The sequence below is a fragment of the Mus musculus genome, chromosome 10 (genome assembly GCF_000001635.26).
Source record: "Mus musculus strain C57BL/6J chromosome 10, GRCm38.p6 C57BL/6J".
Classification (NCBI taxonomy): domain Eukaryota; kingdom Metazoa; phylum Chordata; class Mammalia; order Rodentia; family Muridae; genus Mus; species Mus musculus.
In genome coordinates this window covers 95,465,470-95,609,020 of record NC_000076.6, presented here as the reverse complement: position 1 = coordinate 95,609,020, position 143,551 = coordinate 95,465,470, and the positions used below count along the sequence as shown (strand labels likewise).

Genomic DNA, 143,551 nt, shown 5'->3' with positions numbered 1-143,551 from the left:
CACCTTTTTCCAGGTCCCCTCATCAGCTCTCCCCTCTTCGTTGTGGGCTACTTTGCCTTCACAGCCTGCAGGCTTGCCTGAATGCTCAGCGACTTTGCATAGGCTTTGGTTCCCTTAAGGAAAAAGGACAGTCTTTCAGCCTCCCACCTCCCATAGCGAAGTGAGTCCCATTGTTCCCAAGGATCTAAGTTCCCAACTATTCTGACCTTGGTCCAGATGACCAGGAAGAGGGAACCCAGGACCAGGGGAAGGGAGACGGGGCAGCATCAGAAGACCCGTGTAGCTTCTTGTCAAGCTTTAACCTGTTTTCATCTGCTAAGCAGAATTGCACTGCATGGCATGCTATCTAGAAGGCTCCGTTTTCACAGAGACGGTTTAATGCTGTCCCTCACTGACCCTTCTGCATCCTCCATCACTGTCACACGGTCAGGATCCAACAAAGCCTCGCTGGGAGAATCAGAAAATTAATCTAAAACTTGAAAACATTCATCAAGCTTTTATCAGAAATTCTCCTGTGTCATCTTGACCGAATCTCTCAGACATTCTAACTACAGGCCGGAGTAAGGCATAAATCACTGTTGTCGCCAAGAAACATCATATCGATTTCAGTATTTAATCATTTCTCATTGGAGAGATGCCTGAAGGGGAAGAGTTTTAATGCATCCTTGTGATGCACCATAGATTTCCACGCGTATTTCTTTTAACGAGGATGGCACACAATTCTAGTTTACTTGACAACGCAAGATTGCTTTGTTTTATTTTAGTATGTTACCCTGGTGGTCCTGGAACTCATTGTGTATCCAGGCTAACCTCTGCCTCCTGAGTGCTGGGATTAAATGCAGGTGCCACACTGTTCCAGGCTTGACCATTTTATTTTTGAGGTGGGGCATCTTGCTCAAGCTGGCCTCGAACTCGAGATCTTCCTGCCTTAGCCTCAGAGTGCTAGAATTACAGGTGTGCATAACCTCCACTGATGTCAGCCAGGCACATGAATCCAATACCTACGGCATGTCAAGTAGTTTTCTAGCAATGTTGAGTACATGACAGTCTCCATTCTTCTACCAATTATTATAGTCAAATGAGGTGAGACAACAACCAAATATACACAAAATTCAGCTTCAGGTCAAGGTAAGTATTACTGGGGAAAATAATATCCATCTTTTCCTTATGCAGAGATGTTCACAGACACGACTGCAGAGCCCATGTCTGTCTCAATGCTGGCTTATTGTGGGTGTTTAATAAAGAGTATTGAACACATGGATGGATGTGTGCCGGCTTGTTTTATGTCAGCTTGATACAAGCTGAAATCATCTGAAAAAGGTGTCTTGGTTAGGATTTCTATTGCTTTGTTTAAAACACCATGACCAAAATACAAGTTGGGGAGGAAAGGGTTTATTTGGCTTAAACTTCAGATTATAGTCCATTATTGAAGGAAGTCAGGACAGGAACTCAAGCAGGGCTGGACCGTGGAGGCAGAAGTTGATGCACAGGCTATGAAGGCGTGCTGCTTACTGGCTTGCTTCAAATGGCTTGCTCAGCTTGCTTTCGTATAGCTTCTAGAACCAGCAGCCCAGGAAGGGTACCATTCACCATGAGCTAAACCTTCCCCCATTGATCACTAATTGAAAAAAATACCTTATAGCCAGATCTCATGGGTGTATTTCCTTAACTCAGGCTCTTTCCTCTCTGATGTCTCTAGTTTATGTCAAATCAACACAGAAAGCCAGCCAGTACAGAAGGGAACCCCAATTAAGAAAATGTATCTATATGATCAGCCAGGAGACAAACCTGAAGGACATTTCTTAATTAGTGATTGATGGTGATGGCAGAAGACCCAGTCCATTGTGAGTGGCACCATCCCTGGGCTGGTGGTCCTAGGTTCTATAAGAAAGCAGGCTGAGCAAGCCATGGAGAACAAACCAGTAAGCAGCACGCCTCCATGGCCTCTGCATCAGCTCCAGCCTCCAGGTTCCTGCCCTGTGTAAGTTCCTGTCCTGGCTTCTGTCAGTGATGAACAGTTGATATAGAATAAGCGTAAGCCAAATAAACCTTTTCCTTCTCAAAGTGTGTTTTGGTTGTGGTGTTTATTAGAAATAGTAATCCTAAATAAGACAGATGAGTGAATGGATGGATGGATGGATGGATGGATGGTGGGGGAGAGGTGGAGGGATGGAGGGTTTGGGGGATGGGTGGGTGGGTGAGTGAGTAGTTGGATGGATGGGTAAATGAATGGATGGGTAGATATAAACAGGATTGGGCAGATAGTTTGAACTTAATATCCACTTTATCCCTAGGAAATCATGTACTCTTCAACGAAAAGTCAGTGGAGCCATATTGTAGAGGTTTGGTCTGTTGCTATGTATCGTAATGATAAATTCTATACCCGAAGGTCTAGGCCTGCGGGTGACTTCTCCTGTTTACAAGCTTTTGTTGTGCAAGCCTTGTTCCTTGATTCAAAACTATTGGTCAAATAAAAGTGGTTACAGCCAATCACTGAAGGTAGGTGGATTAGAGTGACCTGGTGGGAGGAGGAGTGACAGGAGAAAAAGCAAGAACAGGAAAAGAAAGAAAGCCACTAAGGGGGGAGAAACAGTAAGTATCTGGGGCACACCATTGAGGAGGTAGCCAGGGCAGCAGTTAGAAGAGTAGATTAGGGTTAAACACCCCGTCCCCTGCCCCCAGTAATTGCCAAAGCCAAATAAAATAATCATAGTCTGAGTCTCATTTACTTGTAAGCTAGTTAGGGATAAGCTTAAATTGGTTGTACTACACCATATCTTGAGGCAGAAGTCTACAATCTCAACTGCTCGAAAGACTAAGGCAGGAAGAGAAAAGTTCAAATCGCTGCCTAAAACTGGAAAGTTACCTGAAAGCCTGCCTGGGAGGGCCGTGGTGGTGCACATCTTTAATTCCAGCACTCAGGAGGCAGAGGCAAGTGGATCTCTGAAGTTCCAGGACTGCCAGGGCTACACAGAGAAACCTTGTCTAAAACAAAGCTAAACAAAGCAAAGCAAAGCAAAGCAAAGCAAAGCAAAGCAAAGCAAAGCAAAGCAAAGCAAAACAAAACAAAACAAAACAAAACAAAACAAAACAAAACAAAACAAAACAAAACAAAACAAAACAAAACAAAAACGCCAGCCTGGGAAACTTAATGAGATTCTATCTCAAACTAAGAAGTTCTACACTGGACCCAGAAATACGTCCATGACAGAGTACCTGCCTAGCACGTGCATGACACTAAGGTCAATTCCCACAGGAGGTAAACAGAAAGGCCTTTGGGTCAAGTATACATTCAGTGAGCCTCGGCTGTGTGCTAGGGGGTCAAGGTGGGAGTGTGGAGGAGAATTTGACTAAGGGCAAGGTCAAATTAGGTTATATGTGCTTATGAACGTGTCACAATGAAACCCTCGTTTCAGTAGAATTTTTATGCACTATAAGTAAGATAAAGCGCCTACAAGTTAAATTTGAACCAAATCTCAAATAGATCGTGTGGTCCAAAAAGGTGTTCTAAACGGGGAAGAGCGTAGGCGGAAGTCTTGGCATTCCTCAGCCCTATGAACCTCAAGACCCCATTCTGGAAGAAACCGGTCCACAGGCAGGACCCACACGTTGGCCAGCCTCGTCTGCATGACTCCTCCCTCATCATAAACCCATCCGTTCTAAAAGCCACCGAAGCTGAATGATTGGGGGCACTGAAGTCCTTAAATAAGCTGTGGCCTGGAAACCTTGTTTGGCACATCCTCCCACGCCCTGCGCTGTTTCCACTCTGGGGGTGTCAGGTTCCCAGTCTTCCCAGGACAGAAGCTCAGAGCGCGAGAAGCCTCAGCTCCACAAGTGTTGTTTTGTCTGCTAATCCCAGATTCAAATCTTAGTTGCGCCACCAGTGCAGCCCACGCTGCTACAAACCTGCTGTGCCAGTTCCCGCTGGTTGGGCGCAGAGTCCGGAAGCCTCAGACCCTGATGGAAGTGGGGGCGGGTCGAGTGCTCTTCCTGTCTGTCCAGTGCCACCCACATTAAAATGCAGTTTATCCTAAGGTGGCTTGTCTTCACCTCTCACGAAGGGAATGAAGGGCTCCGTGGATTTTATTTGCTCAGGAGCCTTCAAATCTCGCTGTCATTTAAAAATAAAGCCAGTTTTTTCCAAACTAAATATATATATTAGAAAGAGGGAAATTAAGAGTAAAAAGAATAAACTTTAAATGATTGCCATGCAAGACGAGTGCTAAGTTTTGAAGAAGTACCTGTTAGCCTTGTAATAAATCAATGTACACGTGAATGAATCCCAACATTCAATATCCACCAGTGTCTAAACCATTAATGTGCTCAACAAAGGCAAGAAATAACAGTGTGGTGACATCTCTGATCCCAGCACTGGAGACTAAAGCAAGGTCTTGAGTTCCATTCAACCTAGGCAACAATAGTGAGTTCCAGGCTAGCCTAGGCTACATTAGACCTATCTCAAAAACACAAGTAAATGAATGGATGCTATTTTTTTCCATAAATTGAAAATCATATTCATAAGTAGTATCTGAATATGTAGCCAAGCAAGTGACACATATTAATAACTCCAACATTTGGAAAATAGAGGCAAGGAGGATCAGGAATTGAAGGTCTCTGCATTACATAGCTAATTAGGGTCAGCCTGGGCTACATTTTATGGTACCCTGTCTCAAAAACAACAACAAAATGTGCTGGTGTATGCTGGTGCACACCTTCAATCCTAGCACTTAGGAGGCAGAAGCAGGCAAACTGCTGTAAATTCAAGGCTGGCCTGATCTACAAAGAGAGTTCCAGACCAGCCAATGTCACACAGTGAAACCTTGTGTCAAAATAATAACACTAATAAAAAGCTGGATAAATGGTGAGTATTATAAGATAGTATATGGATTTTTAAGCATTTTAAAAAACAACCAAATACTATGACATAATTCTTTTTGCTGTTTTGGTTTTTTTGAAGCGAGGTTGTGTAGCACAGATTGACCTAGAACTGGCTATACAGTCGATGCTGGTCTTGAACACTTGAGAACTTATTATGGAGGTTCTAGCAGGGACGCACAGCCACTCACATATCCTTAATGAAGGACAGGTCCCCTTCTGGCTAGGGGCAAGCAGCTTCAGGGAGGACATACATGGAGCTGGGAGGGAGGGGCAGGCCACCGGCCAAGCCAGACAAAGCAACCCTGGCATCAGTGGGGTGACAGAGGTTGCATCCAGATCAGCCTCACATCCTGGCCTTGGAGTCTGGATCCCAGAGAGACACCATGCCTACTCAGAGAATATGACCTCTAAGATTTCTGGTGTCGTTTAAAGTTCACAAACTTTGTAAACTGCAAAATAAACCTGAGGACAGTCTCCCTTTAAGGAAAAAAAAATAGTTTATCCTCTTTTATCTATTGATTGCGTGTCTAGGAATCTAGCCTAAGGAAATCAGACGTGTAAATAAAGAATTACAGGCTGGATGTTCTTGCAGGTTGGCTTTAAGGCATAGCGCGGGTCCTCTTTGATGGACCTCGTCACCATTATCCTTCACATCACAGACAAACCTGCTTGCCCAACATCCTCGTTGGATTAAGCTCCAGCTCAGTTGCTCTGCCTTCTCCACCGGACTCAGAGAGGTAGCGCAATCCCCCGTGTCCCAGGCTCTTTCGTGCCTCTCTATTTCTTCAGCCACATGAGTTATGAGCACACATTCTGTCCCAGTGCTGCTGCTTTTCTGCATACATGTTATGGGTAGGCTGACATGTGGTTTGTCTTTCTTTTAAACACAACTCCCATGAACTATAATTTGAATTGTGTTGTATGTCACTGGAGAGACTACCTCAAGTTCGTGCCTCAAGCACGCGCATTGCCATGCCTGGTGAAGCTTCTTTGCTTTGGGCGTTTAGCGATGGGTGTGTGTTCTGCTCTGTTTCCTTGAGAGACAAGGGTACAACCCCTGACCACACGTGCTAGGCAAGTGCTCTCTGCCACTGAGCTGCACCCCCATCTCTGTTTGGTTTTGTTTTTGTTGTTGTTGTTATTTATTTTGGTTTTGGTTGTCTGGTTTGTTGGTTGGTTTTGTGGGCTTGGGGTTTTTTGTTTCTTTGTTTGTTTGTTTATTTGGTTGGTTGGTTGGTTGGTTTTGTTTTTTTTTTGTTTTGAGCCCAGGTCTCATGCAGCCCAGACTGGCCTCAAGTTCACTATGTAGCAGAGGATGGCCAGGAACTTCTGCTTCTTTAACTTCAGCTTCCCAAATGCTGGTGTTATAAACGTGTGCTGTCAATCCAGGTTCACAAGATGCTGGAGACTGAGCCCAAGACTTTATGCAAGCCGTTCTATGAACACATCCTAACCTGATGTGTTTGTGTCTATGTGTGTGTGCATATGTATGTATATATGTATATGCATGTGTTTCTGTGCATATGTGTGTACATGTGTGCATATGTATTGTATGTGTGGGTATATAGTGTTTATGTGTATGCTTGTATATATATATATATGTGTGTGTGTATGTGTGTGATGGTTATGCTCAGCCCAGGGAGTGGCACTATTAGAACGTGTGGCCTTGTTGGAGTAGATGTGTCACTGTGGCCATGGGCTTTAAGACCCTCACCCTAGCTGCCTGGAAGTCAGTATTCTGCTAGCAGCCTTCAGATGAAGATGTAGAACTCTCAGTTCCTCCTGCACCATGCCTGCCTGGATGCTGCCATGCTCCCACCTTGATGATAATGGACTGAACCTCTGATCCTGTAAGCCAGCCTCAATTAGATGTTGTCCTTATAAGATTTGCCTTGGTCATGATGTCTGTTCACAGCAGGAAAACCCTAAGAGTGTGTATGTATGTGTGTGTGTGTGTGTGTGTATGTATATGCATGTATATATGTATGTGTGAATATGTATATATGTGTGTGTATGTGTATGCATGTGTGTATATGCACGCATGTGTAAATGTGTGTGCAGTATATCCACAGATGTGCTTAGATGTGCTCACCTGCACAGGCTCATGCATGTGTAGGCCTGAAGTTAATATTGTGGTGTCCTCTTCATCTTTCTCAAATATATACATTACACGCACTGGAAGGCTTCGGTTCTGGGTTAAGCTATAGGAATGTTTTGCTCTATTTAATCGTGCACTGAGGCTACAAGCCATGGCCACACACAGGTGCTGTACCACTGAGTTTCACCCTTCCTTCGCCTTAGTTTTTCCAGACAGGTCTCTCGTTGAACCGGGAGCTCACCACTTCAGCTAGACTAGTAGCTGGGCACGGAGCGCTTAGGAGCCACCTACCCCTGCCCCCAGCACTGGCTGGGTCACAGCCCCTTTGGCCTGGCTTTTTTTAACCTGGGTGTGGAGGACCTGAAGTCAGGTCTTTATGCTTCCCCAGCAAGCACTTCCCCCATGACGCAGCTCTCCATCCTCCTATTTGGTTTTAATGACTAAACTTTGCCTCATTAGCTGGGAGTGTTGCTGATCACCAAGGCTGAGGCAAAAAAAAAAAAAGAGTGTAAGGCCAGTGTGGCCCCCACACAAGACCACATCTCAAAAGTCCATCCATCCATCCATCCATCCATCCATCCATCCATCCATCCATCCATTTATCTATTCATCCATGCATTCAAGTTCACAGCTATGATGCTTTTACCCAGATGTGATTTCCCCAAAAGCCTTTCTCGGTCACCCTTGCTTAAATCTGTTCACCCTTCCTCTGCTTAATTCTGTTCTTAGCAGAATTAGCTCCAATTAATTCTGGAAGTAATTAACAGACTTAATTCCACTGGCTTAAATCTGTTACAGCCAGGGGTTCTCAACCTGTGGTTGTGACCCGTCACAGAGGTCACAGATCAGGCGTTCTGCATATCAGATATTTACATTACAATTCATAACAGTAGCAAAAGTACAGTTATGAAGCAGCAACAAAAATGATGGTATGGTTGGGGGTCACTACAACGTGAGGAACTGTATTAAAGGGTCACAGCATCAGGGAGATGGAGAACCGCTGAGTTAGACTATTGCACCTGCTATATATTTGACATAGTTACTACTTGTCTCAACCCACAAGAAACACAGCCATGACTAAGCTGTTAGTTCCTTCACTGAATCAGTCAGTCGATGGTTAAGAGCATCCTGGGTGCCTAGAGTCAGGCTTAGCCTGGAACCTGGAACTCTAAGCCCAGCGCTGCTCTCTCTCTCTCAAAGCTTACAATGGAACTCATTTGTAAACACTGAGATAAGTGGGGCAGGAGAAAGTAGGTGTGTCCCAGAGGAAGTGAAGACTGTAGACCGCCACCCTGAGGGGAAGGTGCTGAGCAGGGGACCACATTTAGAGGCGAGCTGGAACTTGATGAAGGGATTTGTGGTAGAAACATTTGGCTCATCTCTAAGCAGTGCGGATTCCTGAACAACAGCAGGGGAAAAAATTAGCATGACAAAAATGATTTATTAAGATTAGTCTGGTGAGCAAAGAGCAAACATGTCAAACTTAGGACAAATAGGAGAGCTGAAAGCTGCGAGGGGCCAGTCCAGTGTAGATGGGAGGGGCCAGCCTGGTATAGATCAGAGGGGCCAGCCTGGTGTAGATGGAGAGGCCACGGATAAATGAGAAGGGTTGAAGAAGGCAGTGCCCGGCAGAGCTGAAACACTGTGGATCCAAGGCGTTTTCCATGGATTCAGACATGGAAGCACTGGCCTGTAATCCCAGCACTTTAGAGGCTGAGGCAGGAGTGTGGATTTGAGGCTAGCCTGGGCTACATAGCAAGACCCTGCTGCAAACAACAAACCCAAAATACAGCAAAAGGCATGAGCCCCTGAGTCCAACAACTGTCAAATTCAAACATTTAAGACTGTCAACCATTTAAGAGGATCTTCTGAGGGTAGGTAAAGGAGACCCTGAGGTCAGAAGTCTGTATAGGCAAAGAAGTGGGTATACAGAAAGCATAGGCTAGAAGTCGGTTGGATTATTCTATGTAAAACCAATTCAAAGAGCCAAATAAAGAGAAATGAAAGTTGCAGAGAAAATGGGAATTGCTATTTTAGATGAATCCCATATGGGTTAGTCTCTTAATTTACTTAAAGCAGATGGCTGGCCCAGGACAGACCAATTTATTACCATCCTGTCATTTGGAACCTCGATTTCCTTGGGTTCCTAAGCAACTCTAAGGGAAATGCCAGATTGCACAAAAGTTCCTGAAGAGATCGTGCGAGCCCCGCCCCTCTGAAAACACCTTGATTTCTCAAAATCACTTATCCTTCACCACAGCTGCCGATTCTGGTCTCTTGCTTGAGGCAGGGAATGGCGGGGCACACCTGTGATCCTAGCGCTTGGCGTTCGGGGGCACAGGAAGATCTGTTCAAGGCCAGCCTAAGCTACATGGAGTTTGAGGCAACCTGAGCTACATGAGCATCTCTCTCTCTCTCTCTCTCTCTCTCTCTCTCTCTCTCTCTCTCTCTCTCTCTCTTTCTCTCTCTCATGGGGGAGAGAAGATGAAGAAAGAAGGTGAGGTGGCAGCCTGGGAAATTAAGTCTCCAAGTCAGCAAAGCCTACCTAACAAGCTGAGGAATACTTGCCCTTACAGACAAGGGTAGGGAACTTGGATGCCTATGATAGAAGAGAGGATTAAAAGAGAGAGAGAGAGAGAGAGAGAGAGAGAGAGAATATGAATGAATGAATGAATGAATGAATGAATGAATGAATAGCTATGTGCCAGGCCATGAAAGAACTGTCCCTAACCTTCTTCTCTACCTCATGGGATTCGTAAAGATCTGAGATGTCACCAATGAGTAGTGACAGTGTTGTGGATCAGCTCACAGATCTGTCACAGTGTAAGAAGGCTACTAGCTTCCAGGAAGTGGATGAGCAGGCCTTTAATGCCAGCACCCAGGAGGCAGAGGCAGGCAGAACTCTGTGAGTTCAAGGCCATCCTGGCCTACTGAGCGAGTTCCAGGACAGCCAGGGCTACAGAAAAACTATGTCTAGAAAATAAAAAAACAAAAAAGAGAGGAAAAAGAAAGAGAGAGGGGGGGAGGGAGAGAGAGAGAGAAGAGAAGAGAAGAGAAGAGAAGAGAAGAGAAGAGAAGAGAAGAGAGAGAAGTAGTGAGAAGAAGGAAGGAAGGAAGGGAGGGAGGGAGGGAGGGAGGGAGGAAGGAAGGAAGGAAGGGAGGAAGGGAGGAAGGGAAGGAAGGAAGCTACTTGTCAGAAACATGAAGCAAGCTGTGATTGCCAGAATGAGGGTAAGTTCCCTGTTGCATGGCCTGTGACCAGAGTATCAGATGTAAAGTTAACTAACCTAGAAGCTAACTCATCACTAACTTAGTGATTGCTACATGCCGAGCAGAGGGATGGAATGGCTCGGATACGGCTGGAGTGTGTGCGCCCATGCATTTCATCTTCAGGAATCCTATGGAGACATTGGACATTACCAGAAGGGTTGAGCACTCACGGCAAGAGACAGGGACCACGGTGAGATGACTCTGTAGGAGGGGATAGAAGAAAGGGCGAATCTTTGAGATAGACCTGAAAATGCCTGAAAAACGTGGGGCCTGGTGGGGTAGGTTGAGGTGGGACAAGAGTGATCAGCAGCTAGCTCGGGCAAACTCAGTCCAACCACACAGACCTTGACTAAGCGTTTTTCTTGGTGGAAGGGAAGGATAAAAGTTGAAAAGATAAGGCAGTGCCCTAGGGCCAAGGACCTGGATCAGTCTGGGGAGTGCATGCTGGGTAAGGGTGAGGACTTGAGTCCTCAGCATCCATATAAAAAGAAAGGTGTGCCGGTGTGTACTCATAATCCCGACACCTGGGAGGGGAAAGGGCAATCCCCAGGGCTCGCTGCCAGCCAGTCTATAGCCATCTGCATATGCGCGTGCGTGCGTGCTGCTGCGTACACAGGGCCTAACCTCAGTGAGTTTACATCTAGTAAAGTACTTCAACAAAAGAAGAGGAAACGCAAGGCCCTGGACTCTAAACACACTCCGAGCTCCAAGTCTTCCTACATAGCACGCTTTCTTTGGACCTTAACAGCAGTGAAGGCCCACAGGAGCCCATGACTAGAAGCTGCTGACCTGGGCAAGGGGACTGGATCAGACCTAGGACCTGGGCTGCGCTCGCCATTGGTCAGAGGCACTTCATTTGGCAGCAGGCAGCAGTCAATGCTGAAATGACTTAGCCCGTGTGAGCGGAGGATACACTGAGTGCTCGGCCCGGAATAGGACATCTTTCTTAACACATCACCCCACTCCACCCCCAACACTACCACCAAGTTTCAGAGGAGGGGGCAGAAAGAATGAGAGAGCAGACGATAAAGGGAGTGTTCTGAAATCCTGTCTTCTGGACTTGACATGACTACAGGGCTCTCAAACCCACAGAGGCCAGCGTGAGGTCAGCCCTGCCAAAATGGCAGCATAGACTGGGGAGTCTCCAGACGCTGCCCCTTACTGAGGAGCTGTGGGCAGTTGTTCACTGATGAGGAGAGAGGCTGATTGATTGATTGATTGATTGATTTGTATGTGTGGCCACTGGCAAGTTGCTCATGCTCCTGTGAATGGCCCCGTAACCATACCCACGTGGGCAGCACTGAGTTCGTGTGTGTGTGTGTGTGTGTGTGTGTGTGTGTGTGTGTGTGTGTGAGGTGTGACATCTATCCTATATATATGTCAGAAAGTTGGAAGGGACTCTGTTGGAGTGAAATGTGAAGGAAGTTGGGGTGGAGAAATGGGGGGGGCAGGTTGATATGATCATGTCTCATTGTATATGTGTATGAATTTCTCAAGAATAAAGAAAAATTAAAACAAAGAAGAAGAACAGTGATTAGTGTTGGCCTGGGAAGACTGTCATGAAGAATGAAATGTTCGTGTATTACGATGTCTAACCCAGCCAAGTGTGCACACTGGTAAACCTAGCTCTTGGGACGCTGACGAAGAGCCTGCAAACCTGAGGCTAACCTGGGCTATCTATACACTGAATACCAGGCCAGCCTAGGCTATTTATACCCTGAATACCAGGCCAGCCTAGGCTATCTATACACTGAATACCACCAGGCCAGCCTAGACTATCTATACATTGAATAGCAGACCAGCCTGGGCTATCTATATATTGATACTGGGCCAACCAAAGCTACACAATAAGATTGATTTTTTTCCCCAAAGGAAACATCAAACATAAAATGTGTAGCCCTATAATAAAGTAAAATTTTCATTTTCCTTTATTCTCCCCACACATACCCCATCATCCTTCACCCAGCCCCCTTCCTTTTTTCTTTCTTTTCAGTATTTTTATTTATTTTTTTCTTTGTCAATTTTACACATGCACAATAGATCTTGATCAAATTCCTGCCTTTCCCACTGCATGTCTTCATATATACACATATACACAGTGTATGTGTGTGTGTGTGTGTGTGTGTGTGTGTGTGTGTGTGTGTGTAACACCTACTGAGTCCAAGTCCAACTCAGTTTGCTTGACTTGGGGTGGAGGCTGGAATGTAGGCCAGGCTGGCCTCAAGCTGAAGCTGACCCTGAACTCCTGTTGTCTCCCTTTACTTCCTGAGTGTTGGCTACAGACAAGCACTATCACTCCCAGCTCCTGCGGTGTTTTGTTTTGTTTTGTTTACTCAATAGCCAGCAGAACAGAGCCTGCCCTTCCCCCAACACCTGTGGAAAACAGGCCACCGCTCGCAGGGCTCTATCCAAAACAGGCTGAGAAAATAGCACAACCTGCCTGCCTCTGCAGAATCCACCTACTTTCTCAATAAATATTTACTCAGCCCCTACTGTGTGCTCTGGAACATTATCTTCTCTGTGGATCCTAGGGCCTCCTTTATCTCTCTAGTCCCCTCCTTACCAACCCAACAGGAGTCCCGCTTACAATCTATTCACTGTCCTTCAGCCAGGGTCCCAACCCTGTCCTCCAGAAGGGACTATTGTCCTCCCGGCTCTGGCTTTCCCTCTTTCTTTGAAGCTTAATTTCAATGTCCTTAATCTGTTCATTGTTCCAGCTCCTCTCCTGCTGTCTCTCTTTGCTAATGTCTGACCTCAGCTAACTGGCACAACAGCCTCTGAATAGAGCAAACGGGATTGAAGGAATGTAACCTATTTGCCTGAGATGATCTAACCAGCGAGTGCTCAGAGTGAGCCAGTTCTATACCGTAGTCATTGTACTAATAACAGGAAGCCCTTGAAATTGAGGTGACAGGAAAGCTGCGGTATTAGTAATGATTGGGGGCTAAAAACTGACTATGAGGGCCTGGGGATAGAGCCTAGTTCTTCCCTAGCATGTGCAAGGAAGGCCCTTGGTTCAACCTTCAATCACATGCGCGCGCGCGCGCACACACACACACACACACACACACACACACACACACACACACAAGGAATAGATGCGGTAGGGTAGGAAGTCATTGGAATAGGAAAACATTTGGATTTGTAATCAACCAGAAGACACACCTGTGTCTCTGAGGAGAGGCTTACCTGTGTTTCCAGAGAGGCTTAACTAAGGGAGGGAGAACCACCCTGAATATGCGTGGCACTACCCTTTGGACTTGAGTCTCGGGCTGATAAAAGGAGACCGGTCCAGGAGCCGCATCCCAGTCCTAATACCATGCCTTCTCACTGTGACAGGATGCACCCTCAGATTGCAAAACAGATAAAACCTTAAGTCGCTTTTGCTGAGTTTTTTAATCACATCAATGAGAAAAGTACAGACTCCAAGGCCAGATACTGGAAAAAAATCATAAAAGAGGGCTGGAGAGATGGTTTGCTCAGGGTTAAGAGCACTGGCTGCTCTTCCAAAGGTCAGGGGTTCAATTCCCAGTACCTACATGGTGGTTCACAACTGTCTATAATTGCAGTTTCAGGGGATCTGACACCTTGGAGGCAGAACTCCAATGCACATTAAAAATAAACAAACAAACAAGCCTAAAGAAGAAAAAGCATGAACGAACGCATGGCCCATCGGGAAGATGAATCTGGAGCTAAAAATCTTTACAGAATGAGGGATTGTTGTGAGAGAAAGCTACTACTTACTACTGGGAGCTAGTTGACCTTGGGCGGGGGGGGGGGGGGGGCAAAACATAGTAGGGGAAATATTCTGGAAGCCATAATGAAGATACCCACTTATTTACAAACCCATCATTTAAGGAGTGTAGAAGAAGAAATGCACCCCTCCACCCCCCAGCTCGCACACACCACTAAGTGTTCCCCGAGATAGCCAGGTCTCCATTGTGGAAAGATCAGCACAAGAGTGTCTGGGAATGTCCGTTGCTGTGAGGAAGCTGCTGAGGCCCCTCCACGCAGTGACCGGAAGCACACTGCTGCTCTCGGAAAGGACCCGAGTTTGGTTCCCTAGCATCCACATCAAGCAATTCCAAACGTCTTAGAACTCTAGCTGCATGGAGATCTGATGCTGAGCGACATCTCGGCTAGGCTCAGCCCCACAGTTACCTGGCAACAGCCAGGTGTGCGGGACTCACTATAAAAGGGGCTGCTTGCCCTATCCTCACTCTCTTGCTCTCTTCTCTTCTCCTCTTGCTCCCTTACCCCATCCTCCCCCACGTGCTCCTGGCGGGCCTCTCCTCCTCCTCCTCCTCCTCCTCCTCCTCCTCCTCTTCCTCCTCCTCCTCCTCCTCCTTTCTCTCTCTCTCTCTCTGCCTTTGTCTCTACTACCCCCTCAACTTCCCTTCCCATGCCCTAAATAAACTCTATTCTATACTATACCATCGTGTAGTTGGTCCCTCAGGGGGAAGGGATGCCTCAGCATGGGCCCGCAGAGGCACCCCTTTCCCCCATACTATACTGCACCTCCACCAAACATATTCCTTCCTTCTTATCTTTTTATAAAACAGAACACACATACCCACACCCAGACATACATGTCGTTAAAAATAAAGTCTTGGGAGCTGGAGAGATGGCTCAGCAGTTAAAAGCACTGACTACTCTTTCAGAGGTCCTGAGTTCGATTCCCAGTATATGGTGGCTCATAACCATCTGTAATGGGATCTGATGCCCTCTTTTAGTGTGTCTGAAGACAGTTATGGAGTATTCTTACAAACAAAACAAATACATCATTTTTGAAAAATGTCTTTAAAAAGAAAGAAAGCTATTGGGATAACGAGATAAGGAGATGTATAAGGCCATGTGAGGATCAGACTCCAGTGTTCGGCAGTGACCTTGGTTGGGATGAACAGAAAGAAAGGACATGATGGGATTGGTCCCCAGATCCAGGGCAGAGGGCAGCGCTATACAACTGTGGAATGTGAGAAGTGGGATGCTTCAAGGCAGCTGTGAACTCATAACCTACAGGAAGACAAGGCATAGCACTCCAGAAAAACACACACTTCGAATCATAGCACAGAAGTCTGCAGGGAGAGGGGTCTTCCAAATCAGATAAGGAGAATCATAAAATGATTTTTTTGAAGAGATGTAATAGAAATCCATAAAACTATCACCCACACCAGAAGATCATGGAGAATCCAGGTGTGGTGGTATGGAGTGGAGACAGAAGGGTCCTGAGTTTTAGGTCAGCCTGGAATTTAATGGCATGTGTTACTTTTCTTTTGCTGTGATGGAATATCATCACCAAAAGCAACTTACAGAAGGAAGATTCTATCTGCCTTTCAGAACAGAGAGATGGCGCCTGTCATGGCAGACAGATAGAGCGAACAGCACGCATGGCAGCAGAAGCAGGGGGCTGGGAGCTCACCTTCTTAAACTACAGGCATCAAGCAGAGAGAGCAAACTAGAAGCAGAGGCTTTAAACTGAGGGCCACCTCCAGTGATGGACCTCCTGCAGCAAAGCCGAACCTCCTAAGGCACCCCCCACCCTCCCACCCCTCCACCCTCCCACCCCCCCAACCCCCTCACCCACCCCCCCCAAACATTTATCTCTATCACCTGGGGCGTGAGCGGTCAGCTACCTGAGCCTGTAGAAAGCACCTTTCTCATAAAATACTCCCAGGAAAACCTATCTGAAACAAAGACATGTTTGCTTTACAACAGAGTCTTTCTATGAGTAGAGCATAAGTTAAACTGGTTATGTAATATTTTATTCACAATGTTTAAATAGCCATTGCTCTTGCTAGAGTAAGACTTATTGCTTGGTGCTGGGGGAACTTTGCAAGATTTAACCAGCACCAAGAAGTATTTTATCTTTGCTATATGTTATAAAGTTCTAAATGGATGTATGTTAGAGATTTTCTGAATCTCAAAGTCTAATGATGGAATTAGGACTGTAGCTCACTCAGTAGAGTGGTTGCTTACAAAGCCCTGGGCTTGGTGCCCAGCACTATATAAACCAGGTGTGGTAAGAAATGTCCGTCAATCCGGCACTTAGAAGGATTATAGCAGGAGGTTCAGGAGTTCAAGGTCATCCGAAGATGCCAACTTGAGGCCAATCTAGAATACTTGAGAACCTGAAAGGATGGATGGATGGATGGGTAGGTGGGTGGATGGACGGAAGGACAGACAGATGATAAATAGGTGAATCTAAATTATCCTTATCTTTGCATTATCTAAAATATGTGAGATTACCTTCAGTATTTAGAGTGACACCCAAAGAAAGGATTAAACTGGTAGAAACTTCTCTGGCTTCTGAGTCTAAATTCATTCCAATCCCTTATATCAACATCAGCTAAATGCCAAAACATACGTCACATAATCTCCATAATAACCTGCATGGTAATTATTACCATTTTGCAGCAGATCAGAAATCTAAAGTTCAGAAAGATAAAATGACTGGCCATAACCCTATAATGACTGGAACAGGATTGCCAGTTCTCTGAGAGAGAACTGAGCATAGAATCTCATGCATGCAAGCAAGCACGCTACCACTGAGCTTTATGTCTGGCCTAGAATCATGTTAATATTTTTTAATGCAAATAATAGGGCCACTGAGATGGTTCAAGAGTAAAGATGCCGTCAAGTCTGGCAAGCTGAGTTAGGAATCTACTTGGTTGGAAGGAAAAAACTGACTGCTACAAGTTGTCCTCTAATCTCCATGAGAGTATGCAAACACCCACCCACACACACACATACCACCACCACCACCACACACAACACACACACATACCCATGCACACACACACACACTACCACACACATCACACACACACACCACCACACACATCATACACACATACACACCACACATACACATACATACATACATACATACTACCACACACACACATACACAGACACACACACCATGCTCCTATGCACAGTAAATAACAAATAAATGTTTGGAAAATTTTAAATACAAATAACGATTACAAAAGCAATTCATAATTTCTTTGCCAGACAATACTCCATGTACCCCACCAACAGTTTCAAGGGAAAACAAAGTTGATTAACCCAAGATTTCCCCATAGCTTTGATACATGAAGATTAAAATGTGCATGAATCTTTCTCTCTGAAATTCCACAGCTGACAAGCCAGATCAACAAGCTGAAGTCAGGCTGGGCTTAGTAGAGACGCTGTAAGGTTGGCCAGCCAGAAAGCCGCAATGTGTCTGCTCATCAGCTCTTAGGCAGGCAGGTGCTGTTTAAAAAAAAAGTGCTTGCTCTACAAAACATGGTTGTTTTCAAAGCCCACATGGGCGGGACACAGAAGTGAGGGCAGTGTCCTAGCCCTTGCCTACCCAGCACAAGACACTAGGTCCAACCCCAGCACTGCTAAAAATAAATAAACACAGCTGGGCAGTGGGGGCACATGCCTTTAATCCCAACACTCATGAAGCAGAGGCAGGTCAATCTCTGAGTTCGAGACCAGGCTGATCTACAAAGCAAGTTCCAGGACAGTCAGGGCTAGAGTAAAACCCTGTCTTTAAAAAACCAAGTGTTGTGAGAATTATAGAATTTTGGTTTCTTTAAAAAAAAAAACAAAACACACACACAGAAATATTATAAGATCATGTTTCATTTTAATCCCAGATGTGGAGGGTATGGGGCTGCTTTGCAGTAGCTATGATTTGCCTCGTACTCTAGCAGGAGTGGGGTTTAGCCAGCTACAGATAGTTTCTTCAGTTGTGCAATGTTTGGAATTCTGAGAACTTTTCAGAGGGTATAAATGCTCAGGCTCCAGGAGTCAGGATTGAGGGCTATTGATCGTTGGGGGGGGGGGGGGGTTGGGATGCAGTTTGTTAGTAGTCACACTCAAGGAAGAAATTAGATTCAGATCTCTCTCTCTCTCTCTCTCTCTCTCTCTCTCTCTCTCTCTCTCTCCCACCTATCCTTCTTGCTCTTCTACCTAGTGATAGGAAGTTAACAGGAGTGGGGGGATAAAGGGTGAAAAAAGAAGAAACCACAAAGTAGCTAAATCCAGATAGATAGATAGATAGATAGATAGATAGATAGATAGATAGATAGATAGATAGATGGGATAGATGGATGGTTGAATGGATAGATAGACAGAGAGAGAGAGAGAGAGAGAGAGAGAGAGTACCCACAGGAAAGGCACTATCAACCAGAGTGATGGACTGCTATCCAAGTATAAAGCATTAACAATCTTAAAAGCTATAAGTTCATGTCCTACAAATCAAAAGGTCAGATCAAGAGACAATAAAACTACGGTAGTCAGGCATCGGTCCCAACCAGCACGCATGAACCCCAGGGGAAGTGGCTTGAGGCCCCGATGGGTGGACCTTGGGGTTTTATGAAACACAGCTGAAAGTGCCCGTCATAAAACCTCTTGAGTCAGCAGCCCTCCCTAAGCTACAGCTTCCATTGCCCTGTCTGCAAAGATAGTGGCTTTGTTTTCAGTTTATGCCTGAAAATAATGCTGTAACTAATAACCTTGTAGAATATCTTGGCTTACGTTTTTGGATTGCCTCTTTTAAAATAAATTTCTAGAAATGCAACATCAGAACACAGACACGCTTTGAAGCATTTGGTAGAAATTGACTCCTAGAAATGACGGCTAGTTATGCCCCACCAATTTTTGTAGTTTGCACTGGTCCTAAGGAGCTGAGGTTTAGCGATGGGCCCTCCACATACATAAGATGCAGTCAGTGGAAGCTGGCCCAGAGCATCCCGGGGGCTAGCATGTTTTAAATGATCACAGAGATGACCACAGCAAGAAGGCTGCTGAACAAAACATTCCAGCGCAAAATGATCTCAATGACATCAGATCTCAACAACATTTAAAAATAACATTTTCAAGGTTTAAATCTGAAAGCATAGATTGATTACGCGGAATTCCCATTAGCTCATTTATTAACTGATACTACTGTCATCGTTTAAGAAAAGATCTCATGTAACACAGGCTGGCCTCATATTTAATGTGTAGCCAAGGATGACCTTGAACTCCTAATCTTCCTACGTCCATCTCACTGCTGGGATTACAGACATGTATGCCACTACATCCCATTCAAATGCTTGCTTGCTTGCTTGCTTTATTTATTTATTTATTTATTTATTTATTTATTTTCTTATTTTTGTAGCAGTGCGGATCAAATCCAGGACCCCAGGAACGCAAGTGTCTTAGGGTTTCTATTGCTATGAAGAGACACCATGACCACAGCAAGTCTTATAAAGGAAGACATTTAATTGGGACTGGCTTACAACTTCAGAAGTTAAGTCCATTATTATCAAGGCAGGAAGCATTGGCAGCAAGCCAGCAGAGAGTACAGGAGAGGGGCTGAGAGTTCTACATCTGGATTGACAGGCAGCAGGAAATGACTGACACAGTGGGCATGGCTTGATCATCTGAGCCCTCAAAGACCGCCCACAGTGACACACATCCTCCAACGAAGCCACACCTACCCCAGCAAGGCCGTACCTACTAATAGTGCCACTCCCTATGGGCCTAAGGAGGCCATTTTTACACAGACCACCACAGCAAGGAAAACACTCCACCAACTAAGATGTTTGCCCAGCCCTCATTTACTAACTCTTTTTTTTTTTTTTTCCGGTTTTTCGAGATAGGGTTTCTCTGTATAGCCCTGGCTGTCCTGGAACTCACTCTGTAGACCAGGCTGGCCTCGAACTCAGAAATTCACCTGCCTCTGCCTCCCAAGTGCTGAGATTAAAGGCATGTGCCACCACGCCCAGCTTATTTACTAACTCTTATGACAGAGAAATTGAAAGAAAGAGGGCTTTTTTTAAAAAATTAGGACCAGTTTTCTTTTCTTTTCTTTTCTTTTCTTTTCTTTTCTTAAGATTTCTTTATTATTATACATAAATACTCTGTAGCTGTCTTCAGACACACAAGAAGAGATCTCATTATGGGTGGCTGTGATTTGTGGTTGTTGGGATTTGAACTCAGGACCTTCAGAAGAGCGGTCAGTATCTACTGTCCCTACAGATATGACTCCCTTAATGCCTTTTTCCCAATGGCTCATGTGACTGTGTCTGTGTACAACCAATCACCATTTGATATGTAAAAATGATTCCGAAATTTATGTCCAGGAAGTGCATTATATTTGTTTTGGGGACAGCCCCATTATGTTGCATAGGCTAACCTCAAACTCAAGGTGATCCTCCAGCCTCAGCCTCCTAAATTAAGTTGGGATTACTCAAACGGTGGATATGCTCCACCATGCATAGCTCCAGGAAAATGCTTCCAAGTCACACAAATTAAAGCATCTAAGGAGAGTGGAAGGCCAACTGTTGTCCCTCATGTGGGTTTATGGTGGTGCCCAGTGTGAACACGAATCCTGGATCCTCCGAATGTCTCTTTAACCCACTCATTCCTAGCTCTCCATGGCCTGCCCTCCTAAGCCCCATTCCAACACCACTCAGAAGCACCAGTAAGGATTTAGCAGGCAGTGGCACATGCCCTTTCTCCCAGCAATTGGGAGACAGAGGCAGGCTGATCTCTGTGAGTTCCTGGCCAGCCTGGCATATAGAGCTCATTCCAGGACAGCCAAGACTACATAGAGAAACACTGTCTCAAAAAAAAAAAAAAAAAGATACTGTTGATCAAAATAAGGGCACATGGAATTTCTTCTGGGTGCACACACCCCAGCAATGACTGAAGGACACAAAATGATGTCGCTTGGTTGAACCTACATCTTACACAAGGTTTTGTGGTTTGTGGCAGAGCATTCTAGATCGGTTTGAAATCATAGCCCTGGGGATTGTGAAACACAATTATGTCTCCTAATTTCATTCCTTTGGCAAGTTGATAGAAATAAACCAAAAATGTGATGGAGAGCCAATGTTTGCTATTTTAAAGAAATGTGACGTCCAATCAAATCAGAGGTTGGTTTCAAAAGAAATGTCATTCTCCTTCAGCTGTCTTAAAATAAGCACTGAAATAAATCCTCTGCAGGGTACCTAACAGCAGCGAGGCACCAGAGAAATTAATCTATAGGAAATACAACACACAGTGCACCTGGAAATAGTCTCCCTCTCCCCTTTGTGTGAAATTCAATTACATGTTGGAGAAAGCAGCGGGTAGGGTTCTTTTTCAATTACTCTAAACTGCACTCTCTCAAACAAAAGACCATTACGCAGAGATCAAATCTAACTCAAAGCATTGTTCTTCCATCAGACGACTTCTGATTTTAAAAGATGCTTTCTCTTGGCGCTTTACACAATGAAACCCAGTCATTACCTCCTGTATAACAATAACAATAAGTTCTCACACCATAAACGCAAACTAAATAACAGTCTTGTTTTTATCACAAGCTTTCAAAAAAAATGGCTAAAACTTTAGTGATGCTAAGGAAGAAATACTGTGTATCTTTTAGAAGAGTTTTGAGATGGATGCACCTAGAGTGAACAAGACACTGGGTTCAAACCTTAGTACACAGCAAAACAATAAAAACAAAATGTGTTTTTGAGCCTACTGCAACACTGTAGAACAGAAAAACTAAAAATTCCACATACTCTTGTTCTAATTTCCCTAAATACATTGTTTTCCAGTAAGAAATGGTGGTGGCACATGTCTTTAGTCCCAGCACTTTGAAGGCAGAGCCAAGTGGATTTCTATGAGTTCGAGGTCAGTCTAATCTATAGAGCCAATTCCAGGATAGCCAAAGCTACACACAGAAATGTTGTCTCTAAAAATCAAGAACAAAACAAAACAAAACAAAACAAAAAAAACAAAAACAAACAAAAGAAAGAAAGAGAAAATGACCTACGATTCTCTTGGCATGTAGATCAGAGGTAGACCCTAGCATTCGCCAAGCCCTGAATGACATCCACTACACTGCCAAAGCAAAGGATGAAGATAAACAGGTACAACCCTTCAAAAGTACCTGCCTGATTAATCTTCTGAAATACTAAAGTACATTAATGCACTGGGGAGATAAGCTCACTCCATAAAGTACTTGCTGGCCAGTACAAGGTCCTGAACTCAGTTCCCAGTACCTACTTTAAAAGTGTGCCTGTGCTTTTAAACCCAGTTCTGGGGAAGCAGAAATGGGAGGGTCCTTGGTGTTCACTGGCCCAGTCCTAGTCCACAGGTTCTAGGCCAGTGAGAAACCATCTTTTAAAAAAACTGGTGGATGGTGCCTGAAGAACATTACTCTAGGAATGATAGATAGGTAGGTAGATAGATAGATAGATAGATAGATAGATAGATAGATAGATAGATGGATGGATGGATGGATGGATGGATAGATAGATAGATAGATAGATAGATAGATAGATAGATAGATAGATACATAGATACATAGATACATAGATACATAGATACATAGATAGATACATAGATACATAGGTACATAGATAGATAGATAGATGGTTGGATGGATGGTTTGATGGATAGATGGATGGATAGATAGATAGATGGATAGATAAATTGATAGATGGATAGTTGGAGATATAGATGATAACTATATATTTAGATGTATATATGCATGTGTATATATATGTATATATGGAGAGAGATTCCCTTTTAGAGTAGTAGATTTTTATATTTAACATATTAACATATATTAACATTTGGCTCCAAATGAACAAAAACAAACAAACCAAAAAACCCTTAACCTATCTTTCATGTTAACACATTTAGAAGCATTATGATATTTTCATTACTGGAAATTTCTTTTAAAATTGAAGATATCAGCCAGGTAGTGGTGGCGCACGCTTTTGAATCCCAGCACTTGGGAGGCAGAGGCAGGTGGATTTCTGAGTTTGAGGCCAGCCTGGTCTACAGAGTGAGTTCCGGGGCAGCCAGGGCTACACAGAGAAACCCTGTCTCCAAAAACCAAAAACCAAAACAAAACAAAACAAAATTTAAGAAATCGCAGCTGGACACCTTGTCTCTTTTAAAATTTGCATGCACTCATTTGTTTGTTCTGGGTTTGACCTAGCCCAAGCTGGTTTGGAACTTGAGAACTGGCTAAGGATGACCTTGAACTCCCGGTCTTTTACCTCCTAAGTTCTGGGTTTACAGACAGGCGCTCCACTCCGCCTGCTACATCCATCTCATGTTCTGCAGTAGGCTCATGTGTAATGCATCCAGCAATTCTACGGAGCCTGTCTATTTTGAGAACTCCAGGTGGACTGGCAAATTACTGTTATCAGAGTAGGAGGTACAAAATCAGAATCAAACCCCTGCACATCACTACTGAGACAGACAGTGAGGTCACAGTGGAGCTCATTTAAAAAAAAAATCAAACACCCCTCCCACTTCCCACCCCCAGAAAAATCGCCCAAGGCAACCAACAGAAGTAACACCCCTAAGTCTTATGGCTACAGAGGAGAATATTATCAAGTTACTTCAGGGGCTCCTCTCTTACCTTTTTCCTCTGAAAGCTCTCTCTCTCTCTCTCTCTCTCTCTCTCTCTCTCTCTCTCTGTGTGTGTGTGTGTGTGTGTGTGTGTGTGTGTATGTGTGTGTGTGTGCTGTTCTTGTTGTTGTTGCTGCTGCTAGAGATTAAACTCAGGGCTGCTTGCATGCCAAGCACATGCTTTACGGCCAGGCTATGACCCCAGTCCCTCTCTATAAGCTCTTTGATCTCCAGGCCCAGCATCTATTCTGAACATACTGAAGCAACTCATAAGTTATCTGTTTCTCTTTTTAGTCCATGACCCTGGGAAAGTCAGGATACCCAGACCATTTGGTTACTACATGACTTAAGCATCCACCAACTTGAGAAGGCAGTTTAGTTCTGAGGAAGAATCTATGGAGAGTTGTTGACTATGTCCACCCAGGTAGAATGAGGAAGTTAGAATTTTGTTTACTTGATAATATAAACTATCAGTTTCAAAGTTTTAAGTATGTATTAGAGTGGGTTGATGAAGGACAGAGCCATGGCTCTGTTCATTTGATGCTATGTATTCTCCATTGAGTTGTAAAGAAGAAGAAAGAAAAAGGAGGAGGAGGAGGAGCAGAGAAGAAGAAGAAGGAGAGGGGGAGGGGAGGGGGAGAGGGGGAGGAGGGGGAGGAAGAGGAGGAGAGGGAGGAGGAGGAAGAGGAGGAGGAGGAAGAGGAGGAGGGAGAGGAAGAGGAGGAGGAGGAGGAGAAGGGGAAGAGGAAGAGGAAGAGGAAGAGGAAGAGGAAGAAGAAGAAGAAGAAGAAGAAGAAGAAGAAGAAGAAGAAGAAGAAGAAGAAGAAGAAGAAAGAGCAGCCACTATTTGCCATGGATATTTTCTAGGTCAGACAGTGATCTAAGAGCTTTCTATTTGTCTTTTACTGTTGCACCCCAAAAAAGATGCACATTATTATTATCCCCCCTTTACAAGATAGAAAACAAAACCCAGGTGACGGTGGCACAAACCTTTAATCTCAGTACTTGGGAGGCAGAAGCAGGTGGAGCTCTGAGTTTGAAGCCAGCCTGGTCTATAGATGGATTTCTAGGACAGCCAGAGCTACACAAAGGAACTCTGTGTAGGAGTGGGAGTAGGTGGCAGAAAACAAAAACAACAAAGAAAAAGTAATTAGCTGAAGGTACCAACGTTAATCTTGTTGCTAACATTTTGAGTCACAACAATAATTTTTATTTTATGGGTTTAGTGTCTTTTTTAAACTTTCTTAAAATAATTTATTTTTAGTTCATGTGCACTGGTGTCTTGCCTGCATGTATGTCTGCATGAGGCTGTAAGATCTTGGAGGTAGAGACAGTTGTGGATTGACACAACAGGTGCTAAGAATTGAACCCATGTCCTTTCGAAGAGCAGCCTGTGGGGATCCATGTCTCCAGCCCCGAGTTTTGTGTCTTAAATGAAACCTTGAGGTATTTAATCAAACCCCACATTCTACCAAGGACCTCAAAATCCAACTAAGCCATAAGTAAAGCTTTGGTGGCTTCTTATTTCCTTTAAAACCTAATTCATGGGCCGAAGGAAAGGGCTCAGGCAGGAAAAGTCTTGCCATATAAACATCAGAACCTGAGTTCATATCCCCAGGCCCCCATGTAAAAGACAGGCATGGTGACAAACACCTGTAACTCCAGTGTGTGTGTGGGGGGGGGGGGGGGGGAGGGACCAAATGGGACACAACACAGGACAAACACCAGGAGGAGAGATAGGTGAATCCAGAACTCACTGGCCGTCTACTCTAGCCAATCAGTGAACTCCAAGTTCAGTGAGAGACCTTGTCTCAGAAAGTAAGATGGAGAGCAGCTAAGGAAGAGGCTTGCTGTTGACTCTCACCTCCACACTCACGCATGAGCACAGACACACAAATACACTAAAATGCCCAAGGTTCTGTGGAAACCATCAGGCAAGATAACCATATCTTATTGATGTTAATTACGGTTTGAAGTTAAATGACAGGGAAATAGGAAGATGGGACCAGCCTATGCAGGGATTTGGCACACAGATTCGGATTTTGATGTTGGACTTACTGAGGGCAAGGGGCTGCCCGGGCACCAGCTTTGTGGCTCTCTCTGTCTGACTACATTTATTTTTCCCTCAAGCAGAATCAAAGTCTTTCTGAAAGTAAATAAAATGATTGTCTAAAACAGCAAAAGCTATTTTAAAAACAAGATTATAGAAGAGGTCATTGGCTAAAAATAAAATTGAAACAAAGTTCAGCTTGCAGCTTTCCAAATTGTTCTATTTTTATCTTCCTGTCTTCAGTCTGATCACAATTTTCCATGAGCAGATTATTGATCATTAGAAAGTTTATTTAAAAAAAAAAAGACCATTTTCCACTGTAAAGTGACATGGTGAAACTTTCCTCAGTTGAAAGTGTTCAACCCCACTAGTAATAAGAGAAATATAGATTAAAATCAATTGCCACATTTAAAATATGAAATAGACTAGCAACAAAGACTCCCACCCATCCTCAACTGAGGGTTTGTCACAGTGTCGAAAAACAACTCTTTCCCTTCTTTCTCTTTCTTGTTTTGTGATATGATGTAGCCCAGGCTGACCTGGAAATTTCTATGTAGACTGTGATAGCCCCAAACTCAAGAGTAATTCTGAGGTGTCTGGAGATAGTCGTTCTGGGTGTCTTTTAGCAATATGGTTTGAGATGTCCATTTATTGACATAGAAATTCCAGTTTTAGGAGTGCCGCCTACAGAAACAAGCCCGTGTGCAAAAATGTACCCATAAAGATATTGGTAACAGTGCTGTGTGTCAAGTAGAATGGAAGGAAGGTGACAGAGAAAGGACAGATGAAGCCAATCCCCAACAGTGAGAAACTGATTGGTGTGCAGGTGTGGATCTGTGTGTGTGTGTGTGTGTGTGTGTGTGTGTGTGTGTGTGTGTGTGTGTATGGGTGTGTGTGGGTGTGTGAGTGGGTGTATGGGTGTGTGGGTATGAGTGTGTGTGTGAGTGTGTGTGTGAGTATGTGTGGGTGTATGTGTGAGTGTGTGTATGTGTGTAGGGTAAGTGAATATGTGCATGGGTATATGTGTGTGTGTTGGTGGGTGTGGGTGTGGGTGAGTGTGTGAGTTTGAGTATGTGTGCATGTTAGAGCACACACAGAAGCAATATTACTTTTCAATTGAAAGTGATATTGTGGGCATAGACCTATGACATAGCGCTTGAGAGACTGAGACAGAATTGCTCTGAGTTTGGGGCTATCATAGGCTGCAGAGTAAGATCCTATTTCAAAACAAGAAAAAAGAAGGAAGGGAAGAGAAGGGAAATAAAGAGTAGTAGATAAACATTGAGGTAGAAATTGTTCACATTGCTAGGTTTAAAAAGCAAAATATAAAACTATTTTTATTCGTGCGAATAGGCAAAGGCAATCTGTAGTGACAGAAATGAAGACAGCGGCAGTCTGAGAGGTTGGAGACAATGAGTGGGGATTGTGTCGAAAGGATTGAGGGAACTTTCTGGAGTGGGAGTAGTGCCCCTCCAATCTTGATGTATGGCCTTTGAAGACAGAAGGATTGCTTGTGGGTTTGGTTTGGCTTGGAATGTTTGTTCGTTTTAAGACAGTGTTCCCTATATAGCCTAGCTTGACCTGGAACTCAGGATTCTCCTGCCTCAGTCTCCAAGTGCTGAGATTCAGATAGACACCAAGCCCACTTTATCAAACCTCATCAAGGACTGGGGAGTGCAGCAGAGTAGCAGAGCACTTGCCTACTACATGAAAAGTCTGTCGTCTGAGAAAGAGAGGGGTGCAGGGAAAGAGAGAACATCTAGTGAGTGTCTGCGTTTGGGTTTTACTGCTGTGAGCAGACACCATGACCAAGGCAAGTCTTATAAGGACAACATCTAATTGGGGCTGGCTTACATGTTCAGAGGTTCAGTCCATTATCATCAAGGTAGGAGCATGGCAGCATCCAGACAAGCATGGTGCAGGAGGAGCTGAAAGTTCTACATCTTCATCTGAAGGCCTCTAGCAGACTGGTTTCCAGGCAGCTAGGACGAGGATCTTAAAGCCCTTGCCCACAGTGAGACACATCCTTCAACAAGATCACACCCACTCCAAGGCCATACCTCCAAATTGTGCTACTCTCTGAGCTGAGCATATTCAAACCAACACAGTGAATATTATCATAGTTATTGTTGACTGTCAACTTAACAGACTCTAGAATCATCTGAGAGATACCCAGTGACTAACCTGATTGCCTTGAGGTAGAAAGACCTGCCCACTGAGGGTGGCGCCATTCCCTGGCTTTAGGCTCTTGAGAGCTGAGCAGCTGCATGCATTTATTTATTGTTCTTTGCTTCCTTTGGATGCTATGTGACCAGCTGTTTCTAAATCCTGCTGCCTTGATTTCTTTACCACCCCAGACCTGTACCTTAAACTATGAACCAAAATAAATCCATTTTCCCCTAAATTGTTTTTGGCAGAACGTCTTTTCACAGCTACAACAAAAGAGGCAAAGAGGGCCAGAGAGATGGCTCAGCGTTTCAGGATATTGGTTGCTCTCTCAGAGGACCCAGGTTTGATTGTCACCCACGTGGCAGTTCATAATCATTTGACTCCAATCCCAGGGGATTAGATGCCCTGGTCTGTCTTCTGTAGGCAACAGGTATGCACATGATACACATTCATATATGCAGGCAAAATACCACATAAAATAAAATAAATTTTAAATTTAGAAAAAAAAAAAGGAAACTAAGGGGCTGGAGAAAGGTGCAGTAGTTAAGAGCCTCTTCCAGAGGTCGTGAGTTCAATTCCCAGTCAATCACCAGGTGGTTCACGACCATCTGTAATGGGATCCAATGCCCTCTTCTGGTGTGTCTGATGACAGCTGAAGACAGTGAACTCATATAAATAAAAATTAATTAAAATTTTTTTAAAAAAGGAAACTAAGATGACTACACATCCTCAGGTAAGAAACAAAATTTCCAATTGTACATAATCTCAATTTTTTTCTTACTTTTTCCTCTGAGTTTCTTTAACAAACATGTAGCAATTAAAGAAAACATAAATATACGAAGACACCCAACTGTGCTTCAAAGAACCTTGCCTCTTCCTCCAGCTAGATATCCCTGATCAGCCCAAAGAACAGTGTGTGATTATTCTGGATCCATACCACAGTTCCATGGCAGGGTACCAATGGTCCCACCTCTTGAGAAGGTTTGAATAGGTTTGGACCCATTGACTCATGTGTTTGAATGCTTGGCCCATGGGAAGTGACACTACTGGGAGGTGTGGCCTCATTGGAGAAAGTGTGTCATTGTGGGGGTAGGCTTTTAGGTTTCTATGGTCAAGCTCCACTCAGTGTGGAAAAAGACACCTCCCTACCCCTTACCCCGACCCCTATATGCAGAAGACAGTCTCCTTCTGGCTATCTTTGGATGGAGATGTAGAACTCCTCTCGGATTTATCAGTACCTCATGTCTGAGTTAAGAGCGTGTGATAATGGAATAAACTGGTGTGGATTTGGTTTATTGCTTATAGTATGTTAATTGGGTTCCCAAATTACTCAGGAATTTGCATGTAAGACTCCACAGGCCCCTGCCTCCAGTTAATTAATAAAGTTGCAGGTGGCTAATGGCTAGGCAAGGAGACAGAAGTGGGGCTTTAAATTTCCTAGGCAAAGGAACCCAGGAAAGAGGAAGGACTTAGAACTATCATGTCAGGGGAGCAGAAAGATCAGGCCTGAGAGCTGTAGGACAGAGAGACAGTCCACATTCAAGAATCAGAGATTGTGGCCCAGGAGGGCTGTAGGCCTGTACCCAGGGTGGCCAGGATGGAATATAGATTTTAGTAAGAAATGATTCGCGAATATCGGAGTGGAGAGTGTGTTAGCCGTAAGAAGGTTTGGAAGTGCCCAACCATTGCACTGTTTAAGACATATTAAATATAAGGCCGTGTGTGTGTGTGTGTCTGTGTGTGTGTGTGTGTGTGTGTGTGTCTAGAACATTAGGCAGGTGGCAAGGAACTGGTGCTGCTGCTGCCGGGGAGATCAGAGTAGAACTTAATAAACTACCACAATACTAAACCTCTGAAACTGTAAGCCGGGTCCAATTAAATGTTCTCTTTTATAAGACTTGCCTTGGTCATGGTGTCTCTTCTCAGCAATAAAACCCTAAGACAGTCCCTGAATGTATGCACTTGCTGGCCATTTGTCTTATACTTTGTGACAGCTTCTAAGTGCCAACACGGAACAATGAATTGGATCATTTTGAAGCAAGCTACCAGTAAGTTTTATTTCTGCATCCCAAAACCCTCTTGCATCCATAGGAAAAGGCTTCAAACAATGCAATATGGATGCCTTATTGCCAGAAAAGTAGCTATTCTTTATGTAAGTCCTGAAAAGCTTCCAAGATTGCTTTTTGTCTTTAGTTGTAACCCTCCAAACTGGCCCGCCCAAGCTTCACCCACTATGGGTGAAGTGCTTACATATAGCACACTGTAGCTGTCTTCAGACACCCCAGAAAAGGGCATCAGATCTCATTATGGATGGTTGTGAACCACTATGTGGTTGCTGGGATTTGAACTCAGGACCTTCAGAAGAGCAGTCGGTGCTCTTAACCACTGAGCCATCTCTCCAGCAGCACAGTTCTTTAGAACTCTTCATCATCTTCCACATCTATCCAAGTCCTATAGATTCTAAGTATCTGTTGGTCGTAATGCCATGGGCCTGAAAGCCCAGCGCTTGGAAGGTGAGGAAAGAACATGAGTTCAAAACCAGCCTGGGCTACAGGTCTCGTGGCAAGCACACAGATGCAGGTAAGGCTTCAAAGTCAGGGAGTTCAATACACCCAAGTAGGTGTGTTATGTACACAGAAAGCCTGGCTCACCTGAAAGAATCTACTTCTCTGACTTCAAAAGTACTGTGCTGACTGAATCAGACTCAGAGTCCATACTTTCTGTTTGTTTGCTTGTTTGTTTGTTTGTTTTGTAGTTTTAAATTATTTTATATGCATGGATGTTTGGCCTGCACGCACGCCACTTGCATGTGTGTTACCTGAAGAGGCCAGAAAAAGTTGTCAGACCCCCTGAAACTAGAATCACAGAAATGTAGGGAATCGAACCTGGGTCCTAGCCAGGCGGTGGTGGCCCAAGCCTTTAATCCCAGCACTTGGGAGGTTGGGATCTCTGTGAATTCAAGGCCTGCCTGGTCTACAGAGTAAGCTCCAGGACAGCCAAGGCTGTATAGAGAAACCCTGTCTCAAAACAACCAACCAAAAAAAACCACAACAACATCAACATCATCAACAACAAAAAACCCCTAGGTCCTCTGGAAGAGCAACCAGTGCTCTTAACCGCTGAGCCATCTTTCCAGCCCTTGGGTCCATATTGATTCAAGGTCCAAACATCTGTTTAAAACGACTCTTTCTTTATCCTCCTGTCTGGACATCTGTGCTGTACCCAAGGCCTGTGTCTCTGACCCCTCAGTTATTCACCACCAGCAGTATTCTTTTGCCTGAACTCCACCCCACCCCCACTTCACAGGAGACTGCTTGTGAACAGGACCTTCGTTGCCTGGGTCTCTCTCTTCCCCCTGCCTTGTTTGGAAACCTTCATTTCAAGGCTTGTCTGCCAGGCTCCGTGGAGCCCCAGGGAAAGCTGAGCTCTGGACTTGCTTCGGTCATTGTTCTTTCCCAGCCTGCAAATATTTATTTTTCTTCCATACAAGTAGTACTTAGGCGGCTTGTCTTATAATTGCACAAATTGTATGTTATGAAATCAACAGCAAAGGCAATTTTTCCTAGAGACAGTTTTCCTGCCCAGTGTTTTAAATGAGACGGAGAAATCATTGTTTTGTAATACCGAATGTAATTTATAATTTTTACTTAAAGAGAAATGTTGGTGTTCTTGGGAGCAAAGAGAAAGTCAAAAATGGGCTTCAGATAGGTTGCCCTGTGTTCTCAGCTAAGCTTTGCTGTCTAAATGGCTGCTGGGCATTGTCCTGCCAGAGAAGCTGCTTAAGGCCTTGATTGAGTTCACAAAATGTTAATGAGGCAGTATTAATCATTCCGAAAGGACTGGGGGAGACAGACAGCGTTACGTGTTCCAGCACCTCTCTGTGTCTCTGTCTCTCTATCTCTCTCTGTCTCTGTCTCTCTGTCTCTCTATTTCTCTCTCTCTCTCTCTCTGTCTCTCTCTGTCTCTCTCTACTCCGACAACTGGGTCATCAGCTCTACCGGCTCCAGTCAGTGCGTCTGAGCTATGTGAAATTGCTTGGCAGTTCAGAACTTGTCCCTGAGACTCTCCTACCCGCAGAGAGGGAAGTAAGGAAAAAGGAAACCCTCCTGTACCTTCACGTTTGACCTGCCCCCTTCCTTCCTTCCTTCCTGCTCATTGGTTCCACGGGAAAGCAATCAAACAGCGAGTTGGGAATGGCTGATAGAAACCGAAGCTGAGGGCTTTGGAATGGTCTGTGCCTGTCATGGAAGAGGTTAAACAAAGTGAACCAAAAAGCCCGGGACTTGATGCTTGGCTTGCTAACGGGCCTAATGGCAGTGGTCTGGAGCGAATGCATTCGTTACATACCAGTTGCTCCCAGAATGTTATATTGTTATCTTTCGTGGGATAAAGAGTGTTTTCATCCTTATCAATTAATGTTAACTTAATGCAGGGAAATCACACAAATAACATTAAAACCTAATGAAATGAGTTATGCTCATGATAAAACATTTTAAAAATACAAGAAAATGAAAGAAAGAGAGAGAGAGAGAGAGAGAGATCACCTGTACTCCACCCAAAGGAAAAAGAATTGGATTTTTTTTTTTTTAGACAGGCTGGTCTTGGATGCACAGCAGTCTCGATGGCTTAATTCCCAAGTACAAGGAGGAAAGGCAAAGACCACAATGCCTGGCCCATCCTGGCTGCTTTCGGGTTTTTGGATTTTGGCTTTTTTGGTTGTTTGCTTTGCTTTGCTTTGCTTTGCTTTGCTTTGCTTTGCTTTGCTTTGCTTTGCTTTGCTTTGCTTTGCTTTGCTTTGCTTTGCTTTGCTTTGCTTTGCTTCTTGCAGTGCTGGGAATGAGATCCATGCTTGCACATGCTAAGCAAGTGCCTGAGCTGCAGCCTGAGGCCCCTTTGTTCCGTTTTCACGTTGTATTACGCTCAGAATCTGTTTTGGTTTGCTTCACTCTTTTTGAGACCTGGTCTCCCTGTGTAGAGGCTGGTCCGCAAACACACAGTCATGCTGCCTTCCACTGACTATTCAGTTTTATACTTAAAAGTCTTTGTAACAAGGAAGCTGGAGAGGTGGCTCCGGGGTTAAGGGCACAGCCACAGCTCTTGCAGAGGACCTGTGTTTGTTCTGTTCCCAGCACCCATGTCCTCCAGCTCATAGCTGCCTGGAACCGAAGCTCCAGAAGAGCCAATTCCTCCCGGCCCTCCCGCAGCGACACTGCGTAGGTACTCATGCTGTAAGACACTCAGAATTCTCCAAAAGCTTTGGAACAAACTTTTGACTTGTTTCTAGAAATTAGGCATACTTTTCTATAGCTAGTACTCTTTAAAATTGATAGTGTTTGTGGTTAATGTAGCAATTTTGCAACTAGGCATTTAGTTTCTCTAGCCAACCATCTTAAAATTATAGGTATCTCAATCTTTTAGAAAGCTCTCAATACCATCCTGGGGTAAATGTGAATTCCTGAAAGGTATGGCCAGCGGTAGGTAATTGGGAAGACTTTTCCTCACCATTTTGTTAGTTAGTCTGTTTGTTCCCCTGGCTCTTAGAGACAGTGTATTACTGTATAGTCCTGACTGTCCTGAAACTGTAAATCAGGCTGATCTTGAACTCACAGAGATCTGCCCAACTCTGCCTCCCTAGAGCTGTGATTAAAGGCAAGAGAAACAGAAGGAATGTTACTGAATTATAGCCCAAAGTGGGAAATACTGCACTTCCCTCAAAAGGCATTCCTTAAGCTGCATCTCCTTGAAGATGGAAGGCTTGGGGAAGAGATGTCTTGAATAAGGAGAATGAATGCACAGGTTTCTTTTAGTCCGTAGCCCAGGCTGGCTTCATGCTCACAGCACTTCTGCCTCTGTCTCTAGAGTATTGTATCACAGACAGATAGGGGCCAACTTGACCAGCCTTAGGTGGGACACTTTTTAACCCACAGATAACTGAAACAAACGTTTCCTGAGAGGTACCTCCCAGCCACCCTTCACGCCTTTCAGCAAGCCCGTGTGTTTGTCTGTTCTGTCCAGACTTCAGTGACAAAAGAGTGGGCAGCCAGGAGTGGAACCCAGGAGGAACCCTTTGAAGTCACATAGGATGAGAGCCTATCTTAAACCCCATTTGCCTGGACTTTTGCATCAGGCTGGGGGGAAAACTAAAGGCTAGATCATCATTCTTCCATTTGATTTTCACTTAAAAATTTTTTGGTCAGAACTTGAGTTAGAATTAGAGTTTTAACCCACTCAATTTGTTTTCCCCAGAGGATTTCCAGGCATCCAAGTTTGTCTTCATAAACCCAAAGAGAAGAAACCACGAAGGCAATGAAGGCACTGTGGCCAGTTGCTAGGTGTCTTGTTTTTTTGGCCCAGTGTGTGTTACCTTCCTGTTCCCATGGTGGCTCTAACAGATGGCACAGCTAGAGGGGCCATTGTCACATGGCTGGAGCTTCTGAGATCAAATATCTGAAAACAATTGTGTTCTTCCATTTCAAACCTGGCACATAAACCCTGAGTGTCTATGTTAGACATAAATGAACGATCATCCTCAAAGCATCCTCAAGCCAACCACTGTGGCTCGAGCCTGCAATGTTGGCGCTTGGGAGGCTGAGACAGGAGGATGGTGCCAAGTATTTGGCAAGTCTGAGCTATATAATAAATCCATGGCCAATCTGGAATACAGAGTGAGGCTCTGCCTCAAATCAAACAAAGCAAAAATTATTTCCAGATATCTCTAGATATCTCTTTTTAGAACTTCTTATTTAAGTCACACATATAGATATAAGAACCAAAAGTAGTTTTGGGATTCATTTTTCCAAATACTTAAAGATGAACCTTCACGCAGGGCGTGGTGGCTCACACCTTTGATCCCAGCACTCAGGAGGCAGAGGCAGGCAGATTTCTGAGTTCCAGGCCAGCCTGGTCTACAAAGTGAGTTCCTGGACAGCCAGGGCTATACAGAGAAACCCTGTCTCTAAAATAAATAAATAAATAATTGAGGCTAGGCCTGGTGGCACACACCTTTAATCCTGGCACCCAGGAGGCAGAGGCAGGCAAATCTCCATTAGTTTGAGGGCAGCCTAATCTACATATCAAGTCCCACGACAGCTATGGCTACATAGGGAGATTGTCTCAAAATTAATTAATTGAACGTGAAACCTTTGCACCTGATTTACATGGCAAACTAACCTAGGGCATGCCAGCATCCCTTCAATGTGGAAAACTCTACGCTTTGGTGTGGTTTACATGAAATAAGGATAAGTTAATAATCATTTTAGCAAACCAAACTGTGTTCAATACGGTAGAACGATGCCTCTTTCATTTTTCAATTTATTTGTCTAATACAAGATCTCAAGATGTAGTCCAGACTTGCCTCACAATCTTCTGGTCACAGCTTCCAAAAGTATGAATGAGGATTACAGGCATGGACCAACACATGCAGGGTTTTGTTTGTTTGTTTGTTTGTTTGTTTGTTTAAGGGCTGGAGAGATGGCTCAGCGGTTAAGAGCACTGACTGCTCTTCCAGAGGTCCTCAGTTTGATTCCCAGCAACCACATGGTGGCTCACAACCATCTGCAGTGGGATCTAATACCCTCTTCTGGTGTGCATGAAGACAGCTACAGTGTACTCATAAAATAAATAAGTAAATCTTTAAAAAAAACAATTTTAAAAAATGATTATTTGTGTGTGTGTGTGTATACATGTATGTAGACAAGGACAAGCATGCATTCACATGAGTATGGGTGCCCGTGGAGGCTAGTAGAGTGTATTCTATCCTGTGGAACTAGTTACAGGCAGCTGTAGCTGCCTGACATGGATAACAGGAACTGAACCCCAGTCCTCTGCAAGTGTTCTTTTTTTTTTTTTTTTTTTTTGGTTTTTCGAGACAGGGTTTCTCTGTGTAGCCCTGGCTGTCCTGGAACTCACTCTGTAGACCAGGCTGGCCTGGAACTCAGAAATCCGCCTGCCTCTGCCTCCCAAGTGCTGAGATTAAAGGCGTGCGCCACCACGCCAGTCTGCAAGTGTTCTTAACCCCTGAGCCATCTCTCCAAACCTGGTTTTTACTTTTTTAAGTAACTAGCTGTACACAAGCTGAGCCTGAAATATTCATTTTTTTTTTAAAGTGCATCCATATGGCTGGTGTGCTGGCTAGTTTTATGTCAACTTGACACACACTAGGAAAGGCAGGAACCTCAATTGAGAAAATGCCTCCGTTAGATCCAGTTTTAGGGCATTTTCTTAATTAGTGATTGATGGGGGCAGGTGGCTGGTGCCATCCCTGGACTGGTGGTTCTGGGTTCTGTGAGAGAGCAGCTGGCGGAGCTATCATGAGCAAGTCATGAAGCAGCAGCCCCCCTAGCCCCTCCATGGCCTCTGCATCAGCTCCCGCCTCCAGGTTCCTGCCCTGTCTGAGTTCTGGTCCTGACTTCCTTCAGTGATAGAGTACAGTGTGGATGTGTAAGCCAAATCAACCCTCTCCCCACCAAGTTGCTTTTGGTCATGCCCTGGCATCACAGCAATCACAACTTGAAGAAAGCTGGGGCTGGGGCTCAGTTGGTACCGTGCTTGCCTAGCCTGCTCCATGGAAACCACTTCCGGCGACACACATCCATGATCCCACTCAGGAGGTGGAAGCAGGACGATGAGAAGCTCAGAGCATCCTTGACTATATAGCAAGGTGTGACCATCCTGGGCTACGTGAGACTGTCTCAAAAATAAAGAAAAGAAATGTTAAAAATGCCCCTGTGTACTGATATTTTCCTGTTCTTTCTTTCCATCTTTTCCATTCTTCTGATTCATTTGTCAAACTGGAATATTGAAGACTCTTGGAGAATATATGTATCCACTTTTTAGTATAGTTTAATGTATTAGTGATTTTTAACTAATTTTCAAAATATGTAATATTTTAAATGAATTCTTCAAAAGCTTCAGACAGGCATACAGGGCATTTGGTCATACTCACTTCTATTCCTCCCCAATATTCTCAGGTCCCCCTTCCATCCCCTAGTCCACTCCTCCCCCATCCCCTAGTCCACTCCCCCCCATTCCCTAGTCCATTCCCCCCTCCCATCCCCTAGTCCACTCCCCCCATCCCCTAGTTCACTCCCCCTCCCATTCCCTAGTCCACTCCCCCTCCCATTCCCTAGTTCACTCCCCCTCCCATCCCCTAGTCCACTCCTCCTCCCATCCCCTAGTCCACACCCCCTTCCATCCTCAAATCCACTTTCCCTCCCATCCCCTAATCCACTCCCCCTCCCATCCCCAAGTTTACTCACCCCCCCCCCCCCCCCCGCCAACACGCACACATGCACCATTCATGCCCTCTTTTTTTGTTTTTTGTTGTTTTTTGAGACAGGGTTTCTCTGTATAGCCCTGGCTGTCCTGGAACTCACTTTATAGACCAGGATGGCCTCAAACTCAGAAATCGGCCTGCCTCTGCCTCCCAAGTGCTGGGATTAAAGGCGTGCGCCACAACCGGCTTCATACCCTCTTTTTTATTTTTAGATAATATATTTACAGAAATTCCCCTCTCCCCTTTCTTCCCTCCAAACCCTCCCATATACCCCTCCTGTTCTCTTCCAAATTCATGGCCTCTTTTTTATTAGTTGATATTACTTGTATATATGCATGTATATATGCTTGTACTTGTATATATGCATGTATATTTCTAAATAAAACCTGCTCAGACTGTATATTGCTCATCCCTATGTTGTCAGGGCTGACAGCTTGGTGTTGGGTACCCATTGGAGCACTCTTACCTGCAGAGTCTCCCACTCTCAGCATTCCTCAGCTGCCTGTCGTTCTTTGTGTATGGTGGAGGCATCACGGGCTTTTCCCCATCCACTTTGCCATGTCTATTGTTATTGTCCTTGTTTAACTCCAGTTGGGCAGTCATGTTAGTGAGATTTTTACAAGTGTAGCTTCTGACATTACTAGGAAACATGATCTCACAACATGACTCTCTTTTTAACATGGAAAGAAAAGGTAATATTGGAAGGTACTTTTATTAGGGGTGTGTGTGTGTGTGTGTGTGTGTGTGTGTGTGTGTGTGTGCCTGCATACCTGTTATTGTTGAGAAGTTTTGTCTGCTTCTAACTAACTCTGAATTCTGACAGTCTGATCCAGAGTTCTGTTGTCATTTAAATTTTACAAGTGAGGTTCCTGTTGACATAGGTTCTTAATCTCTTTGAAGACTCCCTTGAAATTGTGAAAGCTCTGAATTCACCTCATATAGGGTCTTGCTATATCGTCCTAGCTGGCCTAGAACTTGCTATAAAGACCAGGCTGGGCTGGCCTCTTGCTCACAGAGATCCATCTGCCTCTGCCTCCCAAGTGCTGGGGTTATAAAGGCATGCAACCTCATGCCTAACAATAAAAATCTTTTAAAAATGTAAGTTGCAAGCTATTTAAAAAAAAAAAGCAGAGAGAAGGAAAGAGAGAATAGGTGCTAATTTCCTATGGCCATAGACCGGATCTCTTACCCTGCTCAAAGAAATCAATCAATCAATCAATCAATCAATCAATCAATCACATATCCATTTCAAAGCTATGAAAAGAATGTAGTTCATTCCTACGTACCTAAATCTCAGCTTCAGTAATGATTAATAATCTTGCTTATTCTACATTCATCATTTTTCTCTGCCCTCAACAACCTAGATTATTCTGAAGGAACTCAAAACACCATGCTATGCTAATGAATACACTTAGAGTGCATATATGTGTGTGTGTGTGTGTGTATATATATATATATACACATACACATACACATACACATACACATACACATACACATACACATACACATACACATACACATATACATATACATATACATATACATATACATATACATATATGAAGAACAAGGATTCTCCCTTTTAAAGATCACTCCCAGTGCAGGAGTTACTTGATATGAAATATTTAGTCTGTGACTCCAGATATCTAGAACCAAATAACTATCCTTCCACAACATTTTTTTCATTTGTTCGAAAGTAGATTAAGGGCTGCAGAGATGGCTCATTGGTTGAGAGTACTGACTGCTCTTCCAAGGGACCCTGGTTCAATCCCCAGCATCCATATAGTAGTTTACAACTGTCTGTAACTCCAGTTCCGGGGAATCTGACGCCCTCATACAGACACACATGCAGGCAAAACATCAATCCATATAATAAATAATAGAGTAAGACAAGTTCCATGCATTGTAACTACTTAGCATGGCTCTTGGTTGTTATTACTTTTATTCTTGAAAAGTCAAGAATTGTTATGTAGGGGATGGGCAGTGGTGGCGCACGCCTTTAATCCCAGCACTTGAGAGGCAGAGGCAGGTGAATTTCTGAGTTCCAGGCCAGCCTGGTCTACAGAGTGAGTTCTGGGACAGCTAGGGCTACACAGAGAAACCTTGTCTCGAAAAACCAATAAAAAAAAAAAAAAAAAGAATTGTTATGTAGCCAAAAACAAGCTTCTGAGGGTGGGGCCAGAGCCAGAAGCTGCCCCAAAGTCTCTGAGATCGTCAAGTCATGTCTTTGCAAGGAGATAAGTCCTTGACATGTGCCTTTCCCTGACTGATAAGGATGGAAGAACCTTTTTTTCCTAGTACACATCTTCATCAGCTGGAGGACTGCTTATAAACAGGAGGTTTTCAAACAAGGGCTGGTGGGGAAGAAGAAGAAAGAAGAAGAAGAAGAAGAAGAAGAAGAAGAAGAAGAAGAAGAAGAAGAAGAAGAAGAAGAAGAAGAGAGAAAATGGGAATTCGGTTGCAAATGTTAAACTCCAGTATACTCATAAACTCGTGGTTTACAAACAGTGAAACTAAAAAAAAAAAAAAAAAAAAAAAAAAAAGTCTGCATGTGAAGTTTAAATAATAGTTGGGTCAATAAGGAGTCATTTAAAGAACTTCTCTTTAGGTTTAACCCTTGCTCACATGTGCTTTTGCTATATTTTGTCTCGTTGTTTGCAGAGATAAGGGTTGAACCTGGGGCCTTAATTACAAACTAGGTAAGTGCTTTACCATGGAAGTATATGTCCAGACCACCTCCTCCCCTCCTCCTCTTTTTTTTTCTTTCTTTTTCTTTCTTTCTTTTTCTTTCTTCCCTTTTCTTTCTTCCCTTTTCTTTCTTCCCTTTTCTTTCTTTCTTTCTTTCTTTCTTTCTTTCTTTCTTTCTTTCTTTCTTTCTTTCTTTCTTTCTTTTTTAATTTAAGACAAGGTCTTACTATGTTGCCCAGGCTGGCCTTGAATTTATGATCCTCCAGAGCAGAAGGGTTTCAGGCAGTGGTTCTCAATTTTTTCTGATGCAGAGACCCTGATCCATACAGTTATTTTCGTTGCTACTCCATAACTGTAATTTTGATCTGGTATGTGACCCTTGTGAAAGGGTCCTTCAACCCCTCCTTGGGTTGTGACCCACAGTTTGAGAACCACTGGTTTAAAGGCTTACCCCTTTAACCATCAGTGCCTCTGTAAACAAAACAAAACAAAACAAAACAAAAACGAAAACAAGACCACGAGAGTAAATGGAGTTGTAATCTGAATTCCCACTTCCATTTCCCACTTCAAGAAAGTCCTCCCTCCTGAACTCCACTAAGCTCCTCTTCATTTTAAAAGGTAAAGCAACTCTGTGTTAGGATGTAACATATATGAACCAATAGTTACTATGTAAGAGAAATGCGAGGAGAACCAATAGTTTACTATGTAAGAGAAACGCCAGGACGTGCTCACAGAAACCAGGCAAGCACTGCAGAGAACTGCCCAGGATCCCACAGTCTGTAAAATGGGAATAAAAACCAGCCAGGTGTGGTAGAACAGGCCTGTAATCCCAGAACTCCTGAGGCTGAGACAGGAGGAAGTGGTCCAGGTAGGCCTAGGGATGGGGTGAGTTTGAGGCAGGCTTGGGATTTACCGGGATGGAGCAAACAAAAGCATAACAGAAATAACAAAAGCCTCAACAGCTGTCCCAGAGTGCTGCAGCTGGGATCATCAAATGAGATCATGCAACCAAGTCAGCACTGGCTCACACCAGAACGAAGAGCTTCCGTCATCAGTAAAAAGGCACGGAAAGAACGCATTTCATGATCACAGTTGCATCCAGAGAAAGAATTCAGTTCGAAGCAACACTGGGATCCAGGACAAGGCAGACTCTTCTGTGCCAAGGGTGTCACACTCTGAGGAGTCTCTCTCTGCTACTTTGTTCAAAGCCTCAGGGTTGGGGGGTTGGGGGGTGGGGGTGGGGAAGGGTGGAGGAGTGGTATATAGCCCATGTTAAACCATTTCCTTCTCTGAAGGCTCAGAAAAAAAAAATGGAAATAAGGTATGAAATGGCACTGTGGGTGCTAAATTCCAAGTAACACAATACTGTGTGGTCAATGAACTAAACAGACATTAATCTGAAACTAGACTCCGGTCCCCTAGGGAACTGACCGGTATAGCTCAGCCCTTACTGGTTCTGCAGCGGCAAAACAGCCTTTCTATCTCAACCTTGATCCGAGTGGATAGGATCTAAGCTTTGAACAGTGCCTAAGCTCATTTCAGATGCAGTAATACTCGTTAAACAGTACTAAACTAGGAGATTTGAGCTTCCCTGATTCCCAAGAATGGACAAGGGCACATGAAGACCTGGCTTTGTGGCTGGCCTTTAGCCCCATCTTAGTCAGACGAGCTTCCTTTTTTTGTTGGGCCTCTCACAAACAATTGCAAGTAAATAAATAAGAATGCATGAGTGTGGAAGGAGGAGGCGATTTATACTACTCAGAGTCTTCAATTTAGCCGTGTGTGGTGGCGCATGCCTTTAATCCCAGTACTTGGGAGGCAGAAGCAGGTGGATTTCTGTGAGTTCAAAGCCAGCCTGGTCTACAAATCCAGTCCAGGACAGCCAGGGCTCTGTTACACAGATAAACAACAACAACAGAGTCTCCAGTTTAAATAACATTACAATATTTAACCCCCTCCATCCCATGTTAAACTTGTCTTCTGCAAATATCTCTTGAATACTCTTCTAGCCTTTGAGTAGGGGAAGGTAGAGGGAACTCAGAGAGTTCTCTGATAAGAATTTCCCTGCAGTAAAACCTAAACTACTGGCCTGTAACGCCAGGGAGACTGAGCCAGAAGCCAGAGAGTTCAAGGTCAGCCTGAGTCCCAAGAAAGACTCCTTCTTGAAGCAACAATTATAATCCTTATTGAGCTGGGCGGTGGTGGCGCAAGCACTTAGGAGACAGAGGCAGGCAGATCTCTGTGTCTGAGGTCAACTCAGTCTACAGAGTGAATTCCAGGACAGCCAGGGCTGCAGAGAGAAACCCTATCTTGAAAGACAACAAAAGCAAACAAAAAGTGCTTTGTTGATAGCTTGTTTCTTCAGATTCTTCACAACTTCAAAGCACTTTCAGTCTCCCAGCTTTGTGCAAGAATGTAACAAATCAGTCTACCCATTTGAGAGCTGGGAACCGCTTAGGCGCAGACACCCAAACATGTACTCGTTGGTACTTGTAGGAGCTGAAGCCAATATATATATTTCTTTTCAGTGCCTGGAAGCTGAAAAAACGGTGTCCCCTGCTTACATTCACCAAATCTCTGCCTGGCTTTTTCCCTTCAACAACTTGGTTCCAAACATCTTTCCTTTTCCCTTTCCTTAATTCTAGCCCACGCTACATCTTCTGGAACCAATAAACGAGAAAGGGGATGGAGAGATGGCTCAGTGGTTAGGAGCACCTGCAACTCTTTCAGGAGACCCCAGTTTCAGATCCTAGCAGTCACACAGTGGCTGACAACCATTCTTAACTCCAGTTTCAGGAGTATCTGATGTCCTTGTCTGTCCTCCAAGGACACTAGGCACATGTATGGTGCAGGTATGTATGCAAACATGTAAGCAAAAATCTATACACATAAAATAAATATTAAAAAAATGAGACAAGTAAATCACTATATGGTTCAGCCGATAATTTATTGGGCACCCACGTCTAGAAGCCAGATCATTGAAGAATTTGTGCAGGCAGAACTTGACTCTTCTTCATCCATTCAAAAGGATTACCGTAAAGCCAGACATGTGGGAACATTCCTGCAGTCCAGCATTTGAAGGATAGGATCAGGAATTCTGGGCCAGCCTGGGCTACATGAGACCCTAGCTCCAAATAAAACACAATAAAAAGGCCACTTTATCAACAGCACTCATCTAAAAGTAGCACCTGGTATCAGTCCTACTGGAATCCCTAGATTAATAAATGTGTTTGTAAATCCTGAACTTCAAGTGGCTTCAGTAAGAACAGCTTGGAAAAATGTCTCTGTACAGACTTGATTTCTAATTGTGGTGAAGCTTCATTCCTTAAACCATCTATTCAACATGAACTCACTCTCCAAACTTGCATCTGCTAGGCTCCGGGGAAAGGCAGGCACCAAAGAGTGCTCACCATGCGTCTCAGTGAAGCCTTACAACCCTGCTTGCGGTATCAGCTTCCGGTCCTTTCTACAGCCACATTGGCTTCTTTCATTTCTAAGAGCTCTGCCCCCTCCCTGACCTTTGCATAAACTCCAGTTCTAGGCTCCTGAGAATTTGACTCTTTTGTCTTCTCAGCCCCTCCTCCCCTTGCTGCCTTAGCTGCCTTCGATGCTTGCTTCTTTCCCCTCTGGTCAAAGATCTGCGAGACCCACTACTCCCAAATCAATTTAATATTCCGCCCCGTGATTGGTCACTAATTCTCTGTTCTTAGGTTCTTATTCGACTGGAGGGGCAGGGTCTGACCGGTTTTGTAAGATGCCAGAGCCTGGCACACCGGAGGCCTTCCAGGAATGAAAAACAAAACGGATGTGGCTGTCTAAACAGTTCTGTGGGAAGTGAAGCTCCTGTAGGTTAGGAGTTCGGGTTTTGAAATAGGGTCTCATGTAGACCAGTCTAGTCTCACCAGTTCTAAATGGCAGGGAATGGCCTTGAATTCCGAATCCTTCTGTTTTGGGCTCTCAAGTGCTGGGATCACATACCTGGGATTCCACACCTGATTTGGATTAGGGGTTTTCTTGAATTCCAGTGATGTCAGGTCTCCTACTTTTTTTCTTTTTCTTTCTTTTCTTTCTTTCTTTCTTTCTTTCTTTCTTTCTTTCTTTTTTTTTTTTTTTTTTTTGGTTTATGGTTTTAGGTTTTCGAGACAGAGTTTCCTCTGTATAGCCCTGGCTGTCCTGGAACTCACTCTGTAGACCAGGTTGGCCTTGAACTCAGAAATCTGCCTGCCTCTGGCTCCCAAGTGCTGGGATTAAAGGCGTGCACCACCACTGCCCACCGGTCTCCTACTTTCTATCTTGGCTCTTCAATAGCACTGAAATATTGGGAGTTGTTCCAAGTGCCTAAAACTGTAAGCTTCCAGACAACAAACATCCCACTGATTTACTGCTATGGCCTTACTTAGAATGAGATACACACAGAATAACAGCCATAACCAGTGTTCATGAATGCACTCTGGAGGGTCAGCGGAGGTGGGGATGCCACAACACAGACAACTGGCTATAGTCCACTTCAAAGCCTCAGCTGACTCTTCAAGAGCACATAAAAGCACTCTCATCGAAACAGAGGAAGTGGGGAGAGGGAGAAGGAAGGGGAGAGGAGAGAGAGAACTCAATGAATTTAACCTTCCTAGCCTTCACAAGCAATGCTAACCGCGATGCTTCAGTAGTCCTGCCATGGCTCCGGGGACCTTGGCTCCAGGACCCAGTACTGGGGTCCGTCCCTAAAGGGAACTCTATCGGACCTCTAAAACGGAGAACGAGGAGGTCTCTGCTCGCTTCCCTTCCCTGGCCTTGTACAAAGCGCACCCCCCCCCCCAAAAAAAAAAGGCCTCTGGAGCACTCGCCCGCGGGCAGGGCAGAGCTGGCGGAGCCCTAGACTTAGGCCTCGAGCCCCGCCCCCCGGCTGGTCGAAGCCGCGCCCCCAGCTCCCCACCCTACCCCCGCCCGGCAACGGTCCTGGCGCGCAGGCGCACTGGCGCGCCCAAAGGAGGGAGCGCGCCGGCGCGCGCGCGCGGGAGCCCCGCTTAAATGCGGGCGAAGGGGGCGGCGCGCATCCTCGGCGTCTCTGCCCGGTCTGCACCGTCGCTTCCAACTGTCTCCGCGTGGCACGAGCCACGAGCCGCGCTCTTCCCCCGGCGGCGGCGGCGGCGGCGGGTGCAAGCAAGGAGTGGCTGCGAGCGGCGGCGGGCTCCATGGAGAGCGGCGGGCGCCGGAGCAGAGGCGGCGCTTCCACCGCTGCGCCCGGACTGCAGTGACCCGCGTTCCGCCCCGCGTCCCGGCGGCCGCCCGGCCTCGCCGTCCGTGTCCGTGCCGCCGCCGCCGCCCGTCCCACCGGCGCCCGAGCATCGCGACTTCCTTCGGCCCGACTCCCCGGCGGGGTGGCGGCGGCCGGGTCCCCACGGTGGCGGCCGGAGCAGCGGCTGCAGGAGCCCGGCTCTAGGATGAAGTTCAAGCCCAACCAGACGCGGACGTACGACCGCGAGGGCTTCAAGAAGAGGGCGGCCTGCCTGTGCTTCCGCAGCGAGCAGGAGGACGAGGTAAGCGCGGGGACAAAGGCTGGCGACCGGGCTTCATCCCGCACCCCCCTGCACCGCCCGGGCCTGCGGGTCACCGGCAACCCCCACGCCCGGAGCTGGAGATCGGCCTCCGGGGTTCGCCAGCCTGCCTTTTAGACCTCCCATTAGGTCGCAAGCTGTTGGCTTCATTACGTAGATACCTCCTTTTGCAAAGCGGACTCCGCTTTTAAAGTTTTTCTGACGACCGAAAGATGGCCAGCGAGAGATGTGGAATGACGCCAGAAGGGACAAGATAGGCCAGGAACGGGGCGAAGTTGCCCTTTTCAGCCCGGCCATCTCTCGCTCTTCTGGTTTCTCAAGGCTGTTCTGCGGTGTGACTTGACATCTGGGAAGGAGCGGCGTGTGATTTTACCCGACCCTTCGCCCTGCTTTGGACGGATAGGGACCTTTGGAGTAATCTCTGGGAGAGCCTATTTTATTTCACTTCAGTTCTATTCGGTTTTAAAATGATTCCGTTTTCATCCTGCTCTGGATAGTTCAGTCACTTGGTAGCTGGGGGAAATCTTGTAGCGCTGCCACGCCTAAAATGAACTGATAGAGGAAAAAAAGTTAGCGTTCTGAGTTCTGCTTCTGTAGCCGCGTCCAGGGAAGCACCAAGCATAAAACTGGAGATGGGATCTAATGGCTTCCTTATTGCTAGCCCCTGAAGTTATGATAAGTATGACAGCGTACACTCAGTGGTGGTTAACAGATAGCCGCGTGCTTGAAAGTTAGGATCTTTAAACCGCTTTTGCTTTTTATTTATTTATTTTAAAGGTTGATTTGAAAGCTTCTAAGTGTTAAACCCAAATCCCGAAGGAACTTCTAGAGAAAGGTCTTTGAGCTGAGTCTACTTAGAAGAGAACGGAATATAGGACCTTTTAAAAGTGCACAAAGGACAAAAAAGGCCAACAAGCCTTAAATGCAGTCTATCATGGGGTGGGGGGAGTCTTTGAAGGAGGTGCCGTGCTAGGGCAAGGCAAACTAAGTATAAAAACATGTAATAGCGAATAGTGACCCAGGATCCAGTCTGACCTGTTCACTGCTCTATCGGATTTTTAGCTGAGCGTTTACAATGAGTTAGGTGCAACCCGGGAGTGTTACATTTAATCCTTTTAGCACTTGGAGGTAGTACTGGTCCGCCCTGTTTTATAGGTGAGAAGACGGCTTTGAGCAGAAATTCTTTGTCCAGATGACAGAATTAGGTAGCAATCATAGTTAGGGATGTAGTTCCTACCCCAGAAAGCTGGCCTCTTGGTAAAGGGCCTCTGCTCAGCAGTCGGGTGCTCCGTGTTTTGTGAGGCTAAACTTGAAAGCCTTTTAAGTTACCTTTGAGATTGTGCCATAATACACAGTTGGAAATTCAGGGCCCATTTTGTGTGTATGTGGGGGGGGGTGTCTGGGGGTGTGGGGGGTTGTTTGGGGGTGGGATGTATCTGTGTGTGTCCCTAGGGGAAGCTATGAGGATAGGAGAAATCAAAATTATCTAAATTGTGTGTCTGGCAAGGCAGTCTTGACAAGAGCTCCATAAATGACTTTAAGCAGGTAGGTGGATTGGTGTGTGTGTGTGTGTGTGTGTGCTTGGAAATTGTTTCTGCTGGAAGCGTTGCTAAAGGAGATAGCACCATGGTCGAGAGCTTGCCTCGAACACAGGAGCCTGGGTTCAATCCTGGGCTCCTCTCTCTCTCTCTCCAGGAAGTTGCTGTAAAATCATTGCTACAGCCTGTTTTCAAAATGAGACCAGTATTTTTAAATACAGTGAGATGAGCAAGGCTTGGGGAGTATTAGAGAAACCCATTATGTAAAGCGCTGGCTCTTGGAGCCTGTAGGCTGGGGGACCCCGGTGAATCAACTTGTTAGGGGATATGCTCTGAGGGAAGACGCTGGAATTCTCCCGAGCACACAGCCAACTTTCAGCATCTGGTTTGGCTCTTTGGAAATTTTACTTCTGTGGTTGTGTACAGTTGAGGCTCTTTCTATTATGTGATAATTACGGAATAGACTCTTAGCAGCACAGTAAGATGTCTGGGAAAGCTACAGGTGGGCTTTCCCTGTTGAAATGATACCACGAGCCATCCAAGGATAGACCAAAGCTGCTTGTCCCACCCTTCCAGCTAATGGGTAAAAACTGCTTATTTATTGGGTTAAGGAGTTGTAGGTCCTGGTTAGAACATTTAAATGTATGTTTTTAAAGATGAGGGTAACTTCAAAAAAAAAAAGTTAATTACCATCTGATCCTAAAAGGCTACGGAGAGCCCCCATTGGCTGGCTCACCTGAGTGCCGGGATTATAGGCGAGAGCCTTGATGCCCACTGAGAACAGGTTTTTCTTTTTTTTTTTTTTTTTTTTTTTTTTTTTTAAGATTTATTTATTTATTATATGTAAGTACACTGTAGCTGTCTTCAGACACTCCAGAAGAGGGAGTCAGATCTTGTTACAGATGGTTGTGAGCCACCATGTGGTTGCTGGGATTTGAACTCTGGACCTTCGGAAGAACAGTCGGGTGCTCTTACCCACTGAGCCATCTCACCAGCCCGAACAGGTTTTTCTTATAGTAGTGGTTCATACTGGTGCACGCCATAACTACCAGCATGTGGGAGGCAAAGGGGGTCTGATCTCTGAGTTCAAGGCCAGCCTGGTCTACAGAGTGACAGGGCATATAAATTAGGGCACAGAAGTAACATATCTCAAGGTCACAGAACAAGCAGGACTTGACTCCCCGTGTTTTTAAGTCTTCAGTGTATCTGAGCAGCCTCTCTGGCTAGTTTTTCCTGTGGAGGCCTGTCAGCTTCAGTGTGGCTTTGAGCCTTCAGACCAGCCCACAGGTATATGTCCATAAATGACTTTAAGCAGGTAGGTGGATTGGTGTGTGTGTGTGTGTGTGTGCTTGGAAATTGTTTCTGCTGGAAGCGTTGCTAAAGGAGATAGCACCATGGTCGAGAGCTTGCCTCGAACACAGGAGCCTGGGTTCAATCCTGGGCTCCTCTCTCCATAGGCAAAGAAAAGACGGTGACGTGGTGAGTTGGTAGCCAGAAATGGCTCTCGTTGAATATATTTGCATATGTATTTGAATAGTGGATGTAAAGATAGTTTGAGCTGGCAAGGAACATACACTGTCGTATGGAAGATTAGATGAAACAGGGGGAAATAACAACGGAGGCCTGGAGTGCTTTCTTCTCTGTGTGCTTTGGTTTAGGAGCCCAGTGTGTGTCACTTGGAACTTCAGTAAATGGGAAAGGAGGGACCTAGCACCCCAAATAGAAGAGGAGGATGGCTCGGGGCTGTGGTCTGCAAGAGCAGCTTGGGTTGGCAGAGAAAGGGGAATGATTTTTTTTTAAACGTGAGAACCTTGGGTAGAGAATAGCTCAGTGGTGGAATGCTTGCTTGCCTACCACACACAAAGCCTCCAGGGAAAACAGCACCTCAGAGGTCACACACCAGGCAAGACAGGAAGGACATTTCAATTTTAGACTTTTGAGGGATTTGAGAGCAAAGTGGGACATAGAATCAAGCAACTCCATCCTGGGTTGCATCCAGGTGCATGAGCAAATCAGTCTGAGAGCGAGCCAGGCAGTGGTGGCGTGCGCGCCTTCAATCCCAGCACTTAAGAGGCAGAGGCAGGCAGATCTCTGAGTTCGAGGCCAGCCAGGGCTACACAGAGAAACCATGTCTCGAAAAATCTGAGAGGGACACCAGTTCTGTCTTGGATCTGGATCGGTGGTTCAAATGAAGCATCTAGCCTCCCTCTGGGCTAGCCTGCTGTAGAGCTTGATAGCTTAGGAAAGTCCAAATCCAGCAAAAGTAAGGCATGGTGAAAATGAAGGCTCCTTAAAAGGCAAAACTAAAACCAGAGCCGGGAAGAGTATCGGCCCCAGTCAGGAATCCTAATGCAATTAAAAAAAAAAAAAACCAACCAACCAAACAAACAAATAAACCCTGCCGGCCTTTACAGGGGGTGGGGATCAGTTGTCATTTAACCTCTGGCAGTCTCCCGGTTCATAGGTATTGGCCTGTTTGACCAAGAGATTTAAGTCACTGAACAGATAAGGCATTCAAATGGAGACCACTTACAATAACCACATGGGTTTTCTTTCCTGTGTCAGAGCTTGTGTGTGCTAGGCAAGCAGGCACTCTACCGCTGAGCTGCGCCCCCAGCTCGAGGCACACCTTTTAGGAACATTGTGAGGTACACCCATCTGTGACTGTGGCTCCCCCAGACCTGAAGGAGAACCTCTCAGACCACTGAAGCAGCTTCTTCTAGGAAGAGCATGTGTCTAGCTACCATTTGTATGATTTGTCAGAGGGTGATTTCGGGATAATTCTCCAGCGTTGGAGTCAGCCACGGCTTACCTGGAAGATTGAATGTCTACTTGGCTTTCTTCCTGTCAGCCGTGGGTGCCTCTTGCTACTGGAAGAGCTCTGTGATGGTTCTGATTCGTTGCTTCAGTAATACCATGTGTTTATCAGCTAGCATGTTGACTGTGTTGTACACCCAGTAGATCCTATTTGTCTGCTTTGGGGTGTTAAATAATAGTACTTTTTGATAGGTTTCTCTGGGGAGAGTCTTTAGTGTTCATGGAGGGAGCTTGGGGTCAGCTGTCCAGTTTCTGAAGACAGTATAATTACAAGGAAGTGTTTGCTGTTGTGACTAGGTAAATGGCTTCATCCCCGCCACCCAGCCCCCTCCCCAGCCCCCCAGCCCTCCTCAGCTCACCACAGACACACACACACCCAAAATAAATCACGTTGACTTGATTTTAGAGTCTGCATGTGCAGAAGTTATTCATAGTCTAATTTACCCACCAACCTAGAGTTTAAAACAAAGGTATAATGAAACAGAAGATGAACTCCCACCTGCTGAGAAACAGTGACTCCTGCTCTCTCACCCAACTGTTCGGTCCCCCTCTTCAAAATTCTTACTTGCATATATGTATATGGACAGGAGAGGATGCTATGGAGGTCAGCGGACAACTTGTAGAATCCCTTTCTTTCCTTCCTTCTACCATGTGGGTACCAGCCTCAGGTATTCTGGCTTGTCAGCAAGTGACCTGTCCAGCTGAGCCATCTCATTACCCAAAGTCAGGTGGGTCTTTCTTTCTTTCTTTCTTTCTATCTTCCTTTCTTTCTTTCTTTCTTTCTTTCTTTCTTTCTTTCTTTCTTTCTTAACTTAAGATTATTTATATGAGTACACTGTCACACTCTTCAGACACACCAGAAGAGGACACCAGATCCCATTACAGATGGTTATAAACCACCATGTGGTTGCTGGGAGTTGAACTCAGGACCTCCGGAAGAGCAGTCAGTGCACTTAACTGAGCTATCTTGCCAGGGCCCTTTTCTTGCTTGTTGATAGCATCTTCCCCATAGCCCAGGCCGCCTCTGTTTTCTGCAGTGCTGGGATTACACTCAGGAGCCTTCAAGTCTGGCATCAATCTCAGTTTGTTTTAAAGGTGGATGTATATAGCCCAGTAGTACTTACTTAGCATGTGTGCCCAGCACTGAAAAAGCCTGATTTGTGATGGAAGAAGGGAAGGTGGAAGCTGGGCTCTGAGTGGCTCATATTTGAAGAGTACACTGAATTATATTAACTTTCCCCTGGCTTAACTTTTTTGCTTTTTCGAGACAGGGTTTCTCTGTGTAGCCCTGGCTGTCCTGGAACTCACTCTGTAGACCAGGCTGGCCTTGAATTCAGAAATCCGCCTGCCCCTGCCTTCCGAGTGCTGGGATTAAAGGTGTGTGTCACCACGAAAGGCCCTGGCTTACTTAACTTTTATGGTTGTGCATAAGGTCATAAGTTCAAGGCCAGCTTGGTCTACATAAGGCTCCAGGCTAGTTTGGTCTACACCCTGAGACCTTATGAATTCAGTGGCAGCACCACCTGCGGCTCCTGGCAGTGCACTCGCTTCAGTGGAAAGGACTGCAGGGTGGAGCCCTACTGTGACCACGGCCCTCATGCTGGGGCTTGAGCCCGGGTCTTGGGAAGGCCAGGCAGGAGTTATACTTCACACATTGCCTTTGCGATTCAAGATCTCACTAAGGCCTCAGTGATTATGAGGCTAAGGTGCCTCCAAGGTTAAGAGCACTAGGTATTTTTCAAGAGGTCCTGAGTTCAATTCCTAGCAAACACATGGTGGCTCATGACCATCTATAATGTGATCTGGTGCCCTCTTCTGGCCTGCAGGCATACATGCAGGCAGGCCACTGTACATAATAAGTACATCTCAAAACCAAGCAGAAACAAGGAACAAAACAACAGAACCTTCATTTAAAATTGCCCAAGGTGGCCTTGTGCTAACTCTGTAACTTAGACAGGCCTTGACTTTGTGGCCTTCTGCCTCCCTCCAGAGTATCTGCAATTGTAACCTGGGCCACTCCCCTCTTTCTTGGCTTGAACTGGAAAAAGATAAGTGAGTCCTTTATAAATATACCTTAGTAATTTTTTATTTGGGAGAACAGCACTCAGTAGGCTTTACCCAAAAAAAGATTTTTTAAGTGTTTGTGTGCACCAGTTGTGGTGGCACACGCCTTTAATACCGGCACTCGGGAGGCAGAGGCAGGCGGATTTCTGAGTTCGAGTACAGCCTGGTCTACAGAGTGAGTTCCAGGACAGCCAGAGCTACACAGAGAAACCCTGTCTTGAAAAAAAAAAAAAAAAAAGGAAGAAGTTTGTGTGCCGTGTCTATCCCTGTTATCCAGGGAGGCCAGAAGAGGGTTTGGGTCACCTTAAACTGGCATTGTACACAAGTTGTGAGGCACCATGTGGGCCCTGGGATTTGAACCCAGGTCCTCTGGAAGAGCAGTCGGCACTCTTCACTACTGAGCCCTCTCTCCAGCCCTCTACACCATTATTTTTGGTGTTTGAGTTTTTTGACATAGGGCTTCACCAATCCATGTTGACATCAAAAATCTTGATCCTGCCTCTACCTCCTAAGTGCTGGGACCACAAGAATGTGTCACCACACAGGCCTCTTGCTCTTTAGTCACCCTTGCCCTTCCCTCTAAAAGGTGGCTGTGCCCTCATTCCAACTTAATGGAATATTCAGGGTGAGTAGATGAGAGCTTAATAATACTTTAACTAGTCTCTATCTCCGCCATGGGGTTTATGTCATCTCTTAGCCTGGCGAAGCTGGTGGTTTGCCGCAGTTGCCTGCACCTGTAAGAGAATGAGAATAAGGGTAAGTTTAGTGATCCTTCCTCCACAGCGCTAGATTTTATTGCCGTGACAGGAGATGGATTATGAGGGTAGGGAGTTGGAAAGCGGGGCTGCGCGGGCTTAGTCTGAGTGGTGACCTTTTGTGTGGAGTACGTGGAAAGTTACACCTCTCACCCCCTCTGAAGTGCCGTAGATCTCTGTAATCTGCTCTGTGGCACTTGAAATGAGCACCTAAAATATGACTGGACTTGAGGTACAGGGTTTTGAATTTGTTTCTTAAGTAGCTGCCTGCCACCAGTGGCAGCTGTTCACATGTATGTCCCTGGTGCTCAGTAAACCAGGAAAGGTCAGAAAGTTAGCCCCAGGGTTCAGCACAGCGTGGAAGTGGCAAACCAAGGGCGTAGAGTTGTGGATGAGGAAGCATTTCCTGGCATGTACTAGATCACAGATCCGCCTTCCCAAGGGTGGGCGCTGTGGAGCACTCTACAGGAGACCCTGTCTCAGCTGAAACGGGCGGGGTGCAGAGAAGGGGCTGTGCCTGGGGTCGGGATGAATATGAGTGAAAATCCCGGGAAAGGCTCATCAGCCTCGATTCCTGGCGCCGATTTTAGTTTTTAGTGCTGAACACCAATGGTTTTGAGACGACGTCACTAAATGAGTCGATGGCCATCTGTGCCACTGTCCTGACCCATTATAAAAGCACAAGGAAGTCACTTAGCACAGGATTATGGAGCAAAAGTTTTATCCAGCCAATAATACCAGGTCACCTCTTAACTCTGACTAGAACAAGAGGCTAGTAACGGGTCAGAGCCAGGGGTTGTTGCTTCGCCTCCTTTTGGGTAACAACAGTGTTACTGAAGTGGGGTTTGCAATCTCTCTCTCTCTCTCTCTCTCTCTCTCTCTCTCTCTCTCTCTCTTTCTCTCTCAGACCAGGCCTCGAACTCAGATCTGCCTGCCTCTGCCTCCCGAGTGCTGGAATCAAAGGTGTGGGCCACCACTGCCTGGCACAACCTCGCTTCCTTTAAGGTAGAATTTGAACATAAAGACTCCTACCTACTCTTCAGAATTCTGGATTTAAATTTTATCCAACTTCTCAATACTATATTGCACATCAATGAATAGCCTACTTTTAGTGAGTCTTTACAGTTTCTTAAAAATAAATATTTCCTGCCATCCTGTTTTCAGTCTCAGAATTAGGCTGAGCTGACTCGTCTCACCAGGCAGGAGAGCATGGAGTCCCCAGTGGCCATCAGGGCCTGCTAAGGCCAGCAGCTCAAATATTAGGCTTGCCAGATAAGTGCTTTCCTCGAAGAGATCTTAGCACTAACAAGGAACGATGTTCTCCAGTCTGTGTGCTTCAAGTTCAGACTCCTGTCTGCTAACACATTAGCTCTGCCTAATGCCTGCTCCTTCATTTCTAATTATGAATGTAGGCCCTATTTGCAGATATTAAGCTTTTTATTTACAGCTCTATTTGGACATGATGCTGTTGCCCCCAAAGCAGCCACAGGTGCTTTACCTAATGCCCTGCCAACCATTATGCTGGCTCAGTGTTTCCCTGGATTGGCCACTGTCTCGCCATGCTTAAAGCAGTGGTGTGGACAGCACAGCAGTGTTCAGTTAGGCCCAGGACGGCAAGGACAGCAGATTAGAGGAACTGTTGAATCACTTTGGTCAACTGAAGCTTCCCATCTGGAGAAGGTTGAATCCTTAGCAGCCGCATGAAAAGCTAGACATGGTGACACACAACACTCGGGAGTGTGTCAAGTGGTGCAGAACAGGCAGGTCCCAGGAGCTTGTGGGTCAACCTAGCCAAAACGGTGAGGACCAGGTTCAGTGAGAGTTGTAGAGAGCCATAGAAGACACAAGACATCTACCCATGCACACTCATGCATGTAGACACACAAACACACCATCCTTTTTCAAATAGGAGTGAACCCCTGTGTTTCTAGCAGAAGGGAGAAAAGCAGAATTGGTACTGTGGTTGTCAGGAAGATGCAGTATCCACATTTGGGGATTAATCTCTCCCCACCCCCTGTGGGGAGGGGAGATGAGGATATAGCTCAATTTTAGAGTGGTTGCCTGCTGTGCTGCTTGCTAATGTTATGTTATCACCTCGACACAACAGATTTCCCTGAGAAGAGGGAACCTTAGTTGAGTAATTGTAGATCAGATAGGTCTGAGGCTATATCTGTAAGAGATTGTCTTGACCAAGTGAAGTGGGAGGGCAGGCTCAGCCCGTTGTGGGTGGCACCATCCCTAGGCAAGTGGGTCTGGGTTGTGTAAGTGTGGTGAGCATAAGCCAGTGAGTCTCAATGCTCCCTGCTGTCCTCCTCAGCGTCTGCCGACTTCTCTCAGTAATGGATGGTGACTTGGAAGTATAAACCAAATAAATAAACCCTTTGCTCCCTACCCCAAGTTGGTTTGGACCAGTGTTTTATCAGAGCAATGGGAAGCCGACTAGGATACCTAGCATGTCCAAGGCCTTGGGTTTGATCCCAAGTACCATCAACTAAGTTGTGAATGTGGTGTGTTCCCCGTCCACGGGAAGACTGTTGAAATGTATTTGAAGGCAGCATAGTTCAGGATAGGTAAGACATGTGCTACCTTCAGGAGTGTTCGGTTGTTTCAGACTTGTACTACTTGAATGAATGCATTTCAGTTTCTCATTTGAACAATGACTGCAGTAGTACCTCAGTGCTATTGAGTTAGCAACTTGGATCCTTGTTTATGGTGAGAGTGGGCTTTTTGTTGTTGTTGGTGGTGTTTGTTTTGGTTTTTAATACTGTGGGCTTAATGCTCTTCTTGATCATGGGTCTGCAAGTTTCTCCTGTGAAAGGTCACGTGACTATTCCAGGCTTTGCAGCTCATCTGGTCTATTCTCAGTAATTCTGCTGTCACAGCCGCATAAAAGCACCAGACAAAATGCAAAAGTGAGTGATAGTGTCTACTGCTTAATAAAGTTTTACTTATGAGCACTGAAGTCTGAATATTACATAATTTAAAACATAAAAACCACCTGGCATCTTCTATAGAATCCCTAGCTTTTAATTTTAAGAGCCAGAGGAGTATGTTCAAGCATACATAGCCTGTGCTAGCTACATACCAAGTTCCATATAGCCTAGGCTATACAGCAAGATCCCATTTCCAAAAACAAAGGAAGAGAAAAAAGAACCTTTTTGTTTTGTTTTGTTTTGTTTTGTTTTTTGTTTTCCTTTTCAGCTTGAGCTGTTCAAAACTAGTGCACTGTAGTTTGCCCTTGTTCTAGACACAAGTTAACAGCTGTTTATCTGACTGGCTTAATCAAATGGTTTTGGAATATGCAGGCCCCTCTTCCCACCTAACTGTGAGCTTCACACTCTGCTCAGCTAGTGTTTGTTCGCACATTTCCCTACTTCTTTCTCACAGCACTGGTCTTCACAAACTCTTAGATCATGGGTGAACAGGGTGGCCTGCCTGTGGCCTTGTGTCTTTAATTTGAAGAGAAAAGATTCTATATATAGCTCAAGAGTAACTGAAGCCCTGGCTGTCCTGGAACTCACTCTGTAGACCAAGCTGGTCTGGAACTCGGAAATCTGCCTGCCTCTGCTTCCCATAGTGCTGGGATTAAAGGCGTGCACCACCACTGCCCTTCAAAAACTGCACTTCTTAAATCTGGTAGTTTAAATAATCCCAGAGGAGCCAGAGTTCCAGGCTAGCCAAAGTCACACACCCCAATATAAATGAGTCTGCAGAAGTAGGATGGTTTAGTGATGTCAGTCTGTATCCTGTTGATGTGTGCCCTTAATAATTTCAGTGAGATTTCAGAGTGGATTAATCCAGAGTCCAGCAACAGCCATGAAAATGCTATCTGTGTCTTAGTGCCTAAGTCTGTGGCTACTATGGGTTCTACAGGTGCTGCTGGTGAGTAGCAGTCGGTACCCAGACCAATGGATTGTCCCAGGAGGAGGGATGGAGCCGGAGGAGGAGCCTGGCGGTGCTGCTGTGAGGGAAGTGTATGAAGAGGTGAGATGAAGGCTGTCTTGAGGGGTTTTACAGGAGGGTCTTCTGGCTTTTTGCCAGGTAATCCTGAGCAAATGCAAGCAGGCAGTTGACAGAAGTGTTCTCTTCTGCAATGTTTATAAGGATTGTCTAGATTACATTCAAACTGCCTTAAAATTCAATAATAAAAGGTGTCACACCTTCATGCACAAAATCTCAAGTGGCCTGATTGTCCCTTCCCTCAGGATTGGAACTTGGCTTTACACTCAGATGAGACCATGTAAGGTAGAAGTGTGTAGTATATGCTAGACTCTGTCACTGGGCTTCCGGGTACATTCAGGAAGGTTTTAGTCTTGGGAGATGGGCTTCCTGGGGGAAATGCTTCCCAGCTTCACTGACAGGAAGCACTGCCATTGCTGCTGTTGCTATAGTAACAGGGGTGAGGAATCAGGACCCTTTGAATGGTGGCTAGAGAATTGTAGCTCTTGCCTGGAAAAGAAGGCAGGTTTGTAAGAAGGTATAGTTGGGCTGGAGAGATGGCTCAGCTGTTTCTCCAGAGGTTCTGAGTTCAATCCCCAACTGTCCCATGGTGACTCACAACCATCTATAAGGGGATCTGATGCCCTCTTCTGGCCTAAGGATGTCTATGCAGCAAAGTGCTCATACAATAAATGAAAATTTTTAAAAATTGAGAAGTGGGGGGAGTCTGTTAGTTCATACAGAAAATTGTTTTCCTTCAGTTTGATAAGAAGTTCATTTTTTATCACCCATGTCATTTCTTTTTAAATGAAAGTCATCTAATCAATCCAGGCAATTGGGATTTGTGTGTGAATTGAGCCATTATTCTATACATAGGCAGTGAGTCTTGGTATGGCCAAGAAATTTACAATTAGACAGCTAACTTGCTAGGGAACGCCTGAACTATTTAGATTCAGAAGTTGAAACAAAACATAGCTTATAATGAATCATTATGAAGATAAGCATTTTACTTACCTAGCCTGTTTCTTTTTTAATAGGCTGGAGTCAAAGGAAAGCTAGGCAGACTGCTCGGAATATTTGAGGTGAGTCACAAAATAGCCCTCACTTTGATTCCTGATTCTTCCTAACAGCAGCCTGCACCAGGTTCCTCTAAAACGACCAGCAGGCAGGCCACTGGTTAGCATCGGGGGAGGCTGGGTAGTTACCCATGTCTGACCGTGGAGTAGAGCTCACACAAAGACTGGCCACATGGGCATAGGCAGCATCTTTAGCAGTCTGAGATCTAGGTCTTAAGATCTGGGGGCGACTGGGTTCTGTCTAGTTCAGCATGTGACGCTGAACAACAAACAGTGACTTGAAGGACCACGGAAAACTCAGGTACAAGGAATAAATGCTAAAATAAACCTCATTTGTGTTCTCTCACTAACGAGGCAGGATGGAATTCAGCAAGGGGACGGTGGAGAGAGAGGCTGGGTTGAGAAGTCAGTGAATCCCTAGTCAGTGTGGTGTGTGCTGTGCCACAAGTACGGGGTCTTCCCTCATCAAAACGTAAGAGTTAGCTCAGTCTTTCTTGGTAGAACCAAGAGTTAATTAAGCCTTTAGGAATTCAAGTGTGTATGTATTGGAATTGATAAGGCACCAGTTCTTGTGGTTGGAGAGATGGCTCAATGGTAAGAATATTCAAGGTAAGAGTACTGGTTGTTTTGCCAGAGGACCTGAGTTCAACTCCCAGCACCCACGTCCACAAGTGTAATTCCAGTTCCAGGGGACCTGACCCTCACTCAGGCATATGCAGGCACATAAGATAAAAAATTTTTAAATGTAGTTCTTAAAATATTACACAAAATGCCTATCTGTGGTTACATAGCACCATCTTCTGGTTAAAGTGAGAAATACAAATTTTTCTGTGATAATGTGTAGAAACCAATTACACCTTTGTCACTATGGCCAGTTTGTAAAGAAAAATCATAACTAAAACTTAACTGGTTAAGGAGACAGCACACTATTTGACAGGAAATGGCAGCCAGCAGTTTTTCCCTTTAGAGTATCACAGCACGTGACATGTTTTTAGCAATTTCCCATTGGCGGTGTTGGACCTCCCGTTTCAGATTTTGAGATACATCATTGTAATGCAGGCTGTCTCAGCTTCTAAATGCTGAGGTTTCTGGGGTGCACCAACATACCCAGACTAGTGTCTTTGGTCTTGAGACAGGATCGTAAATCTGACCTCAGCTGGCTTAGAACTTGCTAGGTAGGTAGTCCAGGCGGCCTTGAAACTGAATCCTTCCTGCCTTGGTCCTCCAGGTTCTGATTTCAGCTGTGAACTACTACTATGCCTACCATCTTCAGTGCAAAGTTTTTTTTTTGTGTGTGTGTGTGTGTGTGTGTGTGTGTGTGTGCGCGCGCGTGCATGCCTGTGCTCATGTATGCACACGTGTAAAGGCTAGAGAACAGCTTTTGGGAATGATTTTCCTCTACTGTAGGCTCCCAAGATCCAACTCAGCTTTTCTGTGCTGAGCCATCCTGCCAATGCCAATTTTGAGGTGTGTGTTTTATATATACACACTTCTGTCTGCATTGCTACACTATGCACCGTCACACTGGAAACAGCCGTGCTGGTCACTGGGCCAGAGCCCTGAATTAAAATGCTTTTTTTCTCTATTCAAGCAGAATCAAGACCGGAAGCACAGAACATATGTTTATGTTCTGACTGTCACTGAAATATTGGAAGACTGGGAAGACTCCGTGAATATAGGTGAGCTTCTGTTCCTTTACTCCGTCCCTCCCACCTGCCATTCCTTCTGGTCCCTCCCACCTTCTGCCATTCCTTCTTAACTGATTTTTTTGGTTACTGTTTTGAGAGGGGTGAACATGTAGTTCTACTTTTGAACTACCTTATGATTTTTCCCTACCATATTATTAAGTCATTTAGGAAGTAAAAAACTCATTGTTTGGGGGGAAAGAAAGGAAATCTTGTATATTAGTAGGGTATGCCTTCTTAAACTGACCTGACAGTGACTGCTGCTGTACTCTTCTCTAGGAAGGAAGAGAGAGTGGTTCAAAGTAGAAGATGCAATCAAGGTTCTTCAGTGTCATAAGCCTGTCCACGCAGAGTATCTGGAAAAACTAAAGCTGGGCTGTTCTCCGACCAATGGAAATTCCTCGGTCCCTTCCCTCCCAGATAACAATGCCTTGTTTGTGACTGCTGCGCCGCCCTCTGGGGTGCCATCCAGTATAAGATAGAGGGTTGGGGTCCCTCCCCCATCATGTGATGCACATGTCACAAGGAGAGGCTCTTTCACTTCTAACACACCTGACTGCTGCTGGCAAACTCTGTATTTGCTATGCAGGGATTTCAAATAATTTGCATGTATTTCATCTGCTTTCAAGTCTTTTAAAATAAATAACAAAATAGCAAAAAATATTTTAAGATGCCAAAGCCATGTGGAATTTTTTTTAAAGCCTTCATTGTACCCCATTCCTTTGGTTTTCATTTTTATAACCTTTTTGACATTTTCACTTTTGTCCACTTAACATTCTATGGTTTGTTTTGACAGATCAACTGGTTATTGGGTATATTTTTTGCCCAATTTTTTTTTTTCTTACAGTATCAAAATAGACACCAAATCTTTGTTGGGAATTAATGAAAAATTCTTGGTATTTAAAGAAATCTATCCACCCCAAAACTTAAAGAGAGTCATATTCTCCCTTTGTAAACTGCAGATTTGGGCCGTGTTTGTATGGGCCAGGAGCCTTTGACAAAGCACTTCAGCTTCCTGTTTCTGAGAATTTGTTCACAGGCAGAATTATGTCACGGTCCATGTACTAGGACCGGTTCCCCTCTGCCACAGTGATTTGATGTGAAAGTGTGCCGTCTTTTAGGGAAAACTGTCAGTACTTACACGTGGCTCTGCATAGCTCATCCTGAAACTGGTTATAGAAATCTATTTAGCACGCTCAGCTGCTATTTCCCTTCTTTGACATAGACTCTATTAGGGGCCACATTTCCCTCAAGGGTGAGTACTCTTTAAATATATTTTCAGTTTCTGATTTAGAGACATTGTTCACCACTGGACTAGACTAACCTTGGATGCCGGTCAGTGACGACTTTGTCACACTAAATAAGATGGCTGTTCTAGGCCTAAGACACTGTCTTGAGGGTCAGTAAGTGACGAGTCAGATGAGTTAACTGTGGGGAAACTAGAACATTCGAGCCAAGAATTATTGTACCTCGCCTTTGTGCTGACTCAAAATTGGCCATCCCATGAAAAAGTACCATGACTTCATGGAGGAAGTGAAGGGGGAGAAGAGGAAAAGATCTTTAGCCATTATTAACCTTTTGTAAATACTCTAACTGGCAAGCTTAAGACAGTGAAGACATTTGTTCTGTCGCTTGTTAACCTTTAAACTGTAATAGTGCTGCTGACAAGGGTCCTTGCCTGTAAGGAAAACTGGCACCGTTTCCATAATGAGATCTTGGGCCACCGATGCAGCAGAACTAAAAGCATTAGATTCCAAAGCAGAAGAACTCAGCCAGTAGTACTCATTCTAAATTATGTAGTGTAACCAAGCGTGATCGTCCAGACCTTTTATATTTTTCTTTGTACAGAGGTCATGTACTCTGGGTGTTTTAAAAGAAACATTTTAAAGAAACCCACAGATTGTCATTCTCTATCTTGTTTTCTCACGATTCTCTGCAATTCTTCCCTGTACTAAACACAACAGAGAAACTGGACTGTTTTGTATAGAATACTGCTTCCAGCAAATAAACCATCACAAGTGCTTGGGGGTTTGTATGTACACGATACTCTCAGAGGTAATAATGCATGAACCTATTTTATATGTAAAATATGTACAGTATTCATGTCAACCATCTCTTTAAAAGTTAGCCTATAAATATTGTTGTATAATTTCTTTGGTCAGAAACATTTGGACTAAGTCATGTCACCTGGGTCAGGATTTCTTTCAGTGCCATTTAGCAAACTGTCTTTAGTCTATGCAAATAGCAAAGATTTACAGAATGCAACTGAATGCAGCTTCACTGTTAAATTTCACCTGAGGGCTCCTCATTATTCTTCTGGAACCCAGAACTTGAAAGATCTAAAGGAAATTGAATCTAGTAGAGCTCATGTCTACCAGCCCAGCCGCCTGCAGCGGGGAGACTGCTGTTTGTGCTTATCTGTGCAGGCGCTGAATAAAACGGGGCAGCTAAATTCTCCAGTTCCATGTGCCTCCTAATGTTTAAAAGAAAAAAGCAAAGTAACTTGTTAAAAATTGACTTGCAAAAAAGTAGAAACTGTTGGGTGGTGGTGTAAAGAAATGGCATTTTCCCACCAAGGACAAGCCATCCAGTTGTCAGTCACACCGTATGAAGCAGCAAAGGTGAAGGAGAGAAAAGGGTATGTGTACAAGAGTTGCTTTGCATGGTCTCATCTGAGATGGTTGCATTCGAACTGTTGTAAGAATTGTAAGAATCTTGACTTTTTTACGTTTGGAAACATCAAATAAAAATGGAAACAACCTCTGTATGTTTATTTTTAGTTTAAGAAGAGCCTGTTTTCATCTTTCAGGTACATGCTTTTACAGGGGGCTAGAGAAATGGCTTAAGAGTGTTTGCTCTTCTTTGAAATGATCTGACATTGGTTCCAGCACCCACAGAGGTTCACAGCATCACACACACAGGTTTCAGAGCTATGCCTTTGCTGTATAGAATCTGTTCCCTCAGCTAGATTTATATCATGTGCAGCCATTCTATACTTCCATGTGGCATTCTACAGTAAAACTCACATCAGACTTCATACACACACACACAGCTCTTGTGCACTTCGACTAACTTGGATTGGTGGCTTAACGCCATGAAGTTTCCTAATAGGTTAATAACCAAAACTAGAAAAATAACAGGACATTCCTTACTATAATTTCCACTCAAACATGTAAAAGAACTAGAAGTTTCAGAGCAGTGATTAAATGCAGTAGTTTGGGCTGGGTAAGTAGTAATAACACATGCCTTTAAGCTCTGGGAGACAAGGAGAGCAGCACTGCTATGCTAATCAATCACAGGTTCAAAGCCAGCCTGGTCTCTATTGGTCTCAATTTCCAAGTCTGAAGCCAGGCATAGTTAGCAGGGGCAGGAAGATCTCAGTTCAAGGTCAGCCTGGGCTATAGAGAAATTCCAGGGCAGCCAGGACTACAGAGAAAAACCAGGATTTTCTGTCACACTGGATAGAATAACCAGCTGCCTCACTATCTGTTTATGCATAGCATCTAAGTCTTCCATGTATAGCTTTTTTGTTCTATAGTTTGTAAAAATTTTATTGAAGTCGGGTGTGGTGGTGCACGCCCAGCACTTGGGAGGCAGAGGCAAGGGGATTTCTGAGTTCCAGGCCAGCCAGAGATACACAGAAACAAAGATCTTCCAAAATCAAGCTTTATCATGAGGTGAATTGCCGTTTCCTAACACCCATACATCGGCTTACAAACTAGTCTGAGGTTAGTGCCACAAACATGGTGCTCATATAGACAAAACACCCTGTGCCTTCCCTAAAAGCCCCAGCTGTCCTGGTACTAAAGTATTCTGTGCTGGCCTTGAGCTGATTACTTAGCCTTTAATACTGGGATTTAAAGTCATTTTGCCCCCTAACCCAGCTTCTCCCTGGTTTTTAATACCTTCCTGGACGATTCCAGCTAAGATAGATGACTATCATCTTGGAGGTACTTGCCTAACTCACACAAGAAAAGGTTCAATCCCTAGTAACAGAAGTGTGTAGAGGGAAAGGCTAACCCTGAGAGCAAAGATGCCCAGCCTTAGTGATAATGAAATGAGTGTGGAGGTGAGTGAGCAGTGCAGGAAACAGACCAGTCAAATCATCACATCCAATCGGTATACGTTTTTATTGTTTATACTTCTTTGAAATTACATTCAACATGTTTTCCTTTTACTTAAAATATAAACCCTGATATAGCTCCTTAAAAGGCGGCATGCTTCATAGCTAAATGAAATGTTGCTCCCAGCCCCAGAATACATTCCAATGAAATATTACATATTTCTTACGGAATAGTGGGTTAGGTACCCAATTTCTCATCTCACTTCGTAATTTGTATGTGGATAGCTCTCCTATGTAGTCCTAAAACTTCCGATTCTGCAGTAATAAAAACTGATGTTATTACATTAGTCAAGAGAACAATACCTAAACCACCAGGGAAACAAAGCCAACCAACTGTCCACATGACACCACTGAGGTCTACTTGGCTGACTGGGAGCACTCTTACAGAACACCAGATGGTCTTCCCCACCCTCCGGAGAAATGCTGAGCACAGCACCCCTGTGGTTTGAATATATCGATTTACACTGAACTTTATCTTACAAGTACATTCCTGGTCTAGTGTGAGTATTCAGTATTATATACAGAATGCCTATGATCTGAGTGAACCAAGGCTAACTAATCTCACAGTAGAAGTGAATCACAGCAAAATAGACAACAAAAGAGAACAAAAACTTCAAACCACAAAGCCCACATTTATACTCTAGGGCTTCAGAACTGACTTCAAGATGCCAATTTGGAAGAAGTTGGTTTTCTTCTCTCTCTGAGCTCTGCATGTGCAGATTTCTGGAGGTTGGAGGCGTTTGTCTGATTTGAGTCCAGAAGATTAGCCTTTCCAAGAGGAGCTGCAACTATTGTGTTGTTCCCACGCCTATGCTGTCCCTTCAAAGGAAAGGCCCAAACTATTCATTCACATCTACATCCTCAAACCAGCAAGCAGCAGGCAAATGTTAATATGCTTTTGTTAAGTGAATGTCTTTCTTTTGCTGGGGCTACAAAGTCAAAACTTTGTAAGAAAACAGAACCACACATACAGAAACAGGTAGGCTGGGAATGATTCCGACCTACTTTAAACAGAAAAAGAGAATGGCATGTCATCCAGTGGTAACTGCTACTCAGCTCCTGCCAGGAGATGTCCACACAATGATCATCAGTCTAATTAGTGCTACGTCTTATTCACTATCCCGAGTTTCTGCAATACTATCATTTAACAGCTCTGAACCAACCATTTTCCTGGCCAACGAAAACAGGTCCATAAGCCAGGTGTAGTTACCAGAGTTCAACCTCCACCTCAACCTGTTGTTTCTTTTCAGCCCAGGCATAAGTAACAATTCTTGCTTCTTCCAACTGGCTAAGAGAGCAAATTTCAAACAATGGGACTCATCAAAACCTTCAAAGAAAATGTGATGCCAGGAAATTAGGAGTCCTAATGTAAACTGGGAAAACTGAAACCTCTGCCCACCAGGCCACTGTGGGTAATGTGTAAGGCATCAGCTATGACTAGGAGCAGCTCTGGCTTTCAGGATGGAATGCTGAGTGGTGAATGGTTAACTTCAAGTCCTGTCAAGTCTGCTTTTTTAAAGTGAGAACTGTCTTAGCCATGGACAAAGATGTACTCAGGCCAAGAATTGTAACAACTGCTGTTAGAGAGTTTAAAATTTCACAGTATCAGGTAGGGCCATTAGCAATTTTATTCTAAACTTTACATTTGTTAACAAAATGCATTTATTTGGAAGGATCCAGTTATCAGTTGTCAAAAGCTCTTATATGTTGAAAATATAATTTTAATAGATAATTCTATTAAATTCTATTCTAACACAATAAAATAGTCTGCATTCAAAAGAGAAAAAAAACTTAAGTTATGAAGAAATCCATAACCTTGCATGAAGATTATGGAGATGAAGATTTCTGACCATAAGGTTAGCATTTACATGTATACGACTTTAAAATAGCAAGAATCAGAAATTCCATGTAGAAAATGTGGAAAGGGATTGTTTTACACAGGAAAAAAAACAACTACTAAGAGCAAATTAAAGGATAAAAGGAATAGCTGGGCACAGTGGCCTTTGATCCTAGAAGAGGCAGCCAGATCTCTGGGTTGAAGGCCAGCCTGGTCTGTAATAGTGAGTTCCAGGACAGCCAGGGCTACATAGCAAATGCACAGGAACTGAAGAGCCAATGACACCACTTGCCGGGTTCATTAGGTCTGCAGGAGGACTCAAAACTGCCTCAGCAAAATCAAATAACTAGAGTTTTCCTAATAGCACAAACCAATGGTCATATAGTGTTCAGACAAGAACCAAGAGAAGTCATAACCTACACCTGAAGCTCAAATGCCATATGTGACATGCAACTGCCCTCTTCACTGTGACTGCTGAGTATGGTCAACTTTCAAACATGGCAAGGACACCAAGGATCACCTAATTGAATCAGGTAATATTTATTTCAAATTTCTAGGAGGCTTAAGAAAAAAAAGAGATATTGATGCTTCATGCATGCTCAGAGCCAGTTTATAAATACTCACTCAGTAGAATCCTAACACAGATCTGCATCAATGAAACAAACTGGTAAAATTCTCCTCTTGCCAATTTGTCAGATGGAGAGGACTAAAACAGAATGTCCCATCCATTTTAATTTTAAATACGATTGTCACATCGGGAAAGCGAAATAAACACAGTAAAATAAACTGTACAAAGGCAAAGTAGAATAACAAAAAATATTTTACTAAAACATAAGATTTACAGAAGTTTCCAGACAAGCCATACAAAATGGTCACAAGCTTTTTCTTCGTCTTTTCGGGGTGGGGGTGGGGGTGGAGAATCTACACTTGACAGCAAAGTCACAATGTTATTAGTGAGGGCTGTGATGTTTATTTAATGTTCCCATTTTGGTTCAGACAATCAAGCTTGTCCATCTACAGCGTCTAAAGTTAGACTTGGCTAGAGAGCATATTCTAAAAAAACTGGTTAGCTGCATTTAACCACTGCAATTAGATCCTTTAAGAGGGGGGAGGGGGAAGGGGGCCATAAAATTAAAATAAAACTACTTTCCCCCTAAAAATAAAATAACACCCATACCCCTGGCAGCTAACCCTGACAACTACCTTCATTCACAGTGCCTTGTACTTTAACCATGATGGGGAAGGAGTCAAAGCAGAGAGTCCTGCTTCTCAGCATCTCTCAGCAACCCGGATGGTACTTCTAGCCTCTGCTCATGCTTTACAACAGTGAATCAGGACAAGACAGATTTGCTAATGTGCATGTAATCACCAAAGATGAAGATGCCTGGGCTTTTATTCTGTAATGTTTCTAAGACTGTGTCCATTAAATGCAAACAAAAAAAGGAAGAAGTCTTGGCAGAACAGGAGAAGTGGTGTACACTCGATGATCTGATCGACTTAAATATTGTTCATGGCATATAGCCTAGTCCATGCTCTCGCTGTAGACAAAAAACAAATATGCAGCTGTTAGTTTCTTTCCAAACAAGATAGATACCATCTCCTATAAACTGGATCAGACCAGTTTTCTGAATACCTTACTACCAAAACAGTGCAACTAATTAGGGGTTTTGTTTTCTAAGAATCTCACTATATAGACTAGACTAGCTTCAAACCTTTCATAAAATTCAACAGATAGAAAACGTTCTTTCATTTTTGAATAGATGATATGTTTATAGCAGGAAGAAGTTTGTTGATTCTATAAATGGCTATATCCTTTAAGTGGACCATAAAAAAAGAACAGTTTCCAAGTTTTCTAGTATCTTCACATACTGCCAATACAGTAGTCATTATAGTATATACATGTGGTTAAACACTGCAAAATCTCCTTCACAGAATATTTTTAAATGTAAGCTTGTAAATAAAACATCAAATGGTAAGGGACCTAGCTTGAAAAGCAGAGCAGGTGAAAGAAAGAGAATAGATATTAAGTACCTGTTTCTATGGCTTGGGCTTCGTTGGTCTTCCATTGCTCGGCTACATCATTTGCTAATGGATCATCTGGATTAGGAGCACTTAACAAAGCCTGGATTGATAGCAGAACTGTGCGGATCTGCAGTGCTGGGGACCACTTATCTATGAAGGTAACAGGCCCAGTATATGATAAAGCATGGACAACAGGCCCAGAACTGCTGCACTTCCCTCCCACACACTCTGGGGCTGTTAGCATACAGTGAGATTCCAATGCTTACATTCTAAATGTAGAATGCTTAGGACAAAAAGGACACGTTAATAAAGCACAGGGTGACAAACAACACTTACCTTTCAAAATATCTAAACATATTCTTCCCAACTTGTCTACATTAGGATGATAAATTTTGGTCATGAAACGTACTTTAGGTGCTGCCATTGGGTATTCTTCTGGAAGGAATAGTTCAAGTTTAAAAGTCCCTCCCTCAAAGGGGGAATCCTGGGGGCCAGCAATGACCACATGAAAATAACGGGCGTTGCTCTCATCTGGTTCTGCTTTAATGCCAGGAACTGGTTCTGCCAGCAAACGCTGGGTTTCCTACAACAGAAAAACAAGCATACCTGTGAAACAAATGTCATTTCACTAGACACCAAAATTAAAATTAGGAAGTTCGTCTTTTGAAATTAAATATAACACAATCTCCCAATGGCATAATTTTCACATAAAACGTGAAACTCTTCTTTGAGTTCTTTTAAGAATTTCTTTGACCTCTGCATCATGCCATAATAATGCACACACCCAAAACAATAATAAAAGGCTTTATGGCAGGTATGATGGGATACACCTTTAATCCCAGCAGAGGCCTACATAGTGAGTTCCAGGACAGTCAAGCAGCCAGGGCTATATAGGAAAACCCTGTTTCCAACCAACCAGCCAACCAACCAACACCAGACCATTCATGTAACAACAACCAACTGAATATAACTGCAGGACATTATCACATTCTAGATTGGATTAATAAAACCAATTTTTATGCTCACATAAAAGGAAAAGAAAAATGACACCAGGGTTGCTACAATAGGCAAAGCAACCTGCTCTAAATTATATTTAAAACCAAGTCACTGGGCAGGAGAGATGGCACAGTGATTAAGAACACTGACTAGTCTTCCAAAGGTCCTGCGTTCAATTCCCAGCAACCACATGGCTCACAACCATCTGTAATGGGATCTGATGCCCACTTCTGATGTATCTAAAGCTACAGTGTACTTATACACATAAAATAAATAAATCTTAAAAAAAAAAAGCAAGAAAAATAGGCCATTGAACTCTTCTAAAATTTGGTCATCCTTTGTAGTCAAGGGCAGACGAGGTCTAGAATTCTCAAAAATCTCTGGATGTTCAAGACTCTTACATAAAATTGTACAAGTATTTGTATTTAAACTACAAAAATCTTTATATTTCAAACCATCTCTAGATGACTTATAGTGCTTAAAACAGTGGGAATGTTATGTAAGTAACAATACACAAAATAGGGAAGAATGACAAAATTCTTGTTCAATAAAGAGACCACTTTGCCATAGGATTTTCCAACTTCATCTGGCGGAAGCATGGACGCAGAGTGCTACCACACTCTGGAGGTACTGGAGAAAAGAATAAGCCTAGGAAACTGAGTGTGGCAACAACAGCTCTCATACTCTTGGAAGCACATATCTGAGTTCAAGGTCAGCCTCTACCTAGCAGACTAAATAAACAACCTCCTAGTACTCTGCCTGGCTTCCAACCTGGACCTTGCCATCTTGTACTTCCAGGTTCTACCTTCTCCAGTTATTTAAACGTCAAAGCCTGGCAAGGGACTCCTGTGCTCTGCCTACCTTTCAATTCACCTTCATTTATCCCCACACCCTGACTTTTTGGTTCATTTAATCTCCTGAAAGTTCCTCAACCTACTAGACATTATTTCTACTTCAAAGACTATACTTGTCCTTTTCCCCCAGGAAAAGCCAAAAAGGGACCCTAGCCTTTATTTTAAGCGGAAAAAGATGTTAAAGATCAGCAGAGGGGCAGAGAAATAAAATAAAATAAATAAATAAACAAACAAACAAACTAGGCGGCAAAATTTCAATTTTGGCCCTTTCTCAACTTTGTTTTATCCCAAGTCTCCATGAAAAGAAAGAAAGGCTGAAAGAGGGGGAGGGGGTCCAAGATTCTAAGTAACCACCACTCCCGGATTATACATAGTAGCAGCTATTTAAAGGTCTAACAAGCTACCCAAAGTACCTCCAAGATCAGATCCTAAAATAGCTCAAAAATCACTGTGCGTTGTCAAATTCCACACTCACACCCTTGTCATCCATTTACCTACTCTTAGTCAGGCACTCTTCCCAGAGAATGCATTAGTGGGGTGTGGGGTGTACACCTGTAGTCCTGGCACTTGGGTGGCTACGGCCAGAGAGCAGCTAGTCTGGGTTCCAGGCCAGCCACACAGCAAGACCCTGTCTCAAAAACCAACAAGTGGAAAGCACCACTGTGACCTTACTGATCTAAGATTTCACTGGAATCTACACTACAGAGTAGTTAGAGATATAAAGCATCCCTCCCATGTCACCACACAATATACAGATCATCATTTTATCTGATGAAACACTCTCCATTTCCCAAACTTAGCATAGGTTGTGAGAATAGAAAAACCTGACACCAGTGTCTAAAATCCATACCCACAGTAGGAAGAAGGGAAGGAAACACTAGTGGATATAATCTCTCTCCCTCCCTCCTACCAAACATAAGGTTAACCACGAGGAACCTTCAGGTCTTACAGTGCTTCGTCGTAAGGACAGTAAGTGCAGTGTGGTTTAAGTGACAAAGCTGAAGTTCCTACTGCTTCACTTGTTTAACTTTCTGAGCAAGCCCGCTTTTTTATATTTCATATAGTTGTGGTACTTTCCCCTTGCACACAATTTGTCTTCCCAAAGCTGCAGTTATCCTTGGTCAACCCCAATCAAGAAATATTAGTTGATGGGCCAGCAAGACAATATGGCAGGTACAACTTGGCACACAACCCTGACAGCCTGAGTTCTATCATCAAAGCCCTCCTCCACACGGGTGCTATGGTGTGGATGTTTTCTCTCCTCCCACCCTCTCTTTCATATATAAAACAATGCAAGAGATTGTCCTGTCACTAGAGTACTAGGATCAAAGGCAGGCACCACCACTCCTGGTTTAAGTTTTTTGTTTTTTGAGACAGGGTTTCTCTGTGTAATCCTGGCTGTCCTGGAACTCACTCTGCAGATCAGGCTGGCCTCAGAAATCTGCTTGCCTCTGCCTCCCAAGTGCTGGGATGAAAGATGTACACTACCACTGGCGGGCTTGATTTAAGTTTTATGCACTTTTCATCCCTTCAGCAAGACACCCCCCCCAATATGATCTTTTCATCTAGCTATAGCATAAAATCTCACACTGCCGCACACCTGGATGTAAAATTACCCTTAGTCCAGCATATCCAACAAAAATACTCTACTGGTCCATTAGTCACCAGTCTCGGCTCTGACAACGTGTGTTCAAACAATCCACATTTTGCTTAGTGTTAGTGATAGTACTAAAGTGATGACTGCTAAAGAGAAACAATAAGATGTTTCCCTCAGGGTTAGAGTCTCCTTGCTGAGCTTTGACTACCAGCACCCATACTAGGTGTCTCACAACCATCCCTTATCTCTATTTCCAGGGGATCCAACTCCCTCTTCTAGACTTTGTGCGCCCCTAGTGCATGCACACAAATGTATATATATAGTAAATGATAAATAAATCCTTTAAAAAAGATAAAAAGCCTGTTTCTCTTTAATGAAAAGGTAAAGGCTATGCTACAGAGTGGAGCTGAGATTGTCTGTATGACTTGTAGGAAACCTTTGGTCCTAGCACCACCTAACCTAACTGGGCATGGTAGCACTGGCCTATAATCCAGAACTATCTTTGTTCCAAATTAGAAATGTAGAGAGGGAGAGAAAGCACTGACAGGGAAAGATCTTGATTTCAGCAACTTTTAGGGTTTGTTTGTTTGGTTGGTTTAAACCAAACAAACAAACAAAGAAACAAACTGTGTACTGCCAGGTGGTGGTGGCGCATGCCTTTAATCCCAGCATTTGGGAGGCAAAGGCAGGTGGATTTCTGAGTTCAAGGCCAGCCTGGTCTACAAAGTGAGTTCCAGGACAGCCAGGGCTATACAGAGAAACCCTGTCTTGAAAACCAAAAACCAAAACCAATCAAACAAACAAACAAACAAAAAAACAACAAAAAATATAGCTGTGTACTTTTTAAAAAATTGCAATTTCAGGTATTTGTTTGTTTGTTTGTTTTGGATAGTCTTTCTCTGTGTAGTCCTGGCTGCCCTAGTACTCACTCTGTAGACCATGCTGGCCTTGAATTTACAGAGATCTGCCTGCCTGCCTCTGCTTCCTGAGTGCTGGGATTAAAAGCATGTACCACCACTGGCCAGCTAAAACAAAAAATAAATAAATAACCTATAAATAAAGTTGTTCAAGAAAAAGAAATCTGGGGGCTAGAGAGATGGCTCAGCAGTTAAGAGCACTGACTGCTCTTCCAGAGGTCCTGAGTTCAAATCCCAGCAACCACATGGTGGCTCACAACCATCCGTAACGAGATCTGACTCCCTCTTCTGGAGTGTCTGAAGACAGCTACAGTGTACTTACATATAATAAATAAATAAATAAATAAATAAATCTTTTTTAAAAAACTGACTGTGATGCTTCAAATTATTATGTTAAGTAGAGAAACTGCAATACTTATTTAAGACATATTTGAAACTGCAGTCACACCTTTAATCCCAGCACTTAGGGGGGAAAAAGAAGGCAGAACTCTTAAATTTGAGACCAGCCTGGTTTACAGAGTGAGTTCCAGGACAAGTGCTGGAATTAAAATTGTGTACCATGACAAATGGCAGAAATAGTATTTGTAAACATGGCTCTACCAACTAAGTTAACATATTCTCAGTCTCCCTCTCCCTCTCTCCTTAGAATGGTAATTTTTGTGAAAATGGTAAATTATTTCATAATATTTTTCATTTAACCCAATATGTTAAAAATGTTATCTGAACATGTTATCAATATATAATGGCTAACAGAATATTTTAATCTTTTTCCACACTAAGCCTTCACAAGTCCAGGTTTTAATCTATACTAAGCACATGTATCAATTCAAACTAGCCACATTTCAACTGCTCCATAGCCACTAGAAGCTAGCACCTACAGAATAAAAAACAAAACAAAACAAGGTACGTTTATTACTGACAGATCATTAAGAACAAATGAACTTCATATATGTGGGTAAATTTTTGTAGAGCAACTTTAAACTGTCACGTTTTCCACTCAAAAATAATCTCTAAGTAATATAGGAAGATATGGAATAACTAACTGGTATATGTCATGAAAGCTCTCTGCCAGTCCCTTTAGATCAGAGTTGCTGTCTGCTGCAGTCAAAACACTGTCTAAAAATGATAACGCGGGGGGTGGGGGTGGGGGAGAGACGACAGAAAAAAGCAAGGCAACTAACAACACGATGAAATATTGATTAATCACCAAGAAACCATTTTAATTCTTCCCGTTAACACCACCCTCTAGTGGACATAAGACATCAACAGATTAAACAAAAACATAAAATACTCTTTAAAAAGTTCGTTAGTGGGGGCTGGTGAGATGGCTCAGTGGGTAAGAGCACCCGACTGCTCTTCCAAAGGTCCAGAGTTCAAATCCCAGCAACCACATGGTGGCTCACAACCATCTGTAACAAGATCTGGCGCCCTCTTCTGGAGTGTCTGAAGACAGCTACAGTATACTTACATATAATAATAAATAAATAAATCTTTAAAAAAAAAAAAAAAAGTTCATTAGTTCACTCCAAAAGGTGAAGTCTTTTTCTTCTCTTCAAAGTACCATGTCACTTGTCTAAGCTAAGGTTGGCATTAACGTAAATGTCCTTAAAGGGGCCCATTCTGATCCAGACTTCAAATGCAAGGCAAAGAAGTGAATTAATTCACTCAATCCTCATACTCATTTAGTAAACGAGGAAGAAAAGGTAACCAGTTAGAAAAGAAAAAACTAGGAAACAGCAGAGCCAAGACTGAATACAGGCGTTGGGCTCTAGTCGACCTGGTTTCTTAATCTCTATGATACAGACAGGCAATTAATTGACAGTGAACTATAAAGGTCCAACTGGTCTGCTAGGGCAATAAAGAGCACTGGAGTTAAGAGAGGACTATTTTTAGACCTTAGTAATCACCAGTTCATGAAAGAAGTACATTTAAGCAATAATCTCACTTTTCCTCCATTTTTACTGAGAAGGTATAGTTTCATTAACACAAGTGAAAGATAGGAAAAGAATCTTTGGTTGAAATCTGCTATATTAATCATACTGACCTGGAATTATCTATAATTTAAAAAAAAGCAAACCACTTGGCCATCTTTGATATTCCATGAACCCATCGCTTTATACTATATAATGAAGTATTGACTTTTTGGTTTTTTGAGGCATGGTCTCACCCTATGGAGGACCTATAGAACTATGTAAACCTGGCTAGCATGGAATTTGGAGATCCACCTGCCTCTGCCAATGCTTCCTTGAGTGCCCATAAGACTGGGTCACTCTTGACGGGCGTAGTGGCGCACACCTTTAATCCCAGCACTCGGGAGGCAGAGGCAGACAGATTTCTGAGTTCGAGGCCAGCCTGGTCTACAAAGTGAGTTCCAGGACAGGCAGGGCTACACAGAGAAACCTGTCTCAAAAAACAAAACAAAACAAAAAAAGAGACTGGGTCACTCTTTCCTATAACTCAACTTTGTGTCCACACTGACCTTAGAGTCATGGCAATCCTCCTTCCTGACAGGTGTGAACTGTCGTGCTCTGATTTCAGAGAGTGGAAAGTAAAACACTTTTCTCTCCCTATCTTCCTTCCCCCCCTTCTCTAGGAAGGGTGGGTTGATTTCTGCTCAGTTTGGAGGTTAAGTGTAACTGTATTGCTGCACAAGTATGAAGACCTGAGAGTGTCGCTCCAGTACCCATATAAAATATATCACTACTCCCAGAATTAGATTTGTCAGTCTCTGAAAGGTTCATTTCAGACTTGAGTATCATGGTCTTAACAGAAGTTCTAACAAGCTATGACCAGATTAGGACTCTTGCTGATTGATTTCTAAAGATATATTAATATTAAGCTTTATAGCAAATAAGTACTGTAAACCTCCATCTTTTTATGTTTTCTGAAAGGCTTCCAAATACTAACACCACAGTTAAAGATGCATCCCCTACTCATTCGTAAAACACTCACAAAACTCTTGATGGTAACATTGTCCTTCAGATATATCCAGCTTTGAAATTAAATTCAAGGCAGCTATATGACTATTTTCATTTTATCTTCCTAATTGGATGAGTGAGGTAACATTCCTTTTATTTTTTATTTTTGGAAACATGGTCTAACCATGTAGCCCTAGACCTAGATGTCCTAGAATTCACTATCTATAAAGACCACACTGGTTTCTGCCTCCCCAGTGCTGAGAGTAAAGGTAAGCACTACCACACCCAGATGAAATTATTTTTATTATATCACAAACTCAAAACATAAAACAGTAAGACTTTAGCTGGATACACATGCCTTTAATCCCAGTGCTAAGGAGATAGAGGCAGTTGGATTTCTCGAGGCCAGCCTGGAGAGAACAGTGAGTTCTAGTACAACCATGCAGAGAAATCCTGGGTCAAAAAACAAAGAAGACCTCAGTAATTTGAATTCTTTCTACTTTTAATAAACTGTCTCAGGAATAATTTTACCAGTGCTGGTAGCCCAGAAGCCTAATGAAAGTTTAAGAAACAAAATATAATACTCTTTTTTTTTTTTTCCAAAACAGAAGCTTAGGCCCAGCTACAGATGAATAGACCTGTTAATGTCTTATAGTCTAGCTATCCCCACTGAACCTAGACATTTAGAGTAAAAATAATTAACTGCCAAGCTGCCTAAACTGCAGGCAAACAGGACAAGGTCAACATTTTTTTCTGCTGTTTTTGTTTTTTGATGTTTCGGGAAATATTAAAAAAAAAAAAAAAAAACCTGCAAGTTCCAGGGCTACATCCAGCTACTCTCTGTCCCAGCGGGCTGACCGGCTCTAGCGGGCAATGGCTGGCCTGTTCTTAACTCCTGGAGACTCTCTGACTCAGTGCCAGATTCTCTCCACCCAGCTTCACTAAGTTCCCACTGCCCGGTTGCTACCCCGCCAGTCCCATGCTTGTCCTCTCCTATCCCCATCCAAAAAGCCCCTAACTCTCTCCTGCTTCCTCTCTTCCTCCGTCCAACTACAAGAAGTAGCTACTAGTGTCTTCAGGTTTCAATGGCAGATCTGTCAGGATTCACCACTTGGGGATTTAGATTTAATATGGCTTACAAGATTAGGATTCTAGTTGTTGCACCCAGGGATTGAGTTACCATTGTTTTTGAACTAAGTTTGTGTGGTGTTTTCCTTCACACAGCGGTTCAACTGGGTTCCAGAGAGAAAGGTACGGCAAAGCGTGGGTATGCCTGATATGCACCACAAAAGGCCGTGGGAGTTTTGAAGCATGGGGCTGGTGTGGTAACAACCAGCCAGTGGGAACTTAGTGAGTTGGGTGGAGAGATTTTGGAGCTGAGTCAGAGTCTCCACAAGATAAGAACTGGCCAGCCATTGCCCACTAGTGCACAGACCACCTTGGCAGAGAGTAGCTGGGTGTAGCATGGGAACTTGCCATTCTTTTTCAGTATTTCCCACAACATTTCAAAACAAGGTTTCTGTGTAGCTCTGTGTTGGGAGCGACCCTGTTTGAATGTTAACTGCCTTGTCAGCCATAAGTGCTTGCTTACAAAGTTTTGGCCTTAGTGGAAAAGTCCTAGCTTAGTTGAGATTTCTGTGGAAGACCAGGCTGGCCTCAAACTCAAGAGATCCACCTGCCTCTGCCTCTGCCTCCCAAGCGCTGGGATTAAACATGTGCACCACCACTGCCTAAATAACATTTCTGCAATGTTTTTTAGCCAACGAGATGTAAATGATGCTAAATCAATGCAGGTGTACTTGTTGGGAAAGTGACAATGTATATAAGGGTGTAACCCTGGGTCTGGAGAGATGGCTCAGCAGCTAAGAGCACAGCACCCACTTCTTGCTCTTCCAGAGGACCCAGGTTCTATTCCCAACCTTCCCACATGGCAGCTAACAACCATCTGTAATTGTGGCACACAAACCAAACACTCATAAGATAAAAATAAATCTTCTTTTAAAAGACTGCAATCCTCCATTACTCAGCCAATGAAGAGAAGGAGGGAGAGACTGGTGTTTAGGGTCATAAAAGTTCTCTGCTCTCAATGAGGGCACCCACACTTGCAAGGTCACAAACTGCTTCACTTCTGCTATTGAGTACTCTGTGCTTGTTATTTCAAAAAGGAATTTTCACTGCTCACTAAAAGAAAAGGATCTAACTTAGTATTATTAACACTCCACTGGAAGTCTTGTTAGGCCAAGTTTCTAAAACACTAATAAATTTGACAAGCTGGCTTTTAAAAATTATTTATCTGTTCACTTAACATTCAATATCAGACCCCCTCTCCTCCCTTTCTCCTCTGAAAAGGGGGAGCCCTCTCTGGGTATGACCACCCACCCTTGTCCCAGAACATTAAGTCTCTACAGGACTAGAGTCATCCGCTTCCAGTGAAGTTCCCCAGTGAGGGGAACGAGAGCCACACACAGGCAACTGACTCAGGGACAAACCTGTTCCAGTTGTTGAGGGATCTGCATGAAGACCAAGCTGCACTTCTGTTACAAATGGGGGGGGGGGGGTAGGTCCAACCCATGCGCGCTCTGTCATTGGTGAGGTTTTTTGGTTTTTTTAGCTTGCATATTTTATATCCGAGAATAGTAACTTAATAGGGGAAGAAAAAGGGGTCTGGCTTCATCATCAATGACAACCAGGGGAGCTGCTTGTTAGATGTTAGTTTTATATGGTAAACTTAACATCCCATGTAACGCATTAGTAAAACTGAATTTGAATTTTGATTAAAAAAATTTCCCTTAATCATTCATATTTTCCTTTGTTCACACACATATTTCCTTTCCTTATTCTTCCTATTATGTTGGAGCTGGAGCCGTAGAAAAATATGGAAATGTGAGGTAACCAAATGATAGCCACAGTGTAAGACTGCACGGTAAAGTAATAGCAAAATCAGACTTGTAGATATCCACTGTTCCATCCATTATTCTTTTGGCTGCTTCACAAGTAAACACCCTTGATTTGGCAATCAGCACACACCCCTAGACACACATAAACACACCCACCCACAAACTTTTATGGATCTCTCCTTGCCACCTCAATATTAATTCCTCAATTTTTGATACAGGCATTTATATCAAATACTTGGGTGTCAGAAGCAAAAGGATCAGGAATTCAAAGTTATCCTCAGCTACACATCAAATTTAAGCTAACCCAGGCTATGCAAAACTCTGTTTAAAACAAAACAAAACAAACAAAAAACAAAAACAAAACAAAAACCCTGTGTGCCAGAACTTAATTAGAAGAGTCCATTGTAGAAAGAATGTCAGGAGTTAGCACCAAGGGAACAAATAGTGGAATAGCAGCAGCTTCTACTGGACACGAGCATCAAGACTACACACATCGTAGAGTGTACCAAATCCAATGATGCAGTGAAATCACTGCTGTCCAATCCTAAACCTCTTACTAGCTACCTCTGTGGCTCTCCTGAAGATTGAAATGCCTAATAGATGCTGTTCCTGCTCAAATTACCTAAAGCTGCCTTGGTTGCTTGGTAACTATATAGTCTCTAAAATTAGAGAAGTGAAAAGGGGACATGCTGGCTAGTTTTTTGTCAACTTGACACAAATGAATTATCTGAGAAGAGGAACCTCAATTGAGAAAATGCCTCCATCAGATTGCCCATGATTAATTACTGGTGTGAAAGCCCAGCTCACTTTGGGGGAGGGATTAAATACCACCCCAGGCAGGTGGTCCTGGGTTGTATGAGAAAGTAAGCAGAGCAAGTAATGGGAAAAACCCAGGAAGATATGTCCCTCCGAGGTCTCTGCTTCAGTTCCTGCCTTGGCCTCCCTGATGGACTGTAACATGTAAGACAAGCCCTAAGCCCTTTCCTCCTCCAGTTACTTTTGGTTGTGATGCTCAGCACAGCAATAGAAACCCAGGGCAGGACAGGAAATTAACAGACTGAGAATGGAGTGGATTCCTGTGGGAGGAACTAAGTGGGGAAGAAAAAAATAAGGCAATTATAATGTCTATCAACGGCTTTCTACATAGTTTAAAATCATTTTAAGATAGTATTAAATTCATACTACAGCCTGGAGAGTTTTACCTTACAAAGGAAAAAAAATTGTATGATATGCTTAAAACTGAGGCCTGCCCTGAACACCAAAAACTCTGGCACTAAACTTACAGGCACTTTATTAAAATAAATTAAATCTTACTGTTACTAGAAATTTCCCCTTTGAGTATCTCTGAGACTTGTAATTGTAAGTACTGTTCCATAGTCTTTTGCCCTAGGGGATAATCATAGATATAGATATAGATTGTGTCCCAGTACATTCTCTAAACAAGGAAGAAATTTGTTACCAATGAAATCTAGTTTTGGTGTTTGTGGTTTTGTTTTTGAGGAAAGGCATAGCTGTTTTGCCCAGGCTGACCTCTAAATCTTGACCCTGCTTCAGTAGTGAATTACAGGCATGTATCACCATACCCAATTTCTAAGCTTTTGGTTTTAACTTGTTCATAAAATATGAAATTAATATACATGAAATTAGTTATACTCCTAGCAATCAAAATCCCAAGTCACATTCAAGAATGTTATCTTATACAGACAAAAGCCCTAAAACGAAGTTGGGCATGATGGCGAATGCCTTTAGGTTGTAGCAAGTTCCTCCAAGACAGCCAGGGCTGTTATATAGAGAAACCCTGTCTCAAACAACCAAAACCAAAAACCAAACAAACAAAAACCAAACCAAACCAAACAAACAAACAAAAAAAAAAAAAACAAAAAGCAGCCCTAAAACTGTGTAAGGTACACAGTTGTTACCGGCAGCTGCATTGTTGGCTTCATTCCTCAATCTGGTTGCATCACTGTTCACAAATTGCACTGCAAATAATCGCACCCTAGAAGCTAGTGATCACACTTTTATAGGGACAGCAGAGTTGGGACAACTCAACTGTAGTGTCTCTGTACTGTTGGAGTTTCAGCCTGTGTGCTACCAAAGCAAGCAGTGTTCCTTTCAGCTGAATTCAGATCTCAAATGCAACAGCCACAACACAATGCAGTGCCTACAGATGTCCCTAACATCTGCTTCTAACAACAAACAGAAGGAAAGGAAGTAGAGCTGCTCGATTTTTTGGTAAGACATGCAATTTTTTGGTGTGATGTTGGTCTAAATCTGCAATCAATCCAATTATACCAACAGCATAATTTAGTTCCAGAAAAGAATTAAGACACATGGGCCAATGAGACAGCTCAAGGAGTAAATCCCTTTGTTACCACACCTGATGATCTGCTCCTGAGTCTCATTTCCAGGACTCATAATGAAAAGAGATAGGCAACTTTTTCTACAAACTTTTCTCTGATATCCACATAATGCCCTCTCCCAACAGACACAGGGAGACAACCACACACAATAAAAGCCAAAGCAAAGAGGAAAAGCCCAATGCCCCACTAAAGAAGAGGTAATGTGGTCCGGCATGGTAGTGCAAATGACTTTGATCCCAGAGTTCAGGAGGAAAAAGCAGACAGATCACAACTGTCTTTAATTCTAGTTCCTAGGGGGATCCCAATACCCCTCTTCTAGCCCCAAAGGATCCCACATTCATGTGGCGCATACACATGCATCCAAAGCACTCATGCCCATAAAATAAATATTAAGTAATAGAATTAGAAATTAAATAGCTTAAGAAACAAAACTTGGAACATGGTGCTATCTGCTCTATTCCAACTACCCAGGAAACTAAGACAGGAGGAGGGTGTGAAGGAAGCCAGCCAGAGCAACCAAGTGAAATCCTGACTCATGTAAGGAGGTAAAGGTGGGGCAAGTGAAATGGTTTAATTGGTAAAAGCAAAGGCACTGCCCACCAACCTTAACTACTCCTAAAACCCACCCACAAGTACACAGGGTACACCACACACAAATAATTAAGTATCAAGTCAAATCACTTCATGTGGATAACCTAAAAATATTCTCTGAAATTATCTTAAAAAGATGAATGTGGGGGGCTGGTGAGATGGCTCAGCAGGCAAAAGCACTGCTGGATCCCTAAAACTCAGACGAAGAAAAGCACCAACTCTGACTTCCACATGCATGCCATTGCACACACATGCCTACACTCATATTCACATAATAATTAAATTTTTAAAATTAGGGGCCAGTAAGATTACTCAATGGATAAAAGATGCTTGCCACTAAACTTGAGGACCTATTTTCAATCTCCTGAACCCACAGGGTAAGAGAGAACTGACTCTCAAAAACTGTTTTCTGCTATCCATATGCAAACTATGGCATGTGTATACTTCATACAGATACATACACAACATCAATAAATAAATGTAAAAAATTAAAAGTATAAATGTGAATTCACCTCATGTTACCAGTTTGGGTCACAGCAATCATTAAAAAAAAACCTTAAAATAACTGGTTTATAAAACTATAAACTAACATATAGTGTTATATAGTAACATCATAAACTATATAAATATAAACTATAAACAGTGCTGGCACTCAAACCCAAGATCTTGTGCGTGCCAGGCAAGCATTCTACAAGGTTTTCGGGTGACTGATGTCCTGAAACAAAGATGGAAGACATCTTTCAATGAGTTACTTTTCTGCTGAGTTTTGTATCTAATACTACTTAATACATATTAAATACTATTAATATATACATATAAAATGGGTATCTTAATACTAGCTCTATAAAGCTAGATAAAATCAAGTAGAAAAACAGAAGAACCTTGTAAGTCACCCTGTTTTAAAATGACATGACCTCATTACCATGGGAATTGACAATATGTAGAATTTTAAAATAAGAAAAAAAGCAACACTAACATTTAATGTTAAGGCCAGTGGGATTGCAAAAATGTCCTCATCTTTTAACAAATCTACTGTTTAGAACTTATCTAAGAAACATTCAAGTATACCTCCAGAAATAGTGAGCACAGTAAAACCCCTAAGACAAGACACTATACCCATATGTTAGCACTAAAGCAAGGTATTCACTCTGTGGTGAAGCACACTTTGAAACAGTGAAACTCTAAGTGTTAGGCTTCAGTGAAGGAATATGTTTGCACAATTGTATACATTTCTTAGCACTCTCCTGGGACTGGTGGCATATAGCTCTTACTCCTTGGAAGTTTGAGACAGGAGGATCAGAATTTGAAAGCCAGCCTTTCAGCCTCCAATTCAAGCATGGTATGGGCTGAGACCCTGTCTCAAACAAAAAAATCACTCAAATAGCTAGTTATGGTGGCATTTCCCTCTCAAAAACCTGAGAAGTGGAGGCAAGAATTTTAAAGTTTGAAAAGAATCTGGGCTACCCTGGTTTAAACAAACAAAAAACCCTGAAAAAAAAAAAAAAAAACCCTTACACGTTATAAAAAGTTAACTTAAAAGAGATTATATACATACATGCTGAGCTTACTGAAAAAGGAAATGAGTCTTATTTTGGTAAAAGGACATGTTTAATCTGGGGACATAGCCAGCCCCACTGTTTGAACAGGTATCCTGTTCAGACTTGAGCAATGGAGCAGCCTGAGAGGAAAGCAGGAAGAAAGCACACCAAGAGTCAGTGGGTGGCTTATGGTCAATTGCTGCACTGCATGTTTAGAGTAAGTGGATTCTTCTGTTGAAACTGTTGAAAGGACTGAACAAAACACCTAAATTAACAGCACGTAACCTAAAACCACAAAAAGAATCCTCAAGATCCTAGCTAAACTACTTGGGAAACAGCCAAACCTTAAAGCTCTGGGATTTCAGGCAATGAATTGTTAAATTCACTGGAAGGAGCTGGTGACTGCTCCAGCTTCAAGGGGATCCAACACCTCTGGGCTCCACAAGCAGCAGCATTCGGGTGCACTTTCTCATATGCACTTGGCACATATTTAAGGCTAATAAAAAACTTTTGTGGCCAGGCGTGGTGGTGCACGCAGCACTTTTTGGGGGGAACAGAGGCAGGTGGATTTCTGAGTTCGAGGCCAGCCTGGTCTACAAAGTGAGTTCCAGGACAGCCAGTGCTGCACAGAGAAACCCTGTCTCGAAGAAAAATAAAAAACAAAACAAAACAAACAAACAAAAAACACTTTTGTAAAAGCTTAGATAAGGTTGGGCATGGTAGTTCATACTTTTAATCCTAGCACTCAGGATACAGAGACAGAAAGGTCACTTTGAGTTCCAGGGCAGCCATGGCTACATAGTGAGATCTTGTCTCAAAACTAAATAAGAATAATAAAACAATACAAGAAAGCTAGATAGTTTTAGCAAGAATATGTATGTAAAGAGGCTCATGTGAAGATTAATCCTTGAAACTAATTTGTATCTTCACATAAACTACTTAATCCTCAGAACCTTCTCTAAAAACACCTTACAGGACTGGCGAGATGGCTCAGTGGGTAAGAGCACTGACTGCTCTTTCGAAGGTCCTGAGTTCAAATCCCAGAAACCACATGGTACCTCACAACCACCCGCAATGAGATCTGACGCCCTCTTCTCTTGTGTCTGAGTCAGCTACAGTGTAATCTATAATAATAAATCTTTGGGCCTGAGCAAGCGGAGTTGACCAGAGCAATCAGGGCAAGACCATCTGTACAGCTACAGTGTACTTACATATATAAAATAAATAAATCTTTTAAAAAAATCTTATAGAAACAGACAAAAAAACAACTACAATGGTAGACTATGGATCATGTTAGATTTATTTCTTTTCATTTCTTTCTTTCTTTCTTTCTTTTTTTCCATTTTTGGAGACAGGGTTTCTCTGTGTAGCCCTGGCTCTCCTGGAACTCACATTGTAGACCAGGCTGGCCTGGAACTCAGAAATCTGCCTGCCTCTGCCTCCCAAGTGCTGGGACTAAAAGTGTGCATGTGCCACCACTGCCCAGCTTAGATTTATTTCTATCTAATATGAAATGATTAAAGTTATACTAGAGTATTCAGTCCTTCTAAGCTTAACCGTCAGCCTATAAATCTGCAGGACTGAAGCCAAGCCAAATACTAAAACCTCACAAGAACGTCTTACTCCTATCTTTAGGCAGAGCCACGTCAGCCACTGTTCTGCCTTTAAAAACGTCTACACTGGAAAAAAAAAAAATCAGTGTCCACTATGAAGTCAACACCTCTTAGTTATCCTTACAACTGCTAAACTCTAAGCAAAGAAACAGTCAAAGGAAACAGAAAACTTGTTCGAGGATTCTTTTCCTATTGAGCATCACCCAACATTCATCTAACTTGGAATTTATCCAATATGAGAAGCAAGTTAGTCATCACTTCTCACTAGACACCCATGCGTGATTTAACTAGGGAGCAGGAAAATCCACCAGTGATCAATAATATAGAAACTGCATAGGGAAGAAAGCACAGAAAGGAACTGTCAATGAAGTAAGATGAAAGGGAAGGCTAATTTACTTTCTGTGTATGCATGTGTGTGCACTGTACATGAGTGTGGAGGTCAGAAGACAACTTGCACAAGTCTGTTCTCTCTTTACAATGGTGGTCCCAGAATGAACTCAGGTTGTCAGGCTAGGCAGCAAGCATTTTTGCTCACTGAGCCATCTCACCAGGTTTTATGTAGCAGATGGAGTTGGAACCCAAGTCTACCCACAAGAGATCTCCAGACCCTTCAAGATCATCTTTACACATTTCATTGTGAAAAGGTGACAATTCACAGATTACTGTTTAAAAAATAAATCCAGAAGAGGACAAAAGCCCCCACCCCACCCCCAAAAAAAATCTGGAGGAAGAGGAATGGCTCTCAGAGCACTAAGTAGATACTGGTGAAGAATCACTAGCAGTGCTCATACACATCTCAAGAGAGCAGGCCAGAAAACGTAAATCTTTCTGTGTTATAAACTAAGTTGGATGAAATGTAAAAGACTTGTAAGTGGAGACAAAAATAATGAAATGCTAAGCCTAAAACACTGTTCTGTGTTTTGTTCAGGCAGTCACACGCCTGGAATTTCTTCAGTGCTGAGACTACATGCATACACCGTCACACCCAGGATATGAGGTGCTGTTGAATCCATGGCCTTGTGCAGGTTAGGCAAGCACTTTAGCAACTAAGCTACAAAGATGCCCTACAGCAATCCACGAATGTAGAGGATTCTTTCACGGTTTAAGAAAACGTTTCTTGGGCTGGATAGATGGCTCAGTGGTTAAGAGCACTGACTGCTCTTCCAGAGGTCATGAGTTCAATTCCCAGCAACCACATGGTGGCTCACAACCATCTATAATGAGATCTGATGCCCTCTTCTGGCATGTCTGAAGACAGCTACAGTGTACTCATATACATAAAATAAATAAATAAATCTTAAAAAAAAAAAAAGAAAGAAAAGAAAACGTTTCTTCTGGAATTGGTGGTGTTGGTAACATGGCTCTGAATATATTAAAAATCACTAAATTTCAAATTTTCAAAGTGCTGAACTTTGTTAATAAAGTATACCTTAAAAATTAAACAAATGAAGCCAGGCGTGGTGGCGCACGCTTTTAATTGCAGTACTTGGGAGGCAGAGGCAGGCGGATTTCTGAGTTCGAGGCCAGCCTGGTCTACAGAGTGAGTTCCAGGACAGCCAGGGCTGTACAGAGAAACCCTGTCTCAAAAAAACCAAAAAAAAAAAAAAAAAAAAAAAAAAAAACCAAAAAAAAAAAAAAGAAAGAAAGAAAAAAAAGGAAAAAAAAAAACCCAAATGAATAAATTAGTTATTCCTTCAATTCTCAGTGAGAAGGCAGCATTAGAGACTGGACTAGCAAAAGAAGGAGAAAGACTTTCTTCTATTACTACTTTTAGTGTTTAACACTTAGTACAAACTTCTAAAAGGAAAGAACTTTTCAAATTAAAATCTGAATGGGATTTCAATTTGAAAATTAAAGGCAGGAGGCAGGAAGATCAGAAATATAAGGTCAACTCCACAGTAAGTTCTAGGCTAATCTGAAATACATGAGATCCAATCTTAAAAATCAAAATAACAAAAAACCAGCTGGACCTGGTAGAGCAGGTTGGCTGGATGCTGAAGAATAGCTCAAATTCAAGGGTAGCCTGGGCAATTTTACTTCAGACCTTGTCTCAAGTGGGGTGGTGATACATAATTCAACAATAGAATACATACATAGGGTCCTAGCTGCAATTCCAGCATAACAAAACAAAGAAAAAAAACAACAACAAAACAGAAACAAGATGCCAACGTTAAAAGTTAAGTTTTGCCGGGCAGTGGTGGCACATGCCTTTAATCCCAGTACTTGGAAGGCAGAGGCAGGCGGATTTCTGAGTTAGAGGCCAGCCTGGTCTACAAAGTGAGTTCCAGGACAGCCAGGACTATACTAAACCCTGTCTCAAAGAAAAAAAAAAAAAAAAAAAAAAAAAGGAAGTTAAGTTTTACCACTGTAAACCAGTTTCCAACTGGAAAAATAAATTAACTAATCAATATTTTCCCCTAAGCTGTTCTTGCAGAGGACCCAGGTTTGGTTCCCAGTACCTACATGGCAACTTATAACTGTCCTTAACTCTAGTCCCAGGGAATATAGCATCCTCTTCTGGCCTCCAGAGACCAGGAACAAACATGGTACACATACAGACAAAACACTCTCCCACCCTCTCTCTAAAGCACCTAGATCCTGCAATTTGGACACATTTTTAATCCACTGGTCCACAAGACATAAAAATGCAGGCATTGCTATGTGTAGTTCTTAGCCCAGGGAACCAAACCACTTGGGTTCAAATCATTGCTCCACAAAGCACTGGGTCTCTTCGCAGGATGGCTGACCTATAAAAGGGGGATAATCCACCAAAGGACTGCTACTGGAATTAATGCATGCAACATGCTTAGAACAGTGTCTAGCTCATTGTAAATTATTATTATAGAAAATTTAAAAAACAACAAAACAAAACAAACAAAAAAAACCTGTATGACCAAAACCTCATTTAAAGACTCACTGCCAGGGCTGGAGAGATGGCTCAGTGGTTAAGAGCACTGGCTGCTCTTCCGGAGGTCCTGAGTTTGATTCCCAGCAACCACATGGTGGCTCACAACCATCTGTATGGATTCTGATGCTCTCTTCTGGTGTGTCTGAAGACAGCAACAGTGTACTCACATACATAAAATAAATGTTAAAAGAAAAAAGAATCATAAAGCTTAGCATGGTGCCTTGTATGCCTAGAATATCATTATTTAAGAGGCCTACACTAGAGGGCTGCAGAGTCCAAGACCAGCTACATATTAAGTTCCCCAGGACAGCCTGAGCATTACAATTAGATACTGATGACCACTATGACAGTACCTGGTATCACCTAGAAGACAAACCTCTAGGTATACCTATGAGGGGTTATTTGGACTAAGTTAGAACACGGGCACCCCCATAAGTAAGGCATTACCTTGATTTGTTTAATTAAGGTGGGAAGACCTATCCTAAAGGAGGGCAACTCCATTCCGTTCCTGGGCCTGGTTTCTGGACTGTATGAAAAAGGAGAATGTTAACTAAACATGGACATTCACTGTTCTCAGCTTCCTATGCAGATACAACTTGACCAGCCGCCTCAAACTGCCTTTAGAACTTCCTCACCAGGATGGACCATACTCATGAACTGTAAACCAAATAAACCCTTTCTTCAGCTGGAGAAATGCTTCAGTGGGTAAAAGTACTGGCTACTCTTTCAGAGGACCTGGGTTCAATTCTCAGCACCCACACAACAGCTCACAACGGTGCCCAACTCCAGATCCAGAGGGTGTGATGCCCTTTCCAGCTTCTCAGAACACCAGGTGCGTACCTGGTACACAGACACAAGTGCGGCAAAAGACTCATACTTTTAAAATAAAAAAATCCTTTCTCTTCCTTTAAGTTGTTTTTAATCGAGAGTCTGTTTATGTTTGTTTTGTTTTGTTTTTTTTTTTGAGACAGGCTTCTATCTGTAGACCAGACTGGCCTCAGAACACAAGAGATCTGCTGGGTTTAAAGGCATGTGCCACCACCACTAAAGTCTAATTTTCTTTTTTGAGCCACCTTTTCATATACCCCTTATGCAGTGCAGATGACACTCAAACTCAACTATCCTCCTGCTTCAGCCCTCTGAGAGAAGACTGCAGTGACATGCCACCATTTCTGGCTAGTCAACAGTTCTTACTGGCAACTCTCTGAACACAGCAACTAAACAGGATTTTCAACAACCCTAAAACTTTTAAGGTTAACATCAGTTACTGGACTTAATATTTCAGTACTTTCTCTACACTTTATACTGACTATTCCCTCTGCATAGCGCAGCTTTTGAGTAGAAGACAGAAAGGCAGACAAATCAGTTATGGAAGAATGATACTCATCCTTAAGAGTCTTACTAGATTAGTGACGTGTTTGTTTTCTTAGCTACAATAGTTATACTTCCTAAATCTGTAAATACTTTGAAAATACAAATTGACTTATCTAAAATTAACCAACCAGAAAGACAAATGATAGTACTGAAAATTAAAGACCTTGCAAATATGAACAGCCAATTTTCTTTGTAAAAGCAAGATGTATGAACAATTAGAATTAGATGCTAGAGTCAACACTTCACAGTACTTTATGGGCTGACTATAGCTTAGCAGGAGCTCAAGCTTTACACAGTTGCAGAGCAGAAAAGAACTAAGAATGTGGCTGAGAGGACACACTTCCATGATCTCAGCATTTAGGAGGCTCAAACAGGAGGAACACAAGCAAGAACCCATCTTGCACAGCAAGGCCCTGACTCAAAAAGAAATAAAATATAAAGAAGAGGAAAGGGGAGAGAAGCAGAAACCCTCACCATATAGGAAAGGAAAATTGGTAAAAAGGATGTCCAAGCTAAGTCAGTAGGTTGGCTGTTTGGTTGGTTTTAAAATGTATTCCAGGCTGGATGGAACTCAACAGAAAAGGATAACCTTGAAGTTCAAGATTTTCCTGCATCTACTTCCCAAGTATTTAAACTATATAGCCCATGGGCCACCAAACCCAGGGCTTTTAAAAACTCTAGACAAACATTATATTGGGTAAGCGACATCACTCCCCCTTAGCTTGCTAGATTTTAATCAAGTAAGTCAACTATCTCCTTGAGTAAGTCAGCTACTATTTTATCAGACTATTTTATTGTCCATGACTAATTTTAAAAACACAAGAGAATATCTCTTTGAGTTTGTTGGTATGCCTATGATCCCACCACACTGGAAGCTAAAACAAGCTGTCAAGTACAAGACCACCCTAGTCTCAAAACAATCAAATAGGATCAGAGATAGCTCAGTGAGTAAGCATTGACCTGGCAACCTTAGCTCTACCCCAACACTCAACTACAAAGAGAATTCCCCAAAATAGTTCTCTGAACTCCCTAAGTATGCCATAGCCCATATGTGCACAAGTGATCAAGCAAGTGTATGCTTAAAAAAATGGGGGAGGGTGTGTCTATCTTGGAACTTGCTCTATAATCCAGGGTGGCCTCAAACTGAAAAGGTCCCCAGGCCTTTGCCTCCTAAGTACTGGGTTCAAAGACATGCACCACCACACCCTGCTAAAAGTGAGTATTATATCAATGTAACATAAAACTGAAATAAGTAAACTGTTCCCAAACCACTTCTTCTTTATGATAAAAATGGGTAAAAGAAATCTCTCACTTTGGGGCTACTTTTTCGTAGCCTTTGTTAGCTTTAAACTAAGAAAAATTCAAATGTCAAATGTGGTGGGTCATACTCTGTAATCCTAGCATTCAGGAGACAGAAGCGAGGTCTTAGTTTGAAGCCAGTCTGGGGTACTTAGCAAAAACTTATAGGAGAGCAGCAAGGGATGGGGTGGGGTAATAGCTAAAAAAACCTCAGTGTCACCAGCACATACACAAAAATTGCCATATAAACAAATCTATCAAAACTGTTACTATTGGATAACACAACCTGCAAAATTTAAAAGCTATCAATAAGCAATTAGTTAAAATCCTACAAGGCAGCTCTATAAAGTGAATCATCCTGAAGGTAAACTGTTGACTGTTGACCAGGTGGGTGGAGAGGATAGCAATTATTTGCATGAGTAGGGGAAGAAGCAGAACACACACACACACGGAACAAGTCCTGTGGTCTTGTCTTTCTGAAAGTACACACAATAAAACACTGGTTGTCTGTAGTGGAGAAGTGGTATGCTGATGGCACATGCGTGACCTTTACCTTCTATATGTCCCCTTTAGAGCCTTTGACCAGTTTGGTCCTAGTCTGTGTTGTTTGATGAACTTAGAGGAGGAAAACAAGAAGGATGCTTCACAGCTGGAGACAGAGCAGCTGGCAGAGTCCTTGCCTAGCAATGAAAGTCCTGGGCTCAATCCTTAGCACCACATAAAGCTAGGTCCAATGGCACACTTGGAGGCAGGAAGACCAAGGCCATTCTCACCTACAAATGAAGTTTGATGTCTGGTTTACATAAAATCCTGAGTCCAAAGAAAGAAGAGAAGAATTTCTTTTCACACAGTGCTGGTTCAAGTGAATGCTACTAAACACAGCAACAATGCCAAATTATAATATAAAATCACAGCTCCTGTAAAACTTCTTTCCAGCAGGGCTGTGGTAACACATGCCTTTAGTCCCACAGCTTGGGAGGCAGAGGCAGGTGGATTTCTGAGTTCGAGGCCAGCCTGATCTACAAAGTGAGTTCCAGGACAACCAGGGCTACACAGAGAAACCCTGTCTTGTGTGTGTATGGGGGGGGACGGGGGACGACTTCTTCCAAATAAATCTCATGTCAATTAATATTTCAGTGTCTATTGTATATGTACCAAAGATTCTCTTGGCCTTAATGAGCGATGCCAGGATCACCCAAAGCCATATTACAGCTTTAATCAGTGTTAAGTGCTATACAATGAAAAGGAGGGGATTATGGGGACACAGAAACAAGGCAATTAAAATTAAGGTAGACCTCTAGAAGAACAGGACTTGTGAAAAAAGAATACACTACAATAGCAAAGTGAGCAATACAACAAAATACCAGTGAAGCCCCATGACTGGAAATAAGCTTAACCATTCATTGTCCAAGGGACAACAAAGCCAACACTGTAACTATAGGAAAATAACTTCAATCAAATATAAAAGATGAGCTGATTCCAAATATATAGGGCTTTGGGGTGGGGTGGGGTTGTCAAAATGTTGTAAATTTTATTGTGTGATGGATAACCACTGTAGTTTTTAGTAGTACAGTAACATGATCTGTATCTTTAAAATATAACATTACCTACTGCTCACAAATAGACTAATGCCAACAGGACCATGAGGCAGGAAGCACCATTTTAATAAATGCCCAAACCAAACCATCCAACTCAAACTATGTAGTATTTGCAAGATAAAATACTGCCAGGTATGGTGGAATACACCCAAAACTCAGAGGCAGATGCAGAGACAACTGAGTTACACAGTGAGATCTTGTCTCATTAAAAAAAAAAGGTAATATTAATATAATCAACAGTAAAGTTCATCCTTTGAAAGCCAAAGGCTACCAAAAAATAAAATAACCCAATAAAAAAGAGTATGTATCTGTGACCTAAGCTACCGCTACCCCCTGCTTAGTCGTAACCTATTTGAAACAAGGTCTCACTCACACTCCCATGCTGGCCTCCACTAAACAGCCTTGGATGATTAACTTCTAAGCCCTCCTGCCTCTATCACACTGGGATTCTATGACTGAGTCGGGTGTGGTGAGGTAAACCTTCAATCCCAGAGAAGCAAAGACAGGTAGTTTCTGAGTTCCAGGCCAGCTAGGTCTACGGAGTGAGCTCCACTGCAGCCAGGGCTACAGAGAAACAGTCTCAAAAAACAATAAATACGTACATAAACAACCACCATGGCTGGTTTACGTGCAGTGTTGAGGATGGACACAGCAAGGCTTCAGGCATACTAGGCAAACACTACCAAACTACATCTCCAGGCCTAAAGTTACTTTTCAAAATAAATTTTAATGTAAATATGTTTTCTGCTTGGGGTGTTACTCTGTTGAATAGCACATATAAAAGCTCTTCTTTTCTTTTCCTCTTTTTTGTTTGTTTGTTTGTTTTTATTTTTTGGTTTTTCGAGACAGGGTTTCTCTGTGTAGCCCTGGCTGTCCTGGAACTCACTCTTGTAGACTAGGCTGGCCTCGAACTCAGAAATCTGCCTGCCTCTGCCTTCCAAGTGCTGGGACTATAAAAGTGTGTGCCACCACTGCCTGGCAAAAGCTCTTATTTTCGACTCAATCCCCAAAACTAGAAAAAGAATTTTTTTTAACTGATAATACAAAAAATGAATACCAAAAACCAAAAAACCAAAACCCTAATCTCTTAATCTGCCCTAGTGGTTTGGAAAAAAATAGTCCCTTAAAGCTAAAAGTATTAAAGTCAATTAGTATTAAATAAGTATAATAAAGTACTATAAAGTGAAGATTATATATTACAGCATGGGTTTGCCACTATCTTGTTTTAAATAAGCAAAAGGAAATGTATACTTAAGCATTGGGTGCCAAATGAATTGAAGAGCACTTGAATTTTCTGCTGTAAAGCATTTCTGTAAGCTTATAACAAATATATTCCACAGAGTTTATTTTCTCAGTCAAGGCCTTCATATTACTGCAGAGTATCAATATCAACTGTTCAGTTTACTGGGCATTTTACAGAACTGTATTCATTATCAATCTCTGCTATGTCTAGTCAATAACCAAAGTAACAAATAAAAACTTGATGGCCTGTGAAGCGAAGCAGCCATTTATCAAACGGAATCTTGGTTTACATGATCACTAGTGGCTATGTGCATATATCAGAACTAAACTATATTCGGGATCTTCCAATGCCCAAAAACCTACTTGGAAATGTTCTAAGATTCATAACACAGCAATAAACATTTGTTTTAAGATTCCAGTGCTCGCTGGGCAGTGGTGGCACACGCATGCTTTTAGTCCAAGCACTTGGGAGGCAGAGGCAGGCAGATTTCTGAGTTCCAGGACAGCCAGGGCTACACAGAGAAAAACCAATAAATAAGTAAATAAATAAATAAATAAAACAAATTTAAAAAGGAGATTCCAGTGCTCGTGGAAAATGTATTCTTCCTTTGTAAGAGTTTTTATCCTATGAAAGGGCTTGTTTTTCTAATTCAAGCACCTTTCTGTCAATGACACCCCAGCCTCACAGACATTTGTGACTGCCTGAAGAACTACAGTGTCTCACACCCTTCAAAGAGGCCCTCCACTTACTTTGTACAAATCTCCCCTAAAACTTTGGAAGAGTGGAACAATGCTATAAATATATGTTCAGTGGATTACAGCAAGCAAAGTGAAGCTTCAATTTGAGCACTTAGCTGGCAAACTGGGCAGTGCAAGATTTTTTTAACCAATTTCCTACATTAAAAAAAAAAACAGATGCCAAAAAATGTTAAAAATTTAGTTTTCTTGGGTTATAACACTATGAAGACTTAATGGTGTTATGTAAAGATTTTAGGAAATCAAGATACGAGGTTTATACCCCCGTGGTTCCTTATGTATTTATCAAAATTCAGTATCCCTAAAGAGCCCCAGGGCCGCTCAAATAAGGCGCACAAAAGCTGAGAGGCAAACTGTTTCACAGATCATCCCCATAACCGAGGCCCTTGAGGCCCTTGCCTCGGAGAAGAGAACAGTCTCCAAAGAGTTAGCCAGCCGAAGTACAATCACAGCGCTACCCAGCAGAAACACCGGGAAGCGAACGCGGAAGCCAGGGCAACCGGGCGGCCAGCCCCGGACGTCGCTAGGAGGTGCGGGGCAGCCAGGACCAACCTGTGCTGTCGCCGGCAGAACCCCGTGGCCCTCCCGGAGCGGCCTCTCCCGGCCCGCGGCCCCGCCCGGCTCTCGGGGTCGGTCCATTCATTCCGCACCCGGGACTGCCGCAGCCCCGAGCCCCTGCGGAGGAAGAGAAGGGAGCTCCGGGGCAGAGCGGCCGGCCACGGGCCACCACCCGCGCCCAGAGTCCAGGCCACGCCGCGATTCCCGCCCCGCGGAGGAACAGAAGCCGCCGAGGCCCGCACCGGTCCCGCGCCAGAGCCCGAAGCCCGCAGCCCCGCCCTCTCCCGGGCAGCCGCCAGGGCCTCCCCGGCCGCGGCCGCACCGCCCGGGCGTCCCGCTTGTCCGGCGTTCAGAGGCGGCCGGAAGTCTCCCCGGCGCCCCCTCCTCAGCGCCCGACTTCCTCGCCGCCGAGGCCGGACCCTTCTCCGCGATGCCTTAGAGAGGCCTCTCGGAGGCTGCGGAGGGAAGCGGACGGCCGCGCGGCCCGGCGCGCCGGAGCAGAGCCAGTGGCCCGAAGCCCGCCTGGGCGGTTACCTTGATGATCCTGCGGGGCAGCCCGGCCATCTTGTCAGATCCCGAGTTCGGCCTCTGCTCTTGTCTCCGGCTCCGCTCTCCTCACGCTCGAGTGGAAGTCCCGGGCTCCACTTCCGGGGAACGTCGCCGCGCCCGCCTGTCGCTACCTCCGCCGAGGCCCCTCGGGAAATGTAGTCCCTGCTAGGACGCGGGCTTCCGACAGCCTTCCCTCCGACCTGGTGGCCCCCTCCCCCGCGCTCCCCGCCCCAACCCCAGCCGGGGGTGGCGGAAGTGACGCTCCGCGGCGGGGCAGGGACTTGGGGGGAGGCGGCGCGAGGCGGCGCCGAGCTTCTTGGCCCGTGGCAGAATCGGCAACACTGGGCGGCCGGCGTCCACGAGCGAGCGCTGTACGTGCGACCACGCCTGCGTCGGGGGGCGACGTAACAAAGGCCCGGCCCCCGACGCAGCCCATTCATTCATTCGTTCCGTTTGTTCATTCAGCGTGTCCGCAGTGCGCGTGGCGGGCTGGCGCTGCAGCGGTTCCCTGCGGACAGGGCAGGCGGGTCGCGCGCTCCTCCTCGGTGGCGAACAGGCCGGAAGTCAATACCAAAGCTTCTAACTGGGAATAACGCTGCTTGCCAAGGACCACACACACACCCGCGACAAAAAAAATTTTTTCTAAACGTTTAAATTTCACATAAAAAAGGGGGCCTCTCTGGCGCTCCCCAAAAGAGAGTTCGGAACAAGGGAGGAGGCAAAAGGCACGGCCTCTAAACGCCTGGATCCTGCAGGATATTTAATCTTTGTGGTTGTTGGTTTTCCTGAGAAAGGGCTCCCTATGTAACCAAGTCTGGCCTGGTGCTCTCTATTCTGTACGCACCGAGCTGACTTGGAACTCGTGATTCTCCTGCCTCTGCCCCCTGAGTAGAGCTAGGCTTGTGCCACCACTTAAGGTTGAGCCTAGCAATCGAGATTTACGTGCTAACTAGAAGAAGGATCTGATTAGAGTGTAAGGGTCCATGCATGATTCGCTGAAGAATGATACCCCAGACCCAAACGGTATGTAAACGCAGAGAGGGCTTTATTCTGCAGAAGTCCAGCTTGCTAGGGTCTCTCATTCCAAGATGGAGACCTGGAAGTGAGCTCACAGTTCAGATTTAAAGCACATTAGGGGTGTGGTGGGGACATGAGTGGCTGAAAACTGTTGCTGAGGAAGTCTGGAAACTACTGCTGACCCACTGTCCTTGCTTCAGGCCAGGTGGTGGGGCAGCTTCTGAGGCCTGGACTTGCCTAGTTCTTAGAAACAGGGATTTAGGCCTCGTCTTCTGAATTGCCAATTTGAAGTCAGCCTAGCCTTCTCAAGGGGATAGAAAAGCCTGTAATCCCCAAAGGCGTTGGATTACTCATAGAATGAGGGCCCTAAAAGTGGAGGTGTCTCACAAGGATCGCTGGGTGTTTCCATTTCTTTTCATGTTGCTGTGGTAAAACACCCTCCAAAAGCAACTTAAAGGAAAAGGGTTAATTTTAGCCCCAAGTTGCATCACAGGGAGACAATCCCAGCTGGTCACATCAAATTCATAATCAGAAATAGAGTTGGGAGGCAGAGGCAGGCAGATTTCTGAGTTTGAAGCCCGCCTAGTCTACAGAGTGAGTTCCAGGACAACCAGGGCTACACAGAGAAACCCTGTCTCAGAAAAAAAAAAAAAAAAGAAACAGAGAGCAATGAATCTTACATGTTAGTGTTCAGCTTTCTTCATTTTTCCTGTTTAGAATTAAGATGGGTATCCATCAATTAAATCAAGACAGTCCCCACAGGCAGGCCCAGAGGTGTTTCTAGATCTTATCAAGTTGATAACACTAACTTATGGCCGGTGCTTTCAGGAGTCAGATCCACTGGACTTGGAGCTAAGGAAGGTTGTGAGCCACCTTGTGAGTCCTCTGCCAGAGCAACAAGTACCCATTACTGCAAAGCCATATCTCCATAGCTCTGTTCACGAGACTGCTGTTTAGATAGACTTAACATTGTCCAAGGTTATAACAAAATAGTTCAGCTCCTTTCCCAGGCATGTCTGTCAAACCACAAGCCCCACCTGAATGAAACAAAAGGAAAAAGGAAAGGAACACCACTGGTCCTAGGTACAGTGGGTGAGAAAGGTTACTGTAGATAAAAGGGAGAGAGCATAGCTGGGTGGTGGTGGCGCACACCTTTAATCCCAGCACTTGGGAGGCAGAGGCAGGTGGATTTCTGAGTTCGAGGCGAGCCTGGTCTACAGAGTAAGTTCCAGGACAGCCAGGGCTACACAGAGAAACCCTGTCTCGAAAAACAAAAACAAAAACAAAAAAGGGAGAGCATAGCCAGACTGATGTCTGGGAAAGTCCAGAGTGGACATGACCAGACTTGAGTTGGGCTACGTGAGGAGAGGGGGAGGGGAAAGGAGACAGGAGAACCAGGTGCAGCAGCCCGGAAGCCCAGAGAAGCGTAAAAGGCCATGTAACCAAAACGGTTGGATTATACAGGGGAGGGCAGCCCAGCCGCCAGGATGGAGAAGTTTAAGGTAGGATGCTGGGTATGCTAGCTTGGCCAGGAGAGTCCTGTAACAGGTAGGGGCTTTGGGATGCTGGGAGAACCTGGCAGCTAGGTCTGCTTTGATATATTAGATAGGTACCTCAGCCGTTTGTCCCAGGTTTGAACTAACGTTACCTAACAATGGCTCCCAGCACTGCCAGCATAAAATGATTTTTGTTGTTACCTCATAGCTGGAATTTTGCTACTGCTATGGATTGTACTGTAAATACCTGTGTTTTCCAATGGCTTTAGGCAACCCCTGTGAAAGGATCGTTTGACCATCCCCAAAGGCACTGCAAGCGCAACCCACAAGCTGAAAAAGCAATGTTCTCCATGATGAGTTAGAGTCTATGGGCTATGAGACAGCCTGCGAACCAGCCCTGTGCTATGAGAAGGGAGGGAAAATACGTTAAGGAAAAATGTGATTGCAGAAAACCTAATAAAGATACCAGGAATGGTTTTGTGCTGGCTGTGATAATAAAAGATCACATGAGATAACTGATATGCATATGAGGGAGGTCCTGTTTCCAGCTCCTTTAACAAGTTTTCTGTGTGTGTGTGTGTGTGTGTGTGTGTGTGTGTGTGTGTGTGTGTGTTATTTATGTATGTGCATTACAGTGAAGGCCCAGTGCTCACAGAAGTTAGATCACATAAGATCCCCTGGGATTGGAGTTACAAACACTTGTGAGCTACCTTGTGAGTAATGAGAACCAAACTCAGGTCCTCTGGAAGAGCAGCCAAAGCTCTTAACTACTGAGCCACCGCTCCAGCCACCACCACCACCACCACCACCACCACCACCACCATCACCACCACCACCACCACCACCACCACCACCATCACCACCACCACCACCATCACCACCACCACCATCACCACCACCACCATCACCACCACCACCACCACCATCACCACCACCACCACCACCACCACCACCACCACCATCACCACCACCACCACCACCATCACCACCACCACCACCACCACCACCACCACCACCCAGCTCCTTTTAGATTAGAGATGAAGACTAAGGAGTAGTCATGAGAACTTGAAAAGGAGCATTTCAAGTAGCCAGAAATCTGGAATGGCTGGCTCTGGGAGTAAAAGCAGTGCTGGGCACTTAGAGGGTTCCAGGCTAGTGGGAAAAAAGGATTAATAGTGCCTGGGGGACTATGTCCTGAGCTGGCCTCTGGCCTCCGCATGCACCTGCACAGACATACAAATACAGAAAGGCTAGTCTAGAACCCTATTTACTATATTCAAAACAGAGCTAAAAAAAACAAAATATTAGTAGAGTGTGCTGGTGCCTGCATTTAATCCCAGAGGTAAATGGATCTCGGGGTGTTCCACGACAGCCAGGTTTATAAAGTAAGCTCTAGGCCAGCCAGGGATACACAGAGGGGCTCAGTATCAAAACAAACAAAAAACCAAAGCAAAAACAAAAAGTTGTTTTCTGACCTTCATGCTGTCTGTAAATACACACACACACACACACACACACACACACACACACACACACACGTGTTTTGAATGAGACTGGTCCCTGTTGTTGTGTTTTATAAAAAGAGAAGGAATACGTTTGGTGGAGTTGTACTCAGGTGTAGGGTAAGGAGTGGCTCTGTGGGTATCTCTTCCCCCGAAGGACCAGCCACATGACAGTATAGTATAGAAGAGAGTTTATTCAGGGCATGGGGAGGGTAGTTGAGAGGGTAGTAGAGACAAAGAAAGGCAGAGAGAGAAAGCAGGGGAGTTGAGGCCAGCCATGAGCACATGGAGGGAAAGGGGGGAAGGGGCAAGAGGATAAAGCAGAAGCAAGAAGGCAGGAGACTGTGGAGGGGGCAAGCAGCCCCTCTTATAGTGAGTCAGGCACACCTGGATGTTGCCAGGTAACTGGGGCAGAGCCTAGACAAAATGCTAATACCTGTAGGCTCATATGTTTGAATGTTTGTTTTCCAGTTGGTGGAACTGCTTAGGAAGGATTAGGAGGTGTGGCCTTGACTACTCCAGCACCATATCTTAGTAACTATTGCCATGCTTTCTGCCATAATGGAAATGGACAAATGGACTAACCCCCTGAAGCTGTAAGCAAGCCCCTCAATTAAATACTTTACACAAAATACATTAGCTAAGTTAATGATATTTTGATATTAATGATATTTTTAAAGAAGTTCAAAACCATCCTCAGCTACATAATGACTTGGAGGCCAGCTTCGGATGCATAAGACCCTGTGTCAAAAAAATCAAATAAAAATAAGTAATACTATTTATATCCACAAAACAGGAATGAATGTGACAATTATAAAACCAATGGAACACATTCCTTCCTTCAGGGAAATGGAGTTCTCACATAGAGAACACAGGATAAAAGGGGAACTTTGGACTCTTGTGTTAGTTTCCAGGTTCTATTACAAAATGTCTGATATAATTTAAACTGGGAAAAGTTTGCCAGATGTGGTGGAATTCACATTAACTCCAAAACAGGAAGCTGAGACAGAAGGAATCCCAGACGAACTTGGACTGCATGGTCTGTGTGTATATCATAGGATCCTGTCTCAAAAACCTAAAAGCAGAGGAGGAAAGGGGAAGGGTTTAGACCATGGATTGTTGTTCTGCTGTTTGGGGACCTCTGGAGAAATAGCATCATGGAGGGAACATGTGACAGAGGAAACCGTTTACTGTGCTGCTGGAAAAGCAACTAAAGATGACAAGAAGCTGGAATCTCAATGTTCTCCTCGAGGGTGTACACTGGTCAAAAGACCTTTCTTAGATAGAGGTCTGGGCAGATGGCTCAGTGTGTGAGAGCACCTGCTGTGGAAGCAAGGGGACCTGAGTCGAAATCTCCAACAATCATATAAGAGAACAGCTCACGTCCACTCACAAGTGAGTGCATACCACCAGGCATGTATCCTTTTGGGTCTGGGTTACCTCACTCAGAATGATAGTTTCTAACTCTGTCCATTTGCCTACAAATTTCATGATGTCCTTGTTTTTAATAGCTGTCAAGGAGGGACCTCTCCCTTCTCTGAGGTAAAAGGGGAGAGGAGGAGGAGGCTTTGGCTCCTGGCAGGTCACAAATACTGCACAGGTCCAAAAGCTCTCTGGAGTGGAGAATGAAAGACACACGTATGCTAATTTTGATATGCCTGGACTAGCTCAGTGGCTGGGCACTTCTAAATCTCCCAGAGGCTAGCAAACACTCGCCTCCAGTATTCCTGAGTTAACATTTTAAAAGATCTATACTCCATCTCTGCTTTCCCAGGCCCTATAGGGGAAGTGGCTCTAGGAGGACTAGGCTCCGGATTCTTACATGCTGGTGGGCCTTTAAATTTCATCTTTCTGCTTCACTGTCATGAAGATTCTCTGTCTCTCTTCACCTCTCTCTGTATGGCTGTATGGCAATTTTTTTATTATCAATCTAAGCCAGTTAGGGGCAGGGACCCTCGGATCTGGAAGTATGGCTTTTGGGAGCTGAAATCAGACAAAAGCATTAGAACTAGTTCCCAATGGGGAGGGGATGGGGAGAGACAGACAGACAGAGAGAGAGAGAGAGAGAGAGAGAGAGAGAGAGAATATTTCAGTTAGAAAATGGTCTGTCAGTCACCTTTAATAGAAGCCCTGTTTCAGTTCACAACAGTCAGCAGTATTTGTTTTCGAGTTCCCTTATTGTTTCCGGCAGTGTAAGGAAACTGTTTTGTGGGCGGTCAAGACAGAAGTATCTGTGAGAGAAGGGTTCATGTACACTGACTCAGGCAGGCAGTGGGTGGGGAGGAAGAAAAGGCCGAATACAAAACAAGACAAGGAAAAATGCCTACTGCCTTACATTCATGCCTCCAACGTAAGACGCCAAACATGTACAGAAGGTTGAGCAACATAGGGCCCAAGGAATGTGAGGAGAGTCATCCCAGGGCATCACCAGTCCCTAAAGGCTCAGTATACAACAGGGTTTCTCAATCTGTGGGTCGAGATCCCCAGCTTCAACTGACTTTTTAATATGGGTCACCCAAGACCACTAAAACAACAACAACAACAAAATCCAACACCTTCCCCAAACCAAACCAAACAAACAAAAAACTCCACCCAGATAATTTACATGACACTTCACAACAGTAGCGAAATTACAATTATGACGTAGCAACAAAAAAAAAATAATTTTATGATTGGAGGGTCACAGCACTAGGAAGGGTGAGAACCACTGATACACAAAGGAAATGCGAGATTAGTCCCAGGAGGCTCTGGGTAATAATAGTAGCCTTTGTTGAGGCTTTCTGTTTTCCAAGACACCAATTTCTCTCCATGCTCTGGGCCAGTTCTCAATGGAAAGAGAATCCCAGAGGATGGTGACTCAGTTTCTGGCAACAGGCTTTGCAGGAACAGGTAACAGCAGAGCCTCCCCACTGCCTCTGTGCGCCACCCTCTCGGGTTTCCAGAAGTCTCGCACATTCCGTGTCTCTGAGCTTCTTCCTGGTGACTGTACACTCAGCTAGCCCAACGCAAACCGCCTGGTCATTATTTCCTCCCACCTAGGACGCCCCACCAAAGTCTGCATTGCAGCACCTTCCAGCATCTTTCCTTACCCAGCAGCAGCAGCAGTCTGTCTCAGGACCCAAACATTCCCCATGTGCGTCAGTCTTCAGGAAATGACCCATATAGTTCTAGAAGGACCGAACAGAGTTTTGAAGCCTTTGGGGTGGGTTTGTTTATTTGTTGTTTTTGGGTTTTTGTTGTTGTTGTTGTTCTTTAGGTGGGGAAGCTCAATGGGAGAGTGTTCACCTTCTATTTATTTATTTATTTATTTATTTATTTATTTATTTATTTATTTATTTATTGGTTTGTCATCCACCATTTACGAGGTCCTGGATTCGTGCTCGGCACTGGAAAGAGAAAAAAGATGGAGAAAGGGAACGAGAAAAAAAGGAACAAGGCGGGCTGGCGTGGTGGCGCACGCCTTTAATCCCAGCACTTGGGAGGCAGAGGCAGGCGGATTTCTGAGTTCGAGGCCAGCCTGGTCTGTAAAGTGAGTTCCAGGACAGCCAGGGCTATACAAAGAAACCCTGTCTTGAAAAATAAATAAGTAAATTAAAAAAAAAAAAAGGAACAAGGCTAGGTTAGATTGAGCTGACCCAGTTCCTTGGGGTTTTTTTGTTTTTTGTTTTCTTATTTGAAACAGTCTTGGCTGAACCCATACTCCCTAGGTAGACTAGGCTGGCCTTGCCTCCGAAGGGCTGGGATCAAGGGCATGCACCACCGCTCCCAGCTTCCAATTCCCAATTGCTCTGGACTTCACCAGTCAGAGATGTAGGTATGGAATACAACGCTCAAGATCAAGTACACTCTGGAACAGAGGTCATCAGACTTCAGACTTGTTTCCTCACTTCAGAGGTGAGACACGTAAGTAAGTATGGTGGCATCCCCCGGTAAGACTGATCTGCATGCAGTGTTTCAGATGTGAGGGCCTCTGCATCCCTGTATCCAGCCAGCAGAGGAAGTAACAAACAAGCTGAGTTTATTTTAAGTAGGATGTGATCAATAAAACAATGCTCAGAGCTTTAAAAATGAGGATTAGGTGAGCAAGGGATCAGGGGACAGAATTTTAAGAACGGCACGTCAGTCTGTGGAATTAGCTTCCTCATTCTATCATGTGGGCTCCAGAGATGGAACTCAAGTCATCAAGCTTGGTGGCAAGTTGAGAGAAAGATCCCTGCTACCTAACCTCCTGTTTCCCAGAGCCCAGCCCAGGGTGCAGAGACGTCAGACCCAATACAGCTAGTAGTCTCCACAGGGGTTAGTGTAAATACTTATCTGTCCCTCTTCACTGAAAAGACCTTTTCCTATCAGATTTCCCACTATGTGTATACTGCGGCCCTAGTACAAATTCGACATCCTCAGTCCCTCTTGCACACAGTGGGAGATTTAGAAATGTCTGATTACCTGATAGGAGTGACAGGGATGGCCAGAAAGTGCAGTTACCTCTGAGCTAACTTAAACTGTTCCCAATTCAGTCATCCCAAGGTCCTGACTAACCTGACAAGGAGGCCCTCGTCCACTCAGCTTCTGCTACTAAAGGGAGACCATTAGTTTTGAAGTTGTATGTGGAAAAGGATGTTAACATTGGTGGCAAAGCAAAATGGACAATTTAAAGAGAAAGGACAAAGAGCGTCAAGAAGAAGCCCTCCCGTGTGAGGGACATTCAAAAGTCACACACACACACACACACACACACACGCACACGCACACGCACACGCACACGCACACACACACACACACACGCGCACACACACACGCACACACACACGCGCGCACACACACACACACACACACACATGCAATCGACATCGGGTGTGGATGTTTTCAAGCTTGTGAAGCCATCTGGTCTCATAACTTAAGGACAAAGAAGGATGACAGAGAACGTATGAGTAAGGTCATGTGACAGAAGGCTTTCTAGAAAAGTGGGATTAGGTAAATTCCAACTGTTTTAAAAGGAGTTTAGTGAGCAAAACAGGTTTGCCTTGCCTCAAATGACCCCAAGTTACCTATTTATTGCTTTGGGGAGGCAGGGTGTGAAAGCAGCTAGCTGTGACAAGCAGGATTTTCACATGCTGTTTATTTATGAGCCAATAGGCTGACTATGAAGCACAGATTAATAGACTTTCAGGAAAAATGATCTTTAGAAAGGAGGCACATTTGTTTAATGGCCATATCCACAAGGGGAAAAAATCCTGAAAAATTAACAATGATTATCCTTCTAATTTAATGACTTCATTTTTATTTCTAAATTTTGAGAACTACTAAAAAAAAATTAAGAGGTGTAAACTGTAGTGAGTCTAAATGTTCTACATGAAGGGGAAGCTATTCTACCAGTTCACCTGAATCCTTCTTGGATCTTAATGATAACTGATGACCAGCCTAGATCTTTCACTCAGCATTTATGCATGTCTGTGTACACACACACTCACACGTTCATACACACACACATATGGATATCATCCTTTAAGCCCACACCAGGATCATTCTCTGATGAATCAGGCTTTCTTCTTTCTCTATTTGTGATCTTTACATGTTGATAACAGCTGCATTGATAGTCATAATTGAGATGTAGCATAATTTATTAATTCTCCTCTAGACTGACATTTAAATTTTGCCCCCCTTTTATGATTGCAAGTAGAAAGCAGACAGAATAACCAAATGCTCTAAATATTCTATATTTGAAAAGCTGAAAAATATTTTTTAAGCATTAAAAAAAAAATCTAACTTACTTTGGACTGGAAATGAATGTTTCCAGATAGTTCTCTTTGATATCGCCCATTTTACTGCCTCCACCATCATCCTTAGCAAGTGATTTGAAAAAAAACGATTTTGTGAAGAGAAACTGCCTCTAAAACCTGTTGCTAGGGACATGGGTTTTTCATACCTATTTACGAGATAAAGAAAATCAGCTACAGGGGCTGGTGAGATGGCTCAGCAGGTAAGAGCACCCGACTGCTCTTCCGAAGGTCCGGAGTTCAAATCCCAGCAACCACATGGTGGCTCACAACCATCCGTTATGAGATCTGACTCCCTCTTCTGGAGTGTCTGAAGACAGCTACAGTGTACTTACATATAATAAATAATAAATCTTTAAAAAAAAAAAAAAAAAAAAAAAAAAAAGAAAATCAGCTACAAAGGTAAACTTAACTACTACAGCTCTCCCTAATATGGCTTTGTTCTTCCTATTTGCCACATTGTCAGATGCTGTCTCTGCCTGCTGTACATTGTGGATACTCCTCTTCTACAGGATCCCAGCACCATGATGCTGTGCCCAGGGGCATGCACCAAACAACCATCAAATAAATCCTATAAAACCATGAGTCAAAACAAGAACTTCAATACTTTAAAGTCATTTCTATCAAATACTTTACTCAAAACTATGCCCCCCCCCAAAAAAGTCCAATACACCTTGTAATATGACTGCCTAGTTGGGTTTGAGATTATAACACACAAAGACACACAAATATTTGTTCTATCTAAGTCTCCAGTTGGCATCTGAAACAGGAGACAGTCTTATGGGACTAAGTTTTAATTTGTAGGAAAGAGAAAGTCCAGAGAAGTCAGGGTAATTATTGTCTCAGGTGGCTCCTTCAAGGTCACCTCATGGTGTCAGTGCTCTTTGGCTATGTGCCAGCACCTCTCAACGGGTTTGGCATTTGTTTCTTTTTTTACCTTCAGGTCTAGAGGTTCATGAAGGAATGAGTTACACTAAGCAGTGTAACCAAAGCTGGGGTATATAAATACTATGTTTTCCAATTCTATAAATCACCCATACATCAGTGCCTCAGTGAAGAATACCTTCTGGAATTATATCAGAACTACATCCCAATTTTGGCATATCATCTGTTTTCTGATAAATCCTAACAAATACAACTTCAAGCTAGAAATCATTAGATTTAGACATTAAATGATGACATTCCTCTTTCCATGTTTTCTCTTCCTCCTTCCTTCCTGTCTTGTTTTTTTCTTTTTTCTTTTTCTTTTCTTTTTTTAACCAGGGTGGCCTCAAATGCAGAGATATAGCAGCATTTTTCCTGTCCAATTACATTAAAATATTAGTGCAGCAGGAGGCCTGTGATTGGACAGGGAAAAGGGAAGCAGATCTAAGAGTTGCAGAGAGAGACAGAGTGTCTCTCAGGAGAGGAGGAGAAGCCAAGATGGAGACGGACAGACAGAAAGAAGATCCTGATCGCGCATGGCTTTAAATACCCACGGGTAGTTATGAATATCACATAGGGATAGAATAATTGGGATAAGTTGTCTGATCTAGGTGGGCCGCTTGTATTATTATCAATTGGCTCTGAAATTATTGTGTAGGCATCTTGTGAATTGAGAATTTATTGATATATAAATCTGACTTGTTAATTATAAGCTTCTAGAGTTTTGTTTTACTGGGTTACTGTAATGTGGGACCACCGACCACAGGGGGATTTTGGCTGAGAGGGTACGGGCAGCACTGAGGCAGTGAACCGAATCACGTGGGGAACGCCAGGGTCAGTTGCTGATGGGGCTAGTTTAGAGGCAGAGGCCCAGGAAACATGCCAGGGCAGAGAGTTGCCGGCAGTAGCGTGGGAAACCTGCTGGTCATTTTTAATATTTCCCGCAACACAGAGATCCATCTGCCTTTGCCTCCTGAGTGCTGGGATTAAAGGCTTGCACCACCATGATTGTTCCTAAGCTCTTAAGAAAAGACAGAAGTGCAAATATAATGTCAATTTGTCATACGAACTTTGAAGGCAAAGTAAACTATAACTCGCGGTCTGTATGAAACTCAGAAGCATGGAAAAATTTATATTTCAACTAGACCCAACTTTTGAATGTACTGTCAGAGTGTAGAAAGTTACTGACCTCCATGCAAATTAGGTTGGAAGGGTTGCCTTGGTGGGCTCATGATGAGGCGTCCCCAACCCCACCCTCCAGGTACCAGCCATAGCACAGGTGTAGCATAGAATAATTTGGAGGCATGAGAAGGGGAGTTGAGAAGGGGGTACAGACAGAGACAGAGAAGAGGAGGGGGAGAGAACAGGGGGCAGGGGGCCAAAGAGCCACTTTTATAGCAAGACAGGTCTACCTATTGGGCGGAGTCTAGAAGGAATACTAACAATTATTTGTTGGACTGTCTCTTTTCAGATATTCCCATGCTAGGTGGCCTCTTAGGTGATATATGTTAGATTTCCTTGGCCCTGTTTGGAGCCCTCTTCCATTTTAGCTACATCTCAATAAGACATTCCTCCGCTCGATGCTAGCATACCCAGGGGAGGGTCAGACGTTCCAGGATGAGTGAGCCCCTTGGCACTGAATTCAGTTCCAAATCAAACACCCCGGTGGGTGGGTCTGAAGTTTGAGGAACAGGAACACAGGGATTACCAACCATGAGCCATTTAAAGACTTGCAGGAGGAGTCTCCGGAGTAGCGAGGTCAATGTGTTGACCAACTCATTATTCTCATAGCTTTATTCATGTTTTTGTGGTGCCAGACATCAAACCCAGGGTCTCAGGCATGCTCTAGCACCAAGCTCCATACCCAGCCCTCAATCCTATGGCTTTATACTCCTATCTAGCCCAACCTTTACTCTCTAAACAAATCTCTCTACCTTCATTATATCGCCGCTTGCGTGTCTCAGGCGAATCCCCAAATCAACAGCTCCTGAATGGAATCCATTCCCACCCTTACCAGACAACTTCTAACCTGCTCTATCAGTCTTTCCTCTCCTGTAGGTTGTTGACTAACCTAGTCAGTCGACAAAGCCACACCCGGAACGTTCTCCTTTCAGCTCCTACATCTATCAGATCCATTGGTTGAGAAAGCTTCTCTAGGTTTCATTTCAAATATATCAGTCCTGGGCCCCTCATTTGAATTCTCTGGCATTTTGTCTTCTCTGAGAAAACTTAATTGATCCATTATGAAAAACACATTCATCCATTTGGTTTGGAGCTGAATTTGGTGCCAATAGGCTCATAAATTTTAGAGAATGTTAATATTCTCTGAATAATAGTATAACATTGGTTTTGATGTTATTTTAAATAGTTCCTGCTACTAAAATCGGGAGGGTAGCGATTTTGTTGTCTGGGCACCTTTGGGAATCCTGAGTCCAAGGGGCCACAACAAATGCAGCCTGGCCACAGCTGCCCGCCCCGCCTTCTTTCTGCAACTAGGGCTACTTTCCTGGCAGAGACTACAACTCCCAGAGTGCCTCGCGCGCGTATAGCGCGCGCTGGACGGCGCCTTTAGGACCCAGATTGAAGCAAGATGGCGAGCGCGCGGTGAGTAGCCGTGGAGGTACCGCTGCCCTCTCCTTACAGGCCCGGAAGGCTTGTCCGTAGGCATTGAGGGCTTTAATGTCTGTCGTTGGAGGCAGGACGAGGCTGCCGGTGTCCCCAGGCTCCATCTTGCAGAAGGGCCGGCGTGTGGTTGCGCCCTTCCTGTAGCACACCTCGGCGTGCATGCGGGCGTCAGCCTGCACCAAGTTGACCTTGCGACTCCTTAGACTCCTCCTGATTCAAGTCTTTGAACCGGCTCCTGGGTGGTAGTCCCTGTATTACTGTTGCTCGAACTTCAGCCCCACCGGGGTGTTTGGTTTGGAACTGAATTCCGTGCCAAGGGGCTCATCCTGGAAAGTCTCTCTTTGGAGCAATAGTTTGACCCTCCCCTGGGTATGCTAGCATGGAGCAGAGGAAGGTCCCCACAAACGTTTTGATTTTGGACTTGTAATCAGAAGACGTGGGTTTTCTTTCCGTGCATGCCACCAGTTAGACAGTGAACTACCAAAATAAAGCATTTGACTTTTCTCAGCCTTCGTTCCCAATAAACTGAAAGAGCACAGAATATTAAGAAAGTGGGTTGCAAGGCATAAATAACTAGCTGAATGAACTCAGGGTTTGCCATTCGCGGCGCTCTTAGGATGTCTGGCATCTGCGTGCAAATAAAGAGAGCCCTATCCTAATCCCTTTCCTGCCTATAGAGGGTCACTGAGACCAATAGAGAATAGGGGCACAGTAATTACCGTTTATTTACACCATCTCATGAAATTTGTGGTTGCTTCTTGAAGTTTACCACTGAAGAATTGGAAGGTCGTTTAGTTAATGACTTGCCTCAAATCTTCCAGTTTGTAAGTGAGCAACACTAAAGTCTTTGGAAGCAAGTCCTTTTAAATTTTCATGATTCGAAATAAATATGCTTGCTGCATCTTTAAATGTTATGTGACAGGAGATGAGATAGTGACATCGATGGGTTCCTCTTAAGTTTTTCATGTTGAATATTTAGTTTCATCAGAAACAGCATTACTGTAAGTGATAGGATCCTATGGGTGGGACTTGGGAGCTAGAATGTAGACTCACTAGCATTTGAGGAAGAGTTTGCAGCGTGTATTATGTGTGAGTGACTTTCTAATTACGTATTCTGCTAAGCACTCAGTAAGTGAAGCCGACTGTGCAGAGTCCTGAGAAAGTTGCACTTAAGAGAAATGATAGCGGAATAGTTGCTCTGTTTCTCATATTTTGATCTCAGTGACTTTGTCCTGTTGTTAAACTGGAACGGCCAGGTTTAAAAGCCTTGTTTTCAAATGATGAGCACTAGCTAATGGTTCCTACCTTGATGTTAGTGTTTAACTTTACCTTTGTAGCCGATTTTCTTTCTCTCTTAAACAGGAACGAAAATCTGTGTGCCTAGCAACAGCTTTCACTTCACAATATCGTTTTTTCAAATCACTTGCTAAGGATCATGGCTGCGGCAGTAAAATGGGCGATATCAAACAGAACTATCTGGAAGCATTTACTTCCAATCCAAAGTAAGTGAGATTTTTTTTTTTAAATGCTTAAAAATGTTTTGTGGTTTTTCAAATATAGAATATTTAAAGCATTTGGTTATTCTCTATGCCTCCTATTTGCAGTCATAAAAAGGGGACAAAATTTAAATGCCAGTCAAAGAAGGGATTAATAAGTTATGTTACATTGTAACTATGAATATTATAAAGCTGTTATCATTGTGGAAAGATCACTAAGTAGAGAAAGAAGAAAATCTGATTTATCAGAATGATCCTGTTGTGGGCTTAAAAGATGATGATGGTGGTGGTGATGATGATGTGTGTGTGTGTTTGTATGAGTGTGCCTTTGTGTATATAGATGTGCATAAATGCTGAGTGAAAGATCTAGGCTAGTCATTGGCTATCATTACGATCCAAAATGGATTCAGGTGAACTGGTAGAGTAGCTTCCCCTTCCTGTAGAACATTTAGACTCACTACAGTTTACACCTCTTAATTTGTTTTTTTTTTTAGTAGTTCATAAAATTTAGAAATAAAAAGGAAGCCCACAGCCCCATCTTCCAAGGATCATCACTGTTAATATTGTAGGTTTTTTCCCCTTGTGGATATGGCCATTAAACAAATAAATGTGCCTCCTTTCTAAAGATCATTTTTCCTGAAAGTCTATTAATCTGTGCTTCATAGTCAGCCTCTTGGCTCATAAGTAAACAGCATGTGAAAATCCTGCTTTTCACAGCTAGCTGCTTTCACACCCTGCCTCCCCAAAGCAATAAATAGGTAACTTGGGGTCATTTGAGGCAAGGCAAACCCTGTTTTGCTCACTACTTTTTAAAACAGTTGGAGCTGGGCGTGGTGGTGCATGCCTTAATCCCAGCACTCAGGAGGCAGAGGCAGGCGGATTTCTGAGTTCGAGGCCAGCCTGGTCTACAAAGTGAGTTCCAGGACAGCCAGGACTACACAGAGAAACCCTGTCTCGAAAAACAAACAAACAAACAAACAAACAAACAAAAACAAAAAAAAAAAACAAAAACCAAAAAAAACCAAACAGTTGGAATTTACCTAATCCTACTTTTCTAGAAAGCCTTCTGTCACATGACCTTAGTCATACGTTCTCTGTCATCCTTCTTTGTCCTTAAGTAAGTTATGAGACCAGATGCTTCAAATGGCTTCATGAGCTTTAAAACATCCACACCCGATGTCGATTGCGTGTGTGAGAGTTTTGAATGTCCCTCACATGGGAGGGCTTCTTCTTGATGCTCTTTGTCCTTTCTCTTTAAATTGTCCATTTTGCTTTGCCACCAATGTTAACATCCTTTTCCACATACAACTTCAAAACTAATGGTCTCCCTTTAGTAGCAGAAGCTGAGTGGACAAGGGCCTCCTTGTCAGGTTAGTCAGAGGACCTTGGGATGACTGAATTGGGGACAGTTTAAGTTAGCTCAGAGTTAACTGAACATTCTGGCCATCCCTGTCACTCCTATCAGGTAATCAGACATTTCTAAATCTCCCACTGTGTGCAAGAGGGACTGAGGATGTCGAATTTGTACTAGGGCCGCAGTATACACATAGTGGGAAATCTGATAGGAAAAGGTCTTTTCAGTGAAGAGGGACAGATAGGTAATTTTTATTAGCTCCTGTGGAGAATACTAGCTGTATTGGGTCTGACTTCTTGGCACCCTGGAGCTGGGCTCTGTTAGGGAAACGGGAGGCTAAGTAGCAGGGATCTTTCTCTCAAAAGATGAGATGACACCAAGCTTGATGACCTGAGTTCCATCTCTGGAGCCCACATGTTAGAATGAGGGAACTAATTCCACAGACAGACAGGCAATTTTTACAATTCTGTCCCCAGATCCCTTGCTCACCTAATCCTGATTCTTAAAGGTCTGAACATTATTTTGATAATCACATCCTACTTTTCTGTGTAGCCCTAGCTGTCCTAGAAGTTGCTCTGAAGACTAGGCTGGCCTCAAACTCAGAGATCTACCTGCCCCTATTCTGAGTGCTGGGGTTAAGTGCATGTGCCACCAGTGTTCATCTTAAAATTAGTTCATGAGCACAGAATATTGCCAGTGATTGTAGCCACAAACTAAAGTAAGAGCCATACGAATTAACTTTTGATTATCTATGCTTTTAAAAGTTTTTTGTAAGCTGGGCGGTAGTGGTGCATGCCTTTAATCCTAGTGCTTGAGGCAGAGGCAGACAGATTTCTTGAGTTTGAGGCCAGCCTGGTCTACATAGTAAGTTCCAGGACAGCCACGGCTACAGAGAGAAACCCTGTCTTGAAAAACAAACAAACAAACAAACAAACAAACAAACCAACGAACGAACGAACGTTCCTGTAATGGGCTGGGTGTGGTAGTACACCTTTAATCCAAGTACTCCAGGAGGCAGAGGCAGGAGGATCTCTCTATGTTTGAGGCCAGCCTGGACTACATAGTGAGTTCCAGAATAGCTAGGGCTACGTAGAAAGACCCTGTCTCAAAGCAACATCCAAAAAAATCACTGTAGTGTGATGGACATGTTGGCATGAACCTATAATTTCTACCATTTGGGAGGCAGAGCCAGGTGGATTTCCATGAGATCCAGGCTCATGTGATACACACAATGAGCTTCAGGCCAACCAAGACAACATAGTGACACTGTCACAAAATACTACTAATAAAAAGTACAATTGCTGTAATGCTTTTTACTTCGAGTTATTCCAGGCAGCATTGATTACAGTGATCTTCACTGGATGGTGTGGAACACACTTTTAATCCCAGCCCTCGGTGGGGCAGAGGCCGAGGCAGATGGGTCTCTGAGATCAAGGCTATCCTGGTCTGCAGAGCTAGTTCCAGGACAGCCAAGGCTACACAGAGAAACCCTGACTCACAAAGCCAAACCAGGGCTGGAGAGATGGCTCAGTGGGTAAGAGCACCCGACTGCTCTTTGAAGGTCCTGAGTTCAAATCCCAGCAACCACATGGTGGCTCGCAACCACCCATAATGAGATCTGACGCCCTCTTCTGGAGTGTCTGAAGACAGCTACAGTGTACTTATATATAATAAATGAATAAATAAATCTTTAAAAAAACAAAAAAAAACCAAAACCAAACCAACCAACCAATCAAAACAAAACAAACCTGGACCAACAAACAAAAAACCCAAAAGACCAACACCCTCCCCCACTCCATTTTCCTGCCTATTTTGTGCATACATTATCTTTGTGACTCACTCGCTCACCCCATTGCTCCTCCTCTTCATTGCTGGCTTCTTTCCTCTCCCTAACAGCCCCCTTTGCTTTTGTGCACTTATTTGTACAAATGTTTACATCTAGATTTCCATATGAGAGAAGATATAGAATATCCCTCCCTTCATCCGCCTCCTGTCTCCTCCCCCTTTCACCTTAGAACCCCCCCCCCCCCCCCCCCCCCCCCCCCGTCTCTGTACACCAACAGAAAACAGAAAGATGTACTAGGTGATGTGTAGGTTTACCTTTATGCTCAGGTGAACTAAACTGTTTTACTCTGGGTTTTTTGCAGACGGAGCTTTGTCTAGTGCTTGTCACAAATCCACATACTCTTCTCTTCCGGATGACTACAATTGGTACGCATGAAAATTCCCATTGCCGTTTTAGCTGGATCTGAAATGATTTTATGCTTGCTCTTCTGTTTATCCTGTCTTTAATTTTTAATTTTGTTTTTAAAGTCGTCTTATTTATGTGGTATCTGGATCGTACACATTTTAGATAAAAAGGATTGCTGTTGTGTTGTAGTGGGTACTCACATCGGTTGTAATAGACGTGCTTTTTCTTTCTGAAGCAGGCTTTAACTTTTTGCAAAAGTTAATTTGCTTTTATAGTTTTATATACGGGCTTCCCCATCTGTTTATCTGTCTTTTGTTTGACACTGAATAATTCCAGATTACACTGTTGAATTCATACTATGTGTTTGGTATTTATTCAACTGAGTTACTGTTCTAAGAACCAAGAAGAGTATACGATGTATTTATTTTTATTTCTATTTTGCAGCAGAGTTGATGTACAGAAAATACAATATATTTTCTTTCTAATTAATTAATTAATTAATTATATGTAAGTACACTGTAGCTGTCTTTAGACCCTCCAGAAGAGGCTGTCAGATCTTGTTACAGATGGTTGTGAGCCACCATGTGGTTGCTGGGATTTGAACTCAGGACCTTCGGAAGAGCAGTCGAGTGCTCTTACCCGCAGAGTCATCTCACCAGCTCCAATATATTTTCATAAATCATGTAGGTTTTATTGCAAATTGTAGTAAATAAATAAAAAAATAAACAAATAAACAGACCAACAAAACAAAAAAAACCCCAAAAAGCCAAAAACCAAAACCAGCCCAGCTAGACCCAAACTCTACATAGTTGCGTCTGGCCTTGGGTTCCTGTTCTCTCCTCCCAGAGCTTATATATGTGCTACCATGCCCAGCATTTCTTATATTTTCTTTTAAATGTATTTTGTGTGGGGGTATTTTTGCCTGCATGTATTTATTTGTACTATGTGTGTTCCTGAGGTCTGGGGAGATCAGAAGAGGTCAGGTCTGCTGGAACTAGAGTGACTGACTTCCTTGTTAGCAGCCATGTGGGGGCTGGGAATTGAACCAGGGTCCTTTGTAAGAGCAACAAGCTCTCTCTCCAGCCCATACTTTGTTTAACCTCTCCATGCATGCCATGGCCGGCACATGCTCACATCCAAAGAAAGGCATGTAATAAACACCCTCTTCTGAGGACAACTCTCCTCACCGTGTGGGTCCCGGGGCTCAAACCCTGGGTGTTAGTCCTGGCAGCAAGCACCTTTACCCACTGAGCCCTCTCACCAGCCCCTGTCCGTGTGTAAACTTTCAGTTCTGTTAGTGCATGAGTCTCTTTAAGCATAATATTGCTCAGAGCCTCTTTCAGATTAGATCCAGCTATCAGAATCGCTAGTTAATAATATTTCAGTTAGGCTAATAAGTTCAGTAATTCTTTTTAGTATTTTTTCTTTATTGACCTTCTTTGTCTAGAATAGTCTGTCTTAAGTTTGAAGTAGCATCTTTGTTTTTGCTTTTTTTTAAATTTTATTCTTTGTTGTTGTTGTTGTTGAATTTTGTTTGTTTGTTTGTTTGTTTGTTTGTTTGTTTTTTCTGTGTATAGCTCTGTCTGTCCTGGAACTCACTCTGTAGACCAGGCTGGCCTCAAACTCAGAAACCCGTCTGCTTCTACCTCTCAAGTGCTGGGACTAAAGGTGTGTGTGCCAGTACACCCAGCTTAAAGTAGCATCTTGAAATCTGGGATTTAGGACTGATACCCTACAAAGCTTCCTCAGAATACTCCAGCCTGTAGATACCAATCCTCTGTTGTAATATGGAACTTCCAAGGTGCATTGACTTGTATGGCAGAGGTATACATGGCTGTATAGCAGATGTGTAGCTATCCATGGCTTTATAAAAGTCATCCCAGAAACCCTTGGTTTGTCCCCTATGGCATATGCTGCTGTAGCCATATCCTTGGGGCTGCATTTGATCCTGGGGCTTATGGTGACCTGAGCCACTTTAGCATACTGGCGCACGTGGGTGGAGCCTTTACCACTGCCAGGCTTTTTTTTTTTTTTTTTTTTTTTTTTTTTACCACTAGCAGGGACAAGCCAGCTCAGTAAGTCAACAGGTTCTCCAGTGCAGGAGCAGGGATTAAAAAGAAAAATGACAATTAGACAACATTGTAGCATGACCCCAGCCAGTTCTGAGGCTGGGGTGGGTTTATTTTTTTTTTCCCAATCCGCTTTTATACCATTTTAATTACATGCGAGTAATAAGGTCGAGCAGTACAATAAATACAGATAGTCAAGGAACACTAAGGCAATAAACAAAGTCCCAGGATCACTGTTTCTAAGGGCTTATCAGGATGACCAAGATATCTGAGCCTACTTCCCTGTCCTAGCCCAAAGTCGTAATCTTGCCGGAAGCCTACTTCTCTATTCTAGCCTAAAATTAGATTCCTGCCTGAGCTTACTTCCTTGTCCTGGCCCACTGTCAGATTCTTGCCAATCAGCCCCCAAAGCTCTCCACATAGCAGGCAGAGGCTTAGCTTGCAGTGTAGCATGTTGGGTGATTTCTAATTTAATTTTCTCATTAAGAGTATTTGGGGCTGGAGAGATGGCTCAGCGGTTAAGAGCACTGACTGCTCTTCCAGAGGTCCTGAGTTCAATTCCCAGCATTACATGATGGCTCACAACCATCCATAATGGAATCCGATGCCCTCTTCTGGTGTGTCTGAGGACAGTTACAGTATACTCATATACATAAATAAATCTTAAAAAAAAAAGTAATTATTCTAGCTGGGCATACCTGTAATTTTTTTTTTATATACCTGTACTCTTAATGGGAGACAAGTTGGGGGCTGATTAAGAGTTTAAGGTCATTCTTGGCAACATAGTAAGTTTGAAACCAGTCTGGGAGACATGAAGTCTTATCTCAAAACAAAAGTTATTCTTCTAGATATGATGGTGTGTGTCTGTTGTCCAGTCACTTTGGAGGCAGAGGCAGGGGGATTGCCATGCTTTGGAGGCCAGTATGGGCTACATAGTGAGTTCTAGGACTAGCTGGGCTACAGAATGAGACCTTGTCTCAAAAAAACAAAACCAGGCCTAAAAGTAATCAAGCTGCCTTGAGTACGGTTTACGTGTATTTCTAAAACATTCCCTTTCAGCCAGGTGGACCTCGCCTTGACAGCCGACGGCAGGACAATAGTGTGCTACCACCCTTCTGTGGACATCCCCTACGAACACACCAAAGTACGTACCGGAGGGCTGGCGGATAGCCTTCCTTTGTTTTGGGTCTTTTAGCTTTTCTAGTGAACTGTTTTGATTTTTATCTTCTTTCCTAAAAAGTTTCTTAGTATACAAGGGAACTATTTAATGGGAATTGGGATATCATTTTTCTGACCTAAGACATTTGATGAAAACGAGGCTTTGTGGCAGAGACCTGTAATCCCGACCACCTGGCTTGAAGCAGAAGGAATTCAAATTCATCTTAGCAAGACCTTGTTTAAAATTTAAAATTTTATGAAGTTTTGTGAATCTAGGAGATTGGTAGAACACTCATCAGGTATTTGAGGCTTTGGGTTGACTCCCCAGTATCACATTCACACATGAAATAAACCTGTAAAGTATATTATATATCCCATACTACCATATATCATGAAAGACTTGTATTCTAGAGTACCATCTTACAGCTTTTGTGCTGTTGATTCTGATAATCTTTTTAACTTTTCAGAGTCGTTCATTAGTGTGTGTGTGTCTGTGTGTGTGTCTGTGTGTGTGTCTGTGTGTGTACATGTCTTGGTGCATGTACCTGCCCTGTGTGGAAGTTAGTGGATAACTTTCAGAAGCTATCTCCAGCCACCAAGTGGGTCCCAGGAATTGAATCAAGTCCTCAGGCCTGGGCCAAGTGTGCTTTCCTGCTGGACCATTATAAAGATCCAAATACTGGCCCCATAGGCTCATATATTTGAATATTCTGCCATTAGGGGGTGGCACTACTTGAGAGGGATTAGGGGGTGTGGTCTTGTTGGAGGAAGTCACAGGGGCCTTTGAGGTTTCCAAAGCCCAAGCCAGGTCCAGTGTCTTTCTCTTCCTGTTGCCTTTGAGTCTGGATGTAGAACTCTCAGCAATTTCTCCAGCTACTGCCTGCATGCTGCCATCCTTCCCGCCATGATGATCATAGACTAAACCTCTAAAACTGTAAGCCAGCTCCAATTAAATGCTTTCCTTTGTAAGAGCTACTGTGTCATGGGGTCTCTTCATAGCAAAAGAACAGTGACTAAGACACATGGACTGAGTGTGGAAGCCGGAGGATAACTTTGTAGACACCGTTCTCTCTTTTTATCTTCATGTGGGTACCAGGGATCAAACTCAGCCGCCAGTTTTTTTCAGCAAGCGCTTTTATCTGTCGTCATCTTGCTGGCCCCAAACACCTTTTTTTTTTTTTTTTAAAGATTTATTTATTTTTATTTATATGAGTACACTGTTGCTGTCTTCAGATACACCAGAAGAGAGCATCAGATCTCATTACAGATGGTTGGAGCCACCAATTGGTTGCTGGGAATTGAACTCAGGACCTCTGGAAGAGCAGTCAGTGCTCTTAACCACTGAGCCATCTCTCCAGCCCCACACACCTTCTTTTTAATATTTACAAACTTTTTTTTTTTTTTTTTTTAATTAAAGTGGGGAAGTCTAGCCAGGCTATTGTGGCATACATCTTTAATCGTATTATTTGGGAGGCAGAGGCTGGTGGATCTCTTGAGCTTAAGGTCAGCCTAGTCTACAGAGCATGTCAGAGAACAGCCAGGGCTACACAGAGAAACCCTATCTTGAAAACCAACAAACAGTTGGTAAGGCTTTTGAGGTAAGTCTCACTGTAGCCCAGGCTGGGTCTCTTTATGTTATCCAGGCTATCGTAGAATTCATTCTGTAACTGAGAGTGTCCTCAAATTAGTGACAGTCCTCTGTCTCAGCCTCCACAGTGTTGTGATCACAGGTGAGTGCCAACATGCCTGCCTTAAAACATTCGACCATTAGTAACAAATAGCAAAACCTAAAGACCTTATTTAAGGTCCTGTCAGCCAAGTAGCAGCAGGAGTAGATACAGTGTATTTGCTAGAACCACACAGAAATGAACACTGCTGTACTCAGTAGGATGGAACAACGTTTCTGAAGGCCAGCTGAAGAGGATTACAGGAGTTTGCCACACCAGTTCCCCTCACAGGAATCAGTAACAAGGGCTGCTCTAGCTCGAGGCCAACCAGGAAGTTGCTGGGCAGTGTGTAATTTTGGTATATGTTTGCAGTTTGTAAGTTTGGACTTTGTGCAGGGTTGTGGGTTCTGTGAGGCTCTGTTAGTTCTTGCTATCAGATGTATGTATGTATGTGAGAGCTTCTCAGAGCCCCTGATTGCTACACATACACTTTTATTTTGCTCCATTTCGATTCTGACAGCTTGTACAGTATAATGCTATGCTTGTTAGACCCTTTCAAGGGATAATCATTTACAGTGACTGATATTCAGCTTTGTATAAGAGTCGGTCTTCAAGATTTTTAATTGTCTAAGGAGTACTTCTTTAAAATATACTTGTAGCACTTGTATCCTGTGGGGGGGACCTTAGGGGAAATGTCACTAACTACCATCTATTGGAATCTTTAAGAACGTGAGGACTATCGGGCACACTACATCACCATTCTCTTGGTCTGCATCAACCCTTATGTTACTCTTATCTACCCGCTGTTACTCCTGATTTCAGAGAGGGAAGTAAGGGTTTAGTTGTATGACCAGAGACCAAGACAGCTTTATGAAAGAAATCATTTCGTTGGGGGCTTGCTTACAGCTTCATAGGGTGAGTCCCTCATGGCAGGGAGCATGGTGGCAGGTAGTCAGGCCTGGTACTGGAACAGTAGCTAAGAATTTATATCTAATCTACAAGCGGAGAGGGAGACTGGGTCTGGCATGGGCTTTTGAAACCTTAAAGCCCACCTCCAGTGACACACCTCCTAATCCTTCCTAGACAGTTCCAACTGGGAAGGAACCAAGCGTTCAAACATACGAGAAGCCTGTGGTGGCCATTCTTACTCAACCCCCACAGAGGTCTGTTATATATTTTCCATTGTTCTTTCCTTAATAATATGTAAGGTAACCTGCCACATTGCAGATTAAAAAAAAAAAAATCATGGGCCCCAGTATATAGGAGAAATAGGAAAAAAATAATAAGTACCTTATCAATGAGGTAAAGTAATTGAGTAAGAACTTTTATTATTGGAAAGTAAACCTAAAATTTTTTTTTTGTGTATAGACGAGTCTTTCCGACTTTGGATAATACAGCTACCTGAAGGTGCTCTGGTAACTTAACACTGAATGGCAAGGGGGTGCATGGCTGAGGGCAGTCGCTGTTTCATCACAAAGCCGGTCAGTTCCGGCTTACGTTTCTACATTTCATCGTTGGTAATTTGCTTATTTTATAGCCCATCCCTCAACCAGATCTTCTGCATAATAATGAGGAAACCCACGAGCAGATCCTGAAAGCCAAGTTAGAAGTTAGAAAGAGCAAGCAGCTGGAGCAAGGGCCCATGATAGAACAACTGAGCAAGGTGTTCTACACCACGAAGCATCGCTGGTACCCGCACGGACAGTAAGTCCATCCCGTCCCTCGGCTCCCACCACACACGCTCACCTCTGCCTTTGCATCAACAGCTTCTGCAGTGGTGCTGTGTGGGAACATTGACCAAGTGTGCCATGGTGTATTTCTCAGTCTGCATATCCTGGAGTTCAAGCAACATTAACACTTTATTAATGCAAGTCTTTCTGAAATTCTGCTGGCTTGTGCTAGTCCTTTATTACAGTTTTTACATTTTCTTTCCTGATAATTACTGATCTTATTCTGAGCACTTTACCCATTTCTTTATTCTAAAGGTTTATTTATTTCCTTATCTTGCGTGTATGAGTGATTTGTGTCTGTGTAAGTACACTACATGTGTTTGCCCCCGGAGACCTGGGGAGTACACCAGATCCCCTGGAACTGGTGCCACCCTGTGGCCACTGGGAACAGGACCTGTATCTTCTGCAATAGCAGCAAGTGCTCTTAACCTCTGAGCCATCTCTGCAGACACCCTTTATCCATTTCTAACAGAGTTTTGAATTATTATCCCCCTCTCCCCAATTGTGCAGGCTGATTGGTCAGTAAATCTCCTTAATTCCTATAAAAACTACTTGCAGTTCTGTTTACAATGCTCACATAGTGTTTTTCTCCCTCCCTCCCTCCCTTCTTTTTTTCTTTTTGTGTTTCGAGACAGGGTCTTACTATGTAGTCCTGTCTGTCCTGGAACTCACTGTGTAGGCCAGGCTGGCCTCGAACTCAGAGATTTTTCCGCCTCCAAGTGCTGAAGGTGTGCACCATCACTGCCCAGCACATTGTGTTATTCTTGTCCTGTGTCTGACTATGGCCTTAGTTTCCCTTTCCTTGTGTGATTAAGTTAGTCTGTCTTTGTGTGTGCGCATTTTTGTGCTAGTGTGCGTGAACATGGGAGCCAGAGGTGAATGCTGCGTGCCCTCCTCAGCCACTCTTTACCTTATTTACTGTCGTCGCCACCCCCCACCCTATTTACTTACTTTTAAAGATCTATTTATTTTTATTTATGTCCACGTTTTGCCTACTTACAAGTGTGTGCACCACATGTGTGCAGTGCCTCAGGAGGCGAGGCATTGCATCTCCTACAACTGGATTTAGAGATGGTTGTGAGCCACCAAGAGGGTGCTGGGACTTGAACCCAAGTCCTCTAGAAGAACTGCCAGTGCTCTTGAGCACAGGGCCATTCTCTTGAACCTGATCTCACTGATTACACAGACCGATTGGCCAGCATGGCCTGGGATGCCCCTGCTTCTGCCTCCTCAGTTCTGGGATTATGCGTGTCCACTGCCTTACAGGCTGCCTTTTACATAGGTGCTGGGATTTGAACTCTGGTCTTCATACTTCCATGGAAGACACTTTAATTGAGGCAGCTCCCAGGCCTTTCTATTTACTTGGGTTGGTTTTTTTTTGGTTTTGTTTTGTTTTGTTTTGTTTTAGATTTATTTATATATAAGTACATTGTAGCTGACTTCAGATGCAGGGTGTCAGATCTCATAATGGGTGATGGGTGGTTATAAGCCACCATGTGGTTGCTGGGATTTGAACTTAGGACCTTTGGAAAAGGAGTCAGTGCTCTTACCCACTGAGCCATCTCACCAGCCCTATTTACTTGTTCCTTTGTTTATTTATCCTTCCTTCCTTTCTTCCTTTCTCTCTCTCTTTCTTTCTTTCTTTCTTTCTTTCTTTCTTTCTTTCTTTCTTTCTTTCTTTCTTTCTTTCTTTCTTTCTTTCTTTCTTTTTCTTGTTTTTTTCAAGACAGGATTTCTCTTTGTAGCCCTAGCTGTCCTAGAACTCACTCTGTAGACCAGGCTGGCCTGGAACTCAGAAATCCACCTGCCTCTGCCTCCCAAGTGCTGGGATTAAATGTGTGCGCCACCACTGCCCAGCTTATCCTCTTTACAAATACAATTTTATTACATTTATTTGATTATTTGTGGTGGGGGAAGCATGGGCCAGTTGGAGGACAACTTGGGGAGTTGGTGATCACCTTTCATATGGGGTTCCAAAGATCAAACTTAGGTCTTGAGGCTTGATGACAAGGCCATTTCACCACCCCTACACCCCATTTAAATAAAAGCATGTTTGCTTTATTTACTTGCTTATTTATATATTTATTTTTGTATTGTTGGAATTGAACTCAGGGCCTTGTGAATTAGAGGCAGTCTTTGAGCTCTGAGCTGTAGTCCCAATCTCACCCTCCCCTCCCCCAAACTCCTTATGTCTTCTCTTGCACTGCTAGGGATCAGCCCGAGGGCCCAACATGCTGGGCAGTGTGTTGTTCCGTGGAGCTCTACTCCTAGCCCAGAATCTTCTCTCACATCCTTCTTCCAAACCAAACTGTGAAGTGTTCTCTGTTTCTGTTTGTTGGTCTGAGCAGGCTCTGTTCTTACTCTCTTGTGCAATCCGGTACCCACCACCGAGCTGACGCTGTGCGGGACGCACCCACTGAGCTCCCGAGCTTAGTCACAAACTGCTCCATCATCAGGTGCTCGGTGATGGGATGACACCGCTGTCTGCAGCTGTTACAGTTGAGGACTGGAGACAGTCGAGTACAAACAGATAAAGCTGTCGCCGAACCTTGAGAGGTGGTTCAGACATATGCACGAGACGGTCACAACTCCCCAGGCAGAAGGATTGGCTTGTCGGGTGAAATGTGGAGAAATCCGCACGTCGCTCTGATTGCTCAGGATGCTGGTAGCAATCAGGACATCCTGAGATGTCCCCCATTGTCCCTAGTTGATGATACTGTATTGGGAGGTCATAAAACCTTTAGAAGATAGGGTCTGTATGGCAGATGAGTGTCAGTGGGTATGGTCCTCTGGAGACTGAAGCCTGGCCCTGCCTCTTCTCTTCTCTCTGCTTCTTGATCACACGACCATGGGAGAAGTGCCAGGCTCCCGCTACCACTATCACAGGCAGGAGCCTTCTGTGGATGTAGATGGGTCTATGAGGGTTTTATGCTGAGGAATTAGAATGCAAACCTGCATGTCCTACATTTATGCCATAAAACATTTTTAAGGATCCTCACTTGAGGAGAGTGATGTCAGGAAAGACGGGACAGGGAGACTTGTTAGAAAGCCATTACAATAATCTAGTCAAAGACTGACTTTAGCAGACCGCCACCAAGAGTGAGAAGGGGAAACTGAGGTATACAGGTGCTTTATGAAGAAAGACAGGCTGTGCTCTAAGAACTTTATTAGTAGTGAGTGTGTGACAGGGAACCAGGGACCTGGGGGCGGGGGCTTTTGTGACTGGGGTGTTTTCGTGGGTAGTGAGTGGTGCCATTAATATGAATGGAAAAGTGAGAAAGATGAAGCCATTGTTAGTGATGCTGACTCTGAAGCGCTTGAGTCTTGCCGTAAGTGGCTAGAGGAGACTCTGGGTCCTGGGGCTGTGTGTGCTGTTCCAGGTCCTTTCAGGAGGTCCTTTCTCCCTGTCCTGAGTGTGGCAGTTCTCCTGTGTACTACTTCATACTACCTTTTTTGGTGACGTTGACCCTGCCGTTGTTTTTATTAGAGGATCTGTGTGTGCCTTGCTGAGCATGGGGAGGTCAGAGGACAGCTTGCAGGCATCCATGCTCTCCTGCCGCCATTTTGCTCGCAGAGATGGAGCTCTGTTAAGTTGGACATTAAGCACCTTAACCAATGCCAGCCCAACTCTATCTTTTTGTTTTCTTCTAAAGACAAGGTCTCACTCTGGCTTGCCTGTAATGATCGATGGAGACCAGGTTGGCCCAAACCTCCCAGAGATCCACAGGCTTCTGTCTCACAAATTGAAGGTGTATGTCACTGTGCCCAGCTAAACTCTCGACATTTTTATTTACAGTCATTGTGTAGATGACATACAGCCCATGGCACTATACAGTTCAACATTTCCTCAGTGTCTCTGTCCTTCAAATATTTTAAATTAGGGGCTGGAGAGATGGCTCAGTATTTAAGGGCACTGGCTGCTCTTACAGAGGACCCGGATTGCGTCCCTAGCGTCTCCACATGGCATCTCATGGCCGTCTTTAGCTCCAGTGCTACGGCATCTGATGACCTCTTCTGCCTCCAGAGGTACCGAACCATCGTGTGGGACACAGACATATGTAGGCAAACACTCACAGGCATAAAATAAATACATCTTCATTTTAGCCCCCTTTGAGACAGGCGGGCCTAGAACTCAGATCCGCCTGCCTCTCTTCTGCCTCCCGAATGCTGGGATTAAAGATGCACTGTCATCCATCACCTGGCAACTTTTTTTTTTGTTTGTTTGTTTTTGTTTTTTTTTTGTTTTCCAAGACAGGGTTTCTCTGTGTAGCCCTGGCTGTCCTGGAACTCACTTTGTAGACCAGGCTGGCCTTGAACTCAGAAATCCGTCTGCCTCTGCCTCCCAAGTGCTGGGATTAAAGGCATGTGCCACCATGCCCGGCTGGCAACATTTAAAAAAAAATTTTTTTTTTTTAAGTTAGACATTTTTAGTTCTCTGCAGTAAAACAGCCTTTCTTTCCCTCATCTAAAGGAGCCCCCCCACTTAACAGTCTCTGTAAGAACTGAGGGGGCGGGGTCCTTACTGGGCACTTGCCTTGTTTTGAGATATTATTACTTTGTCATCCGCACTGGCCTGGCACTCCTTTGTAGTCCAGGCATCTCTAGAGCTGGTTACAGTCCTCCTGCTTCATTCTCTGAATACGTGGGTTACAGGCTAAAGGTGATGTATTTGTGTCTCTTTTCTAAGAAAGAAATTAGAGCTCTTGGCAAACACATGCTGTGGTTATTATTATTCTGGGGCCTTGCTGCAGCCAAGTTGCCTTTAAGTATCTGTTAGAGGTTTCTGGTCCACTTCAGATCATTTAACTCCCAAATAAAACACACAGACACCTTAGATCTATAGTAAGCTTTAGAGCACTGGAGCTGGACAGACAGCTGTCAGCCCTCCGTGCTAGTCTGTCTACTTCCCTGTGGGGATCCCCGAGATACCACTTGCCATGTTCCTCCTGGGCCGCTCCTACTCCATCAGGCCGGCCCTCACCATCACCCATCCACCTACCCCATGGCGGTCTCTTCTTCTCTTCTCCTGCTTGCCTCTCTTCTTCCTTTTTTTTCCTTTTAACTGGGACTCTCAGCCAGGTAACTGACACCCGACCCCCACCTCCGTCTACTGCCCAGTCACAGGCTTTAGCCTTTTACTGACCAATGGACTGGGGGAGGGGGCAAGGTTTGCCCAACAAAAGCTGGTGGGCTTGTGCAAGCCCTTGGGGCAAGCAGGTCTTAGGCTACAGTATGGAGCATTTGAATAGCAGCACCACACCCACCCCAACAAGCACAGGCTCTATTTTTTTTTAAATGCAAAAGTGTCTTAAGTAAATTTTACTGTGTTTGAGTAGGCAAGTTGTGGGTCTGATAACCAACTTTAAAAATCTTATATTTATTTGATAATTTCATACATGTATGTGTTGATCATATCTCCCCTCAGCTCCTTCCCAACTTCTTGTCTTTCCATTTCTATTTTTGTTTGTTTGTTTGTTTTGTTTTGTTTTGTTTCAAGACAGGGTTTCTTTGTGTAGCCTTGGCTGACCTGGAACTAACTCACTTTGGAGACCAGGCTGGCCTCGAAGTCAACCTGGGAGTTCGTCTGCCTCTGCCTCCTAAGTGCTGTGATTAAAGGTGTGTGCCACCTCCGCCCAGCTCCTGTTCTGCATTTATCTCCATTTTTGTTTTTTGTTTCTTAGTACTCATATTGTTTATCCATTTGATTATGTACATAACAGGTGTTACATTTTCACCTGCCTTTGTAACTATTAAGTTAGAGTTCATGAAAGCCAATTAAGAAGCCATCCCATCATAGTTTTGTATCTTTAATTATATTCTTAGATGTGTAGACATTATTCATGGCCTCATTGCATCTCCTGTTTGTCTTTTTTGTTTTACTTAAAATGTTATTATTAATGTTTATGTGTGTGTACTGGTATGTGGAAGTGTTTGTGTATGCCACACTGACAATGTGGGTGTCAGAGGACAACTGTCAGGTTTCTATCTATCTATCTATCTATCTATCTATCTATCTATCTATCTATCTATCTATCATCATCCATCTTTCTGTCTATCTATCACCTATCCACCTATCTATCCATCCATTGGGGTGGGGATGGGGCTGTATGCAGGTATGCAGAGAGGTTTATGGGACACCTTCAGGTTTAAAGACAGTCTCACCAGCTAGGCTAGGCTGGTCAGGAAGCTCCAGGGTCTTATTTGTCCCCAGCTCCTCAGTGCTGGGAGTACAGTCCTGTGCCGTACCAGTTAGCTCGATTTACGTGGGTTCTGGGGACTGAGCTCAGGCCCTTAGGCTTGCAAGGCAAATCCTTTCCTGACTGAGCTATCTTCCCAGCCTTTTATTTTTGCACATTATCCAGCCTACTTTTCATCGTCCTTACTGGCTTTGGTTACATGCTTCTTTCCCGCGCCTTCATATTGCTTTAATCTTTTGTAAACATTGTTCATAACCAAGTACTGAAGTTGTGAAAACCCCCTGACTGTATTTCACTTGAAGGAGAAAGACTAAAGGCAAGGAGACTATTCAGAGCGTGTTATCTCCGATCTTACCTATGTTTAATCTTAATTTGCTTTAATCTAATTGCTACTAATTAGCTTTTGACTGCTAATTAATGTAATCTCCTAGTATATCTTTACCCCTCAGGATTGTGAAGCACTTTGAATTATAAGCAGACTTTAATTAGGCGGAATTGATTGTCCCAGTACCTCTCCCAATAAAGAGCTCAGCAGAAAACCCAGATGCTAGTTTGTATGCATAAAGAAGGCATCTAGCCTAGAATGATTGTCCTTCAGATCGTCCAGCACATATTTGCTTAGTGTCTGTATGTATGTACACATGTAAATATATACAAAACCTTATTTATTACTAGCATTTGTGCACGGTGTGTGTAGGTTCCAAGGGTCGAAGTTAGGTTGCCAGCCTTGTGTGGCAGGTGCCGCTACTCACTGATCTGTCTTGTCTACATGTCTGTTTTTTGATTCAAGTATTCGTTTCTGAACATTAGTGAATCATTTTTTCCTTAAGACTCAAGCAATTTATAGACTGATTTGTCAGTATTTCACAGTTTTTAAGGTATAGCAATCAGAAGAATGGGACTCACTCTGATTTAAAAATGAGCTATATAATCTTCTTTTTCAGTGTTTTTAGAGGTATTACAATGTTGCTTCTAAAGGCGTGTAAGATACATAATGGAGACCTCCATATCCATTCTGGCCCCAGTCCCTGCAGGTAAACACAGGGTAGCCCCTGTGCTGTAACATGTAACACTCAGGCTCGTGCTGTTTAAACTCCAGCACAGCTCTTTCCTGGTAGAACAGCTTTGCGACTGCATCAGAACAGGCTATATACCATATAATTAACATATATATTAACATATATATTAACATATGTATCACCCTGCCATTGACCCCTCCAGCCACTTGCTCAAGTCCTCTGCTGACATGTATGTTGGCTCTTACTCTAGCGCTGTAGGGACATATGTCTGCGTGACCAGAAATGCACCTTGCGATGTCTCAAATCCCCTAACTCTTTTGTTCTCTTCAAAGATTTCTTAGCAGTCCTGTCTTTTGTATTTATAGTCTAAATTTTGAAATCAACGCATCTCCAAAAAGCTTTTTTTCTTTAAAAGTCTGCTGGAATTTTAAACAAGATAGCATTTGGTCTCCAGGCCCACTTCAGGCTAGTTGGTGCCTTACATAACTAGATATTTATATCTCTGAAAATGATACATTTTCCCATTTACTTGGGTCTTTAAGAAAAAGGTTGTTTGTTTGTTTGTTTGTTTGTTCTCCCTTTTGAGACGGGGTTTCTCTGTGCCGCCCTGGTTTTCTTGGAACTTGCTCTGTAGACCAGGCTAGGCACTCAAGAGACCCACCTGCTTCTGCCTCCCCAGTGATCAGTCATGCACCAGTATCACTTGGTTAGAAAATTTTTGTAATGGTGTTTTTTTGTGGGGCTTGGCTTGTGGTTTTTGTGGTTGTTGTTTGTTTGTTTTTGTTTTAATAATTTTGCTCGTTTTTGAGATTATAATGGAATTACACTATTTTCGCCTTTCCTTTTCCCTTCTTCACCTTCCTACCCCCAAACCTCTCTTGTTCCCATCCTTGTTTTCGTTCAAATTCATGACTTTGTCCTTTAAGCATTGTTACATGTTATATGGTTTATATAATAGCTTCATATATTCCTAAATATGAAAATAAAATCTGCCCAGTCTATATAATGTTACTTTATATGTGTGTGTTTTTAAGGCTGAGGCATCAGGTTCTCTTGAGACAGGTCTTGCTATGTTCCCCAAATTAGCCTCGGACTTGCCTTTCCCACCTCATGCTCCTGAGGACGTGGGACCCCGAGAGGGTGGGTACCACTGCTCTCAGCTCAGAGCTCATTTACAGGTCGCAATGTATACGTTCTTCTCAAAAAGTCCTTTCATTGTGACTGCAAACAATTGGATTTTAAATTTCAATTTCTAGAAGTTAGTTGTTTTTAGAAATACATTTGTCTGCTGGACATGGTAGTGCATGCTATGTAGACCCAGGCTGGCTTCAAATACAGAAATCCTCCTGCCTCTGCCTCCCAAGTGCTAGGATTAAAAGTGGGCACCATTCCTGGTTGCGAAAGGTTTTTCAGCACTGACCTGATTCCACAAGTGGAAAATTCTGTTCTTAACTCAGTTTTGAGGGTCACAGTCAAATCGCAGCCACATTAAAAATATTATATAAAATTATCTTCAAACTTCAAATAAAATGTTTATAATACATATATAAAATACAAGTACAGTTCATGTTTAGACATAATAATCACAAAACAGGCAAGACATACTCTTATTTTGGGGGGGTTTCGATGCCCCTCTTTGCTTCCAAATAACTGCAGGGTGTTTCTACGCCCACTTTAGCCTTTATAGTGGAAATAATTGCATTATCAATAAATTTTTTATAGAACATATTTATGATATAAAGTTTCTTTCAAGATAAGCATTTGGTTTTAATCCAGGTTATGAAATTGTCCTCAAGATCTGAAAGGAGATTTTCCAAATTGTTTAATTGATAGGAAATAATTTTTATAATGGCGGATTGTGGCTTATTACTAAGAAATATCTGAGAAGTATGCAATAGTATATAAAGTTTTATTGACCTTTTTCAAATCTAACAAAAATAGACAATAACCACAGAAATTTAAGTTGTCTACCTGAAGCAACTAATTACTGGAATAATCTTACCTCTAATATTTTCTTCTTCTCAAGGTATCACAATCGTCGTAAGAAACTGAATCCTCCCAGAGACAGATGACGACTCATGATTCCCCGGACATCGGGAAATTTTGCTTTGTGTCTTATTTGCCAGCTGAGAAAATGTACATGGTACCATCATTAAGGTGGTCGGTATATAGGAAAAAATAAAAATACCCTTTCATGTATCCAAGTGTGTATTTCATTATGTTGATTCTGAATTTGAGGTTCTTATTTAAGAAGTCTACTTGATCTTATTTTCCTTTTTGAAACATTAAAGTCTTTTCCCCTGGGGACTCTCTTTTATTTATTTTGGTTTTTGAAACAGGGTCTCTCTGGCTGTCCTGGAACAAGACCAGAGTGGCCTTGAGAGCCACCTGCTTCTACCTCTTTTTATTGTGTTGTGTTGTTTTTAATTTTGTGTAAGTATGTGTACACATGAATGCCATTGTGAGCCTGACATGCTGAGTGTGGCGGCGCACGCTTTTAATCTCAGCGCTGAGGAGGCAGAAGCAGGCAGATATCTGAGGCCAGCCTAATCTATAGAGTGAGTTCCAGGACAGCCAGAGTTACACAGAGAAACCTTGTATCAGAAAAAAACCCAAACCTTAATAATAATTTAATAATAATAATAATGGAGGGGGGAGAAGGAGGCAGAAGAGGAAGAGAAGGAGGGAGAGGATGTTTTTTGATGCAGTCTCTGTATAAGCTGCCTCCGTATTCACGTGCGTCTCTACCTTAGCATAAGTGCGAGGAATCCAGGAGTGATCCACCCTGCACAGCCCAGTTACTTATTGTCATAAATCCAGTATGATTAACTATTTTTACATCATCAGTGAACCATTGCTAATATGTTAGCATAGTTAAAATGTACATGTTTCTCTTAAGTTTTGTTTCACACACACACACATACACACACACACACAGAGGTGATTTTCACCCCACCTACCCTCATTCCCTCTAATCCCTCCCTTTGACCCTCTTCTTCCCAGTCCCCTTCCTCCTTTCAGGTCTTACATTGTGTGGCCCACTGAGATCGATAGGGTTGCTTGCATGAGCATGGGAGGGGTTATTTACCGGAGCACGGGAACTTGCCAGTGGCTACACCACTCACTGATGGATAACGACTCCCTCTCCACCACCCCATCAGCTGCCGATAGTTTTTCAGTTAGGGGTGACAGCTCATGAGTTCCTTTCTTATCCATGCTGGATGTGATGTGTGTGTGTGTCTGTGTGTGTTGCCTTTTGCATGTCTATGCACCCCATATATGTCTGGTACCCTTGGAGGCCAGAGGATGGTGTCAGGTTGCCTTATGGAGTTACATCTAGTTGCAAGCCCACCATATGGGTGCTGGTGTAGCTGTCTATAAAAAAAAGTAGTTTGGCTACTTTGTGGGTTCTTCTTTCTTCCACCCTCTCAACTCCCTAACACTAGATAGAGAAAAAAAAAATGATAGAGAGGAAAGGAAAGAGATCCTGGGATAAAGTCGAGTTGGAAAGGGGACGATGTTATGGGTAGACTAGGTCTTGCTGCTTGGGGTGTCCAGTTCTTTGGGACAGGTTTGATCTCTGTCAGGAAGTCTTAATTTCTTCTTGTTTCCTCTTTGTGTGTGACTACTAACAAACTGTAACCAACAGCCCACGCTGCCTCTCGGGCCCTAGCATTTATATACCCTCTGAAAAGTCTCTATAATTCCAAATGTTTCATAATCACAGAAACTCTGCAGCTGGCAAAATCACAGCCCCACTAGAGCACAGGGGAAACCATGATCAGCCGCTGTGGACAGTGGGAAGCAGCCCCATAAGCCACACCTGAGAGTAAAACCAAAACATGAAAATAGTATTCTAATATCTCTGGGTTTTTTTTTTTAAACCAAAATGCCAAAATTGTCACTACATGCTCGGAATTGAACCTGAATCCTCTGGAAGAGCAGCCAGTGCTCTTACCCACTGAGCCACCTCTCAACCCTCTGCCCTGATGCTAGAAATGTTGACTGGGCTTGATCTTATGCGGACAATCAGACCTGCTCTGAATCATGAGTGGAATTGGTCACTAAAGTCTAAAAGACATTTTATAGCACTTGTCTGTGTCTTTTGGCTCATCCCCCATTCTGCAATGTTTCCTGAGCCCTGTCTTCAAAACAAATCAACAAGAGACAACAAAACATAACTACACAAAATGGCTTTAGAGCCTTTGCAAACAGCTGCAAACCTGTGATTAGGATTCTTCAGCAAACTGGCGCTACGGGAACATTCTCAGATTAATTACTGTGCTCTTTGATGGCATAGCTGCCTTGGGATTTGTGTTTAGCTGGTAAGGAATCTAAAAGAAATTATGTATGTATGTGTTTGTGGGTTTTTTTATGTGATGCCATAAAAATTGTTTATCTTATGTTTGTAAGTCTTTTTCCTACACGTGTGTCTGTGTATGATGTGTGTTCCTGGTTCCTGTGGAGGCCAGAAGAAGGCATAGATCTGGGTCTAGAGTTGCCAACAGTTGTGAGCTGCCATGTGGGTGCTGGGAATCGAACCTGGGTCCTCTGGAAGAGCAGCCAGTGCTCTTCTGCTGAGCCAGCTCTCCAGACGCCCATGTATCATCAGACTTGGCAGCAGGCCCTTCCAGAGAGTTGGTAAATGTTCTATCACACTAATGTTAAAACGTTTGTCTGAATGTTATAAAATTGAGTGAAGATAATTTCTTTTTCAAAATCGATGCCTAACCAAATGTGCATAGTGAAGGCGATGCAACTGGACAGTCAGGAAGCCAAGTGCAATGTAAAGAATAGCTAATAAGTTGATTTTCCAGCTGAGCAGAGCGGCTTGGCTCTGCACCCTCAATGCCTTCTTCCGGAATTACATCAAGTTCAGAAGCTGTGTCTTGAAGATATGACTCCAGGACCACAGTACTTTTCCCAGAAGGTCTCTTAGTAATACCAAGTAGAATATGCTGTGGAAGCCATTGGACATGCAGGCACCTGTTTGGGAATTCTAGCCAATGATGGAGTTTTGCTTGCAGTAGAAGAGGTGTAACAGCCACAAGCTTCTTGATGGAGTCGGTTGGGGTTTTTTGTTTGTTTGTTTGTTTGTTTTCTGGAAAGTTGATAAACTTAATGAGGACATGGCTTGCAGCGTGGCAGGCACAACACCTGATGCTAAGGTCCTGACTAATTCATTGCTCAGAGGTATTTATTCCAGTAACAGGAGCCAATTCCACGTGCGCAGTTGTTTACAGCACTGTGCTATCACAGAGGCGCATGCGCAGTTTGGAGGGAAGTGTCCGGTTGCTGTTTCCTTGCTGTGTATTGGCTGGGGTAAGCACCATGGCTTTCAGGTCTGTTAAGAGTGACCCAAGCGCATGAGCATTGGAGACAGCAGTGCCCGAGCTGTGTCAGTGTTGAAACCAGACTACAACGCAGGAGAAAGGACTCTGAAGTCGACATTCGCTCTAGCTGTCAAGATGATAAAAAAATAAGACAATAGATGTTGGTAAACTGTCAGCTGAAGAAGTAGAAATGGCCACCCTAAGGAGAGAATGGAATGGCCGTGAGCATGGTCCTCAGGCAAAGGAAGTGGAACAGTTGACCAAAAACCAAGAAGAGGTAGAAGGGAAATCTCAGCAGGAGAAGGAGAGGGAATGGAAAGGAGAAATAGACAAAATCGTGGATTTTATAACTCCCGAGAGGCACCAATTCTGTTAGAAGCCGTCCTGGCCTTTCACTCCGGAAAGGTTTTCTTGTTTTTTCTTTTTTAAGTTGCCCATCAGGGAATTAGGCCATTAATACTGAATCGGATCCTTGTCTGTCCAGTTGGGTGCTTTATTGTAATGATGGACATCTTTATAAACATCTTAATCTTAATACATAACTTTTTGGAATAAAACTTAGACTGACAAAAACAGAATAGTGAACAAAAGAGAAGAAGGTTAGCAATAATTGACAGTAATGTGAACCTCTTGCCCAATGGGAGCACTTAGGTTCTCTCTCTTTTTTTTATTGCATCAAAGAAAGTAAGTCTGATACAAGCTTGTCAGATATACCAACTTTGCTCCTAACTTTAAAACACTATTAGTCTTTTTCAAATTTATACCGAACAAAGCTATTTATATTGAAAAAAATTTATATTGACTTATCTGAACAAAGCTATTTCTATTGAAAAAAATTATATTGACTTATAATAAAAGTTTTACAAAGATCAAGATAAGTTATGAGCATGAAAGAACAAGGCTTGTAAGTAAAATTAAATAATTAAAAAGTGTTTCTGTGAGTCCAGAGTTGACCAATGTGGAACTCTAGAAGGCCAAACGCAGTCCTGTGTGAGTACTTTAGCAAATTAGACTTTAATGTATTGAAAATATAGATTAATGTAGTTCCTGAATTATGTCTTTTTTTGTTTGTTTGTTTGTTTTTGTTTTTTTTTTTCGAGACAGGGTTTCTCTGTGTAGCCCTGGCTATCCTGGAACTCACTCTGTAGACCAGGTTGGCCTTGAACTCAGAAATCCGTCTGCCTCTGTCTCCTGTGTGCTGGGATTAAAGGCGTGCGCCACCACGCCCGGCTCCGAATTATGTCTTTCATGTGTTGCTGATTTTGAGTTTTCTAAACAAATAGTAACCCATCACAGTCTTACTTCCTCTGTATCTTCCTATCTCTTCCATGGCTGAGACAAAACTATTACCTTCCTCACTACCCTTCTATGAAAAACCACTTACAGGTTTTAGTGGCCATTTACAATTACATGTGAGGGATGCTACTTTAAAAGCAGCCCTAGGAAGAGCCGGAGAGGCTGTGTTGCCTTAACCTGCGGAACACATTCTCGACGAAACCGCCAGAGGGCACTGTGACACAGCATTCAGCCTGAACCGCTTACCCTGTGGTTGTGACTTTGAAATGCCAGAATGGCAGAGAATTTGAACATTGCTACTTGAGAAAGGGTGGTTTGATAATGTCATTGCCGGAAGTCGTTCTACTCGTCTATCATTAAGTATTTATACAACAGCTGGTTGTGAGAAGATCTGCTTTCTAGCTGGCCAACTCAAACATCCTTAAGATCAGTGCTACTTGCTAAATATCGGCCGTGCTACTTATATTTTTCTAATGACATTCCCAACTGTGGATGTTTTTCACTATCATTTTTTTTAATTAAGTTTAGGTAGAAAACCTTGACTTACTCAAAGATAACATTGTTAACTGTTTTTGTACTTTCATATATAAAAATAAATCTTTTATGTATATTTAAAGACATCAGATTTCTTTTTGTTAGAAAATATGTTTTTTTTTAAAGATTTTTCTTTTAATGTGTATGGATGCTTTCGTTGCAGGTGTGTCTTAGTAACATGTGGGTGTCTGGTGCCCTTGTATCTCCTGGGACTGTAGTTACAGACAGCTGGGAACTGACTGACATGTGGTGCTGGGAATTGAACTCAGGTCCCCTGGGAGAGCAGCCAGTGCTCTTGACTACTGAGCCATCTCTCCAGCCCTTGTACTTTCTTTTTTGTTTTTAATTTTAAATGGTGTGTGTTTGTTTGTCTCTCGTCTCTCCACATGTGTCTGTCTGTGTATATGTTTGTCTGTCTGTCTGTCTCTCCGTGTGTGTGTGTGTGTGTGTGTGTGTGTGTGTGTGTGTGTGTGTTCTGTTGGGGACTGATCTCAGGGCTTTCTTTATACATGTCAGGCAAGCACTGTGCCTCTGAATTGCCTCCTCACAAGGGCTAAGGGTTTTGTGACTCCTTCTTTTGGTCCCACAAACTCCTGCCTTCCTAAGAAGCTAACAACTCTAGTCCCAGTCAGCAGAGGTAAGAGAACCCATTAGTTAAGACTCTTGATTTCCAGGGCCAAGAAGCCCATCCATCCACAGTAGAGTCCAGCAATGGGAGTCTGTTGGAGGAGGATCACAGGACTGTAGGAAAGTGAAGCTGGACCATGGGGAGACGTCAGCTGAGGACTTGGTTCCTGCCAGTAGGCTTGCTTTTCATCTTTTGTGGTTGTTGTTGTTGTAAACATTTATTCAATGTATGAAGAGGGTGTTCAATTCTCTCTTTCTACCACATGGGATCTGGATATTGAACTTGGCCGGCTTGACGGCAATCTCTTATACCTCCTGAAGTGTTTGGTAGTTCCCCGACTCCTGGTCTGTGTGTGTATGTGTGTGTGTGTGTTCATGCATACCCTGGTGTGGTGTGAAAGACAGAAGACAAACTTGGGGAGTTAAGTTTCAAGGCCTGAACTCAGGTCATCAGGCTTATACAGCAAGCACTTTTACCCATCAACCAGTTGACGTGCCCATTGTTAAGCTGCTTGCCTCCTCCTCCTCCCCCTCCCCCTTCCTCCTCGTTTTCTTGTTGTTGTCGTCGTCATCGTCCTCGTTGTTTTTGAGATGAGGTCTCATAGCTCTAGCAGGCCTAGAACTTACTGTGTAGGCCAGGCTGGCCTCTGTTTCCCGAGTGCTGAGTTTGAAGGCATGTGCCACCATGCAGGGCGGTTAGGCATCTTCTAGTGTGGTCATTTGATGAATGTCTGTCTCTCCTACTAAGCTGTAACCTTCACAACTGGGATTGATGACCTTATTAAGTTATGTGTCTTGCATGGCTCCTAGTGCTGGCACTGCCTGGCCTTTTTACCATCCCCACATAGTTTTGTAAAAGCAAACTGCCTTGGCATGAAGGATTTTAAGTAAGGAGTCCCTGTGGGACTCAGGATAGAAATGTAGCCACAGAACTCCTGAGACTGAAGGATTTTGAGACAGTTTATTTGTGTGTTTTCTTGAACATAGAAACTGCAGTTTTAAAGCTGCTTATTAGAGTATTTTATATCTCTCCTCAACTTTACCTGCCTGCAGCTAATCACTTAGTAACATTAAAGCTGAAAAAATATTCAAATACAAGACAGCTTCCATATGTTCTAGGAGACATCTTTATCTTTAATTCCAACTATATTTTTATTTGTGTGTGTGTTTGTGTGTGTATGTGTGTGTGTGTGTGTGTGTGTGTGTGTGTGTACATAGTTCCCATGGAAGTCAGAAGTGAGCACCAGATTCCCTGGAGCTGCAGTGCCAGAAAGCAAGCCATGCAGGAGTTGAACTTGGGTTCTATGGAAGAGCAGCAGGTGCTCTTACTGAGCAATCTCTCCAACCCTAATTATAAATACTTTTAAGAAAAGAGCTGGGCAGTGTTGACACAGGCCTTTAGTTCCAGCATTTGGGAGGGAGAGGCAGGTGGATCTCTTGAGTTCAAGGCCAGCCTGGTCTATAGAGCAAGCCCCAGGAAACAGAGAAACATTGTCTCAAAAACAACCAACCAACCAAGAACAGCCAGCTTGCCAGCAGTTATTGCTTATGTTCTTCATGAAAGCCATTCTGACTTGGACCACATGAAATCACAATGTAGGAATATTTGTTTGTTTTTGAGACAGGATCTCTCATAGTGTCTGTCGGTCTCCACCCCCAAGTGCTGGGATGAAGGTGGGGGACCTTGGTCTGGCCCGTCTTCCCCACCGAGCCGTGGGGGTGGAGCATGAATATACACATTGGGATGCTTCAGTGTACTTTTTGATTTGCATTTTCTTGATGGTTAAGAATGCCAAACATTTTTTCATGTGTTTATTGCCCCCCCTTTAAAAATTTGATCAGTATCTCTTTTGTTCATCTGCCTACCAGTTGGTTGGATTACTCATTCTTTTACTGTTCTTTATATATTCTAGATATTAGCTCCTTATCAGATGAATACGATTCCTTTTTTCTTATTTTGTAGACTGTGGCTTTTTCTATTGATCGTTTTCTTTTGCTGCGTGGAGGCATTTTAATCTAGTGCCGTTTATCAGTTCTTCATCTTATTTCCTCTGCTATTGGGGTCTCATTGAGAGGGCCGGGCCGGTGAAATTGCTCAGCGGGTTAAGGCACTTACAGCTCAAACCTGGCAAACCAACTGTGCTTCCCAGAACCCACATAGAGGTGGAAGGAGAGAATCTATTCCACGGAGAGAGCTATTGTCTGCGCTGCTGTCTGCATGACCCTGTTTTCCCTCTAGTGATATAAACTCTTATAATACAAGTCTCTGTTCTTCACTCCATTACTAGGCGGTCTTATTATAAAGTGTTTACTTCCTTGGGATGAAAGCAGTGTTTCTATGGCTTGTAATTCTTACACTTGATCCTATCCCTAAAATCACAAAATAAATGGACTCCATTTCACAGGCGACAGCTCTTTAGATACTCAAAAGCATTTGTCAGATCTCATTATTATTCACCCCCCCCCCCATTATCCGTATGGCATGTTCTCCAAACCTCCCCAATTTTGGTTGCCCCTCCCCCTTTGAGCTATACATTCATTCATCCTTTTAATAGCATCTCTCTGAGAATGTGTTACCCAGAACTGAGCGCAGTTTTCTTGCTCAGGATGCTTTCATTGTGCTAATGGTGCCAGTAACACATTAAGGTTTTTAGTTTTTTTTGTTTTTTGTTTTTTTTAAGTAGTCGTGCCATCCAGCAGGTTCTCACTGAGTCATAATACCCTAAGAGGGGGTCAGAATACCAAAAGAGGCTCTAAATTTGGATGATTTTTTAATGCAAATATACTTTCTGCTCTTCTTGATTCCTCGCTGGGAAGAGAGAACATTTATTTGCATTGCTAACCGCACTGGTTTTTATTTTTGCCGTGTAATGTTAGCACACAGCTGTCGATACCCACCAAGGAAGAATTTTAGCAGGGGATGACGCATTTAGAAACCTCATTCTTGCTAAAGGGTGGATAGGGAAGGACAGATTGGAATAGGAACAAGATGGAATGTCAGAGACACCATTACGTGACGTAGTGATGAGGATGACAGCTGACAATGGTTGGGGTTAGGAAAACAGCAGAAAGGATAGGAGGAGAGGCTGGATTTCAGAGAGACAGACATAGTCATGTGAGCAGGACTTGACCACTAATCCGTACAGGAATGAACATGAGTGATGACGGATGAGACGGGGTGAGGCATACACTCACACACACAGTTACACACTCACACACTCATGTACACTCACATACTCACAATCACATACACCCACACTCACACATTCATATACATATACACTCATACACACACTCAGTTACACACTCACACTCAGTTACACCCACTCACATACAATACAATCACATACACTCACACAGTTACACACTCACACACACACATACAATCACATATACTCACACACTTACACACTCATATATACTCACACACATCCATACAATCACATACACTCACACAAGTTACACACTCATACACATATTTACAATCACATACACTCACACACACAGTTACACACTCATACATACTCACACAAGTTATACAATCACATACATACAATCACATACAATCATATACACTCACGCACAGTTATACACTCATACAATCACATAACTCACAGTCACATACATACTCACATACCCCCATGCGCACACACACACACACACACACACACACACACACACACACACACCACAGCTCTTGACATCCAGATGACCCAGCTTTGGCAGTGAGGCCTGTGTTTTCCTGTTGGGTATATGATCTTACAGCATCTGGGCAATGTCCTTGGGGCCTGTATGAAATGAGACACCCAATGTTCACTTCACGATTCACCTAGCATAGTTAAGAATAGAATTATTGTGCCAACCACAAGATGACTAACATCCCTCTCTCAGGAAAAACGATCACTGGCTACAGCTTTACCCTTGCTTTGGTTTGCCCTCCTTGGAGAACCAAGGTTTCTTAGGATTCTCAGTCATGAAATACCCCTGCTCTCTGACTATATTCAGTCTAGAGCTATGCCTGCTTCCTTAAATGCTGTACACTGTACCAGCCTAATCCCAAATGCTGTAACAGATTTCCTCACATTCTTCTGAGATACCTCAAGGTTGCCCATGCTGACTGTTCTTTTTCATTGTGTTGAGTGATAAACTCATCTTATTTAGCTCCACATGTGTTCCTGGTAGTCAGTGGTTGAAGAATATGGACATAAGGATTATTTCCTGCTAGTGAGAAGGCTGTATAGAATTATCATCTAGGAATAACAGAATAAAAGGGTAGCTCATCATCAATGTAGAGCTATTGCTTTTCTCAAATAAGGTTAATTTGTTTACATTGATATGGATTATTGTATATTGATACAGGTTTAAGGTTGTCATTGGTATAAATCTTTGTATGTTGATACAAGCCCCCGATTAAATGTCTCCTTTTATAAGGTGCCTAAGTCATGATGTTTCTTCAGAGCAATCGAGCAGTAACTGAGACATTATGTTAGTAACCACGTAGGGCAAATGTTCCATTCTGGGGGTCTTGGTGAAAACAATTTTAGCCAGCGTTTAGCTATGTTGAGAAGATGGCTAGTGGGCATCGCAGCCCATCGTGAATTTTTGGGTTAAATGGAGAAGCAGTGCAGGGGCCAGTCTTCGTCAGACTGGACTCTAGCCTCAGTTCTGCTTCTGCAAAGGTGGCCTGAGTGGGTCCTTATCGGTCGGAGGATGATATCATCGCAGTGTGATCTTTCTGTGAGACGTTGCTATTCTTGGGATGGAAGGTGGGAGAAGGGGTAGGGGAACTTTCAATTACCTTGTCAGGGTGGGAGTCAGGGCAGTCCAAGGCTGATAGGGAGATGCCCAGTCACTAATGCCCCTGCTAGAGCAGGAGGCAAATCATAGTCAGTTGTGGGTAATCTGATCCATCCCCAAATCTCCATATTTTCAGCTCATTTGTTTCTTTTCTTTTTAAAATCTGGAGATAAGATGTAGCTGTCCCTTGCTACTTTGTGACTTCTTTCTCCCACTCTTTTCTAGCCTTCTCCACACTTCCAACCCCCTAACACTAGAAAAGAAAGGACAGGAGGAAATGGGACAATGTCGTTAGACTTCCTTGGGACAAGTTTGATCTTTGTCACTGTTGGGATATCTAATTTCTTCTTTCTTCTTTGTGCATGACTACATAACAAGCCACAACCAACACCAAAAATTCAAAAAACCAACAACCCACCCTGCCTCTCAGGGCTCTAGCATTTATGTACCCCTGAAAAGTCCCCAGGATTCCAAACATACACAATTGCAGAAACTATCTGCCTCTGATAAAATCATGCCCCTGCTAGAACACGAGGCAACTCATAGTCAGTTGTTGTGGGTAATCTGACACATCTCCATTTCCACATAACTAGGATTAAAAAAATTTTTTTCTTATAATATTTCTGTTTTTTTTTTTAAAGAAACCAAAATTCCAAAATTGTTACTACAATAGGGTTTCTCTGTGTAGTGCTGGCTGTCCTAGAGCTAGCTCTATGAAGCAAGCTGTCCTTGAACTAAAAGAGATCCACCTGCCTCTGTCTCCATAGTGCTGGGATTAAAGACATGCCTCACCACTGCCGACTCTGTGTGTGTGTGTGTGTGTGTGTGTGTGTGTGTGTGTGTGTGTGTGTGTGTGTGATTCAGTTTTAAGATGAAGGCTGATTCAAAATGAATGTCAAGGCCCAGATGCCAGGCTAACCCTCTGCTCTTAGTTAGTTTGTGGGCCCAGGGAAGAAGTGATACTTTCTAGCAAACACAGTCTCTAAGTAACAGCTTCCATGCCAATACACTCACCAATAGAGGTTGAGGGGTTTCAAATGACAAGGGAAGCTGGGAAGAGCCAAGATTGCTGAAGAAGAAATAGAAAAAGAAACGAGAAGGCTGAAATCAGAGCCTCAAGAAAGAGCCCATATATTTACAAGACAGGGAAGATGTCCTAGCAGGAGGTGTCTGAGGACTCAGAATAAAGGTGATGGCCAGAAGTTGAAGGACTGAGCTTCTAGACGGGAGTGGGGTGGGAGGGGGGGGGGATATAGGCTGGATGGTTTGAGACCCAAGTGGAAGTCAGGCAAGACGAGGCTCCCCTGCAGCTGTCTGGCATGTCATCACTTTTGCGCATCCTTTCATCCTGCTGCACGATAAGCTGTGGAGACAAGCTGCCAGCCCTAGCTCTGGAATCTGCCTTTTTGTTAAGGAGTCCTGCTTCTTTTCAGGGGAAAACAGCTCTTAGAAAAGAGGATCAGCTTCCCTATTTTCTTTTAAAGAAGAATCTTCCCTGTTTTTTTTTTTTTTTGTTTTTTTTTTTTGTTTGTTTTTGTTTTTTTTAAGCTGTGATTATAGCTGGGTGTAATGCAGCATGCTATTGATCCCAGCTCTTGGGAGGCAGAGGCAGGCAGATCTCTGTGAGTTCCTGGTCTACATAGTGGTCTGCATAGTGAGTTCCAGGACAGCCAGACCTGTCTTTTTTTTTTTTTTTTTTTTTTAAAGCACTGTGGTTTATCCAATCAGAAAGGTAAGGAAGGGGAGAACGAAAATGTATGAAAATGTAAGTAACCTAGATAAAAGTGAGCAAGTAAGCAAGGGCTGGGTATAGGGCTCAGTGAGTGGAGGGCTTGCCTCAAAAGCCTGGAGGCCTGAGTTTGATGCTGAACATCACATAAGCCAAATATGGTGATCTGGGAAGAAGAAGGATCAGCAGTTCAAGGCCATTCTTAGCTACATAGCAAGATCAAAGCCAGCCACGTTGTTTGGTCCTGTTATCGTTGTTGTTGTCATCGTCGTCATCTTCTTCTTCTTCTTCTTCTTCTTCTTCTTCTTCTTCTTCTTCTTCTTCTTCTTCTCCCTCTTCTTCTCCCTCTTCTTCTCCCTCTTCTTCTCCCTCTTCTTCTCCCTCTTCTTCTCCCTCTTCTTCTCCCTCTTCTTCTCCCTCTCCCTCTCCTCCTTCTCCCCCTCCTCCCCCTCCCCCTCTCCAGGTAAAACAGAGATCAGACTAAGAGGTGAAGCTCAGTTTTAGTTTACTCTCTGAGTCTCAGAGGACCAAAGGGAACCCCCGAGGCCTCAGGGCAGGGAGAGCTTGTTTTTTAAAGAATATAGCCACCTGGGAAACATTTGGGCATCTGCCTGTGCTAAGGATTTACCCTGGCCTCTGAGCTCTCCTAATGCAATAACTTTATTAATAAAAACATCTGTGCTGACTTTGATATTGATACATCAATGTCGAGTAGCAAACTTGAGGTTTGATGTGAACATCTCTAATTCTAAGGACCCAGTTTTTCAACCTTCATTCTTTTAGGAAAGGCCCACTTCCCCTGCATCCATGTCTAGAGGATCTCTACCTCCTAGCATGGTTGGTTAGGCTGAAGTTGCCACGGCATACAGCCGATCCGAGCAAAGTCCAGTGTCTTTTTTTTCCCCATTAGTTTGTTTACTTATTCACTTTACATCCTAATCACAGCCCCCCAACTCCTAGCCCCCCATAGCTTCTTCCACTAACCCCCTCCCCTTATCCTCTGAGAATTAGGGAGACTCCCCTGGGTGCCAACCGACCCACGGTCTAATGTCCTAATGCTGAGCGTGTAACCTGGGCAATGAGAGCCCTTCTTCAGGTTTTTGAAAAGACAGCTGGGCCACTGGGCTTCTTTTCTCTCTGAGACAGACGGGGGAGATAGGTCAGCAGATTTACTCGCGGTACAAGTCCTCAGAAGAAAGCAGGTGTAACAGAAGCAGATGAAAAGAGATTTTGGGGCTAGGGAGAGGGCTCAGTGGGTGAAGTGCTTGTCACACAAGGATGAGGACCTGAAGTCAAGTCCCCAGAACCAATGTAAAACTGGACTCAGAGCCGGGCGTGGTGGCGCACGCCTTTAATCCCAGCACTCGGGAGGCAGAGGCAGGTGGATCTCTGAGTTCGAGGCCAGCCTGGTTTACAAAGTGAGCTCCAGGGCAGTCAGGGCTATACAGAGAAACCCTGTCTCGAAAAAAAAAAAAAAAAAAAAAACAAACAAACAAAAAAACTGGACTCAGTAATCTAGTCATCTCTAGCGCTAGCGCTCCTTCAGCCAGATAGGAGGTGTGGACCAGAGAAACCCTGAAGTCCCCGACCTGCTATGCAGCAGCAGAAAAAGTCAACAAAGGACCCTGGTCTCTAAGATGTGGAAGGTGAGAACCAACACCCGAGGCTGTCCTCTGACCCGCACACACTGCACGCTGCTGCATGCACACGTGCGCACGTGTGTGCGCAGGCGCTCTCTCTCTCTCTCTCTCTCTCTCACACACACACACACACACACACACACACACACACACACACACACTCACGCACGCACGCACGCACTCATGCACTCATGCACGCTCGCACTTGAGTGCGAACACACACGCACGAGAGAGAGAGAGAGAGAGAGAGAGAGAGAGAGAGAGAGAGAGAAGGGTGGGGTGAGAGAGAGAGAGAGGTGGGGTGAGAGAAGATTCCAGATGGCTTCTTTTTCTTTTTTTGTCTGTAGGTCACCAAGTCTCCCCACCGGCACTCCCTTTTGCCTAAGCTGGTTTGACTCGGGTTTCTGTTACATTTTTTCTTTCCAAGAGAGAAATCTCACTCTTGCGGTGGCTTCTTTTAAGGCTGGCTTTAATTTACACGGTCAAAAGCTAATTTTGTTTTTATTGTTAAAAGTTAACTTAATTTTCGTAAGTGTCCCCAACATCTCATTCAAAATGGCATAGAACAAAGTGACCACAAATGACTTGCCTTTCGCCTAGTAAAAGCAGCAGATGTTCAAAATGACTCGTGCTTTATATGTAATACTGGGCTACATCTATCCAAGGCAGGCCCCAAGCATCCTTTATTTTTTATTTATTTACTTATTTTTATATAGACAACTCTAGTCTAAAGCAGTGGCTGTGGCCCCTTAATATAGTTCTTCATGTTGCAGTGACCCCCCCAACCATAAGATTATTTTTGTTGTTACTTCATAATTACAGTTTTGTTATTGTTATGAATCATAATGTAAATATCTGATATGCAGGGTATCTGGTATGTGGAACCCCTGTGAACCACTCAATTGACACCTGCCCCCAAGGGGGTCAGAACTAAAGGGCTGAAAACCACTTGTTTAAATCACGGTTTGATTCCTTATCTCCCTACCCCTCCGTTCACGTTCACGGCATTTGAACACTTTCTTCTGTAAACAAGAAAGGCATCTCTGGTAAGAGAAAGAATGTGTTTCACCCTTTCCATTTTTTTTTCTCTGTTTGTCCTATATAAAGTTCCAAGCGCCTCTTCAAGTTCACGCTTTGTCTAAGCACGACTGATCTCCACAGGTCTGCCTGTCCCTGTTGATTTTCCTCACGCCAAACTCTTTGGGCTGAAAGGAAACCTGATCTTTGTGTTTACCCAGATACACCCTGTTTTCAAGGACAGCTGTCCGAGATGACTAATAGTCTGGGTTCTTAGAAGAGAACCCCAGGTCTGCTGCACTGTTTATGACAACAGCGTAGTTTTTCTTAGCCTACTCCTTCTTAGAGAACAAACTTCCTGCTTCCTCCTGGGGAAATCTCCTTCCTTAACCAGAAGTTTCCTAGGTCCCTGCAATACTCTAAACTCTTACATCAGGAGCAGGAGTCATGGCCTGGTCTCAAGGACCTCCACACGTGTGTCTCTGCAGGGACCACATGACTTAAACTAATGCAATGGCAACAGGCAAGTTTACTATTTCTGCTGGCTGTGAACTTGAGGAT

The 143,551-nt window shown here is 43.6% G+C and overlaps 3 protein-coding genes, 1 long non-coding RNA gene, 1 other non-coding gene and 1 pseudogene across 9 annotated transcripts; 5 read left to right on the top strand and 1 right to left on the bottom strand.

Moving 5' to 3' along the window:
• The first annotated feature begins 44,874 nt into the window (after positions 1 to 44,874).
• Nudt4 (nudix (nucleoside diphosphate linked moiety X)-type motif 4) lies at positions 44,875 to 62,014 on the top strand. Of its 2 annotated transcripts, none has more exons than NM_027722.5 (5): positions 44,875 to 45,359; positions 56,425 to 56,535; positions 57,528 to 57,572; positions 59,161 to 59,245; positions 59,531 to 62,014. In NM_027722.5, the coding sequence occupies exons 1-5, from the start codon at positions 45,264 to 45,266 to the stop codon at positions 59,731 to 59,733; spliced, it is 540 nt and encodes a 179-aa protein (NP_081998.3). In that variant the 5' UTR covers positions 44,875 to 45,263; the 3' UTR covers positions 59,734 to 62,014. The 2 variants fall into 2 exon arrangements, with proteins under 2 accessions (NP_081998.3, NP_001345925.1); NM_001358996.1 differs by having other exon boundaries at positions 59,158 to 59,245.
• Mir3058 (microRNA 3058) lies at positions 49,700 to 49,790 on the top strand. Its single transcript, NR_037212.1, has one exon. It is a non-coding gene; the product is annotated as a microRNA 3058 (primary transcript).
• Positions 62,015 to 63,362: 1,348 nt separating the features above from the next.
• On the bottom strand, positions 63,363 to 93,859 carry Ube2n (ubiquitin-conjugating enzyme E2N). 2 transcript variants are annotated; one of them, NM_080560.3, is made up of 4 exons: positions 93,784 to 93,859; positions 67,570 to 67,816; positions 67,243 to 67,383; positions 63,363 to 66,749 (listed from the first exon to the last, which is right to left on the bottom strand). In NM_080560.3, exons 1-4 carry the CDS (start codon positions 93,811 to 93,813, stop codon positions 66,709 to 66,711), a joined length of 459 nt encoding a protein of 152 aa, NP_542127.1. In that variant the 5' UTR covers positions 93,814 to 93,859; the 3' UTR covers positions 63,363 to 66,708. The 2 variants fall into 2 exon arrangements, with proteins under 2 accessions (NP_542127.1, XP_006514407.1); XM_006514344.4 differs by lacking the exon at positions 93,784 to 93,859 and adding an exon at positions 93,244 to 93,530 and having other exon boundaries at positions 65,735 to 66,749.
• A 905-nt stretch (positions 93,860 to 94,764) lies between these two features.
• Gm46239 lies at positions 94,765 to 96,794 on the top strand. The gene is made up of 2 exons (XR_001779843.2): positions 94,765 to 94,821; positions 96,581 to 96,794. It is a non-coding gene; the product is annotated as a predicted gene, 46239 (long non-coding RNA).
• Positions 96,795 to 107,071: 10,277 nt separating this feature from the next.
• Positions 107,072 to 128,216, top strand: Mrpl42 (mitochondrial ribosomal protein L42). 3 transcript variants are annotated; one of them, NM_001359476.1, is made up of 6 exons: positions 107,072 to 107,115; positions 108,499 to 108,638; positions 112,134 to 112,197; positions 115,306 to 115,390; positions 118,609 to 118,775; positions 128,044 to 128,216. In NM_001359476.1, the coding sequence occupies exons 2-6, from the start codon at positions 108,572 to 108,574 to the stop codon at positions 128,087 to 128,089; spliced, it is 429 nt and encodes a 142-aa protein (NP_001346405.1). In that variant the 5' UTR covers positions 107,072 to 107,115; positions 108,499 to 108,571; the 3' UTR covers positions 128,090 to 128,216. The 3 variants fall into 3 exon arrangements, with proteins under 3 accessions (NP_001346405.1, NP_080341.1, NP_001346406.1); NM_026065.4 differs by having other exon boundaries at positions 107,072 to 107,131; NM_001359477.1 differs by lacking the exon at positions 118,609 to 118,775.
• Positions 128,217 to 130,606: 2,390 nt separating this feature from the next.
• Positions 130,607 to 132,032, top strand: Gm3619 (annotated as a pseudogene).
• The last annotated feature ends 11,519 nt before the right edge of the window (positions 132,033 to 143,551 follow it).

Bases quoted from the DNA above. Each gene is read 5' to 3' on its own strand.
- Nudt4 (NM_001358996.1), top strand. From the start codon at position 45,264: ATGAAGTTCAAGCCCAACCAGACGCGGACGTACGACCGCGAGGGCTTC. The intron at 56,536-57,527 runs GTGAGATGAAGG...CTTTTTTAATAG, and splicing joins TGAGGGAAGTGTATGAAGAG to GCTGGAGTCAAAGGAAAGCT. The intron at 59,246-59,530 runs GTGAGCTTCTGT...ACTCTTCTCTAG, and splicing joins GGAAGACTCCGTGAATATAG to GAAGGAAGAGAGAGTGGTTC.
- Ube2n (XM_006514344.4), bottom strand. From the start codon at position 93,330: ATGGACCGACCCCGAGAGCCGGGCGGGGCCGCGGGCCGGGAGAGGCCG. The intron at 67,384-67,569 runs GTAAGTGTTGTT...TTACCTTCATAG, and splicing joins ATGTTTAGATATTTTGAAAG to ATAAGTGGTCCCCAGCACTG. The intron at 66,750-67,242 runs GTACTTAATATC...TTTTGTCTACAG, and splicing joins AGCCCAAGCCATAGAAACAG to CGAGAGCATGGACTAGGCTA.
- Mrpl42 (NM_001359476.1), top strand. From the start codon at position 108,572: ATGGCTGCGGCAGTAAAATGGGCGATATCAAACAGAACTATCTGGAAG. The intron at 108,639-112,133 runs GTAAGTGAGATT...GGTTTTTTGCAG, and splicing joins GCATTTACTTCCAATCCAAA to ACGGAGCTTTGTCTAGTGCT. The intron at 118,776-128,043 runs GTAAGTCCATCC...CTTCTTCTCAAG, and splicing joins CGCTGGTACCCGCACGGACA to GTATCACAATCGTCGTAAGA.